The sequence below is a fragment of the Amia ocellicauda genome, chromosome 9 (genome assembly GCF_036373705.1).
Source record: "Amia ocellicauda isolate fAmiCal2 chromosome 9, fAmiCal2.hap1, whole genome shotgun sequence".
Classification (NCBI taxonomy): domain Eukaryota; kingdom Metazoa; phylum Chordata; class Actinopteri; order Amiiformes; family Amiidae; genus Amia; species Amia ocellicauda.
In genome coordinates, this window is record NC_089858.1 from 10,742,405 (window position 1) to 10,886,583 (window position 144,179).

The window sequence follows — 144,179 nt, forward strand, 5'->3', positions numbered from 1 at the left end:
TTGCAGATCGATCAAAGCCAGCAAGGAAATTGCCACCTAGTTGAAGTGCAGTGTTACAGACGCTGAAGATAGGTTCATGGGAATCATCTATTAAGTAGGCAGAATTTATATGTTTTCAAGTATCAGACCTTTGAACTCACTGACCCCATTTTTCAAAAACTGAGAAATAACAACCTGCCACTACATAGTACTCTGTTACATTGCCAAAGTATTTATTGGAGCAAACACAAACACACAATACGATCACATTAAAATTATCCTGATTGCCCCACCCACCCCTTTCTGTAACCATGCTCATAATATTTTGCTAATAATATATGCTACATAAAATACACTGTAGTAATATAACCCTGACAAAGCAGCACGTCAAACTAAATATAGATCTTGAAATTAACTCAGTACATTACACAGAGCATTTTTGCTTAAATCAGGGACTATGTAAATGAATACTTCTGCAGTTTATTACAAATGAAATAACAGAGGTGGTGTTACGTATACAAATTGGTGCTTGGAGCAATACATTCTTTTATTTGATGCACCTAAACAAATCAGCACTGTCATCAAATATGCAAGAGCCTTCCCCCCTCTCTCTCTAATTAGAGATATAAATTGACCAGGGGAGAATATTTCCAAGTGCTGTTTATTTGAGTGATGGTAGATGAAAGTGCAAAACCTAATGGGAAATAATTGTTTTTGCAAAAGTAGTTTATTTCTACTTGTACTCAAAGATATATAATATATGTATATATTAATACAGAAATGCAATGCAAAAGCTTTTTACAGGCACACTGGAAGACATTTTTGAGATACCGGTCCAGAAAGACAAGGGTGTGAAGGGTGTATAAAATAAAACAATACCTAATATTTAATAGTTCAGTTACCTGATCATTTCATTGAGTGAAGCTTTTAAAACCTGCCTTTGTCTAAAAATATCCTGAGATCATGAGGCTATGTGGTAACCTTCCACATGACCCACACAGTCAAGGTGTTTGTCTGGGTGAAATTATGTTGAATGTTTCTGTAAAACACTACAACCATCTGCTTGTCACTTTCAAGCACCTTTGTAGAAAGCAAGTGGCGGCATCATCTCCTGAATTCCTGACAGGATTCTTAGCGCAGATTTAGATAAAAAAGCCCAAGCTCGAGCTGGCTCAGCAAGCTAAAATACAGCAACTAACACCATTAAAAGAAATTGGCTTGGCATGTTCAGTAAACCTTAAAAAATAAGAGAGACGCGATCACAGATGGAACAGAGCCTCAAGCAGATTGGAGCACAACAGAAGGCTTTTATTTTTTTTCCTTAAACAGACAGGGTGTCAAATAAAAATGGTTTATATGAAATAAAAGATGATTCGCAACATACCTGTGGGCTTCTAATTGGATTTTTACAAATGTATATAATTAAGAATATATTTTTTTAATGCATTGCAATATGTTAACATCGTTGCATACATCCCAAAAGGCTGATACTTGGGACTGATAATTGCTGGGAAAATCCAATCCCTGAGTTGAATTTCATATTTCCAGTCAAACTAACTTGAATGACTTATTGAATTACTAATGTATTCATTATTTTATTTAGGAGCATACTTTTGCTTTAAAAAGCACCATGAAATAGCAAATAAGGAAAGAATGGGGGGTGGAGGATTGAGAAAGGAAAGAGTCCAAACGTTCTCAAACATTGTGTTGCCTGCTTCCACAAAAAATAGCATCAAGCATGACCACGTAATACCACAAATGTTTAAAGGGTTCACATGAGTCTATCGATATTACATGAAATGTCTTTGCTTACTTGTCAGGGTTTCCAAATTATATCTTATGACTGATCGATTTCAAAAACTTTGCATGCTGAAGGCCAATTGTAAATGATTTATGAAGGTGGGACATGACCTTGTGATCCCCAGTGCACATGCAGACATTTTAATTATACAGCCCTTTAGGAAAATATACATTCTCCATTAAGATTAATTGTATTTGAAGGAAATTTGAACAAAGATATTTGTAAGATAATATTTTTTAGAATTAATTTTTCTATGGGAAACTCTATGCTGTCTGGTTTGATACAGGAAACAGACATCTCTCTCTTTTTACCTAGTTCCTTAGATCCTGAGGGGCCCTGCTAGTAGTTAAACTAGAGATAAGAGTACAAGGCCAGGATACCTGTCTTTTGATTGGCTCCTAGTCAAATACCCCAAAGAGGCCAAGGAGTTAGGTTTCTTATTGCCATATCGAAATATTTGTATTGCGCACCCAAATCATGGTTGGCAAAATGTGATTGGTTCAAGAGAAACCTTGAAAGGAATGGACAAAGAGAAAGAGGAAGAAGAAGAAAGAGAAGATGGAGACAAGAAAAAGAAGAAGAGCAGAGGAGAATAGTGGTAATATCCTATCCTTTCTGTAATCCAACAGAAGCTTAATATTACCTTTGTTCAGTAATATAATTGAATGATATTAGTTTTCTATTTTTGTCCCAAATAAATGATTATTGCACATCTGTGACTTGACCACATCTTCCCTCTAAAAAGAATCTTAAAAGAGAAACCAATTGACCAATGAGTTTTCAGTTCAACTATTTATTTAGATATTCTAACCAAAATAATTATACTAGAGGTCACAAGGTCACATTCTGTCACACTGGATATTTTCAGTCCAAAACAACAGGCCTGTATTTACATTTATTAATCATTTGAAAGTGCCCTCTAGAATTGACATTCATGGAAAACAATGAAACAAATAATTTACAGAGATTGTACTGTTCAGTTTTACTTCAACTTTTGTGGGCACAATGAGTGTATGACCCCAGCAGATATTTCTGGCCATTTTTTTCTTTCTTTCCTGTAAACAAAGCACATTAACTTCAATCGAATCACATTATCAGTGTTGCTCTAACTGAATTTCACATAACTTTTATCTATTGCTCTAAGACGCAATATTCCAAATTGCCTTTCTCGAGGTAATTGAATCAGTCTATCTGTCCAGGTTCCTTCACTGCAAACTTCCCTGCCTGCTTACCCCCGAGAGAGAGCACATAAGGGCAACTGAGTCGATTTGTGAAAGAGAGGCCCAGCACAGTCCTACACATCTGCTGCAAGTTAGTAAATAAATAAAACTGGAGGATTGGAAGAATAATCCCCACCCTGCTGCCATGGCCTGCTTTACCAGACGCCGTCCAAAGCTTTTGGAGCTGCTGCAGAGATTAATTGATAATATACTCGAGTACAATCAGAACACAATGTTTATTCATAACATCTCGACAGACACGTTATCTCAGTTTCTGTGACTGTTATCACATTCTGCTGGCAGCGGCAGGAATACGAAATAAAAAAATAATAATAATATATTTTTTAGCCTACAACCTAATAATAGAAATTAACTAACACAATTTTGACAATTCAATAAAAGGCGTATGTGTACTGCACACAATCTACTCATGCTGAAAACCACACATCTGCAGTGTCACTGTTGTTCTGCCCCAGAGATGGTTACACAGATTGCAATATGGTGTTCACAGTCCTTCAACCTTATCTAGTCAGAATTCGTGACAATGTTTTTTCTGTTCAACCCTGAAACCATTTAATCTTCAAGTTACAGCAATTTTTTGACGTGTGTGTAATGCATCAATCTCTGATATCAGTTAAAATTGTTTTTAGTTTTTTTATCCAGTCATCTTCCTACTACCAATATAGAAACAAACTCATTCCTCAGTATTTCTTTTTGTTTCACAGATATCCGGAAGATCAGGTGAAAATATCTCATCATCAAAAGTGTCAGTGACTGAAAAGCGGTGACTAAACATTTACTCACTAACACATCTGTAGCCAAGAAACCGAACTCAAACTATGCATACAAAGCCACTGTCAGATTGTGAACTTGTGTACGAACACATTGCTGTGTTGGTGCTTCTCTCTGAATTAATGTTTCTCTACTGGGATTTGCAACCACCAAAACCAGCTGGATGGGAAAAGAGTGAATATGGCTTGGGCACAGTTTGATCGAACTTTGTTTTGTACAACATTGTAAATCATACCACCTTATTTTGGCAAATATATACACAAATTCATATACCTTCCTAACTGAGAAATGTAAGATTGTGGTAAAGGACTTAAGGAGACAGCTTTGAAGTTCTGTGTTTTAAGAACAGGCCTGTGCTCACCAAAGTACGATAGATGACACGTCCATGCTGGAGAAACCCAACTGACACATGGGCTGCCATGCCCGTCTCCACAAAGACTAGAACCACATCCCAATTGAAGATTTATTTTGTGAAACCCAGACATTCAAGTTACTTTATATATTCCATAGACCAGGGCAACAAACCCAAATACAAACTACATGCTGCTAACAGAAGTGTTACTCAGCTTCTTCCTCAGTTTGTAACAAACAATTAAAGCTGACTTAAAACTAACTTAATGACACTTAAGTAATTGTACCTCAGAACCAAAACATGAATAAGCCATGTTTAGTCTTAAAAGAAAGAGCATTAGTTAAAACAACCATTGGATCATTTATATTTCACATACAATGCAACATTAACATTTGCTAAGATAATTATTCACAATTCACCTAATTTATCCCTCACTGACATGAGCATCAGACCAGCACCCCCCCCCCCCCCCTCCCTCGCCCGCAATTCCAAGAAATCTCTGAGTTAACATTACCATAAAAGAACAGCTGGTTTGTTTAGTATCAACTGTAAGGTCATGCTTTGAGGGACTTGAAATGTAATTGATAGAACTAAAATGACAATATAGGGAGTTAGAAACTCTAGGTGACATTTGAACCATTTCCAGATTCCTCAAAAGCCATCACACCCCAATACACATTCTGTAGGAATCAAAGGAGAGGAACGGCAAAGACTGCTTCGATTCGAATTTCAATTGTATTACCCCAAACCTGACCAATCAGAAGTTTGGAAGGGAAGAGATTTGAATATCTTTGTCTAAAATGTATAAAAACAGAAAGTTAAAACTAGCAATTTGGAGTGGAACAACCTGGGAGAAGAAACCAAGGAGATGAAATCCAGGAAGACTGAATGGAACCAGAACCAGAACTGCTCCACCAAAAACCTGAAAGCTTTGCAACCTTCTTCAAGTTGACGCAGTCTGCCAGCCCTCCCCGCTATCGAACATCTGCATAACTGAATCTCAGTAAACCACACAGGTACTATATTTTGTGTACTAGTCAATTATGTAATTAGGTAAATTAGGTAAATCACAATTACATAAAACATAGTTGTGTATGGGATCTAAAATGTAGGAAGGGGTAACGTAATCATAATACTTGTTTGTTATTTTACATGTTTTGTGCCTCGAGTCAAAACTCAAGAATTGGATAGATCTCCTCTCACTCTTACTTTTACAGTTTTTCTCAATCAATTTGGCACATTTTCTGAAACAAACTTAACATTCTCAAAACTCTAAGTACAATCCTCACATCACGTGGTACATTCAGCACAACACTCTCTTTCACCTGCAAAAGACAATACCTCAATCAAAACAATTAACTCAAGTTTCAAATGTAAATAAATCTTTCAATGATTAATATCTTTGTCACCAAAACAAAAGGTTCCTTAATCATTGCCTAAACCAAGACATATCGTGTGACAGTGTACTCTGAAAGTGTGCTAGTTATATAAATATATACAAAATACTGTCAAATTACTAACATTGTCTATGTAGCCAATTGAATAGTATTGCTGTCAAAAAATCATGGCATGTTTCTAATTACTGTATATAGCTACCTTTACAATAAACAGAACATAAACAAAGTTTGTAGAGCACAGAACAGAAATATACACAGCAGTAGTGGCTCGTTGACCGATGATATTACGGCCACGTATCCTGACTTTGGTCAAGTTGAATCCTGCCTCATCCACATACACAAACGTGTGGGGATTCATTAGCCTCCAGCTCTATCACTCTCTATACGAGATACAAAAGCAATTTTCGAAATACAGTTTCTCTCGATTGCTTGAGCACATTTGTCTAAACAGAATTCACTTTTTCAAAACAATTAACACACAGCCCCAAACTGAATCATGTTGGCCAAAATGACACATTTTTTTTGCAAAATGCACTAAGACTCTCAAAACATTAAATACATGACACAAAATCAGCTGATTCCATCAAAACATACAACTTGTGATCTAATGAAAAGATATTTCAATCATTCATTACATAATAGCTCAATAAATACTCAGTACAACTTTCAATATCCCCTACATGGTTAACCCACTTTGACATGTCTGTGCCATTTGTTTATACTACAATTAAAGTATGAACCATAAAAGTAAACATGTTATCAGAGCATGTGCTGTATTATTTTTTTCCTAAAATGATTTTACCAGATGATCAATGCTCAATCACTCAAGAGGAGGAATATCCAGAACCAACAGGCTATATTTGACCTTTTTTTAATTTTGTCCAAATGCAATGATGCTGTAAATACAGAGAATACAAATAAAATACTCCAAGTTGACAAATCAATCAAAACAAAACACTGTCAAAACAGGCAACACAAATACACTATACACCACAGTCAGTCCATTTGTTGTTATTACAGTTTTTTATGATTGCTTACACACTAAAATTAAAAATAACACACGGTTAGTGAAACCTGATACTCAAGAGCAAAACCTCAGCCCAGATCTGCACAACTATAAGCACATTCTCAGACTCACACTTTTTGCAAAACACTAAACACATTTGTCTACATTAGACACAGCAATCTAACATGATGTCACTTCTTTGCCATTTCAAGGCACTCCTTTTCAAAATACCACACCTATGAACCAATTGATCAAACACGGCCGTCAGGTGTACAGACACTTAGGTGCTTAATTGTAAACTCACCAATCAGGCGTAAGCACTATAAAAAGTCAACAGGTGAGTTTACCTGTCTTCAACAAAAATGGAAGGCAATGTTGCAGTAAGAGGAAGAGGAAGAGGAAGAGGGAGAGTGAGGATGAGAGGGGGAGCCCACGGAGGAAGAGGGGTAGGGAGAGGAAGAGGTAGGCCTGGAGGAGGATGTGGACAAAGAAGACGAGGACCACATTTATCAGATGAGATTCGAGCAACAATGGTTGACCATGTTGTAAACCAGGGGTTGACATTGAGAGAGGCTGGACAGAGAGTTCAGCCCAACCTCAGCAGATATACTGTTGGAACAGTAAGTCAGACATTTCGACAAGAGCACAGGTGAATAAAAAAGTTCTCTACTGTCTACAGTAAAATCAGTACAATGTAGCCTACTATATGCACTACATCAGTACTTTTTGGTACCCATTCACTACATTCCATGTTTGAAATAATGCCTTGTACGCTGTCCTGTGCTATTTTACATGTATTTTGACTGGTCTACATACGATTGAGGGTCGAGAACGTCAAGGAGGAAGGGCCCCCATAATCCCAGAGGAACAAGAGAGAGCTATTGTAAACATGGGTTTGGCCAATAATGTGATACGCCTCAGAGAAATTCAATCAAACATCCTCAATGACCACACAGTTTTCAATAATGTCCATTAGGTCTCTCTATCAACACTGGGGCGAATCCTTAAAAAACATCACATACAGATGAAACAACTCTACCGAGTGCCATTTGAAAGAAATTCTGAGAGAGTAAAAGACCTGCGGCATGAATATGTGGAGGTAAGTAATGTACACTTCAGTACTGTGCACTGCACACAGAACCTTTTTACATGTACATTTATAGTAGGCCTATACTGAACTACACAATGTTGTATTTTTTTAGAGAGTTTTGCTAATGGATGCTGATGCTGATGCACTCCCGTATGAATTTATCTTCATAGATGAGGCTGGGTTTAACCTGAAAAACTAAGAAGGAGGGGGAGAAACGTCATTGGCCACAGAGCTATTTTGAATGTCCCGGGCCAACGTGGTGGTAACATCACAATGTGCGCTGCAATCACGCAGGATGGGGTCCTCCACCGCCATGCCAACTGAGGTCCTTACAACACGGCCCACATACTCACATTTTTAGACAGACTATACAACATCGTCACAGCAGAAGACCAAATGGATGCAGAGCAGATGAGATATATTGTCATCTGGGACAATATATCTTACCACCGATCTGCTCTGGTCCAAAACTGGTTTCATCAGCATCCACAATTTTCACTCCAATACCTCCCACCATACTCTCCCTTCCTTAACCATTGAGAAGTTTTTTTCAGCATGGCGGTGGAAGGTTTACAATCTCCAGCCTTATGTCAGGATACCCCTCATTCAAGCCATGGAGGAGGCCTGCAACCAAATTGCAAGGATATATCTCATCTGCTCTGCATCCATTTGGTCTTCTGCTGTGACGATGTTGTATAGTCTGTCTAAAAATGTGAGTATGTGGGCCGTGTTGTAAGGACCTCAGTTGGCATGGCGGTGGAGGACCCCATCCTGCGTGATTGCAGCGCACATTGTGATGTTACCACCACGTTGGCCCGGGACATTCAAAATAGCTCTGTGGCCAATGATGTTTCTCCCCCTCCTTCTTAGTTTTTCAGGTTAAACCCAGCCTCATCTATGAAGATAAATTCATACGGGAGTGCATCAGCATCAGCATCCATTAGCAAAACTCTCTAAAAAAATACAACATTGTGTAGTTCAGTATAGGCCTACTATAAATGTACATGTAAAAAGGTTCTGTGTGCAGTGCACAGTACTGAAGTGTACATTACTTACCTCCACATATTCATGCCGCAGGTCTTTTACTCTCTCAGAATTTCTTTCAAATGGCACTCGGTAGAGTTGTTTCATCTGTATGTGATGTTTTTTAAGGATTCGCCCCAGTGTTGATAGAGAGACCTAATGGACATTATTGAAAACTGTGTGGTCATTGAGGATGTTTGATTGAATTTCTCTGAGGCGTATCACATTATTGGCCAAACCCATGTTTACAATAGCTCTCTCTTGTTCCTCTGGGAATATGGGGGGCCTTCCTCCTTGACGTTCTCGACCCTCAATCGTATGTAGACCAGTCAAAATACATGTAAAATAGCACAGGACAGCGTACAAGGCATTATTTCAAACATGGAATGTAGTGAATGGGTACCAAAAAGTACTGATGTAGTGCATATAGTAGGCTACATTGTACTGATTTTACTGTAGACAGTAGAGAACTTCTTTATTCACCTGTGCTCTTGTCGAAATGTCTGACTTACTGTTCCAACAGTATATCTGCTGAGGTTGGGCTGAACTCTCTGTCCAGCCTCTCTCAATGTCAACCCCTGGTTTACAACATGGTCAACCATTGTTGCTCGAATCTCATCTGATAAATGTGGTCCTTGTCTTCTTTGTCCACATCCTCCTCCATGCCTACCTCTTCCTCTCCCTACCCCTCTTCCTCCGTGGGCTCCCCCTCTCATCCTCACTCTCCCTCTTCCTCTTCCTCTTCCTCTTCCTCTTACTGCAACATTGCCTTCCATTTTTGTTGAAGACAGGTAAACTCACCTGTTGACTTTTTATAGTGCTTACGCCTGATTGGTGAGTTTACAATTAAGCACCTAAGTGTCTGTACACCTGACGGCCGTGTTTGATCAATTGGTTCATAGGTGTGGTATTTTGAAAAGGAGTGCCTTGAAATGGCAAAGAAGTGACATCATGTTAGATTGCTGTGTCTAATGTAGACAAATGTGTTTAGTGTTTTGCAAAAAGTGTGAGTCTGAGAATGTGCTTATAGTTGTGCAGATCTGGGCTGAGGTTTTGCTCTTGAGTATCAGGTTTCACTAACCGTGTGTTATTTTTAATTTTAGTGTGTAAGCAATCATAAAAAACTGTAAGCAATCGTAAAAAAAACTGTATTATAATTATAATTATAATTATTATTATTATTATTATTATTATTATTATTATTATTATTATTATTATTATTATTATTATTATTTTTATTTCTTGGCAGACGCCCTTATCCAGGGCGATTTACAACATAAGTGCAATACAAAGTTGTTGTCGATCAGGCTACACGTTTTCATCAAAATCAAATCTCCTTGCATGGCACATCCAGGCTTGGCCGTCCTCTGCAGTGATTTCCAGAGAACTGGCATTCATTGCATCTAGGAGAGACATCTGATCATGTGGACAGAAATCATGAACTTTCCACCTCCAAGCAGAGAAGAATTCCTTGACTGGATTGAGAAAAGGAGAGTATGGTGGGAGACATTGCATCACCATTCCTGGGTGGGCTGCAAACCATTCAGTACCCAGATGGGAGTGGTGGAAAGCAACATTGTCCAATATGATGAAGAAGCAGGACATGTCAGGTCTCACCAGCCCTCTCTCATCTGGAGGAACCACTCTCTGGTGCATCAAGAATTGTGAGGAGACATTCTGTATTATTATGGGCCAGTTTTAGAGATGTGGTACAGAACCCCACTGCTCGGGAGAGCGGCACACATGGTGATGTGTGCACCCCTTTGCACATTCACAGTGGCCCTCGTACTAGTGGGGTTCCTCCCTCGACTCCTTACATTTCAAAGGCTGAAGGCAGCTTCACTCACATAAATTGCAATGATGTATATGGAGTTGTGTTGCTAGTCTCTCTCATGGAAAGGCCATGATTGACAAAATGGTCAATAATTGTGACACAAATGTAATCTGAAACATTAGCACTTTGCATTTGAATTATGTGTGAAAGCTATGAGAAATGACTTAGTGTTTTGCAAAAATGAATACTGTTTTGCTCATTAGGTTAAGATGGAGATCAAGTTTACCCCAGTTTCATTAAAAGTATCTTAGCAATCTAGAAAAACTGTAATTGACAGTAGACATTGTAAATCACAACAATTACAGCAACACATATCCCACATTGTGTAACATATTGTGCATATACAGGTTGTACTTGTCAATACTGAAAGAAGAGATCACAGCACTGTGTAGCGTACAGTGATGAATTCTTACTTGTACATACTGGTACCTCAGCTCTTTCACTCTCTCACCATTCCTCTCCAAAGGTACCTTGCAGAGTTGCTTCATTCTCATGTGATTTCTCTTCAGCACCCTATCAGTTGTGGAGATGCTGATGGTGTTCACATTTTGAAAGATGTAGTCATCTTGTATGACTGCACTTTGAATTTCTGTTAGTCTGATAGCATTGTTTGCTATGACTATATTACAGATTTCAATTTCTTGTTGTGCAGCATAAACTACTCTTCTGCCACCACCACGGGGTAGACGCTCAATCCTAGACTGTGAACACAGTACAGTAAAGTCAATGTATTCTGAAAAGTGCATTGGATAAGTTTACTGGAATACCAATGTGAAGAAATATTGCACTACAATATATGATTACACACCTGTTGTCTCTCCTGAATGTCTGGATTATTGATGGACCGGCACACATTGGGCTGCACTCTCCGACCCACCTCTGTCATACTTACACCATGGTTGATTACATGGTCTATAATTGTTGTCCGTATATCATGTGAGATTGCTCTGTGCCTTTGCCTTCCTCTTCCTCTCCCCCACACCACACCACCACACACTCTAATGCCCCTTCCTCCTGCACGAGCAGGCTCTTTACCACCGTCTGTCTCCTGCCTGTTCTATATTTCACAATTGTACAATTCAGTCTTGCCCTCGCAGTATAAATGTGTTTGAGAACTGTAAGCTAAATTTGACAGCATATACAACTGGTTGCGCTAAAATGTGAGAAAATGTAATTGTTCCCCATCCATTTGACAACTATTACAACAATTCCACATAACTGTTATTTATCTAATTTGACAGGTTATTGTGACTGTCGATTGTGCTACTTAGCATGTAAGTATTTACACAATGCACATGTGTATAATTGCATGTGACAGTAATGTCATTCAACAGAAAATGAATGTAAACTATTTTGATCAGCAAGGCTTACTCACTGCATTTTGTGTGAAAGCAATGAGAAATGACTACAGTCATTTGAGGAAATGGCCAAATGGTGTGGAGTATTTACTGTTTGACAAAGTTTGATAGTCATTCGACGATTGTTCCAAAGCGATTGAGAAAAACTGTAATATTATCCATCCTGCTTGTCTATGTCCTATCTTTGCAAATACATGTTGTCTATTTACATTTTTAATAATCCTATATCTTGTATAAAATGAAACATCCTCAAGGTTAATTCATGCAGATCAACCTCAACGCTAATCTGAATTCGTAATAGTAAAGTATTGTGGTAACTTGCGTATCAACCCAGTCTTGTTTTCAGATAACTTGACCGCTGTGGGTTATAAGTGTGGGGGTCACTAGATAATAGGACTTAATTCCGCAATTATTATTTCTTCTGATATTTGATACCAGATGAAAACGAAAACTCTGGTTTAAAGTCCTAGGCCAGTCAAAGGTACTTACTAATAAAACAATAACTGTAATGATAAATTAAAACAATTTGTCCAAATGTTGCAACATTTTGGCTGTATCTTATCAGATCAGCATTCTTTCATTTCATTAAACTATTTCCAACATGATCATTACCTTGGTCCGTTCTGTAATGAGACGCTTTTAGAAGTCAGCCATGAGTCTTTGTCTCCTGATGTGTACATTCACTGAAAGGTGGAAGTCATTATAGACTAAATCTGTATTCTCCATTTGCTTAAACAGGCACCCTAGGGTGCTAGTGGCTTTCTTACACTGGCTGATCTTAAACAATAGCTCCCCCCTCCCCGAGCTTATTGATCTCTCACCCACATCTACAGCGACTCTGAAGTCTACAGTGGCTCGACTAATGCCACGCTTCACTGTCACTTTGAAGTCTCTGAATCCGTGAGTGCATTACTGCGAAGGCTTGCACAATCCAGCAGAAGGCTTCCTATTAAAAGGCACTCTTACTTAAGGAGAGACCGCCAAAGGATTTTCATTATGCATTCGTCATTAAAACTTCCCTTAGTGTGAAGCCTCAAGTGACAATAGTGAACTATAACACAAAATAAATAAAATAAAGATCGATTACATAAAGTAACGGCACTGCAGTCAGTTTTCTTCAACCATTCTGTATGAATTATAAAATGTGCCTGCATCTCAAAAACAGAGAAGAATTGCGAAAGTCTGTAATCAGAACAACAGTCACAATCCAAAAAAATATATAAACAGAACTTATCCTCCTTGTCCAATAAAACAATTTTTCTAACCCAACTGCAGACCCCACAGAGGGAGGACAGAATGATGTAAACAGGAAGACAGATCTTTCTGGCCTCTTCTCTCTGTATCTCCAAACACCATTTTTCATGATTCTTTGGTCTCTTTGCATGGTTTTAGTTCTAAATAAATACATTCATACAGATGGTTTACATGTTAAGAATTTACAGAATCCAATGCGTTTCCTCCAGCTAGCACCCTCGTTTTTCCTATTTTTACTTTTGGGATACAAAAAACAAAATTGAAAAATGTATGTGTAACTCAAACAATGAACCAATACAGCCAATCTATATCGCCCTTGATTGAATTTCAGTGGGACATCCTGGTTACAGTTAGTCAGGACAGTCCAGATTCAAGATAGTGCTGAAATACAAATGTTGTGTCAATATTTGTGTCTCATTCTGAAATGTTTTGCAAATTGCAGAGTGGTCATTTATCTGAAACACTAAAGAACGTGTAAACTTATCACAGAAATTAGTACTTCCCAAAATGGGTACTGACAAAAAATGTAGAGTTTACAAAACCCAAAGCTATATAAACCCAAGCAAAAAGAAACAGAAACCTCAACCAAATTCATTGTATTGTATTGCATTGTATTATCATAAATTATTTTCATATAAAATAGACACAATGTGTGCCTTAGCTCTAGAATGACATTGCTTTTAAATAAATACAAGAGTGTGTTCAATACTGGTCCTTTTCAGACAGTATTTCAATTAACCTTGAATATGTTAGAGATGTTACATAATAAAGAATTAAAAAATAAGAAATAACGTCAGAGAACTTTGAATATGTTGTATTATGCAGATTTTTATTTTTCTTAATGTTATATTGTTAATAATAATCACTGATTTATCTGCTTTCTTAAAATCACACACTTTTGAGATACTAAGAAGAAAATGTTCTACGGAATTACTGCACATAAACAGTATATCCTCTTATATGTAGTGTGCATACTATTTTGGCATCAACATGTTACCTACAAGCTTCTTTAAAATGTAGACAGCTGATCCTCTGCAATCCGGCTTCCGCACAGCTCACTCCACTGAGATGGCTCTCCTGGCAATCACTTACTCCCTCAGCCGCGCTCGGGCAGCCTCCCTTTCTTCAGTCCTCATCCTCCTTGACCTCTCTGCAGCATTTGACACCATTGATCACTCCATCCTCCTCTCCTGCCTCGCTGACCTTGGGATCTCTGGGACTGCTCTCACCTGGTTCTCCTCCTACCTCAGCGACCGGTCCTACAAAGTGACATGGCGAGGCTCCTCATCCACCCCCCAACCTCTCCTCACAGGTGTTCCCCAAGGCTCCGTCCTGGGCCCGCTCCTGTTCTCTCTCTACACTCACTCCCTGGGCCCCCTCATCGCATCTCATGGTTTCTCCTACCACTTCTACGCTGATGATGCCCAGATCTTCCTGTCTTTTCCCTCTTCTGACCCTCTCATCCCCTCTCGCATCTCTTCCTGCTTGTCTGCCATTTCCCCCTGGATACACTCACACCACCTCAAGTTCAACCTCTCCAAATCAGATCTCCTCTTTTTCCCCCACTCTTCCTCACCTTCTGCTGACCTCCCCATCTTGATCCCCTTGGAATCCACCACACTCTCTCCTTCTTCTTCCGCTAAAAATCTAGGAGTCACCCTTGATCCTGTGCTCTCCTACTCCCAGCACATCACCACGCTGACACGCACCTGCAGATTCTTCCTGAGCAACATACGCTGGATCTGTCCCTTTCTCACCAACTACTCAACTCAGCTACTCGTCCAGTCACTGGTCCTCTCCTGCCTGGACTACTGCAACTCCCTCCTGGCCGGCCTGCCTGCATCCACTAGCCACTCCCGCTCCAGCTCATCCAGAACTCTGTGGCTCGTCTGATATTCTCTCTGCCATGATTCACACACGCTACTCCACTGCTCCGCTCCCTCCACTGGCTCCCGATAGCGGCACGCATTCAGTTCAAGACTTTGACCCTCACCTACCGCTGTCTCGACCACACTGCACCAAGCTACCTTCAGTCACTCGTCTCTCCATACATCCCCTCCAGACCACTGTGCTCCTCCAGTGCCAGAAGACTAACTCTGCCTCCTCTCCACTCTCCTCCCTCCAGAGCCGCTCCTTCTCATCCCTGGCCCCTAAGTGGTGGAACGACCTGCCCACCGAAGTCAAAACAGCAGAGTCCTTGACCTCATTCCGGCGCTTACTCAAGACGCGTCTTTTCCAACAGTACTTGTAATATTAGTCCTTTATCCCTGCTAGATAGCACTTCACAGTTTTTATTATGCTCCTTGCGTTCTTGATTGTTTTCCTCCTTGCTCCCTTTCCCGTAGCCCTCGTCTGTAACCCGACATCTTGATAGCACTTAGCTTTCACCGTCCAGGATGTAGGAAGTCTCTTACTGTACTTGTGTAAATTGTAATTGGAATTTGTAAAATGTATTATTTTGAATTGCTATGTTTTAGCTAAGTTGAATTTGTAATGATTGATGCCTTGTACTTCTCTGTATTTTTGCACTTATTTTGTAAGTCGCCCTGGATAAGGGCATCTGCCAAGAAATAAAAATAACAATAATAATAATAATAATAATAATAATAATAATAATAATAATTGTATAAAGAATTGTGAAGTTTCTTGAAGAATACAACTAGTGAATTATTTAATGTACTACAAAATGAAGAATTGCTATCCATACTGGAATGAAATGAGAACCTGTAATTTTTTGTCTTCATCCAGCAGAATATCAGAAATATCAGCTTTCTTTTTCTATGATAACCAAGCTCCTGAAACCCAGCAAAATCCTTCTCCAGCAAAGGAAAAAGACACCAGCAGTCTTAAGGTTAAGATTTCTACCTCCTACAATGGGCCTTGCATGAAAGCATATCTATTTGTCACGCAAAGAAACCTCCTGATCCATGAGAGAAGTCTAATAAATTATTGATACTTTTTTTCCTCCATCACGGAAAAAAAAATACTGAATAGAAAAACTTCTCAGAAATGTACGGCAAATTATGACATGACATTTACTACACTGCACACAGATACATAACATTATGTATACATTAAATAGCAAACCATATTTTCTGTGTTAAAAGGACAGTTACAGGCAATTCACTAAAGCAGTAAAAATGAGTGTTTATTCTACTAATTAAGGTTTATGGAATGAGTAATAAGAGATAATTAAATGGATAATCAGCATGGGATAGAAAAGTTTTGGGATTTTCAGTTTTCATTGGGGAGCATGCATTAATGCTTGGCTAGTCTCTTGATGATATTAACATTACATGTACATCAATCAACATCCTAAACATCTCTGAACAAGCAGCCATTAAAGTGGATATGAACTGCGCATACGAAACATTCTGCCTACTGTAGATTTCCAAAAATATGATATTCAAGGTAGTGCATACAATACATGATAACAAACTAGGGATTGTAGGGACAGGGGTGACAAAACGTAACACATTGTCTACAACAATTAGTCAGCCAGAACTAAATTTCCAATTTTCAATTATAAGGACTTTGAAAGCAGTAGAGAAATTTGAGTCCATATCTTCCCTTAGGACAAACTGTGGGCAAATTGCCCATCTAATTAATTTCAGATGGAGTGGAGAGTTTTCCTGCAGGGTTAACAAAAAGCTTGCTTATGTCACCTGCCAATACAGCCACTTAAAAGTCATATTTTCTTTTGAATGGACAGACATGTGTTTCAAGTGTTACTTTTTTTTGTAGTGTCATTATGATGTCCACCTGGATCAAGATTGCATGTCCCCTGGCTGTCTGGTGCCCTAAAGATGTATTTTCTGGTAAAGGAGTGTATAAGATGCTTAGTTTTATTAATTGTGCTAATAAATGTGTCTTCAAATATATGCACTTCTAACTTGCTTGAAATACAATTGATTACATAACTTACCCAGTGATCTGGTATTGGTATTTCTGATATAAACTACCTCTAATTTATGACATTAATCTACAAGATTATGTGCTTGGTCTGTCAGATACATACAACTTTTTTTTTTGCAGAAGACGGTAGGGTTATCAAAAACATATAATAAAGCTCTGGCTTAGCTAGATTGGGCAGGTTTTATAGTTAACTGAATATATGCTTCATTTGCACTTGATTAGATAGTTTTATTCTGTGTTTGGCAGTAAATAAATTAGTTTTAAAATAATACAAAAATACAAAAATCACCAACCAACCTTCAAGCTTTAGTATTAACAGGCTACAACAGGTTACAATTTAAAGTGAGTGATGTCCCTGTTATGCATCTGTCTGTCAATTTACTGCATACATTAATTCTGAATTTGTTTGTTAACTTAGTTTTAGATTCCTGCCCCTAATTGAACAGTACAATGCCCCTTGTTTCGCAAACACTGAGAATGTCTCTTTTGAGAAAAAAGGTCATGTAGCTGCTTCACCATAAGGCCAATTAAGTAGGACCCCGAGTCCTATGGCATTTTAGATTAAATGTTATGTCTCCAGCTGATAGGTCAGGTGACCATGAGTGACAGCCATTTTTAAAGAGGTAGTTACTGTATTACTAGAATCCACATGGAGCTGATTGCAACACTTCCAATTTGAATAGAATGTCCCCCCCTCCCACTATACAATCCTGGAAACCTACTCGAAAATGTATTGTGTAAGGTTGTAATAATCAAGGCAAATCTGTTTCACCTCCCAATCTCTGTTTCAGTTTCATTTCAAGGCTGTCTTTTTCACAGTAGTAAAAGTGTCCTCCCTCAACCAGCCTCTCAGCCAGCATATCAGAAGCAACCCTATCTGCTTCTTTAGTCTTCTCTGTCTTTTTTAGATTCCTCAAATATAGAAAAAAAATGGTGGATACTGGTGGAAGATGTCTGTGACAGCGATGTTGGAAAGTCCAGTTTGCATTCTGCCTTCTCAGCACGGTACATGATCCGCGAACACCCACCCGCCCATGAGCCCATCCAGTTTAACAAGACCATCCTCAACGAGGGAGAAGACTACAATATTAAAGAAATATTAAAGAACATATCGAATGTTTATTTGAATTAAGTTGTGCAACATGAATTAAAAAAGTTTTACATGTCTAATAAAATACATTAAAAAAATGTGTTTGAAGTATATATCCTGTCTTTTCCCTCTTCTGACCCTCTCATCCCCTCTCACATCTCTTCCTGTTTGTCTGCTCTCTCCGCCTGGATGCACTCGCACCACCTTAAGCTCAACCTCTCCAAATCGGATCTCCTCTTTATTCCCAACTCTTCCTCACCTTCTGCTGATCTCCCCATCTCAATTTCCTTTGGAATCTACAACACTCTCTCCTTCTTCTTCCGCTAAAAATATAGGAGTCACCCTCGATCACCACGCTGACACGCACCTGCAGATTCTTCCTGAGCAACATACGGCAGATCCGTCCCTTCCTCACCGACTACTCGACTCAGCTGCTCGTCCAGTCCCTGGTCCTCTCCCGCCTGGACCACTGCAACTCCCTCCTGGCCGGCCTGCCTGCATCCACTACCCGCCCACTCCAGCTCATCCACAACTCTGCGGCTCGTCTGATATTCTCTCTGCCATGATTCACACACGCTACTCCACTGCTCCGCTCCCTCCACTGGTTCCCGATACCGGCACGCATTCAGTTCAAGACATTGACCCTCACCTACCACTGTCTCAACCACACTGCACCAAGCTACCTTCAGTCACTCGTCTCTCCATACATCCCCTCCAGACCACTGCGCTCCTCCAGTGCCAGAAGACTAACTCTCCCTCCTCTCCACTCTCCGTCCTCCAGAGCCGCTTCTTCTCATCCCTGGCCCCTAAGTGGTGGAACGACCTTCCCACCGAAGTCAAAACAGCAGAGTCTCTGACCTCCTTCCGGCACTTACTCAAGACATATCTTTTCCAACAGTACTTGTAATATTAGTCCTTTTACTCTCCTGTAAGATAGCACTTCACAGCATTTTACCATGCTTCTTGCATTACTAATACTTGTATTTTTGATTTCCTCCTTGCTCCCTTTCCTGTAGCCCTTGACTGTTACCTAACATCTTGACAGCATTTAGCTTTAACTTTCCAGGATGTAGGACCTCACTTATTGTATTTAATGTATTTACTGTGTAAATTGGAAGTGGTTAAATGTATTATGCTTTGTATAATGTAAATTTGAATTTGTAATGTTTGATGCCTTGTACTTAACTGTATTCTTGAACTTTGTATTGCACTTATATTTTGTAAGTTGCCCTGGATAAGGGCGTCTGCCAAGAAATAAAAATAATAATAATAATAATAATAATAATAATAATAATAATAATAATAATAATAATAATAATATTTAAATGTATGCCGGTGTTAATATAAGTACATATTCTCTTACATGGTCCTCCTCAAACGTACTACACTCTTACTAAGGAAGTGTTAATAAACATATAAGTCAGGTCTCCCCATGCAAATATTTCCTTCAAACACATTCAAAACCAACATTGCTGTGTGACCTGACACTTTGAATCTGAATTATCTGCAATGTGGACAATGGTATAAAAAACAGAATGGTGGATCTCATTTGTGGTTCCTGCTGACACCCAAGATTTTTCGAAATGAAGCAGAACTCACAGAGTCTCCTATAACGCTCATGCAAACATTACTGGAAAATCTTGGAATGTTAAAAAAGATAATATATGATGTTTAAAGCCACATTCATTTTGTGTGCAATATTATTATTTTTCCCTTCTGTTGATAGATGTCTGTCAATAAGTCTACTGTTTTTTGCTCTGCAGACCAAAAAAAGGGAAAAACATAACTGCAAAATTGAAAACATAAGTAAAAAAAACACATGTAGACAAGCAGAAGTGAAAATAAAATGAATATGCTAATCTAACTCATTCTGTGGCGTATTTGTACTTTTAGAAAAATAGTTGGATATAGAATTGGTAGAATGTAAAACCCTTGATGAATATATACTAGCCTATTGGTTATGAATGTGGCTTGTTTTGGGGATAGTTGTGTGCTGTAGTGGGGAAATCAATAAACTGTCGAACGATCTTGGTCATTAATGCCATTATGGTCTGATAGAAAAGTCTGCTTATTGAAGACTGTGATGATGGCCCCAAATCAACACCGCAACATTGTCACCACCTGTATCTCTGCTGACAATGCTGCATTTCTGACAGTGGTGGAAGAAACTGCATTTCTGACTAGATCAGTAACAATCAATTTTCAATTTCTGTCCAATCTATATCTTCTTCGCAATAACTCTTCATCATCATACCGCTGCAACATGTCTTTCCTTTCACACGAGGTTCTCATTGCTGCCATCTCCCAGATCCTAACTAGTTTAGGGGAAACTCTTAATTCTAAACAATCTTTATGAATAGCTTTTACTGCTAAGAGTAAAAGTAGAACCAAATTGACGTCACTCTCAGATATTTCAGGCACTTAGGACCGATTTCTCACTCTCAGGCGCTTTATGCATACGGGCACAGAACTCAAATTGAAAATAGATTGGGATTGAGAAGTTGGGGGCGTGTGGGGAGCGATCACTTGGAAATGTCTCCTGAAACTGGTTGTTTGTATCAGCTGCCAGGAAAAGTTTCCTTCAGTTTTTCTGAGGAGATAAAGGCCTGTTCCTTGTTCTATGACTTGGCACATTCTTGGCAGAGCACCAAGGCACACAATTAAACAACATTAGTCTCTTTATATATATATATATATATATATATATATAAAGACTGAGGGAAATAAGAGCTAGAAGAAGAAAAAACATTTTTTTTAGCAGTAACTACAACTAAACAAACAATAAAAATGCAGAACAATGACAAGCTGGCGGTTACTGAAGACGATATCCATAAAAACATAAGCCAAAAGATAAATTGCAAATTGTTAAGCCCTACAGCTCTCGACACATCATTACATTCGCTGTAGTGAGCAGTCGACTGGAGGGTGACATAATCCATTCCCCACAACATGCTTGCACATTAAAAACACTTTGTTCCAGCTGACAGTGTATGAAGATCCACTCGTCCTCTGCTTGTGATAATGTTTTCTACACTTACCAGTGCCAAAGGAGTTTTGCATTTACTGGAAGTAATAAAAAATAAAAAAATAAAAAAAATAAACAGATTCTGTCTCTGATTAAGCACTTCCAGCATTCTGTTCCGCGTGCAGGAATCTGCTGTTTGTTTTGTGAGGAGTCTCACCGTGGAGCTGACAGTGCCTGTTACAGTACTGCTGGACTGTCAAACTGCATTGTGCAGGCCCCGATGGCAACAGCGCTTTGCTGTGACATTAGCATCTGAAAGGGCTAGTCAAAGATGACTGTGCCTGCAGTGATTTACCACTTATCTGATTTAAGGTGCCATTCGTATTTCTTGTGTTTTATGTGAAGAGCTGGGTGGCACAGTGTGATAGGCCACTGGGCTTAGAAGTTTTTCACTTCTGGATGCCTGGAGTGAAAGCATTCAAATTCATGACACAAATTACATTTCTATTCACCTCAATCTTGCAGCATCAATTTGATTTTGACTATATAACAATATATACTACTACTATCAATTAATTTAACATTGTCATTGGCATTTACAACTACTACTGCTATTGCAGCTACCACTACTACTATTGTTAATAATAATAATAAATGTTCCTAAAATATTAGTAGTAGTAATAGTAGTAGTAGTAGTATTGCCTGAGAAATTATGGTTTGAGGTTTGTGTGTAGTAATACCACAGTAGTAATAATGTAGTAAAAATGTTGTGTGACAAAAACTCGTTAAATATACTCTGGTTTACAATGTTAAAATTACAGTAGAGTGTTGTGTGATGTACCGTGGTAAGAACCAATTTAACCTAATTTACCGTGGTTGCATCTTCAGCTCCTTTCCGGTGCTCTGGGGATAGGGTATATAACTGCGGGAAGACAGCAGCAGCAGAGTTCATAGATTGTATTGCAAACCTGAAACTATAGATACCTAAAATTAACCCCAAAGGAGGAAGAATGTGTGTAAACGGGCCTTTATTCTCATGCGCAGCTACACAGCAAAATCTGTAGTGTTGAAATCCCAGTGTTAATAATACAGTGTTAAAATCAGTGTTGTTTCAACACTAAAAAGATTCAGTTGACACTTTGAGAGTTAAACCATCTTGAGAGTCAGTGTTAATACAGGGTGTCAAATTAAAGAGTGTTGATTTTACACTGTATTGGTGTAAAACCAAAGAATGTACCATACCCACAATGAATTGTGGTAGTTTCCTGAATAATTGTTGTTTTATGGTTTTATTTTTTTCTTAATAATTGTATAAATGTTAATTATTGTACATTAATTAGTATTTCAGGGTAAAATGTATCTTTACCCACCAATGTATTTATATTTGTGTTGTCAGATTTTTCTACCCTAACTTTGAGTCAACCCCAAACCAGAATGTCTGGCTATTTATTGGTTTGTGGTGGTGCTTGTAAGCATTCGCTGTATTTGCCTGACCTGTTTGCGTGTTTGATTGGGTCTGGGTATTTATTTACTGAAAAGTAAATTGTAAACCAATATATATTTTTTTTCTCTCTCTAACAAAGGACTGCTAGATTTTAATACACAGTATCAATTATACACAGGCACACATTTCTGATCATCCAGAGTGTATAGAAGCAAATATTGTGGTAATGCTAGTTATTGTTTGATTGATAAAAGCAGAGTAAACAGGGGTTTAACAATTTAATGGAGTAACAGAGTTAACACTGGTGAGAGAAGTGCAGTGTTAAATAAAATAAAACTAACACTTATATGAGTTGCTTATTTAACTCCCTGAGAGCAGAACTTTGAACTCTGAGGCAGTGTAAAAATGCCAACTCTGTTGAAAGTGTTAATTATACTCTGGTGAGTGTGGATTATATAAACTTTTTAGAGTTAATTTTAACACTGTTGGAGTTAATTCAACACTGTTGAATTTACTGTGTAAAATTAGCAGCTCTGGAAAAATAACAGCTGGATCTTCTGATGAACTGTGCTCATTCCTCATACATACATACATGCACAGAGAAGAGGCTGACAGACACAGACAAACACATGCACAAACACACGCACACAAACACATTAGTAAGTAGCTGCTGACAAATGCATTGGGCACGACATGTAATAAATACATTGATTAAAAATATATAATTCTCAGCTCATAGTACTGGACGTATTCTGTTTTAGACCTTAAATCCATCCATCGGCAATCTATCCATTGCAAGTTATTGGCACACCAAACGAGTTGATGTATTTGTTTTTAATTAAAGGACTTTGCACCTAGCGGTTTCTATTGATAGAAAGAAGAGCCCAGTCCAAGGGCCCTGGACCATTTCCATCAGCAATGATCAGCAAGGCTATCTCAGCATGACCAGTGGCTCATGTTGCAAATGACTGTAAAGAAACACGAGTCTACTCAGCAACGCTGACATCACTCCCTTCAACGAGTTCCCACACAAGGCTGCCATCGGCTGCCTGCAGACAGAGGGCCTGTGACTGGAGCCCTGCCTCTGCTGTGAGTCTATAATCTGAGTCCCTGATGACTTCAGCACAGTATGGGTGTAATTAATAGCATCCACAGCTGCAGTGAATTCTGGATAGTACACAGCTCTCTTCCCAACAACACCTTACTGTTTTCCAGCTCACCCTTTTCTTTCTTCTTTTTTGGTTTGCCTATACTGTGGGGGTCACAACAGAGATGTGATCAGATTTCCACACACAAGATACGATGAAATTTGCGAGTGCAAACTTCCAAAACGGAAGAACCGCTCTACAATGTGCCTGAAGGGGGACTGATGGATTTGGGAATGTAAACACTGCCACCTTATGGATGCTGATCATACTACATACAGTATAAGACACAGGCCTATCCTCCCCAGGCCCCGCTGCTATGGGACTGATATCTAAGTGTATGCTAATGCCTCAGAATTATACAAATGCTCATCCAGATGAACTGTACATGAAAGCAAATGTGTCAAAACTCTGATGTGCATAGGCATAACTGTAGGGTGAAGTGAAGGGAAGGGTGAAAAAAACTCTTTTTCATCACAGAAATGTCCCAAATGGCCAGGGAGAAAAAATATGAAATTATGATGTAGAAACCACAAGGAACAGAATTATGGAAATTAAACTGTGAAAGAGAAGGTGTGATAGAATATATATATATATATACAAATACTATTGTATTGATTACCTATAAACATATCATATCAGCCACAAACTGTATTTTATGTTTAGTAACCTACTGTGAAAAAAAAAAAAAAATCCCTGCACCTTCTGACTGTGTTTTCTATTTCTTCAGAAAGCCAATCTCAAAAACTATTTTTACAATGAAAATTCATCAGCAAGTCAAACCAGTACATCCACACTGTTATAGTAAAAATGACGTCAATGTGAAAATCCTTCAGCAGTAAACACCAGAGGTGTAAGTAAGATTTATATAAAACAGTTAGTTACTAGCACCGACAGAGACACTCACAAATGCGTACATTACTGAACTTAAAAGGACTACAAAAAATCTGAATATCTTCTATCAGGAAGGTTCCAGTAAGGAAATCTGCTGACAGAAATTCTATGACTGCTGCAAAGCCATTTTTAACATGAGGGTCGAACCAATTAATAACGCTGCAGAGAATTGAGCGAGTGTGAATGGATTAAGTGTGAGGTAATGGAATCACAAGGCCGGGTAAGGAAGAGGCTGACCTCATCCCTTAAACAACATGATCAGATGAACATTTTCATTTCTAAAGGGTGTGTACAAAAAAAGAAGGGGGGGGGGTTCTAAGTTATTAGAAAAAATCGTAGCCTTGCAGTATTCACTAATGCCTCTGTGAGTGATGGGTTCAATCGGGGATGCTCTGAAGCTGCAGATGGATGCTCTAATCAAAAAAGGCAGCCTCCCAGCAATCAGGGCACATAATTGTACGCAGGTTTCAATGACAACGGACCAAGGGAAAACGTTGTCTCAAACTATAGCGCTGAGGGTTACATACCATGACATTTTAATAGGATTCTCCATCTCTTCTCACGGAGTCACTGCCATATTATTCTTATGCCCGATTCTCCAGAAAGCTGCCACTCAGAAACGGGTCTGAGGGGGATGAATACAGCCAAAGCAAAATGAAAAAAAGGAACCAGGCATTTAATAAATTAGGCTCATTAAATGATATAATCATTTGGAGAGGCTGTGTGTTATTCAGAAAAGTGATTAGGTATCCAGGAGACTTTCTCTCTAAATATATTGTAACCAAATCATCCTGCTGGGGCAGTTTGTTAAGGGCTGATAGAGTTGTTTTGGAGATACCAAGAGCATGTTCTGATGTCAGGTCATGGTGTTTACTGTCATATAGCCCACAGACTTGTTGTGTACCCCTTATACTGACTGACAGGTATATTTCTAGTTCAGTCAAGTGCTGCTCTATGCAGATGAGGTGAAAGTGATCTGATCAACTCACTCAACCAATGCAATCACTGAAATCTCTGCTGTTCAGTTCAGACCAAGGGCAAAAGATATAAATCTTGTACAGTCTGCTTGCCGAAGAAATATAACCCATAATCCTCCCCATAAGGTAACGCCGTGCTCAAAGATCCTATCAATGCAAATTATCAGGCTTACTGAGAAGGGCAATCAACTTTTTTCTTTTCGACAAAATTGGCCATGAGGTCAATTTTCCATTACTAATTCAGTCAATCCATGTATTTCCAATTTTCTTGATCTGCGCTGGGTTAATTTATCACAGCACAGGTTCCCATAAAGTGGAGCAGTGCCCAAGCCAGGGAAGGAGCAGAATTATTCCTGGCATCATCTCTAGATGGTATCTAAGCCACATTTTTACCTATGAGACAGTTCTATTTATAGACAGGTACGAGATTACCACTGCTCAGTTTGTTCATTGCACAGGCAGTGTTTTGCGTCTGAATTCACTGTCATTCAACAAGCATGGATATCTGGGATCCCTGTTAATCCAGTAGAAAATGTAAATGCATCTCTGCTTTACTGGTACTGGATTTCTTTCCCTTCTTCTAAGAAATATATCATCATAGTCAATGATTTTTACCTTATATGTTCAAGACCAGGATCAGAGATTCTTTCTGAGAATTTCTTTCTGCTTTAGAGATTAAAGACTTGGCAGGGGTAAAAAAAACAAGCTTTTATCTCTTATGTATAGGGGAATGGTCCTCTCTTTTTACAAACCAATAGAGAAGCAGGATAAAAGAAATAACCACAGCCTTCCAATTCAGTTTTTCCGTGTTATGTGAAGTGTCTGTTAAATCTCTAATGCTGTGTTTGAAGTGGACTCTTACCTTTGTTCCACTGGCAACTGACACGGAGATGAACACTTTTGCTTTCACCTTGAAAAGTGGCTCTGCTGTTGTTTCAAGCACGCAGACTTCAAATTTTCCAGTAGCACATCATTCACCCTTGTCCTGTCTGAGTCAAAATATAAAGGGCATTCATGAGGTTCTATGACTCAAAGAAAAACCCAAGGGTGATTTATGATGAATATGGAAACCAGTGACTGGTGAAATTTGTTTTATAGACATATCTTCAGACACCATCGTACAGCTTTTGTTGTTGAATCATTAGAAAAATATTGCAACTGAAGTGTCCCCTAGGAAAATCTGTTGGGCCTGATAGACTAGTCATTTGCTGTTATTGGAGTAAAATACATAAAAGCATATCCACCAGTACCATGACACATTCAAAACAAAAACAAATCCTACTTGTATGGTCCTTGTTATTATTAAAATTATTTTAAACAGGTTATTATTGAAACACTCAGACATACTGAAGCTAGCAATTGAAAAAATACCATAAATATATACCAACTGCCTAGATTATTGTCACAATAGTGGTATTTAACCAAAAGGTGTAGTGGCATGTAATGAAACAGCTTATTTCAGTTTTTATTTTGCCTGTGCATAACAAAAAATGTGACTATCTGGCTCCATCTTGTGGAAGATGGCTAACATACTTAGATAACCCATATGTGACACAAATATCAAAATAAATTACATTAATTTGATTGCTTTATATACCATAATTAAGACTTACTAGTATAACTTGAGTCACTTTTATCCAAACTGTTCAATCTTGAGATACCACTACTGAATATAAAGTGTTGGGCAGCACACCAGCTACTACACGCCACCGCAAGTTCCATATTGCATCAAATCTCTTTATTCAACACTGCAATTCATTATCACATGTCAATAAAGACTCTAATTAGTATGTAGGTGTTGGGTTTGTTAAGAAATGTACTAACCACTCACAATGACCATCATAACCGCTTAATGAAGGTTTATGTTTTAGTTAGAACCAGTGCAGAAAAACATTGTCTCTCTTTCCAAAACTTGATGACAACATATCAGGCATCACCCACAAAGCCTATGTAAATGTTGGGAGGCCAGAATAAAATATTTGACCAATCAGCAATACCTATATGACAATTATTGGTTATCATGATTTTTTCCCCATGACATAACCTATTCCAACTTTCACCGACTCCATTGGCTTGGAAATAAATCAAGCTTTTAACAGAGGCATTCATTATGATTGTGACTGAGTAGCTATTATATATTGTCTTTTCTCTGGTTAGTACTGTGTTGAAAGCCAGAAATTTACAATCTATACACAGTACCCTTACAAATTCTGAATATACATTTATATATACTATTTTCTCATTTCATTTCAGTGCTCTCTCATTTTGCGCCCAATACATATGGTATCAACCATTGAATTATCAGGCATTATCAGTCACATAAATGGGGTAGTAGGTATCTGCTGTGCCTACTAGTGTGCGTAGCAGGTCATTGAATGGTTGATCATTATGCATGCGTAGTGCAATACTAATACCAAAGAGCTTCTCTTTCAACTTTGCTACGTATTATACTACATATTTAACTGGGCTATATGGAGGGGCAGAATTGACCAGCTACATTAAAAAGTTAGCGCATATCTATATCCAGATGAACTGTAGAGAGAGAGATACAAATAAAATAAATAGTATGTATGTATGTATGTATGTATGTATGTATGTATGTAGGCTATTTTAATCTCTCTACCTCAATTGTTTAAGCCTATTTCATGTTTGCTGCATTGGAGAAACATTAAATACTTTTTTCCTGTAGTCCTCACATAGATACCTAATCCTATTTAAAAAATAGCCTACTTTATGTGTTTTAATGTTGTAAAATGTGCACTGGAAGAGTTAAAGCACAATGGAAATGCAATTCGCACCATTGTTGCATCGAAACGGCTAGTAGAAGAACATTTAATGCAATCGGGGCGAGGGGGGCTGTGCCTGTTACTCCCGGAAGCAAAGGCATATGTATTTTAATCTTCACGATACAGCCCCCTATTGTAGTATATGAAAAACTACATCAGTGGACTTATAATCAAAAGAGTATGCATTGGTTTACAAGATACACATTACTCCCTGAGTACATGACTGGAAAAAAGGAACCGAAGGGAGCAGGGCCATAGAGTTTAGCTACAAACTCTGTACTCCAGGTGTAATGCTAATGGGATCTAACCATGGACACCACAGCTGATGAGACTCTTTAAAGGACTGGGAGTATACAGTACCCATGCTTTATATCTTTTGAATGTGTGCTTATGTCTGCTTTTGAAAAGGATGGTTTGTCAGAGTTCCCCTGAATCTTTGGAGAAAAGACCAGTGGATAAGGGACACAGCGGGTCCTTTGGAGAAAGACTGTCAGACATCTGCACAGCTGGAACTCTGCCAAGAACTATATAAGCACCATGATAATGTGTTGTTGCTTTCTCACACTTCCCCAGGTGTTATTTCACATTACGAAAAGGCAAAAACAACAATAGCAGACTGAGCCGCTTTAGTGTGTTATTGTTACGAGCTGTCCTTCTGTTATTGTTGACTTAAATCTGCAAAAAGTATTCATCCTATAACTGCTGCAGTTCAAAGAAAATCCAAATCGTATGTGTGTAATTTATTTTTAAAAACCTGTACTATGATCATGTTTTGGCTGTACATTGATGTTTAAATAAATATAATAATATATGTATCTAGCAATGTACACAGCCTACATCTCTCGATCATGAATACATTTTACCCCACTGAAATGTACTATACATGAGTCAACCTGATAAACCATGAACAAAAAAGATAACAAAACAGACATTTTGCGGTGAGTAAGATTGAGCAATGGAAATCCCATGTGCGTGTTACTGGTGTGTTTAATTATACCTTCTGTTGGACTCTCCTTCCTCTGCTGCACACTCGGGGGCGTTTGGGATGCCCCTGGAGCCTCCTGCCCACAGAGTGCAGAGAGATGATCGATGCAAGAGAGAAGACAGAGAATGGCCCAGAGGACATCCTAAGTGCAGCTCCACTTGTGAAAGTGTGAATTTAAACATAACCAGAATGTCACTCCAGCCAGTGTAGAGGCAGCATTTCCTTTGGGAAGAATGTGCACTGCAGGTCTTTTGATGCGTGTTTGTTTAAGATGTGCAGTTCATCCATTATCTGAAATGCTTAGTAGCAGAGGAAGAAGTTAACCGTTAACCACACTGAAGTTTACAATCTGCAGATTTAAAAAAAAACGTGTTATCAATTTCTAAAGACATCCTCACATTGTAAAGCTTCTATATTTAATGGAATTTTAATTGTAATAACCAAATACACATTCCACTTCCAACACCCTGTTGCAGCTGATGAAGGGTGCTTTTCTCAATATTTTTCCAGCTATTATAATCTCTTTTACAGGATAATTGTCTAGGTCTGGAAGTGCCATATTTTGCTTAATCCTGGGAAACATTACGCATTTTCTTTTGTGACACTGAGCTTTAAATTACTTAGCCTAATTGAGCCATTTGCCTAATTAGGCTTCAGCTGAAACAACCAGAGGAGATGAGGGATATCAAGGACCAGGGTTGATACATGTTCTTATTAACTAAAGGATTTGTCTAAGAAGAGTTGTGTGGTCTGAGGGGAGTCAGTATCTAAGCGCATCGACTGCAGACCAACTGTTCCTGCCTTAAAGTCATACATTGTGCTTCTTCTAACAGAGTTGTCTCAGGCGTTTTGCATCAGTAGAAGTCCACACCATCCCTGTGTAATGATGGCTGCTATGGTATGAGAGTTGTGTGTTTAAGCCCCCTGTGTCAGGGCAGTGGTCCTCTGCTGGTGAAGCTATGGAGATCAGGTGCTTAGAGGTATGCCCAAGACAGTGCTTTGAATCCAGGTGGACCAATGATTTGTCTTGAATGCCCCTTCAAGGTCAACATTGGCTTAACAAAAAGTTTCCACAGCAATGTGGGTGGCAGTTTCACAGAAAGCCTTGTGGTTTAGGTCAGAATCTGGGTTTGTCTTCCAAACAGTCCTTGTGGCTCAGGTCAGGTTGCACCTTTTATAAAATAATGAAATAACATGAAAAAGGATGAATGCCATTGGAGGGTTGCCTAATTTAAAAGGTACACAGTGGGCACGTTTTCCACAATTGTGGGAGCAAAGATCTGATAGTATGCACGTAGTAGTATCAGAACTGTAGGCCTGTGTGGAGAGAGGCTTGTCTCAGTATTCATATTGACTCAAAGCTGTGTGCAATTAGCGCACAGCTAAGTAGTATAAACAAAATGTTGTTTTCCTTCCTGAATTTGCCCACTTTATCTTACATGTGACTTATCTCAGTGTAAATATATTTCATGGAACGTGGTGATTTAAATACCTGACCTCTGTATTTGCATTTCTTATCATAGTGAGATAAACTCTAATCCCGGGACATTCTGCAGTTCCATGAACAATGTGATATATGCACACCACAGTGAAGAAACTGTATTTTGTATCTTAATATTACATTTCTCTCAATCAGCAAGATAATTGCAAAAGGGTATCTACAATTGCATAGTATCAACACACACAAAACAGAAGCCAGATAGTATAAATATTTGCTGTTGTCAGTAGTGCAGAGGCGGGTTACAATTGAGATTTTTTTTTCCGTTTCTTTTTGTTACATAACATGGATGTAGAATGATGATATCTCTCCCATTTAATTCTGTTTACACTCTACATAATCACCATAGTCAGGTATAAGTCATGTTTTTGTCTCTCTTCTTCTTCCAGAGCCTGCATTCCAATTTATAATCCTTGTAGTTCCTTTTACGATAGTGTGATGAACCGAATAGTACAAAACTACAAATGTACGGTTTTGTCAGATGGAATAAGATTATTTCTTTGGCTTAAATTGAACTTGATTGCTTTGGCCATATGGCATTATGGTAGAATAGCGACAGAACTGTGCCATTTCACTAGAAGCAGGTCTATTTTCAAGTTATTTGTAGATCTCTGAGAAGAAGCAGTACTTTTCAGCATTACATTCACAATGCTTGGATGTAAAATATACACTCTGACAATCATCGGGGCTGTATCTAGCCAAGCAGGGTGAGCGGTTGGCTGAACTCTTCCAGTTAATGTTGTTTCAGGTACACAACACATTTAGCTTCTTACTAAAAACATTTGTGATTGTCAATCAATGGTTGAACCAGTCTCAATCCAGGCCTGATCACATATAGGCTATTTGTATATGCAAATTTAGTTCAGTGTCTCCAGAGTAGGGGAAAGGTAACCTATTGTCCTGTTAACCTGTTAATTTATATCAGGTGTGTGTGTGTGTGGGGGGGGGGGGGGTGGATGACTGCTTAAAAGGAGTTATCTAGTTTTCTGGCGTTCTTTGAGCATGGCATATTTCAGATTCAGTTGCTGGTTCATATTTTGCAGCAGAATGTGATGGTGAAATAATAAACTCAGACTATAAACTGATAAGCGATGAGATTAACAAGGTCCAACTGCTTTAAACCACATAGATGGGGGTATTTATCCGGAAACCCTGAGGGTGTAAATAGTATGTGCACTGCATGGCTCAGTTCCGGTTTGTGATTTCCTACAGAGTGAATGTTTATTCTTAGGTTTACCTTTGAATGCACGAAGAACAGGAAGTATGTGGCTTGATATAACATAAATTACAGTGGTACTGACAAAACAGTGATGTGCTATTTACTGTACAAGAAGAGCCTGTTTATTATTTATATATTGAGTTGTTTACACACAACCCAGAAAGTTAAATGTACTTCAGCCCAAGGACAATTCCAGTGGTGGAGTATGGTGAATTCAGTGCTACATGGTCTAAATGAAATGCAGCAACACTGAAGCAACCCTTAACTGGTCTTTAACTTGAATTAAGTGTATACAAACTCATCATAACTCACTGTCTTGGAATTTCTCAGTGCCTTTTGTTGTTTTTCTTGTTATTGTTGGCAGAGTGCCTCTTAGGCCTTCCTGTCTCAAAAGGTGACCCTAAACACAAACTTCACTCCACATGTTGGTGGAGGGAACTGATGACAGCAGCTGCTTTTGTGATACACTTTATCTCAGCATGGACAAGAAAAGGGGTGTCTGTGTGACTGATTACAGCAGTCTTTATTACAGTCTTTAAGTACTGTAAGCCGATATTGATCTCCTGCACCAAACGCAAATTGCTAGGCCTCGGAATGGATTTGTCAGAAACTTTAGAGACAAGGTGTGCATTATCATACACAAATATTTGTTTTGGTGTTTTTGTTGTTGCATAAATCACAAATACATATTCTAGTTAATCAAACTTTAATGTAAATAATTGAGTGGTAACTTTTAAAGTTTTGTTTTGTTTTACCCCCATTCATTTCCACCAACAAATTCAAGACTTTTGCTACTGAAATCTCCCACAGGTTTCTCAGAGGGGTCTGCTGAAGGTCACATAGGGGTGAAAGGTCATGACAGCAGCTGCTGGAGATATGGGCAGCCACGTGTATTAGTCAAGTTATAGAGAATTAGCTTACAGTGAGCATGGTGGACACAGTTAACACAAACCACATCAGATGAGACCAGGTTACTTTTTTTTGTTAGATACTGAGTGTTGATCCACAGAAACTGATACATTACTTTTTTGTTGTCCACCTCGTATAAATCCCAGGACAGGGACTAATTACAGAATACTTGTATTATTCAGTGTCTTCAACTGAAAAAGCTTTTGAGTTTTGTAGTGATCTTTTGTGTCTCCTCCTTCCCTCTTGCCTTCTTTGTAACCTGCCAGCATATTTCTCTCCATCTTAATGCCCCACTTTTATCCCCCTCCTCGTCATCCTTCTTAATCGCCTTCCCTGCAGTCTTTTTTCTTTCCCCCCCTCCTGCTTCTCTCTCCCCACTCAGTGTGCCCTTCTGTTGTTGTAGCTGCTGTTCATGAATCACCCTGCTGTAACGGGGGAGATGGCACAACCCGATGCCCGGCCTGCTCAGAAGGCTTGCCTGGTACTGAGTAGTACCCTTCGACTGTGCCAAGTAGAACTGTGCCAGGCAGAAATGTGCCAATCCTGAAGCCAGGAGCATTCTATCACTCTTCATGACTATGTAAATGGGAGCTAAACAGCTAGCAGTAAGATCAGGCCAAGGAAGCTAACAATTATTATGTTATTTTCCTACATAACAATCTGTGAAAACAATGCAAGAAGGTCATTATTTTACTATTTGGCATTTCTTAATGGGTCTCATGGGTAATTAGATTTGTGTTAATTATTACCATGTAGGAAATATTTATTTTGTTGACAGATATTAATGAATAGTTATTTACTTGGTTCAGATTTTGAACCCATCCATTAACAGTTAAGGACAGGGGTTATACATATGACCACAGACAGATTTATTTTGCTGTTTGTTTCAGGTAATACAAATGTTAACAGTTAGTGGATACCATTAATATTTTGATAGTTAATATTTTATCAGTTCCTATAAGTGTCAGTAAATACAATTTGACAAATAAGAAATTATATAATATAAATAACTTGTATTAGTATTTTTAATGTAACTTTTATTGAGGTTTTTTTATTCCTGTTGATCTTATTATGCCTGTTTTGCCCAAATAGTGTATTCTGTAGGTTTCTATAGATTTTATTTTCTGCATTACAGTTTGAGCCCAGCAGTTCCCATGCAAAATATGTCTGATTTGTTGACACTGAGAAGACTGGGAAACTGAATGGTTTTGTGTGTGACTAGAATATTGGATGGTGAGATTGGAGAGAAACAGAGTGCAACCACTACAGTGTGGTTAAGAGGTCTGGCAGACACAGGGTTTGCAATTGGCTGAAACTGGAGTCTTCACGTAAGGAAGGAGCCAGATTGTCAGAGCCATAGTGTGCCTGTACACGTTAGCTACCTGTGTATTATAGAAATGTAATTGGAAGGCTTGAATGAATAATTGATTGTACAAGTCACTCCTGTGCTGGTGAAGTCGAACTACATTACACACTACCTGTAGTTACTGTGCCACAAAGTCGGCAGGATATTTCTGTAGGCTGGGAAACCACTGGGGACTTCCACTATGCCAGGAGGGGTCTCAACTATGATGCCACTTTTCACAGGGGCACCTTGGATGCCCAAGTTTAAAGGCACAGGTTTGGAGGTGTAATTGGGGGATTGGAAAACACAAATCAAGTTGGTGACAAGTGGGCTGGTTTTTGACTGAAGATCAACAGGTAGCATTTACACTGGGATACAGAGATTGTAGCCCGTCAGGCTATTGAGTGCTCCCCCCCAGCTGGTCCCCTAGCCCACAATGACTGCAAACTAAATTTCAAGACAGAAGTATTGAGAGAAGTTCAGGAGCAGATGGCAGAGTTTACCAAGGCTCTGCTAAGCCTTAGTGACTTATGAAATAATTCCCCACCACCCTCAATCTTCTCCCGCAGGATGTAATGGACCAGGTAGCAGGTTTTGGGGATTCGTGGGCTGTTTTAGGTGGTTTATTGAGGGTTTTCAAAAATTGATCAGGCATTGAATAGCACGCTGGCAGCTGTTAGTGTGCCCTTGGTGGAACTCACCTATAGAGATCTCACGAACCTGTAAGAGCCTGGTGTTATACAAGTGTGATTGGAAGGCTTGAACAAATAGTTGATTATATGGGTGACTCCCGTGCTGGCGTAGTCAGACTGCAAATCACAAATCAATTTTATAAACCTTCTGGTAATGAATGCAAACATTGCAGTTAAAATATAGTTTTACATTTTGATAACCAATATAGCATTCTGGGTTTGACCAAGGGGATTTCAACATATAAAGCTTCCTTCCACATAGTGTAGGGCATTGCAAAACAAGAGTAATACACTGAGAAACAAAAAAAGCATCACTGCAAAGAAAACTATCAGATCCACCCACATTTCACAATCTTTTCAGTCTTTACTGAATTAGATTTCTTGAAAATTGTTGGTTTAGCCAAGTGCAATAGTTTTTTTTTAGCTTTGTGGTAAGCTTGTTTGGTATAGTGTTTATGAGTAATGAGTATAAGACAAGGATAAATTTCTATTAGAGAAAGTTAGACACTTTAATATATTAAATATAGCACAGGGGCTAAAGCTTCTGCTCATTATTTCAACTAGAGATAGTATTATATTTGATAGTTTCAGGAAGAGAAAATCCTATTAATCCAGCATGAATAATGTCATTGTCAAACAAATATGTCTTCACCTCTGATTTCTAGTGCATTAAATAGTTTTTCTTTTTGATAAAACCATTTATTCTATACTGAGAAACTTAATTTGGTCATCTCGCATTAAAATCTCTGTATGTCGTATAGAGTCTAATGGACAAATTAACATATAACATATAACCCCTGACATCTGATTGGCCACCCCGAGAAGCATTTATTTTGATGTTCAGCGGCGAAGTTTTCAAATTGAGGACCAGGAAAAGAGAATATTAACGTTGGTTGCAACATACAGAAGAATAAGAATAAGAAGAACATAAAGAAGAAGAAGAGAGAATATTTCCACAGCTCAAGGATCATAGGATTCATTCATGCTCCTTAGATGCCAGGTTAGGGTTACACACTAATTTTCTGTCATGGTCTATGGACCCCCTGAAGTAGCCTTGGCCACCCCCTGGCCACCCCATGTATTAAACTTTAGTTCCACCACTGCACCACCTTACAAGAATAGGCTGATTACTGAAGTATCCCTTTTGCAGTTTTAGCCAGAAATTAAAGTGGTACGAGATCTTGTTTTATTGTTGGTCACCCATCAAAGACTCATACCTTGGGCACAGAGTGGCGTACTTGTAATTTCTGTAGTCACTGTGTATTTCCTGTACATCCCCCATCATACATCAGTGATGTAAACCCCTCACCCCCACCAAAGAGCCATAGGCTTCATCCTCCTCCACACTGACAAAAACAAGAGCTGACAAAGAGAATGTGAGGCTGGTTAAGAGAGGTTACTTGAGGCTACAGAAAGCATTAGACTGTCTTACACAGTGGATGGGATTAATGAACAAATACTCTGAACCACTGTACAGGCGACCTAAAGAATGGGATGGAAAAGCCAGGAAACCCAAGATGTGTTATACAAAAGCAAGCATACTTTTGGATTTGAATTGAAGGGCACATTTCATTCTTAGGGTAACTGTAATGATTATTTGCAGAGTTGCTGCGCACCTTTGTGATGTGTTCAAGTGAATAAAATGTCAGGGTCCAACGGGGTCCCACTATTATTACCCTCATTTGAGGGTGCAAAAGCAAGATATTGTCCAAGCCAATTCCATTTTTGGAATATTTGAAAATCAACTTATTTTTTATTCAGAAAACATGCAATGTACTATAGCAAACCATTAGTAACAGTGTCATTACAATCACCATGTTCAGTGTGTGTCAATCCAGATGAAGGTCTCCCCAACATTCTTTCACAAAAGTGAAATCATAAATCATAAAAAAAAAACTTGAAATTGGTTCTACATTTTGAGACGAAACATTCCAATCTATAGATATCTTTTTGTGAGGTTTTTATATGAATAGTAAGATCTGCTCGGTCTGATACGGACCACTTGCTATACGTGGAATTATAATGCACGTCGCACAACCTTTGTTTCACCACAGAGAGTTAATGAACTACTGTTGGTAAAGTTTTTTTTTCTCCCTTCACTAGAATATGATCAACAGCAACCCAGAGAGGGGTGTGTGGAATGAGAAGCCAGAGCCTTTAACCTAATAACCTTCAGGTAATTTGCTGCCAATATAGCTGCATTTCACCTCTTCTGTTTTTCACAACACTACAAATCGTGCTGCATTTGAAGGGACAAATCCTTATCAGGTACAAGGATCACACTGAAACCAGTAAATATTTTTTTTCTAACAGCTAGAGCGACAAAGCCCTTAACCAGCATGCATGCTTTTCAAACTATTACAGGAAGGAGGTTTTCTTGTGAAGGTTTGCATAAGTATGTATGTAGCGGAAATGGGGAAATAGCTGGTGCATGCATCCGTGTGAAGACATCGGTCTCCTTGCCTCAGTTTACACCGTCAAGGCGAAACACAGAGAAACATCATGAGTCTTCGAAAGCTAAGTAAGTCACTTTATTTATTTATTCGGCCAATAATCTACTTGGTTTCACAAAAGCCTCTCATTGAGCAGTATCTCAAAGCACTTTGCAGTGGGTAATGTCACCACACGGCAGCAATCGGAAAGTTTGACACACATCAAAGGCACTTCATGTTCAAGCATTATTGCTATAAAATGTGTCTTCCTACATTGTTTTAATGGGTGCACGATAAACAATAATTAATAATTACTTTGAAATAGCTTGACAAATAGAATGCTTTTCTAAGTTTTGGATCATATCTAGAAAACACAGAATGTACTTATTTAGATGTTTTGTTAAGTTGCTTAGGCATAGATTGTATGGTGAAAATGTACTTAGGATATTTTATGGAGTTAGCTCTGTTAAATTAAACACTGGTTACAGTTAACAATTACCTTACAGTATGGAAGTAAAGCTTAGTGACATACATTTGATCATGCTAAAAGCACAGTAGACCCTTAAACAATGTGTGGTAAGAGCAGATTAACCAAGGCAAAAAAGTAAAGAAAAATATAGTCTGTATAGTTGAGTTTCCAAACCATATGCTTTTAGAACAATGTTACTCCAAGATGCCACTCCACACTGCATTCACATTGCTGTGTGTGATTTAGCATTTCATCCGCTTCACCATTGGAAGTATCTGACGTGAGAGGCGAGCTGTTCAATCCTAAGTATTCTAAACCAGGATTCTCAGGGTCGACCACCTGACTCGTTTGAATTTAATCTGCATTTATGTATCTTTTCAGGAAGAAATAATATCCTGAACCTATTCCTAGCAGATGAAGGTCCTGTTGTGTTGTTAATTAGGTTGAGCAGAGTTCAGCATTTCTAAAGTGGCAAGTGTAAAAATTGAAAAAATAGGTAAAGGTTAAGGTAAAAATAGACACTAAACATAACATAACACTTACATAACACTAAAATTAAAGGACACAAAGTAAATACCAACAAATCAGATTTGTAGTTAAGGATAAAACTAAATAGGTCTATGATATGTTACTGTAGAACACACCACTAACACTACACGGGTAGCAGTGTGGAGTAGTGGTTAGGGCTCTGGCCTCTGGAGTGGATAGTCATGGCTTTAGTCGCAGTTGGGGGACACAGCTATTGTACACTTGAGCAAGGAACTGTACCAAGATTGCTCCAGTAAAAACCCAGCTCAATAAATGGGTAATTGTGACATATTATAAGTCTCCCTGATTAAGTGTGTATGCTATTAAATATAATAGTAATTAAAAAATAAATAAATAAATGTATAAGCAACTTTTTAACATTTCCAATAGGCTCATTGGATTATCAAACCATTTTCTGGTCATATTTTTTCCTCATAATTCTTTTATGAAGCAGCTAAAGAAAGTACTATTGTAGTGTTACTAAAGTATGTATGCTTACATGGATAGCAGTTAGTATTTAGTAATAGAGAATGATTAACACCATATAAGATCATAAGGCAACCTCATTTTAAGGTGTATTTTACCATATGATAATATGTATTATATACTGTATTTTTTTTTCAGTATTACTGATCACATTGTGTAACATATTTGGTTCACTTTAACAGCACACATAAATTATATATATATATATATATATATATATATATATATATATATATATGTGTGTGTGTATATGTATATGTATGTATATGCATGTATATATGTATGTATATATATGTATATGTATATGTATATATATGTATGTACGGAGAGCTCCACCAAAAATGGTGAAGGCAAATGTACAGCAACTCCCAATTTAATGAATATCCGTAATCACATAACCATATATTATTTTTAATCTTTCAAAATTTCCACGGCAAAGGAGGCTGCTTGCTTACGCGTTTCGACACAGTTTTCTTCAGAGCATAGTCAAAATGAGACATCAAGGTGTGTCATATGTATATATATATGTATATGTATACATGTGTATATATATATATATATGTGTGTATATATATATATATGTGTGTATATATATATATATATATATATATATATATATATATATATATATATACACACATATATACAGTGGCTCTCAAATGTAGTCACTCAAAGATGTTTCCACAATTTATTGTGTTACAAAATGAAATCAGAATGGATTTAATCAGTAGTTTTTCCTACTGATCAACACAGAAAATGTCCATAATGTCAAAGTGAAAAATATAATCTGCAAATTATAATAACATTAATTACAAATACAAAACAGAAAATAATTGAATGCATAAGTAATCACCCCCTTTGCTATGACACACCTGATTGAGCTGCGGTGAAACCAATTGTCTTTAGAAGTCACATAATTAGTTTTATGCAGTCCACCTTAATTAAGGTGTGTCATATGATTTCAGGTTAAATACACCTGTCTCTGGGAGGTCCCACAGTTGGTTAGTACAATTCCTAACAAAAACTACATCATGAAGACGAAAGAACATTCAATCCGGAATAAGGTTCTTCAAAAGCACCAATCAGCGGTAGAATAAAAAAACATTTCCATGGAGAGAATATGAAACTGTGAACTGTGAGTATCCGGGCGAGAAGGGCACTAGTCAGGGAGGCCACCAAGAGGCCTATGGCAAATCTAAAGGAGTTACAGTCTTTCAGGGCTGAGCTAGGAGACACTGTGCATACTGCAACTGCTTCACAATAGTGGTCTTTATGGGAGAGTGACAAAACTAAATCAAATTTCGGCTAGAGTTTGCCAGGAAGCAAGAGGAAGATTCTATGGTCTGATGACACCAAAATAGAGCTTTTTGGCCTCAATGCTAAGCGCTATGTTTGGCGCAGGCCTAACACCACACATCATCCTGAAAACACCATTTCTACCATGAAGCATGGTGAAGGCAACATCATGCTATGGGGATGCTTCTCTACATCAGGGACTGGAAAACTTATAAAGGTAGAAGGTAAAATGTATGCAGCAAAGTACAGAGAAATACTGGAAGAAAACCTGCTGAAGTCTGCAAGAGACCTGGGACTTGGGAGAAGATTAATCTTCCAGCAGGACAATGACCCCAAACATACAGCCAAAGCCACACTGTTTTCTAGTGCATTAAATACTATTTTATTTTGATGAAACCATTTATTCTGTACTGAGAAACTTAATTTGGTCGTCTCACATTAAAATCTCTGTATGTTGTATAGAGTCTAATGGACAAATTAACATATAATTTCTCCCGACTGCTGCTCAGCGTAATTTAAATAGCCACAAACAGATAGCTAATAATCCATGGATAAGACACACAAACAAACATTAAAGAAAAATAAGTCTAATGGAAATTTAGAAAACTACTGCATATTGGTAGGGGCCTAAAAATAGAGCAGTTTTCAGCGTCTCCTTTTACAGTGCAGGAGTAAAACAAAAAAATAAAATCCAAAAATTAAAAAAAAAAACAGAGCTGAAGTTGCTGAAGCCACTAGATGAAATTCAGAAAACCTTATGTGTGTTCAACTTAAGAGGAAGGTCCAATTGTGAACAACAAACAGCATGAAAAGGTTAATAAAACCCTCTGTGTTTTTTGTCATAATTAGGGGACAGGGCCTTAAGTTTCACCACAGAAAGATTAAATATAGCTAAATGTAGAGCCAGTGATTGTGAAACCAATCCCACTCTCACCTTACAAGAATAGGCTGATTATTGAAGTAGCCCTTTTCCAGTTTTAGCTAGAAGTGAAAGTGTCACGAGATCTTGTTTTGTTGTTGGTCATCCATCACAGACTCGTACCTTGGGCACAGAGTGGCGTACTTGTAATTTCTGTAGTCACTGTGTATTTCCTGTTTCATTCCCCCCTTGAGAATCAGTGATGTACACCACTCGTCCACCCTAAAGAGCCATAGGCTTCATCCTCCTCCACACTGACAAAAACAAGAGCTGACAAAGAGAATGTGAGGCTGGTTAAGAGAGGTTACTTGAGGCTACAGAAAGCATTAGACTGTCTTACACAGTGGATGGGATTAATGAACAAATACTCTGAACCACTGTACAGGCGACCTAAAGAATGGGATGGAAAAGCCAGGAAACCCAAGATGCGTTATACGAAAACAAGCATACTTTAGGATTTGAATTGAAGGGCAAACTCCATTCTCACTTCTACTCGGTACTCACTTCTAAATGTTTTGTAGTCATTCTTGTATTACTTTAGTATAAACGCATGTTAATTTGGATTCATATGGGTTTTTTTTTCTGACTTTATGTGAACGAAAAGACACAAATTCGCCTGTTTTCTCATTGGAAATAGGTTTCAAAATATCACTGTCCTGGCCACAAACGCAAAGTTTGTGGGGAATAGTAGCCATTTTCTATACTTTTGTGGCATAAGCAATTAGGAAATAACACTTACTACCCAGGAACAACAACAAAAAAATGTTACACGGTGTTATTCATTCAATTAAGGTGGACTGCATTCAACTAATTACGTGTTTTCACCACAGCTCAATCAGATGTGTCATAGCAAAGGGGGTGATTACTTATGCATTCGATTATTTTATGTTTTGTATTAGTAATTAATGTTATTATAATTTTCATTTTGACATTATGGACATTTTCTGTGTTGATCAGTAGGAAAAACTACTGATTAAATCCATTCTGATTTAATGTTGTAACACAATGAAATGTGGAAAAGTCCAAGGGGGTGAATACTTTTGAGAGCCACTGTGTATACATATATAATTAAATAGTGTGTTATGAAATCAGTACTTACAGAAGAGTCATGGAACCATTTATGCAGAACTAAAATGGATAACACATTATATTATAGTAACATTAATACATGATTGGTAAATAGGTTATAAAACAGTTAGGAACCATTAATAATTCAATTTATAAATGATTAATACACCTTTATAATATACAATATATAATTTATGTCCCCCCCCAAAAAATTACAAATTGTTTTAAATCTTCATTATGAATGATAAATCATATCTATGTTTTATTCAAAATTCAGTCTTTAAAAGGCAATGTATTTGCACAGCCCTGTGTCTCTTTTGTAATCAAATACTAGCAAGAAATAACTGTGAATCTTATTACTGTTCTCCACTGGGGTTATTTATGTGGAGGAGGGGGCCGGATTTGTACATTTTCCTTTGGTGGCGACACATTGTGCAGTGTCTGAAAACAGAAGACCCCATGAAGAAAAGTAGGCCATATATCCAGCCCCATGGGGGCCCGGGTGTGGAGGTTGTGAGTTGGAATAAGGGCCGAATAAAACTGGCCTTGGCCATACCAACACTGTGCTTCTCCGACGAGCATAAGCAAACGTCATGTAGCAGAAAGTGTTATGCACTGTAATCGTGGTGGAGCCACACTGTTGCCAGCGTCATAGTGGACTGGAGCACCAGAAGGACTCTGTGACGCTCGGTTATTTAGAATTTTGAAAAATTTGCCTGAAAACAACTTAGTGAGAGGGTGACGTTTAGCTTGAAAATACGGAAATGGCATTGCTCTTGTCGCTGACACGGGCCAAGATCTCTCTCACAGCAGCTGTCAGCTCTGTAGTGTGTTTTATTTGCATTTAACCACAGTGTCAGCTCAGAGTGTGTCACCACCGCAGCACAGCCAAACCCCAGATCATCGCCTGTGTTCTCATGTGGCCTAGCTGTACTGCCAAAGTTGTTTATCACCAGGTTCCATGGTTGATTTCTGTGGAACTGCAATGCACATCAGAATATGCTGTTAATGCGTGTCAACGCCCTATGTAGTTCACACCAACCAAGTACCAAAATTGCTGATTCTGCTTGTAGAAGAGTCATTGGTAAAATCAGCACCAACTTTATTTTGAAATGCTAACATCACATCTTGTACAATCAAGATTTCTATCACACCCTGCCAAACTTATTATCAGCAAGGCCCTTCAGTGGTATACCAAGAAATGACTGAGGCTTTGGAGTTTTAATCTAAATATTTTAAATAAATATTATAGCATTGTAAATGGTAAATATATCACTTAAAACATGAAACAACAACAACAACAAAATAATAACTTTTAAATGGAATGGAATATAACATATACAGACCTATTATTAACACTACTCCTGTGGCTTTTGCAGGAGGGGAAATGCCAGAGGGAGAGAAACATAATTCCCCCAGAAAAAAAAAAGTTAAAATAAATGGTAACTTTGATCAAAAACAGCTGGCATTTCCATTGTTACTTCATTCATTATTTTTTGACACCCGTAAAATAATTATCCAGGTGAAGGTAGCTGTAAAGACCAACAGTCACTGGACTGAAAGGCCTCAAAACTGCTTGAATCAAAATGGGGTTCTGAGGGTGGAAGACAGGTCACTTTGAAGTGGTTTTATACTCCACGCCTTGCTGGCAGAGCCATATGTAGTGATATTGCGGCTCGCTCATGTTATTTATACAGGAAGTGCCAGTTTAGAACGACACATTGCAGTGTCTTTTTCACCCAGCTGGTCTGAAACTTTAAAACTGCATCTGCGAAGCAAAACTCACAGCTGCTGAGTGTCTAATCCTCATGGCAGGAAGTCACTTTTTTTTTAAATATAAACATACAGATTCAATTCCCTCTTAACATTATGCCACTGCTTATTTAAGAGTCTGTATCTATAAAAGGATTGTTAACGCTTAAGGAATTGTAGGTCAAATTGTTCAGAATACTTTCCCTGCAGCAATGTCTTGCACAATACAGCAACTCCTAAATCATCTATTATTAACTTTTCTGTCATCCAACCACAAGTGATTTATTATTTTAAGACTCTTGTGATTATCTATAAAAATTGTTAACCTGTCTGTACTATACACTTCTGATGCCACTTTTGACAGTATCCAGCGTTTAAAAACACATACAGTGAGGGAAAAAAGTATTTGATCCCCTGCTGATTTTGTACGTTTGCCCACTGGCAAAGAAATGATCAGTCTATAATTTTAATGGTAGGTGTATTTTAACAATGAGAGACAGAATAACAACAAACAAATCCAGAAAAACGCATTTCAAAAAAGTTATAAATTGATTTGCATGTTAATAGTGAAATAAGTATTTGACCCCTTCGACTTAGTACTTGGTGGCAAAACCCTTGTTGGCAATCACAGAGGTCAGACGTTTCTTGTAGTTGGCCACCAGGTTTGCACACATCTCAGGAGGGATTTTGTCCCACTTCTCTTTGCAGATCCTCTCCAAGTCATTAAGGTTTCGAGGCTGACGTTTGGCAACTCGAACCTTCAGCTCCCTCCACAGATTTTCTATGGGATTAAGGTCTGGAGACTGGCTAGGCCACTCCAGGACCTTAATGTGCTTCTTCTTGAGCCACTCCTTTGTTGCCTTGGCTGTGTGTTTTGGGTCATTGTCATGCTGGAATACCCATCCACGACCCATTTTCAATGCCCTGGCTGAGGGAAGGAGGTTCTCACCCAAGATTTGACGGTACATGGCCCTGTCCATCGTCCCTTTGATGCGGTGCAGTTGTCCTGTCCCCTTAGCAGAAAAACACCCCCAAAGCATAATGTTTCCACCTCCATGTTTGACGGTGGGGGTGGTGTTCTTGGGGTAATTTCTCCTCCTCCAAACATGGCGAGTTGAGTTGGTGCCAAAGAGCTCGATTTTGGTCTCATCTGACCACAACACTTTCACCCAGTTCTCCTCTGAATCATTCAGATGTTGGCAAACTTCAGACGGGCCTGTACATGTGCTTTCTTGAGCAGGAGGACCTTGCCGGCGCTGCAGGATTTCAGTCCTTCACGGCGTAGTGTGTTACCAATTGTTTTCTTGGTGACTATGGTCCCAGCTGCCTTGAGATCATTAACAAGATCCTCCCGTGTAGTTCTGGGCTGATTCCTCATTGTTCTCATGATCACTGAAACTCCACGAGGTGAGATCTTGCATGGAGCCCCAGACCGAGGGAGACTGACAGTTATTTTGTGTTTCTTCCATTTGCGAATAATCGCACCAACTGTTGTCACCTTCTCACCAAGCTGCTTGGCGATGGTCTTGTAGCCCATTCCAGCCTTGTGTAGGTCTACAATCTTGTCCCTGACATCCTTGGACAGCTCTTTGGTCTTGGCCATGGTGGAGAGTTTGGAATCTGATTGATTGATTGCTTCTGTGGACAGGTGTCTTTTATACAGGTAACGAGCTGAGATTAGGAGCACTCCCTTTAAGAGAATGCTCCTAATCTCAGCTCGTTACCTGTATAAAAGACACTTTGGAGCCAGAAATCTTGCTGATTGATAGGGGATCAAATACTTATTTCCCTCATTAACATGCAAATCAATTTATAACTTTTTTGAAATGCGTTTTTCTGGATTTTTTTGTTGTTATTCTGTCTCTCACTGTTAAAATACACCTATCATTAAAATTATAGACTGATAATTTCTTTGTCAGTGGGCAAACGTACAAAATCAGCAGGGGATCAAATACTTTTTTCCCTCACTGTATTATTTCTTGAGGTTTCCAGGTGTCAGCATTAATTTGAATCAGGTATCCCAAATGCCTATTCCCCTCAGACAACAACACACTGATAAAATAAACTGCGATGCAGGAGGGTTGGTAGAATGGCTAAAATGAACAGGGAATAAAAGTTGTGGCTGTGTAAAAAAACAGAAGCTTTAGAAGTTTCATTATCAAATGAAAAAAACTGCTATGAGGAAAGACCATAGATTAATCACACCAATAGTAAAAGATTTCTGGAGGCCAAGTCAATTTTCATTATAGAGGCAAGATTCAGGGCACGTGTGTCTAAAATGCTCATTAAGCACCTTGATCTTATGGACTTTCTAAATGACATTTTACTGGTGACAGAAAATATATTTGAGGTGAAAACCATTCCATTTCTATATCTGTTCAAACTACTTTCCCAATTCAAGATAATGCAGTAAACCAGCCCTTGAACCAGTATGGTGCTGGTCTTGAAAAACTGCTCATTTTAAAGAAGAGATACACAGAAATGTATTCGCTTTACATCAACTCATGCAGTTGAATCAGACTATGAGCTTTTATAGGATACAGCTGGTTGAAATTCCGGGCCTGTTTGATTACCAAACAAACCAAACAAGACTAAAACTTTAAGTTCCTCAAAAGTAAAGACAAAGTAAACCCAGATGTCAACTTCTAGATGAACAATGAAACCAGGATCTGAGGACACAAGAGCATGAAGAGCAGGGCCATTTAGAACAGAAAATAGGAGATGTTTCCTTACACAGGGAGTAGCAGGGTTTTGGGTCAAACTACATAGCCAGTTTGTTGAAGCTTTCTGAAAAGCAGCTGGGTATAATTCTAGGATCAATTTGCTACTAGTCACAGAAAAATCATGAAGGGTTGAATGGCCTCCTCTGGTTTCCTTAAGATCTTCTGAATACTTGTTTCATCTTGACCGAGACTACTGTAAATACAGACATTATTTTGCAAACAGTTGCAAATCTGCCTGGAACACAAGTTGTAAGAATCCCTGTAAGGAGAAGGACAAAATTAAAACTAAAATTGTCTAATAACACCATAGTATACAACATTCCTTTATTAGCCCAGCTTCCTGCTTACTGCATCCTTGCACTATAAAACAATAGCTTGACCACACAGCAGCAGAGCACACAAACCACTGCTTAAAAAATGCGCTTTCTGCAATGTCCATTATAAAACTTAATGGTGGCATGCCAGTTTAAAATCACACTACAAGCTATTAACGAAAAGCATAGTGATGCATGAAACCATGATGATACAGACCATGGGAAATTATGGAAGTACAAAATTACTGTGCACATGTACTACTAGTAGTACTGCTATAACTATTTTTTATTATAATTATTATAATCTATTCTAGTGTAATAATTATCCTTATTTTAACACATTCAAAACACTCTTGCAGTCTGTAACCTATCTGATTTGGTGTCTTCGGGCTAGGCCAAATCAAAACTTTGACCCATCCACAAATTTCAAATTACAAAGTTGTACCCTATGGCATTTGATTTATAAATGGTAGAAAGGGGCTTCTAACAATACATTAAATAGCGATAGAGATCTGTAGCGTGCAATTTGCAGGTAGGTCAAAGTTTTGATTTGGTCTAGCCCTTGATCTCGCTCAGATCAGACTACATTATAGCCTAAACACCAAGCTTCCCAAGCACATGGCTTTAGGTTAAACTTGGCCAAACATCTGAACTGTTAACCTCTATATTCCCTGAGAAAGTATAGGCTTTCACTAAATAATTCCAGCTTCTTCCCATAATTCCATGCCATTTGTTTAAAGAAAGAACAAACAGCAGAGAATTATGAAACTATAGTGTTTCAAGTTCCCCCTCTAGGAAATCCTACATCTCCCCAAACCAGCCCGTGTTATTTTTAGCCTTGACTGGCCCAGATGAAAACATGAATCTTCAAACATGACCTCCTCTACTTTATAATATTCCATGTTGCCACAAAAGCAAACACCGGAAAGGAAATCTGAGGAGAAAGTTCAGACTCTAGTATTTCCAAAACTGGACTCAATTGGATGTCATTTTGAATCATTGCGGATTTTAAAATTATCCAGTAAAACTGATCAAGCTTACCGATTTACTTCCAGAAGGTGACCTTATGGCATTCATGGTTTTTTTTCCAGCACATTCCTACATTTCAGGTCTGGTTTGATTTGCGTTTGTTGCCATCCCAAAGGTTTAACCTCATGAATTGAGGATGATTATTTTCTTAAATGTGCTTTTCTTGGTTTTAGAGTCTTGATTGCAAGGCAGAGCATCATTTCATCAAGCCACTGGCAACGGGTAGAGGGAGTTCAATGTGTAATAGATTGGAAACTCCAGGGCCTGAGCTGGAGGGTTTGGCATTGTTAGTGTGAATCTGATTCATGCTTTTAGTCTGCCACCGCTTTGGGAAGCAGGTCTGCAAATGCTCCCAGGTATTGAGTATTAAGGAAAAGAAATGCCCTCCGTGACCATCAACATTGCTTCAGCATCACGTCATGGTCCCCAGGGGCCACAGGGGCCCTTTATATATAGTGAGAGGAGCAGAGGCAATTCATAAAACCTCCATGCCAGAGCAGCATAATCAACAACACATGTTCCTGCTCCATCCATTATGTCTACATTCCAGAGCGCTCGACAGCAATCCTTGTCCCTATCGCTCAGGAAAGGATCCTGACTTTTTCTCACGTATTGCTCCGATACTGATCAGAAATTTAACAGCACCACTTTTAACTCTGCTTACTTGTGGCTCTATGGTTTAACCCTGGAGAGTTTATTGCAACACACGGATTCTTACTCAAAGAGATTTAATCATTTTCTTAACCATCTGTGGAACTGTTTTCTATTTAGATGAGTAAGCTTATTATTTTTGGGGTAAGGTTTGCCATAAGAATGTGATTTAAAATGTACCTTGCCTGTACAGTGTACATCATCTTTAAAATATAAATCAGGTACCCAGAAATATATGTGATGGGGTCAAGGATGCCAGCAAAGAAAATTTGATAGAAATGAACCGAAGACATTAAGGATGAATTTTTGAATGCTCTGTACCCACAAAAGTATTCTCCTGCTCTGCTCTACCACAGCACAGGGCGCTTTTAATGCAAATGCTTCTTTCACCGCAAATTCTTCTTTCATCACAAAGTCTTCGGCTTCTGAATCACTCGTGTGGGAAACCTCAGACCAAAGCCTATCATCACTCAATATATGTACACACACACACACACACACACACATTCCTCAGGCACTGGCACACTTCTACACAATCCTACATGTATTTCAAATTGCTCCAAACCATGAAAAGAAAATAAGGAATACAGCATTATATATTTATTTATTTATTCCATCTTCATATTTTCCAAACACAAGATCATACCAGCGGTACTAAAGAATGCAATACTTTGTTGTACAGCTCTCCCCAGCAAGCACACTGACCCTAATAAATATTCCATGAGGTGAGATCTTTGCTTTCCTTCACCATGTCTCACTGGGATTGGGACACATTCCAATTCACATTGTTTGTTTGTGTCCCATGTTTATGGATTCATTCCCTCTCCTCATCCTGCTCCTATCTCCACCCACCTCTCCCTCGCTGTCTGTCGCTCACACATAGGAGACAAAATAAAATGAGTCATCTTTCACAACTTGTTTTGTAGTCTCCACAATACTAGCATACTGAAATCGCTTGATAAACTGAAGCCAAGCTGGTTTCAGAGCAGTTTTGCCACATGTTGCAGATGTCCCACATGCTCAAAATATGCACTACGTTGCATGCAATTTCAAAACACTTTGGATAAGCACTAAATGTTTTTCCTAAGCACACTACTTGGATCAGCCAAAAATAGATTTTGCTGCAGTGCAAAGCATTTCAAATGGCTAACTTGATGTACTTCCTCTGCTACCAGACATAAAATATACAAATTATATGTTTTGAAAATGGGAGAGCAAAGAATTTATAAGACTTTTATAAAATCACGTAACTCTAGTACAACTATTTTTTGCAATGCCAAACTTAAGAATATGTGCAATTTATAGAATCAAAGCAAATCCAATTAGTCCCAAAGCAAAAATTGTAACAAATGCATTGGTGTTTAAATTGTGCTGTATACAATGTTTAAGTATGATGCATAGCACACACAACTATCTACTACTATTACATTTCTTTCACCACATGTATTTTTTTATTTTCTTATTTATATAACAGTGCTAAAGTGTGCTAAAACTGTATTCTAGTCAAATCTAAATAAAAGCAAACTAGAAGGAAAAAACATCAAGAAATAATAAAACTCCAGCACATTACCAATAGACAGCTGCTCATTGTGCATGTAACAGGGTGTAGACCCACCTCTGGCCTAAATGACTATTCCATTCCTGTGGATCCAGAGAAACAGTGCGCAGCTGTGCCAAAGTAACATTTTGAGTACATCATATTTTAATTTGACATGAGCACAACAAGATCTTCTTTTTCTTCATTTCAGGCTTCAAGTGGTTTGGCAGTCTCTCCAACCTCTCCTTTCGCCGGTCTTCCAACACCACAGACTCAAAGCCTTTCCACAAACATCACGGGAGTTTCTGTGAGGAGTCCAGCTATGAAAAATCTATCGACGACATGGATGCCTGTCCCCGGAGCTCCACCTATGCCAGGTCCAGCGACATGTACAGCCACATGGGCACCATGCCACGCAAATCCATCAAAGGTGATAAGCAATCCAGGTCCTCCAAGAAGGGGAAAGGAAAAGGAGAACTGAGCAGGAGACAGAGCCAACGTCAACCTGCAGATTTCGTTCCCGAATCGCCGCTGATGAACGCCTTGTCCAGCGGCGGGGTTACCAACCTGGACAAACTGTCAGATAAGACTCTGAGTGAGAGGCCTCAGCCCCCACAGGTTGTGGATGCCCCAGCCACAGCAGAGGCTCAGGTGCCTGCCAATGAGGTCAAGGCATCACAGTCATTAAATGGTCAAGGGGCACCTGTACTGCCAGAAAGAAATAAATCCATGAAGAAACAAGACGAGACAAGCCCCCCCATCCTTACTGCTCAACCCCAGACACTGTCCCCTACCTCCCAGCTTCCCGTGTCGTCAGCCAACCCTGCAGGGCACTCCACCCAGTTCAATAGCGAGGAAACGGACATCGAAACTGACTCCAGCTTGTCTGATCTGAGCCAGGTTGAGGCTGAGGATGTAAGAAGAGTGACAAGAGCTGCAGAGGGGCATAGCATGTATGAGGAAATGAAGAATATATTAGAAGACAGGTAAGATGTTAGACTTTAACATGAAACAGGAATACCAAAACTTTTGTATTTAAGAAAAGTTGAAACTGCATATCAATATTTTAAACTTGTCTGCCTTTCCTTGCGGGTAGCCAAACTTCACACGATCACAGTAGACCACTGTAGTCACATTTCCAAAACACGTCATAGTTTGTGAAATCCCCATGTATGACAGCAAAGGCCAAGCATGAAAAAACATTATAAAAGAAAAGGTCCTTGAGAAAAAGCATGCTCCTAGTCGGGGGGGTTTCTGTGCATATTAGCAAAATAATAGCAGAAAATTCTGATTCAACACGGAATATTAATCACAAAATATAAATGTGGTTTTTTTTTGTATGTGATTAATGAGTCTGTACATCTAGGAGTTAAGGCATGGGAAGAGAAGCAGTCTGAACAATTGACAACTGGTCTATTATGTGTCTGGGGATATAACAGGACAAATGAGAGAAAATTAGGAACATTTGTGTGAACTGGAAAATCATACTCTGAGCTCTCAATCACAAGCAGTATTTCAAGACCAAGGCTTAAAGAAAAAAGAAAAAAGTATCTCATAGACCAGCAGCTTCCTATTACATAACCAGAGCTTCTGGGACTATTTTGTAATCCTAATTCTTTTCTTGCTAACCCAGAATGCTAATCCACTAGTTGTGACAGAGTTAACACAACTAAGACCATGGCTAAGTCATTAATCCACCATGAGCCGATTTGTGGATTATAAATTGATTGGAAATAAGAGCGTGCCTACTGTTGCATACAATCAAGAAACAAAAACAAAACAAGGGAGAAAAACACTCTGTGGAAAAGCAGCGATTGAATTGCATCTTGTTGTGTATAGGTCAAAATAAGGGAAAGGTAAATCCTTGTTGCAGATTTCCGGACATATCCTGAAAATTAAAACAAAACTCCAAACTCAATATTCAAAACAGAATGAGCTAAAAGTACAACAGCACCACCAACAACAACGACAAAGTAGATGTAAAAGCAAGCGAGCCTCCAGCTATTCTCAACAAATATTGTGTATAGACTGGTAGGTTGTCTTGTTGTGCAATTCAATTATTGGTTGTACACCACTTCTCGGGGTACACAGGAGAAAACTGGAAAATTCAGAAGTCACAGGTGCAACATAAATAGTACAGAAAGCACCTCATAAGGAAGATGGACTACTGCCCTACACTAAACAAAATAGTATTTTAACCTGTGCTTACTTGGTAATATTTTTCGTACCCGTTGTATAACTATGTCATGTCTTCTCCGTTTTTTGTTTGCTCCATTTGCCAAGCTGACCAGCACTTCCATCTTCTAAAATAAATTAATAATACACAGCAGTTCTGAAAGCGAACTGCAAGGAAGCATATTAGTGCTTGACAGAACTTGGAAACCCACTCACCACACAAATCAATAATGTCTATCGCCCGATGTACTGGCCTAACTGATCTTCCTGCAAATCATTCTTTTAGGATTCTTGTTCCCCATTGAGTTGTTAGCCAACTTGGAAAGTAGCAACCACTGAGGAAGCACACAAATGAGACATGACTCAAGCCAGAAATTAAATAACAGGAAAAGGCAGATGATATAAATCGCTTTAACACCCCTCCTCGCACATTTGCCTACTGCGCCATAACAGCTGCAAGGGCATCGCAGTTCAACAGACAAGAAAGTGTGACTTCACAAACCTGTGCTTAATACCCAGGATGTATCTCTGACCCACTGTGCATTTGCCTTAAAGTAATAATTGCATAAAGAGCCTGTACAAGCACAATCTCTTGATCTCCCGGCCTTATTTTTACAGGTACTCCTGAATGGCATGCCCAAAGCAGAACCTTAATTACGCCACTTTCCAGGTGAAAATAGGATTATGCCACCTAATAAACATCACTGCACTGTGCCCCTGAAAGGGGAAAAGCACTTTATTCAGAAAGGCTAATCCAATTTGTTTCACCTACACCCCCTTTTCATACAATTAACTGTTCTCGTCCGGCTCTGTAGATTGTATGCTCTTATGAAAAGCAAATCACACACTAATTGAGTGCCACTGAATATTTATTCCACTAGCAATAGGCAATACTATTTACAAATGGGGAAAGATATAGAGAGCAATAGTTTTAGTCTTGGATACAGTCTGTAAAGTTGTGCACAGATATGACACAGCTGAAGTGTGACATGTAGAGGGCGGGAACCGTCCGAAAGCTGGGCTGGTAGTGTGGAGTGACTGAAACTTGCAAAGCGTAGTTACTAAGCGTGCTGAGCTGACATATAGAAAACAGTACATCAAAAGCAACATAGATCAATTCTAGCAGTACAATGATGTCAAAAATATCACTGTACTGCTGGTCAAAATAAACAATTATATATATTCATAAATAAATACATACATCCATAAAGTGAGCCTACACAGCATGTCAAATAGATGTTATCAATGTTGGTAATATAGTGAATTTTTTTACATATTTGTACTGGACTGTAGTGAGGAGGGTATGGTACCTCTAATTATCACCATGGTTAGTATATTGGGCTGCAGTGTGTGACTGTGGGTTCAGTTTGGTGGTTACAATGCTTGGGTGAGCGTCAGTCAGTTAAAGCCACACAGTTCGCACAGTCAGGCAAGTCAGGCAGCTCAGTAAGCAAGAGTGGAGGAGGCTTCAGGTAGTCTGCACTGCAGACTGGAGTGCAACAAATCTGAAGTTTCTATATTTCAGTGGACATTGGACTAGAATATAGTTCTTGGATTTAAAATTACATATCCTCCTTTTTTCTTTGGTCAACGAATAGGAAAGCAAAATAGCAGATAGCCCCGATCCTGTATTCACTTGAGCTGAGGGATCCCACAACATAAATCTTTCACTGAAAAATAACAATAAAAAAGAGAAACAAGTAGAAGGAAAGGGCCAAAAGGAGACTAGCATGTGCTTCCTTTTTGAGAAGGTGATGCTTCCTATGGACGCAGTGCGGTATTAATAGAAAGTGGAATCATCACGTAGGAAATCCTGAAAGGCTGATGAGCGGTTAAGGCTGATCAGGGAGGGGACCACAGTTTCAGACTGACAAAACGGATGGAATACTTTGTTGTTGTCACAAAAATGAAGACCTCTTTACCAGAAATCACACAGGAAATCGACAGTCATTCACTCAACAGCACAAAGCAACATAAAAAGGACAGCTGAGCGCTCTACAGATTTACATTAATAATCTATTACATTTTGTTTTCTATTTTTTTTTTAATCTTTACTATCATCAGGACTCTTGAAACCAAACAAGAATCTATTGATTACAGTATTAATCCAACTCAAGGCTTAATAAGACTGAAGGTCACCCAACTGTGGGGAGCTGAATTTGCATAAGGCCTCCTAATGCACCGCATCTGTGTGTTGCAATTGTAAAACTTTGCCGAGAATGATCAAGGGCTAACATTTTACCCAACTCATAAGTTGTACCACTTATTATTATGTATGAAAAGCCCTTAGGTTTGCAAAATAGCATGTAATCAGTTGCTTCAAACAAGATGGATTTAATCAAATCTGAAAGTTTGAAATGGCTTAAGGAGCTTAAGCTGTAAAGCAGGTTGTAATGCGAAAGGTTAGAGTTCCAACAGAAACTTGGCTACGGGTCATCATTGGCTATACAGCCATCACAACGATATACAAAGGAAAGCACAATTCAAAACCAACTCCTGACTTGAACTTGAACAAAACACTATATAGACTGATTTCAATGTGGAAAATACAGATCATATAACATACCCCTAATTTAAAGGCTTTTTTCTCTTACATTTAAACATTGCTGGGTGATTCCAGTTGAGTTTTTCAGCCAAGATAAAACTTCATAGCAGAGTCTGCATTATTCAGATCCACATCTGGATTGCAAAACTGGTAGGGTTTTGGTGTAGAGGTTTGAATCGATGGACAGAATGGGGCAACAAACAAAAAACTGCGGGAAGTATTGCGTTAGGCCATTAGACTAACTTTAAGGCTTTACTAATCATACAGTGGAAATATAGACTAAGACAACTGTAATTAAACAGTTAAACAACAACAAAAATACTACAAGTAAATACTACTAGCCAGATAACTAAGACAAGCTGGGAGTGTCAAAATATAATTTGACTTCTAACATAATAGTCCTATACATTCATTATGAACAGAGCTTTGAACAAACATTCAGTTTGATGTGTTACAATTGTCGAATTTAGTATTGTTTTTAAGTTATTTGTAATAACTCATTACATGTGTAAGGTGACATGTGCAAGTATTAGGCTATTATAAACGAAATTAAAAATGATGTTATAATTAATACTGTGCACAAATGAATAGCTTATTACATTAAAAGTTTTTGTCCAATTCATTAATAAATGTTACCCAGCTAACTAGAATATAAAAAAGCCACCATATTTTTTGACATGCTACGTTTATGCTTTAAAGGTTAATTACGGGCACACTGTTTGCTGGTGTCGTTTTCTCCTGGCATTATACTGCACATACAGCAAGTGCACAATGGTGTCGTTCGTGTAGCGCAGATTTCCGCAGTTCTGCGCGTATCTGCGCGGCTCCACCAATGGGATCGATGGAATTCTGCTGCTCTGCGCAGAACTGCGGAAATGATGTTCCCATGAAATCCCTCCCTTCCCCAATTTGCCCCACCTTCGCTGTTGCGCTGGGAGGGAGCCGGCTGTCAGAGCTGCCCGGCCGGGTCTGGCTGCATCATTCCTTGTATTTGCTGAACGAGTGTGGGAACATCTCAGCTGCGCATCTGGATTAGGGAAGGACAACAAAAAGATCCACAAGAGCTGGACCGAACTGAGAAGCCAAGACAAGGGTCCTGGACCATGGGTGTGAGGTGAGCGTGTTACGAAATAGTAACTTAGTATTTTTCTTCCTAGGGCAAAGTTTTGGATAACAGTCAACAAGTGTTGCGGTGAACTCCAGGATTGCAATCTCGGTGCCTTGTACGGATAAACGCAATCCGAAATTGGCCAGTGCACACTTAGTTTTACATTGTTACACATTTTGTTAATTGTGAGAAAGAAAAACCATGTGCTGTGCGGATGAATTTGAATGAGACGAGATGAGCTATGTCTTCCTAACTTTCCACTTCCCTGCAACAGATACTTTTTCGCATTCTTGAATTGTTGGCTTTGTCGCCGTTGGTAACTATTCATAAAAAGTCACCAATATACATTTGTTACAAACTAAGTGTTGCATGTGGAAAAGAGCCCCCCAGGTCAGGATAGCAACAGATGATACAGATACTGCCACCATGCTTTATTGTATTATTCATAATAATTATATATATATATATATATATATATATATATATATATATATATATATATATATATATATATATTTAATAACCTTTAGTGACAGTACTCTTAATGTGTTGAGTTAATTTCCTTTTTAATTACCATAATCTACTTAAACAGATCAATAGTAATACATCTTTATTGGGGGGAAGCTGGACATGGATACATATTTTTTTTAATTCTCGTTTGATCTTACTTACGACATTATGTTGCTTCAGATAAAGTAAAAAGATATTATCAACATTACCCCAATTTTCAGTCATACTTCAGTTGTATAAATCAGTGCGTTGAGTTAACCTTCCAAGTCTTTTAAATGCATATGCCATGCAATTTAACATGCCTTTGACAGCATAACGTTACAATAAGTCTCTTCACAGTCAGTTGCATGGGGGGAAATAATGAGGAACACCAACCGTGTAACTTGCAAATGCTGCAAAGAGACAAAGGGTTTTTTATAAAAGCTCTGTTCTTGTGTTCTTACAATCGCTGGGAGATTTTGTCTTTTTTTTTTAACTTTCTCCAAAGCATGAAATTCCTGCTGTAGTGCCAGAGTGCAATATTGCAAAGTTTAGAGCAAGATCTCATGTTACACACAGATGGCCTCAGAGACCTGGAGATGCCTGATTTGTAGGCTTAGATGTTATGTGAGGCATCACAGAGAATTACTGGCTTCAAAGTGTGCATGTCTACAGCCAAGACATGATCGGATGATTGATTTCAGCTCAAATAATTAATGACCAAGTTCAAACAGCTTAAGTAAACGACACGCAAACCCTGTGCATCAACAGGATCTCAATCGGTCTGAAACCATCTCAAAGCTTATAGAAGCTCATGGGTTTTAAAATTCAGTTTTATATCAAGGATGTTTAATACTAACGAAACTAAAAGCAATCATAACAAATGGTGTGTCTCCATTTAAAATGTAATGTATGTTCATACTTTATTTGAGTCATTCTTAGTAGATAATCTCGACAGTTACCAGACAGTTACAGCAGTGTTCACATTGTGCAGATTTTATTATTTATCACCAATATGCAGATAGAAAGGGGCAACTGGCCGAGGGTGCAGCCTGTTTCCTCTGTGTTTTCATACTGACACATGCCAACATGTATGTTGCATATTAGGGGGGTCATGATTGACAAGTGAGTCTCCCAAGGGTGTTTTATTCTGGTTGTAATAGGGTGTTGGTTCCTTTTATTATTACTATAATGAAGGGACCTGGGTGGTTAGCCAGTTCAGAGATTAGCTAGGCAGCAAGTTATCAGTTATCAGTTATCAGTTATCAATTAACAGTGCTGCTGTACTGTGTAAAAAGTTATTTGGAATTAAAATAGTTTGTAACTTGGGTTTGTGGTCCAGAGAGTCACTAGGGAAACCAGTTATGGGGGATTCTACAGAACATTTATAGTTCATCCACACTGAGAGGTTAAATGTTTTGGTATTATTAAACAAGAAAGGACAACAATAAAAGGCCTGGCTCAATTGTCATCGGGCTTGTTTTTAGTGAATTGTACTGTTTCATGTATAAATGCAGAGATGTTTCTGTCTCAGTAATTGAAAGCACGTGTTGGGCTGGGGAGCTGTGTGAACTGATAGACGCAGTGGTTGAGTCTGCCTGCGGGAGTGTGTTCCTGTGACTGCAGAATACAGGGAGAACAGCCAGAGAATATCCAGTGGTTGACCAGACAAACAGGGCCTGAAACCAAGGATGGAGTCACAGCTAGAAGCAGCTCACCACTTTTAAGCCTGCAAAAGAAATCTATCAGACAGTTAAGTCAGAAATTGTCTATAGGGATGCACATTCATATATTAATATGTTATGTCTCATAACATAGGAATTTTCTTTCATTTCATACACATTCATTTTTGTGCATTTATCTAAGAGAAAGCCCTACCTGATATTGTATCATGGTGCAACTTTGAGTGACTTTGTACGTAGGTATGTCTTGGTATGTCAGTTCAGTCCATGCAGTATGGAAGGAATCTGGTTACTGAATATTTCTTACAACCTGCAAAATGTTAGTATGCGTAGTCTGTTGTGGTATTGACCATAGTCAATATGTACTGTTCCATAAGAAGAATTCTAGCAAAGATCAAGGACAAAGAAAAGAAAAAAAGGGTTTGTCATTCCTTACTACAGCCCTGTTTGATTTACTTGATTGACTAAACAGTCTCTGAATGCTATCAAGGAAGGCAGATTGATGAGAACAAATTCCTCAAGAATTTTGTAAGCATACTTGGCAAGTTTCGTGCAAAAGAAAAAGGTTCTGCCTGCATACATAACCCACTCAGAACATCTGCTCAGGAAGTCTCAAGTGGTAGCCCAGATGGGGGATTATTGCTTTTATTACCTTTTCATATATGACCCCCTCTAGGGCAGTAGGACACTAGTTGTCTTGCGGGAGAAGTCTATGACCCCTGTGATACCCACTCTTTTGCAAGTTATAGTGTTTCTGGAAAAAAAGTGTGACCTTGTAACTTGGCTCAGACCTGTTTGTGGCTGTAATATCACTCTTGAGCATCAGGCCGACACAGAAAATCACTAAACAATTCAACTGAACTGCACCAAACTCGCGATAAACACAGAGGAAGCTGCTAAGAACCAATGAGTGGGGTTCTGTATTTGCAGAGGTGTGAGAAGAAGCTATGACAGCAAACAAAAACGTCTGATTGAAAAAAATGATCTGCCATACACAATTACATAGGACATTAGCTCCTATTCAGTCACAGCCTGAGGCAGAACAGCATTGAACCAACCATGTGCTGTGTAAGCTGCTTTGCATGTTTTGCAGCGAAGGAGGTTTTCCAGTCCCCTGTGAAACAACTGACAAACAGCTGGAAATCTTTCTCCCAGGAATGCATCTCCCGCCTGGGAGGAATCTGCACTGGAATGAACCGAATGCAGCTTGCAGAGTGTGTGAGCTCACTGCCTCACTGTGCCCTGCTGTACTCGCCTAGGGTTCAGCATCGTCTTGGGTCGCTTGGGTTGTCCTCTCTCCACCCAGCATTCCAACTTGAGGAGGTTTTCAATTTTTATCCTTGAGTGTCACTCTCCCTATGTCTTTAGGAAATTGTAACAGCATGAGTATTGCGGCTTAATGTGGAAATTAATATTGATGATGGTGGTCAGGCGGTAAAAAAAGAGGTGAATAAATCTCAAGGTCAGGGTAAGGGCAAGGGCCAATGGTAAACCTTGAAAGATTTGGAAAACACAAAACATTTCCTGGTATAAAAACACAGCATGTTGATAGGGTTGCTGTGGTAACGTCTGTCTAACTAAGGCGAATGAGGACTAAAAAACAAGCTCTCAGTCTTTTTTAGTTTCCTGAATGTTCGGTATTGTCAAGGCCTAAAACAGGGACCCTCAACTTTTCTGTACTGTGAGGACAACCCTTTTTTTACTGTAATCCGTAGGGCCCACTGCCAATACACAGAATTACACTTTTGAATATCAGTACCTGAAAGCCATCATTGTCCGAGGGAGCATCTACAAATACATCCAGAAAATACAATCACGAATCATATTTCTTTGACTAAAGGAAGTTCGGGCCAAAGCTGTCAAGTACCTCCATGTAATCTCCTTCGCTAAAATTACAGCAGAGACAAATGCAGTAAGGAAGGTGGCCTTGTTGGAAGTTTCTCAAGGGTAATGAGCTTTTCACAGGCCACAGTTTGTTTGAAAGAAATGCAAATTCAGTCATTAATAAAAATGCTTGTTCAGTGCTGTCAAAAGACAAATTGTTTGTGTTTGTCAAGCCATGATTGCAAGGCATCATCTGGGAAACAGTTCCCGTTTCGAGCTCTGTCTAAAGATGTGACATTTTTATGGAACAGCTTGCATGCGGTACGAGTGCTGGCAGATGCGCAGATGTCTCGTAAATCACACTGAACAACAAAAGCCTACATTTCCTACATCATGAAAATATTGTATTAGTACAGTCTGTAACCATTTGGCTGATGGTATCATGTCCGCACTATGAAAATAAATACAGTGTGACTGTGTTCTTTCTTGAAATGAAAAGCCACTGTATGTAAATTCCCGTACCAGACATGTAGAAGTCACAACATAGCAATTTGCTTTTTTCCATTTGACTTTATTTATGCGCAATTATGTTTGAGATGTCCATCCTAATCTTTCTACAAGGACTCTGTACCAGATGAATCAGCTGCCCTGACCCTCTTTAGTTAATCAGCTGTGTGGGAAACCAGCCAGTTGTCTGCTTGGAGTAGACAACTCTCCATCCAATTAAATAACTTAGGGCAAGTTCGCAGAAGACCCCGCCACAGCACACTGAGTTCCCACATATATTTGGCTGGAGGGTCTGAAGTTTTCAGGGTTATCTCTAATAATATCTGAGGATTGTCCAGAATGGAATGTGTGTCTGTCTGTTTGGGATTGAAGAACTGCGGCACTGTGAATTACTCTATTAGGAGAAACTATGGAAACCAGCTTATCCTATTGATTTCCATAATGATAATGCATTTTTTTAAATATGTACATATTCAGTTATTTACTGAAAGTTTCCACACGGGACATCTGCAGATCTTCTCAGCTGCAATTAATAGGGGCTTGGATGTGTACATTATAATTTCCCATAATCTAATATTAATGCCACATCACAATCCTTCCAAGTCTTTAGTTTTTTTTAAGTGCAGTTGGAATACAACCTTAGTGGGCAGTCGGAAAAGACCGCAGTCCCGGTCTGTATTTTTCAGTGGGATCATCTGCAGAACATTCTGTGCAGTTATTGAGATAAACACATTCTGGATTCAGAGTTTTCCAAATGCATACAGTGGATTCCATAAATCATTTTGTCAGACTGACATGGTGTATAGCTTGCAGCTTTCCACCCAGATCAAATGCTTCCCAGTGGAGAAACTCAGGTGAAAGTTTGATAGCTGTTGCCCGCCCATAAACATTTTATTATGAAATAAATTAGAGCCGAGAAAATGACAGCCAACTTGCTGTCTCCTGTTACACGTTTACATGCTCTTAAAGGGGGCGGTCAAGCAGTTCAAGGAAGCGATGACTTCCTAACGGTGAGCGGGCTGAAGGGAGGCTAGGTCTGCTCGTTTGAAGCTTTGTGGAGCGCATTATGCACCACTTCCCTCTATTGAATTGCCAAGGATGTGTGGGGTCATGGGAACGAGCTCCTCGCAACACGTTCTGCCTGTACAATGACTTCCTCTGCGTCCAGCACTGAGCAGACACAAGGGCCTCCTCCCCTTACAGCAACAGTGTGTGTCCACAAATCCGCAGGCATGAGGGACACCGGCTTGTAACTGGGGAACACTACAGAACATCAGCGTGACCGCGTGTGTAAACGGCACAGTTTGTTCTTCAAAGCCTCAGGGTGGCCCAGAGGTCAACATGGTACACATGTGCTTAATCTTAGGTTGGGAGCAGGGGACCCTGGGGTTGGGATGCTAGAGATGTGTATACTTTTGTGCTGCAGTGTCATTTTTCTTTTCTTTCTTATGAGTTCATTATCCTGTATAAATCCACATCTAGTCCCTGAGGATGAAGTGGTTGGAACAGTGACAGAGGGCCGGGGTCGATTATGTTGCAAACAGGCAATATGACATCATTGTCTAATGTACTGACAAAAGACAGAATCAGACTCTTTGAATCCCCTGTGACTCAGTGATATTAACATACAGTGTTCAGATTCAAGGCACTGCATTTCTCTGTGTGATTACAGGAACTTACAGGTGCACGTGACTAAAGATCTTTTTGCTTTGTTTTATTTCTCTTTTCCAGCCACTTGGACGCTATGGAATCCAGAGGCGAATATGTGAAGGTAAGAAAGTCTTCCTCAACTCCCTTCTGGTCATGTGAAACAGGTCAGGGTTTCAACAGTGTCAGTGGAGATGAATCAGGTGGTAGGTTAAACATCTTGTAGCCTTTATTAATGAGAGATTCATTGTGAAATAAGTGGAAGTCTGTTTTTTCTTGTTCTGGTTTCTGTTGTTATAATTAACAGGGGGTTTGACTGATTGAAATGAAGATTCCATTGTCCGTCCCAATTCCTTATTTTTTTCAAGAACCTTTAACAATGTGTGTGTTTTTTTTCAGTTCCTAAAAGTCAAGCCTTGTTTTAATGCACTGTAAAAATACATTCTCTGTCATTTAAAAAGTAAAATCCTGAACTGTCCTTGCAGTCATTTTTCCAAATCGCATTCTAGACTGCATTTTAGCTTAGTTTGGGGTAAGAGCGCAGCCTATTTGTGATTTGTACTGCATAGTGGTTGCTTCATTGAAGGAAGTAAAAAGTGCTCTTTGGTCTTCATGGTATAGGAGTTATGAGTCTTCAGAAGGGAATTTGACGAAAAGGGTGTTTTTTCTTTCCGTTATTTCTGTTCTTGTTCATGGAAGTCTCCTCCTCTCTGAGGGTTAATGAAAAGCCATGAGAACGATGGCAAAGATCCTTAGCACACTGTGACTGTGCTGTAATTCAATTAGGCTCACTGGCATAAAAGTGTTCTGATACTTGACAGCTCCCCAGGAATAGCTGTGGATGAACAGGGTTACTCCAGGCAACAAGCACCATTCGAAGGCTTGATGTGCTAAAAAGAGAGGGAGCGGCACATTCAGACACACAAGTCTGCAGGACAGAGACATTTTCTAGGACAGGGAATGCCAAGTAGGGCTACAGTCACTGAGGTTTCTCCTCATGAAAGACATACTCTAAAAGATCAATATATGCTTCCAAACAATCAGCCATTAAAAGCACTATGCAGCTATTTGTAGCATTCAGTACAGCCTGAGAATTTGTTCAATAGAAGAAGGTTTTATATTTTCGAAGGAAGCCAGCAAGCACTGTATTATTCTGTTTCATTCATTAATACACTATACCATTCCTGTAGGATATTGTGCAGGTCCTTTAGGACTGAGGAAGATGTTCCTTATTTCAGAACTATTCAGTCAGCAAGCCTACTTGTAAAATATCCTAAAGTTACTGAAGCTACAGTGATTGTGTCCAGTTTGGCTTTGGACAACAGTTGAAGACACCCCTGACTGGAGTGTGTACCGCTAGACCTTTGTGCAGTACTCGTATGTTGTTAGGAGAGTGGACTCACAATCCTAGCATGTAGCCTCAGCTCCCATTCAGTCTCTCCACTCTCTCGGCCTAGTGGCATAACTGCCTATATAGGAAGGACTCCTGATATGAGGAAGGAAACTCTTTGTCACCCAGATCCCAGTTTTATTACCAAGGCCTTGGGCTCGGTGTCCCTGCCAATGAGCTAAGAAAGGAACAAGGAGCCTTTGTTCCTTTGCATCCTCTATTTCTTCAGCTCTGCTTTGGGCCTGGAAAAGCTGACAGGAGCGTGAATAAGACTACAGGGGAGGGGATAGAAAGAGTCTTTTTTGGGGGGCGGAGGAGGGGGGAAATGAAGGGATTGTGAATTTTAAAAAAAGCAACACTTACCCGATTGTTCGTGAACTGGTACTTTGTGTCCCTTTTTTGGCCACAGTGTGCAGAGAACAGTGATCTCATGCTTACATAAGGGGTGGTGCGCAACACAGCCGGGCATTGGGGCTCCTCTGGCACTGTCTGAGCACAGAACAGGCTAAGGAGCACCCTGTCATTTTACACGCACTCGCCGCTGGAACCCTGGCAGTTCTCTACATTTGTTATGTGTTACATGTTACACCCAGACATACACTAACAGTGCTTAGCTGAGGAGAATTTTTTTTTTTTTTACTTTCTAAAAGCATTTTCAAGTGCTCTCCATTAAACCAGGACTTCCTTCTCCCTGGCAGTCCAGCAATCTGTGGAATGCTGGAAGTTTTTCCAAAATCTTTGGCACAAACTCATTTGGCTGCAGTTTTATTTTTATTTTTTTTCCATGTTAGTGATGAGCCATGCTAATGATACAAAGTAGATTCTAAGAGTCTGTAACTGTACAGTTTTTCTGCTTTAAATTTATAATTATGGTTTACTTTTACTTCCTCTGCTGTGTAAATGTTTTTTTTTTTTTATAAGAGCTATTTTTTGAGTTTTTATTAGCAATATCTATTGGGTGAAAGCAATGGATATAATCAGGTTTAATTGAAATGGGGGATTTAATGTAATGTGTTATGATTCTGTATATGGGAAATTGGCAATGAAAATAATTTGGGTGAGGGAGTACTCAACAGAAATCTATGACATACAAGTTTAACATCCTCAAAATACTGCATGTTGCCACAAGGCGGAGCCACTGACCTTAGATTTGACTAATGCTGAGGAGGGAAAGTCCGCTCTAATCCTCATCTGTATAGGAAACATGTAAATTACTAGAACTCTCACTCAGACCTTGGAGCAACAGTTTCACTCAGCTTAATTGAAATGGAAAACTTCTAAATGTGCTGCTTAAGTGCGACACATTGACCCTGTCAGCAATTGGCAGAAACGGGGCTGTCTGTCAGGCATGTCTTGTCACCTTTTCTGTCTTCAGAGATCACAGGTCATGCCCCGGTGCTTGTTTGTGTGTCTCTGTGTTTAGACAGTGCTTTGGGATACAAGTGAGAGGAGCAATCTCACCGACCTGTTAGCCTCTGTCAGTCGGTGTGAATGGAGCTGTTCACAGCTTTCAAGGTGATAAACAAGGTATTAAAGGCCTCTGCACCTGTCAGGAAAGTGTCTTTTCTCCCCCTTGACATTCTGGGCTCCCACACTAGCATGCTTTCAGGTTAAGACTCTGAAGGAAATTAACCAGATCTTCAGTCTCACAACACACAGCTAAAAGGACAGTAACTCAGTCCAGATATGATTTGTATTGAGTGTGATTTACACCATGGGCTGAGTCTTCATGAAGAAGTCACAAAGAAGATCAATTTCAGATGGAAAGACAGAATTAATTAGATCCATGTGTCTTTTAGGTAAACAAAGCAGGCCAAAAATGACAAAGTACATAAAAAATAAGTCAGTAAGGAAGACATTAATACATTCATAGACACATACATGCATACATACATATATACATACAAGGAAAATTGGAGTATAAGGTGAGACACAACATGAAGAAAATATGGTAAATATGTTGCTGATCTAGAAAGTGTAAGAGTGCTTTGAAACACAAAAATGTAACCAATAGTTTAACTGTAAATTGCATCTTTGAGAAATATACTTTATATTCTGCCCCCTCGGGCTCAAATCTAGCTGTGTCCCTCAATAAAGGATGCCTCTGTCTGTGCCTTATTAAGGGAGCGGGAAAACTCTTTGATTCTAAGGGCTGTGTTTTCACCACCCCGCAGAGATACCGGAGCACTGTGCTGCTGAGAAGCTAGGGAGAGTGTACAAAATTAGCAGCAAAACAGCTTTGAATTATTTAGGGATGTACAGGGTTTTTGGAGAAGGAAAAAAAGAGAGAGAGAAAAAAGCTGTAATTAAGATCCTGCAACTCCTCTCAAATATCATGAGGGATTCTAGGATCACAGGGGAAAGCATGTGCACGCAAATGGCTTAGTGCTGGTACCTTCGACTCTATTTTTTCCATCTGTTTACTACAGGTGATGTCTGTCTTCTACCTGCATCTTCCAGTAAAAGCTCCTACCTGGAATGCGTTATTCTCCTGCCTGCCTTCAGAAACAAAACAGACAAACAGGCATCCAAATCAAGAGCTGGAATGGTTTCACTCTGTCTTTAATGGACCAGCAGTTAGGATGAACACATAAGCTAGGCCAAAGTATTTATTTTCCATGGTCCCAGAATGGTGAGTGGTTTGCCACCCTGAGCCAAACATTTCAGGGGAGATAAACACAAACTAAATTGAGATAATACCAGGCTTTTGAGAATCAGTTGTATAATTTCGTAGGTTTTGAGGAGATTTTTCCTAGTCCAAAATCCATAGGTTCAGCGCAACCAACCCCTACTCTGGAGAGAACGACAGCTGTGGATGATAACTTCAGACTGCCGGTCACCAGCCTCTCGTTTGCAGGAGAGATGGTTTACCAAGAGGCTGTTCCTCAATCAAAGTTGGGTCCCCTCACCACCCTCTTTTTTAATGCACTGGCAACCGACTTCAAATCTCAGTAAATCCAATTTTGAGCTGATTAGTGGCATGGCTTTTTAATTCAGTGGCTGTCTCTGTGTCCTCTTTGGCAGAATGCCTCTGTGATATTGGCTTCAAATAAGAGTGGCATTTTTTCCTTTTTGTACAAATTTAGGAGCAGTGGTGTCCAACAAGCGAGAGACATTTTTTGGCATTCAAAGCGCTACGGTTATTTCCAGTAAGCATGGACAGAATTAAAGCAGGCTGAGTAGAAAGAAGTTTGAGGTTTTAGCTAGGTGGGAGTATCTGGATTTAGTGTACATATCTTTGTCCTAGTATTTTAGGAATGTATGTTTATTTTCAGGGTAAATCACAGATCTGGCTTTTGGGTTAAGACATGAAGATGCTCATCGGACTTCAGACACCTTCGAAGATGCTGCTTGAATCTGACAGAACTGAACTGGGGCTTGAGAAACCTGGGGCTTTAGAAAAGTAAATTACAAAAAGTGGCGTTGCTGTTACCCCTGTAACAGCTGCTGCGGTACTGTTTTTCAGGGAGCAGATTTACAGTCGGAGAGCGTAGCACACTGTCACTGTCTTCGTTTTGACCAGTTTAACCTTGGTTTTCCCATCCGTCACCTAATACTGCCCGGTGAAGGTTTCTATTGCCTAGCTATTTAAAGAGGCTGACGGATAATGGGCTACAGTTTCAGAGCGTGAGAAGAGCTTTTCTCTGAAGCTGCACTGCATTTCTGTCAAAGCCCTGGTCTGCGGCACATGTTGATTTATTATCGTGTATCACTCTGACAGCCCACACCACGGTGACACAGAGATTGCAGCGTCCTGGAATTTGATTGGCCAGGATTTATAGGAAAGATCCCGTCAAGCCCTGTTGTGCATCCTAGATGTATATCGGTGAACTGTTGCGTTAGAGGTGTCCAAAACTGAAAAGCAACACCCACACTCGCCCCCCACCCCTCTGCCACACACACACACCCATATCCACTGAGCCTGTGTATAAGCAGTTATCTGCAAAGTATGAGTCAGCGGATACCAGTGCTGAAAGTCCGTCTTTATTCCCCAGCATGAGAGATGTTAACTATGTGCACTGGTATGTCTTGACAGAGGCTCCGCTTTAAATATTTAAAAAGGCAGACTGACCTTACCTGTCAGGGAATAACTCGTTTGATCCAAAGCTCATACAGATATGCAGTGAAAATCTATTTATTTTTTCCCCTTGTGGGTCTTTTGTTTCCAGAATGCAAAGTTCTCCACCCGAAGCCTTTTTAGTGACACAGCAATCCGTTCTGTCTTTGCTGGAGGGCAAATTAAATGAAAGGAAAGAGAGAAAACAAGAGACATTTATTTTGGAAACTTTGAAACTGACACTCATTTTCAGTTCTTCTGTCCATTCATCCCTGCTGACAGTCAGAGTACAGATTGCCAAGACTTCCCAGTTATTCATTATACAACCTTTTGTCACCCTCACCTTTACCTCTGCAAGTCCCCTCTGTTGCAGTTAGTGGTACACCGTTTAAATATATTCAGTAATCTTCATTTCTGTCATCCGTTCCTCGTTCAGCTTGGGTTCTGGCTGTGTTTTATTTTATTGTTACTACTTGCCTCCCATATCCCCTTTGGTCTTGTACTTTGCCAGTAATCTGATGAGAATACTAGCCCTGACTATCATCCACACTGACGCATCCCAAGATGCAACAGTTTAGCTTGAGCGACCTGAATAAAAACTTTGTTCCTTTACACGTCTGCAAAAATCACTACGGGTAATCGCCAGTGACAGAGCTGGCTCAACATCGGTAGTGGCACAAAACACTTACATAATCCGGCTGCACTGCAGTATTTGAAAGCACCTCAGAAAACCCTGGCTCCTCTTTACACTCTCTCAACAGAGGATCTAGGTACAGTCAGCGCTACGCCTTGAATGTTGCCCAGTGTGAGAGAGCTTAATAGATGGTCCAGAAGTGCAAAGCGAATGCAAGGCGCTTGTTAGTGTGGCCCCAGTGGTCATTGATATTCATGACTCTGATTGTCAGCCCTCGGGCTAGGCAAGGCCTTTAAATAGGGACCACAAGCAGGGATCCATATCCCCTTAATTGCAGCTGTCAGCGCCGGTACAGTCCGAGAATCAGAACTGACTGTGCATTACGCAGCCGCAGAGCTCATTAGGAATATGCATATGCATCTCTTGCTGGTGGGGGGGGGGGGGGGGACAAAAACATGTTGCTATGAAATCTGTCAACGTGTACCATAACCCCAGAAAAACTGTATGATGACTTTGCTTCACATCATGGAGGTGTCATTTGTGTGATACTGCAGAATGAGGACTTTAAATGCAATGCCTCTTTATAAAGTTCTGTTAGATTGTCACACCCTTTTAAGTTGTATTTGAATGATAGAAGATGAGGACGGAGTTATTGTTGATTTTTACTTCACAAAATCCTAAACAATAATTAAGAAGTTATCAAAAAACTAACTACATTGAAGTCGTGATCTCTCGCGGTGTATTGAACTGCTGTAAAGTTTTGTTGTTTTTTTCCTCAGAAACGTGGAAGATGTTAAATAACCCCTCTGCAGAACCTGGCTCAGACCCTTTGAGGTTGTGATAATTAGTCTGTCGTATCAGCTTCAAAGGCTTGGAAATCTCCAGTCATGTTCACTGCGAGGAGCTGAGCACACAGATGAATACTAAAAGCAACTCGGGGTCTGATTCACTGAGCATGTCTGATTTAAGCACACTCTGACGCAAATTTTAGGTAAATGATAAGCAACAGTCTACACGCAAGTCTGGAGTCAGTGATTCAATGATTTTCAGTCTCCATAAACAAAACGCCTTGCATTAAAATATCCCTGCGACAACGTAAGTTTGAACTGCTGCTCTCTATTTTCCTCAGTGGAGTGTAAAATACAGGACACAGTTTAGGCTCTGAGTCTTTGATGGAAGTGGATAGAGAGAGTGTGGAAAGACTTCCTCGCAGTGTGTGCAGGAGAAGGGCAATGTTTTGAATGAAGACATTATGTATAGGGGAGTTCAAGAGGTCACAGGGTGTAGCTTTGATTGACAGCCAGGAATAGTCTACAGAGCTGTTTGCACTGCCTGTGTCAGAGTGACCTGACCCCTGACTTGGTTTATCTTGGTTTATTGTGGAGGAGAATAGCTTCTAGATGGACAACTGCCAGACTGGGTCTTGATCTTTCTCATTTTTCACAAACTGAATTGAACTTACTCTTTGGCCTAGATCTGTAGTGTTCCCCAGGATCGCAAGACAGGACAGTAAGACCTCAAAAGGAGAGCAAAGATGCCTAAAACTTATACACAAATCATAAAATCTGCTTCTAAAATTGGATCTGTTTCATTGACAAAGCGAATCACCTGCTCAGCCCTTGCTGAGAGAAGAGCCGCGTAAATGTCGTTTCCAGGAAAAAACAAATTGATAAAAAATGGATTCTTGTCTCCCCCAAAAAAGCACTGCACTAAGACGCTTCAATGTTTTTGGAGGTATTTAGACTGCAGCCATTTTTTTTATTTTGTAATAAGTGAGTAGAAGAAGTTGCAGTGCCCACAATGCATCAGTAAATTGTCATAAAAACAGGCTCACTTTTTATAGTTTTAAGGGCTACAGAATCTTCTCATTAATCAAGTTTTTTTGTTTTGATGTTTGAAGAAAAAGATCCCCTAGCTACGCTGTTTTTCTGCAGTGTGGGTGTGTGTCTAGCACAGAAAATGCTTGCTTGGAGACTTACAGATGCTCTTATCAATAGGGAATAGCTCCACAGAAGATGTGCAGAAAGTGGGCCAGTAGTAGGGCAGGTGGAGGGAGCTGTCAAGTGAAGATTGATGGGCCTGATGTTGCTGCTGCTGGAGAGCCCTGATCGCAGAGATGCAGCCAGTGCATTGGAAGATGGGTCCAGCTGCATTCCGCCACACTTTGGCGGATTTCAGACGGGGGTGTTTTTGTGGGAGAAGGGGGGGGGGTGCCTTGTTAGTCCTGTGTTTTTCTTCAGTGGAGAAGCGGGTTAAGCAGTAGCCGACCTATATTTGCATGGTGGACGGGGAGGGGGGAGGGTGGTGGGAGTTCCAGGGCCTGGTTTATTTGGTGATAATTAACGGGAGGCTTGCGAGCGACTGACTGCCTGCTCAGCAAACATTAATTACGGCACAGTGGGCTGGGGGCCCAGGGGATTACAATACTGAGGACCCAGCTGCTTGTGTGAGTGCAAAGTGTGTGTGAGTGTTTTTTGTGGGTGGGTATATGTATGTGGGGGGGGGGGGGGCGGGGCGGTCTCGAACACAGGGTGGATGATGGGGGAAGGAGGAGAAGTGGGAGAGGATTGAGATACTGAACTAGAATTTCCCCTATTCAGACTGACACAACTAACTGCGATTGCACAAAATAATAACCACATTAAAAAAACATGATGCCCAGCTGAATGTCCTGTTCTTGCTTGCCCGCTTTCACAATTTTCAACAAAGACTGTTCGATTTGCCCGCTACAGCCCCCGTATAGAATTTGCGTTTGGTAGCGGATCTTATTTGGCATATTCTACGTACAGACATATTTAAATTTAGAGAGCGGCTGAGACAGAGATTATTAAAAGTAGCTCAATCTGGTAACTAACATGCTTGTGATCAATTTTAGGGCATACATCAAGCAGTTTGCCAACGATTGGCACCACTCCTCATCCAATACTTGCTTCGACTCCATTGACTCTGTACAGTTTAATACTCTTCTAAATAAATGCATTGAAATGGGTGTGAAAGGGCCCAAACTGGGGGGGAGTAGACTAGTAAAAGCAACAGACAAGGATTAAGAGATCATAACAGGGCTGCAGGACAATGTTAACCCTGATGAATTTAGATAGATAGATAGATAGATAGACAGATAGACAGATAGATAAATATATATAGATAGGAACAAATGCTGTTCAACTTGCCCCAAAACAGTAATTATATACCTTGCTGCTTCGGTGCTTTGTTGTGTCGTGTTGTAATTTTGAATTTTTTTCCTGCATTTGTTTTGTTTTGTTTTGCTTTGCTTAAGCTGGCTTTGGGACAGTGACGACATAATTAATTTTTAATTGCAGCCAGACAGAAAGCAGAAGAAGGGAAAGAGAAGTGTGTGTGCTTGGCTGAGTTGGTGGGGGGGGGGCAGGGGGAGTAGGTAGGGATAGGATGGGAAAGGTATAATGGAAATGGGAAATGACAGAATTAAAGAAGAGAAAAATATGAACGGGAGGAAGGATGGATCAGAGGAGGAAATGGAAGGCTATTAGTGTGATACTTGGAGCGAGAGCCAGAGAGTTAGAGAGAGAGGACTAACTGCTGCTGCTGCTCACCACTTAACTGAATGCTTTCTCCCCTTCTGCCTGCTATTGATTAGCTTGCTGTAGCTCTGGTTCTCGGCAATGGAGCTAATCTATAGAACATCCTTAAAAAGCTCTCTGTAGTTCCTCTGCTTCTGGACGGCTGCTCGGCTGATACGGCTGCAAATATCAAACGGCAGCTGCAATTTCCCAACGGGCCTCGGCCTCAGGTCTGGTCGCATTTCTGCTCCCTGTCTTGCAAGGCTCTGTTATCATTCGCGATGGTGTGTGTCTGAGGCACAGCCCAGTGGTCATTTAATTCAGGGGCAGCCATATTCTCTCTGTGATTACTTAAGATGTCTTGATTTATTTATTTATTTTCACAGTGTGTCGTTTAGGGAGATGTGCTCTGTATAAGACACCACGAGAGGATGACGTAATCCCCGCCTCAGAGCAATCAGCAAGCAAATGCCTTCTGTACACTTGGGTTGGTGTACCCACAGGGATTGGAGGACTGTAGTTCCAGTTCACACTGCGATGCACAGATACATTCGTTACGATATTTAAAACCTTTGATGATACTCTTTATGCATTTTCACTGAGTCAAAAACCAGATGTAAAATAAGATATCTATGTCGCCCTTTCCTGGCATTTTCATTGTTCTACCTCACCTGTTTCTTAACGTGCTCCTCTGCAGTCATCAATCTCCTTTGGATGTTTAAATTCATTATTTTTCCTTTTAGGCACACAGCAAGTCAAGGCCATAGAAAAATATAACATAGACAAACATTGCATACAGTTGAAGCTTGTTCCTGTACAGGACTCCGTGTCAACAGTGCCTCTATGTGTGAATGCAGGCATGTTTCAGGTTAACCTGAGGTGTGAGTAAAAGAACGCACAGTAAATCTTGAAATTCCTCTGACTCTTATGTCACTTGAGCATTTGTTGAGTTCAGCTGGGGCATAAAGGCATTTTTAATGTTATAGGCTGCATAAAATCTACGGTCTAACCTTTTAAACGACCAATTGTCAGTTTTATGTCCTTTATAAATTAAAGTTAGCCTTTCTAGGGGAACCTCTTCACCTACTTGTGTAAAGTAACCACTGATTGTAGGAAGTGTGACTTTGTATAACAACGCTAACCTCTAAAGTAAATGGGTGAGCAGTTCAGCAATGGATTGCATTGGTGATAATTGCTGAGGAAAAAAAATGCACAGGAGGTTTCCTTAAACTAGGATTCAATATTTGTCTACAAATCCACTCCCCCTGGGTTTTTGCTTCAGTGCCTGACAGACAATTTGGATCATCTGCAATCCTGAGTACAGTGGTCTACAAAAGGGGGGAGGTGAATGCAGAGAAATAGTGAGATAGAGAGGGAGAGAGAAAGAGAAGGGTTGTTTGTTAGCTTAGTTGATATTCTGAAGCCCAGGCAGGAGTCCTCCGTTTCAAAAGGACATGTGCATCCTTCAGCTCTCTGTGTCCAAGCACCTGATTGGCTGGTTCCAGAGTAGCCCATATGCACAGTCAGAGAGCCAGCCATGCATGGCAAAATTAAGCGGCGGGGTGTGCCCATTTTAAACCTCAATCGCTTGATCACTTTCAATACCTCCTGGGGCCGGGGAAATAGAGTTCAGCACAGGTTAGCCATGCTGGGTTGAACGCATCTCAGTCTGGAAATTTGGTGCTTAATATTTTGCAGCTCAGATGCACGTTTCCCATCTCTCCAATTCATGAAGCGAACCAGGCCAGCGCATCCCGGCGTCCTGTTTGTCTTGGCTCGTTTTATAATTCCTTCTGAATAATTTATCCTGTGCTCCCGAGTATTGTCCAAAAAAGAGCCAAAAAACGTAATTTTCAGGAATCGAAAGCCCGGTATTGAGAAACGGTGCTGCTGGGCTGCAAGGTGCAGGTCTCTGTCCTGAATTTGTCTGGCCTTTCCTTGGTCAAATCCCAACAAACGTGGTTAGACGGAAAGAGAGAGGAAGGATGCAGGGTATTTAGTTGTGCATCAAACCATATTTAGCCATTTCTTCTCTTTCCTCTGGTTGTTTAAATTGTATCTTGGCCAGCATAATCTGCCTAGATAATTATACATATTTAATTTTACCCTTCATTCATGAAACCCCAACCTGCATGCTTCATTACAAACACACACAAGCACTGAATTATTATGACTAGCTAGTCATGATTTTAACAGATCTAGGGGAAGTTTTGGAACAAATGTTCTTAATACAAATTAGTTATGTAATTCTGTTTTGATATTTAGGCTTTAATGTAATGTGTTATTTATTTATTTATTTATTGGCAGACACACTTATCCAGGTTTACACATTTAGGCATTTTTGGCTTTCTTATCTGAATGAGAAGCTGGATCATATTTCCTAGGATGCTACAAATGGAAACAGGAAGGAAAACAAGCCCCAAACAAGATGATATCCTAAAACATCCTTAAATCATTTTAAAACACACATATTAAAAATGTATAGGACTGTTCAGCTTAATTGTAACAATATATTTGAAATCAAGTTAGTGGTTGCTCTGGTTTTGTTTAGCTATAACAATTCATTTTCTGTGTATTTTACAAGGAAAAAACAGTGCCAATATGGATGCAGCTATCTTCAGCTGGCAAGAGTGAGATAGCGCCCTTTTTCAAAAAGGTTTCTTGACTTGGCCAGCATTTCACCGCTGTCACAAGAGGAGTGAATTGGAATTACCATTGTATACAATGCAATTTTGGATGGCATTACCACAGCCGCATTTCTCTGAGATTTATAATTAGCTAACGTTTTGTGGACATCTGTTTGTGGATGCCACTCCATCTGTGTGTTACACACACACACACACACACACACACACGCACACACACACACATCCACAATTATAGTGCTTCCTCTCCTTCAGTTACATTCATGGCATAAAAATAAAGAAAATTCCTCAGAGAAGGTGCTGAAACTAGGAGACACACCTCTCTCTCTCTCTCTCTCTCTCTCTTTCTCTTTCCACCGCCACCCAGCCCCCCCCCCCCCCCCCCGCCATGCCCTCCCAAATCAGTGCAAAAGCCTCTCAGCATTGTGTTTCCCCATAAGCACCAGCAATGAGAGGAGGAGGGGTGGAGTGGTGGGAGGGGACTTGTTTTTATTATACAGTGGACCACCATTGCCCGCTAGCATCTCTCCCCCCTCCCTCCCTCCCTCCGTCCCTCCCTCCCTCTGATCCCCCTCCCTTTCATCAGAAAAAGATGAGGTAATCCTCATTCCCTGCCCCTGTGAAGCAAAGCAAGCGAGTAAGAGAGAGAGAGAGAGAGAGAGAGAGAGAGAGAGAGAGAGAGAGAGTAGGGAATCAAAGATCTCAGCTGAGATGACAGCAGAATCTCTGGCAGCAGAAGCAGCAGCAGCAGTCACACGAGCCGGAGCCGCGTTTCGCCTTTGCCTGCTGTCTTGAAGGATGTGTCAAGGATTCTGAAAAGGGACAAGGGACAGGAGCAGGATTATTTGGGAGGACGGCAGACCTGACCCCCGTGTAGCCGGCAGCCCCCGAGCCGCCCCCCTTCACCCCCCCCCCCACCCCCCTCAACCCCAGGAACCATGACAGAGCGCTGCAGCCTGTGGAGTGCCATCTCTGCGGCGGCTTGCTGCTTTTACCGGGGATCTTTCATGCAGGTGCAGGTAAGAGGTGTGCCTCTGTGCCCACGGGCTGCCCGGTTACTGTACTGCTGTCAGGTTTGCGTGTGTGCATGTGTGGTGGCCGGCTGGTGCCAAGAAAATGTGCGTTGCAAATTCCTGCTGGAAGTTTTTGGAGAGTATGCATGGCAGGGGGTCTGGATTTAAACAATTCGTACTGAAACAAAAAAACAGTGCAGCCACAAGAGAAGTTAGGACCCCCCCCCCACCTCCATTCTATGTATATCTGCATGCCTTCTCCCAGGAAGCTTTCTTTGCACTTTACAGAAGCAAGCAATGTCACTATTTGTGGGTGTGCTGTGTGGGAGTGATCTTTGTTTGTCAGTTGTGTGTCGCCTAAGGCTGCTCTCCCACTTGTGCCTTGATGGCTGCTGGCTTTCTCAGAGGAGGGTGAGCGCGTTGTGGATATCACAGCAAGCCTGATCAGAAAGAGGAAACCTTGCATGTAGGGATGATCGCTTTTGTTATGTGTCCAATGCTCCACTGCTGGATAAAATCATGTCAGACCCGCTCCACTGACACTGGTCAAGCCATGAGCCGGAGGGAGCTCTGCTGATTTTTTCCAATGTATTAAATCACGCTTCATGTGTGGCTTATACCATACTGTAGTAATAGCCTTGACTCTTTAATTTGACTATGTATCCCTTCAGGAAGTAGTCTTTGTTGTTAGTGGGTACACTGTACTTGATAGCCGGGCAGTTGGGTTTTGCATTTTAACATGGGACCTTTGCCCCCGTCAGGCAATGCTTGTCCCCTGATAAAACTTTTGGCATTCATAACCAGCTTTAAAAATATAACAAGACTTTCCCCACAAAGATATTCCTTACAATGCTGTGCAATTTGTATCTGGACAGGACTGATACTGTCATAAAATAAGTGCCTGTGTGCAACCGTATATGTCATTTGGCTTGGGATGCCCGCCGTGTGCACCAGTCTTGAGCATTGCAGTTGTGTTTTTTTCATTGTGAGAGAGCTTCGTGAAGCAGAGCAGAGACGTTTTCTGACAACAGCGGATGACAGGAAGCAGGGGCCTCACCTGGTGAGGTGAAATGCACTCAGGGGGGACTGGATGATTTCCATGTTCGTAACAACAGCTGGAAGGTGAGACACGTGATGGAGAGGGACAGGGCATACCTGTGTAGTCTCAGCTGGGATCCAGGAGGTCGCGTCTCACTATTCTCCACCAGCTGCACTGTCCCAGCTGCTCCTGTTACTGGTACCCTCACTCCCAGTGAACTACCTCGGTATATGCAGATGTTCGTCAATGCCTCATTAGAACTGAGCCACAGAGACCTTGGCTATCAGTAATGACTGTCTCCACAATTACTGAAAAAAGAGCTGTTTTCTGGGAAGCACAAAAGTGTGTTAACTGGCATTCATGATGGTCCTTCAGGCTGGGAGATATGAGATGAATGATTAAAATAATTACTCTTGTTCCTGTAAGTCTCTATTAAGTATTTATATATGTGTGTGTGGTGGGTTATTTTATTAATGCTGGACCATGTCAAAAGAGTGGACTTGCATTTCACATTATAGGTCAAAGGGGAAAAACACAAGCACCTAGCGCATCATTGGAGAATTCTGAAAGGCAAAAGTTTTTCTCTCTTTTTTTTTGTTCTTTTTTTAATTTCAGGCTCTGCGGTTTGTGTCTCATTGTGGCACATCACAGCACAGTACTCTGGAAGAGAGTGCCTTCAATATCTCAGTTAAAACTGCAGGAATGAAAATGTAGCATCTGGACTTCTCTTCGGTTTTGACACGCCATATGGTCTTGCACAAACTCAAACTTCTTCTTAAAAAAAAACTAAATGTTACCTCTTTCATGAAAAAATAGGTAGACCGCTGTGGGGATGTAGTAAAGATGGTTTGTTAGATTTCAGAATAAGAGTAGCAGCTCGGAGGATATTGTGGGCTTTTGTTCTTGTGTTTTGGGATCCAAACATTGTTAATTGACAGCATTTGATTAACTTCAATAGGAAAATAGTCAGTTTGCTGAATACAATTTTTTGAATGTCTTGCATAAAAACAAAGACCATGTGAAACTGAATATAGACCATTATAGAAATGCATAATGTCTAGAAGGTGCTGTTGGGCTTGCATGTTCGATGTATAGAACAAGCTGCCTTTCTGCCATCTTCCTCCTCCCTCTCTCTCTCTCTCTCTCTCTCTCTCCGTCTCTCTCTCCCCAATTCATTGACAGAATGGCCTGGGAATAAGTGCACTGACAGCTATGGATAACTTATCGCTACACCTCGAATGACTTTGGTGTGCCTGGACAAAATTGTCCATATATTTGACTGCTTGCTGTCAATATATGCTTGTCAGTTTATCAGTTGTATCTGTTTATCATCCTGTCAACACAGTGAGATTCACTAACAGGTATTGAGCGTATTTGCTTTGAAAATGATTCACATTTTATCTTAATTTATCAGTAAAGTTGTACCTTTACTTTTAAATTAAAACATTGATTTTTGCTTAAGATTTATAGTATCAGGGATTTGTGTTTTATAAGTCTTAGTTTTGATTGAAAAGTATAAGCATTTGATAAATGCCCTCAGAATCTGCATTTCTTATGGGCATACAAATGTGAAATTTACAGTCAACTAATCTCTCACATGAGGGTACAGTTCTTTCACTTTATACATCAGCCTTGTCTGTATCTGTGCTCTTTGTCAATTAATATCTGGTGTCTTAATCTGTCTGTCTTTATATCCTTCTATTGTTTGATTCTGTTGCTCAAGGCTGTTTAACCTACCGATTCTCTCACAGTCCATCTGCCCGTCTTGAGTTTCGTTTTTATTGTTTGTCCATCCTAATCCATCTCCATCAGGCTGCTTGGATTTAAGGCCACATCTGTCTGTCTGTCAGCTTCTATCTCCTTCTCTAAGCCCCTGCGTATCTACTGTCAACAGTCATGACAGTGGAACTGAAATCGGGCCTTGGGTCTTTGGCAAATATTTCCTATTCAGTCTGTCACTCTGCAAGCTGATGTACCTGTGAGGAGAGACTGACAGACAGTGTACACTGAACTTAGAAGGAAACCAGAAACAACTGTCATCATACAGTGTTTTAGTCCCACTTTATAATGAGCATCCAAAAGGTGGATGTAATGCTGCATGAAGTGACACAGGATTTCCTATTGAATGCATATAAAGATGGGAAGAATGCATTTGAAGTTGACTTGATATATCTTCAGACATTAGCCATATTATTTCCCTTATAACATCTGAACTAATCATGTATGTATAAATGCCGAAGAATTTTTGCATATTTCTTTATATGTTTAGCCTTACAGTTTATATAAAGTGTGTATGTCTATATATGTATTAGTATAGTATAGTTTCAGTCAGTTGACATACAGTTAAGCAACTTTTAGAGTGGATAGTGGGATGAAAATCTATTACATTGAGCCTCTAATTGGGGCTCTACAAGCCTCTTATTCACTCAATACATTTCTGAATCACTATAAGTACATTCCCCAGAAACCATTGATGTAACATGACACCTTTGTTAGTTGCGCTGATTTTAAAGAGGCTTAACTGTGCCTACTGTGGGACTCTAGCCTTATCACAGGTGATTACACAGCTAGTGCTTTCTTCAGTTCTCTGTGTTACAATGTGGTTATACACACACAACACATTGGCACTGGTTGGTATGGAAAAGTCTGTTAGCTGTTTTACTGTTTGGGAAAATGCTTTTCCCCCCCAAACTCTACAAAACTGCCATCCCTTTGAAAGGAGCTGATTGCATTATATGAATCCATGACCAAGCAAATGTTCCGCCTTGGTTGCAGGAGCTGTTTTTATTGCATTATCTCTGCTGCATTGAGGATGCTCTCCGACTGTCACAGCCTGGGCCGCTCGCACTCTCACTACCAGCCAACGTGCCACATTTTTCATTTTATTTGGGGCTAAATCAGGACCAATGAATCACAAATCAATAAATGCCCTGCACATAAGTGACCTTGCAGACACTATCAGAGTTGTCAGCTTTTATGCATTTGCAATGCAGTCAAATAGTGTGCTAAATCCTGTTTCACTTTTGACTTAATTCGATTAATAACCTAATATTTAATGATTTAACGATTTAATCAATGTAAATAATAGATTCATCTTCATCTCATTCAGAACGGTCTGGAAATAGCTCCCATTACAAGATTGTAGTTCGGTGCATTCTCTTTGTTTCAACTACCTGTTTCCCTGCCCCCTTCAGTACGTAAATCACTCGATGTTGTGAAAACAAAACTACAGAAGAGGCACATCAATGAGAGCGTGAGAGGGCAGAGCCATTCTCTGGGAGTTCAAAAGCGGCAGGAAAGCCAATCATAACCCTCTCCTAATGCATCCATTGTCTGCCAGGGCAAACCCATTCATTCATTAGAGACAGGCCAGCTAGCTCAGTGCTTACTGACCTCCCCGTAGCTGCGGCCAAATGCCATCAGCTGTTGCCGGCCTGAACAGGGAGGTGCAGGTTTTTCTCTTTCTGTCACGGTTGTTTTTCACAATGCAGAAGGCTGGCGTAACCTCCCTCCGTGCAAGTGACTCTGTAGGTGGTGAAAACTGACCTCCTTTGCAGAGTGGGACATGTTACCCTGAGGGGCTGACATCACTCCCACATGCACACCCCCCTGCTCTGTGCTGTAAACAGTGCCGCCGTCTTCTCCATGCGCAGGATGGCTGCCTCTACTGAACTCTGTCGCTGTTAATACGATCGGTCTCCTCTTCACCACTCGTAACTGGAGAAACACAGACAGCAGAGAAGAGCAGAGCAGGCCACACATGGCTGAGGTTTGATGCACGGCTCTTTCCGCTGACTACCAACACACGAGACACCGCTAGGGAAACCTGAGACCGTTTCAGAGCAGCGCTGAAAGGCAGAAGAGGCAAGCCTGAGCTTTTATCTCCTTTACAGCTTTTAAGTTCTGCCCCAAAGCTCCCCTTGCCCTTCATCTCTCTCTGTATTGTCTGTAGTTTTGTCTTTGATGCCAATCAGGAAGTAGTCGGTGCGTTTTACCTTAAGTCTTTAGGGTTGCACTCAGAAACAGCCTGTTTCTTTTTGTTCTACCTTCAGACCACTTTATGGCACTATTGAAAGGTATTTTTTCGAGAAAGTTGTCTATCACTTCCTATTCCAAGCAGCAGGAGATGAAGGCTCCTGTCAATGGGTATAGGGTCCAACTCCCACTGGGTTATGGGTCTGTCAGTCTGGGTTCCCCATCTTGTCACGCAGGGGAGACAGTCAGAGGAGTTGATGGGCAGTGAGGTCACCCCCCATTGTTTATACTGCCAGTAGTGACTGAATGAAGAAGAGACACCAGAGCTGTGTGTAGATTAACAAACCTGATAGGTATAATGGGAATTTGCAGAACCCTTTATCTCTCCCAAAATATAATTCATATCTAAGCTTGTAATTTGAATTAGCATGGCAGGAATGCAGTGTTAAAGTGTGGCCTACTCTGCTTTATTGCATATATCAACCCCCTGGATGTTTGCTATCCAGGATAAGCTTTATATTTTTTGTTCAATATCATTCTTTCCCTGGCCTCAAAATACTCTGTCAAGCCCCAGTTGTGCGAGGTGAAAAGATTCTGCACGCTTATACTGGTGTTCTTGATATGAAATGCTTTGAAGACCACTTTGATATGCCCAGCTTCTCTGTAATTAAAACAAGCATTCTCTGTATCAATTTGTTTTGGGTATGACAGGCAAATTTCCTACAATAAAAACAACAAAGCTTAACTTTGAATCACCGTGAAAGACATAGGCTAGTGTATATTCTGGAGCGCTGCCGCTGCCAAAAGAACACTGCCTTTTGCTTTTGCTTTAGGCGCTGGCTCAGACCAACTGCCTGTTTCTACTGATCTTCCCATACACACTTCCCAAACATAGCAGTAGTGTCAAGAAGCTCTTCTTCTTCTGGCCCTCTTTATGATGTGTAGGGCCTCTGTCTCCATTACAGGATGCAAGCTGAATTGGACAGGCTCTTAAGTTGTCCATAATGGAAGATGCAGACCATTACTGACAATCTTCGTAATCCCCTCACCTTACCCATATTGCCTCCTCAGCAGACGGTCATACTGTGTCCTAATCCACTTTGACAGGCTTCCCTCCCATTGTGTTCCCTCTCCACTCCTGACCAGGGGTTGAGAGGTCCCAGCAGGTCTGCTTTGACGCCCTGTCCTTATCAGTCCTGTATGTGCAGCCATTACATGACCCGAGGGTCATCTGGTGTAGAAGATCTATAATCCTGCGCCACTTCAGGCTGACATTCAGAAAAGGGGACTGACTCAGAGACTGTATGGAAGAGTTTGCCGAATTTAAGGCGGGGATTTAATCTGCCAAAAAAGTGCTGCCAGATACGTTATGAAATGTTTCTGTATTTCACAATACTGATTTTGGTTTAAGCTGTAAAACACAAATGCAAACTGAAATTGGGTCTAACATGAAATACTAGTTGTAACTGATATCTTCTTTCATGGGTAACATTCACATCATCTCTCAATGCGAGGGATAACCCCTCTCAGTGAGGTTCTTTCTCCTGCCCAATAAAAGGAGTTCACCAGATACTTGGAAGAGACTATAGTCTCGAAATGTAAAACTGGGAGCATTTTTATTTATTTTTTCTTCCTGTGAGCCTTTTCCTGGAGTAACACAGTGCTCAGTTCAGGACTATGGGACAGCTTCCTCAAGGGAGCAGCTGAAATACCCTCAATATTTCATTTCTGACAGCCAAACAATGTTGTAAGCAGCGCCAGCAATTAGCGTAAAGGATTTGAATAGTGCTCGAGATGACAATAAAACATTTTTTTTTCCTTTCATGAAACAGAACCTATTTAGACTGTAGTTTGAATCCTTTTTATTTAGAACTGTACTTCCTCAGCACTACCAATAGCTGTGAGATTTTCTTTTTTCCTTCGCTGCTGAAACACACACAGAATAGCCAGGCAACATCCTCAGGGGCATTCTATAGACAAGTGTGAATTACTGCCATGACACTGAATCTGAACATGCAGAAAAGCTGTGTTGGCACAATAGCAGAGCGACTACCTGATGTAAAAATGTAACAGGGGCATGACATTGACACCACCGCCATGCAAGTGCTCAAATTCATGCCCTATGTATTTTAGATGTACAGTGGCTCTGATACATATTTGTACAGCAGGTTTGTATATATCTTCTAAAGCGATTTCTGCCAACTCTTCAAGATTCCGTTGCACAAAATAATTTCCCTTCATCCAAGGTGTCTTTAATACTTTTACTTCAGTGAGTCCTAACACATTTCTGCTTAAGTTAAAGGACTCTAAAATTCTGAATACGAAAACTAAGATGTCGTGATGCAACTCACTTTTTGAGAGCACCTGTATCTGTAGCATTCCAGGGCCATTCCAGGGCCTCATCAGTACAGACCGTTGAAGGGAATCTGTAACTTGGGTTCTGTGCATTAAGAAAGACTGTCCAAGGTGCAATGAACTGTTTCAAATGCTTGCACTGCATCAGGGAATGAGATTGTCATCTCTGTAAAGCGCTCTGTGGCTACCCTGCGAAGGGCGCTATACAAATAAAAATTGATTGATTGATTGATCTCCAAAAGCCTTTCCAGTGGTGGACAGGGGGCAGATTTGGTGCTCTGTAGTGTATGACCAGACAGGAAGCAGAACAGAGGAGTGCTAGTGACTGCACTGGGGAGAGATGATTCCTGGTGCAGTGGCTTATCATTAATATATTTTTGAAATTCCTGTTTTTTTATTTTAAGATGATCCTTAAGGGATCAGGGGTATAAAATAAATGGATTAAAGACACCATTCGTATACAATGGATTAGTAATGCATGTAAAACCAACATTTTAAACAGGAACATGAGCAAGAAACATGAATGTATTCATATGGATGTTATAATATTGCAAATGAAATTGAAACTAGTTAATACAGTTTAGAGTGCCTATAAATGTTTGGGTTTGTTTAATTCCACAGGAGGATGGGCTGCAGTTAGGGAGTTGCATAGCTTAAGGGCTGCATTTTATTATGGAATATGAATGGCAAAATTAGAATTTTGTTTTCTACTTCGGCTGTGGTTACCTGTGAGTTAAACAGGTGGGAAGATGAAGCACGTTTGACAGAATATTCTACCATACAGGACAATACAGTAGGGCCATTAAATACAGTATGAGGTTCGAGAGTGAACACAAGGGAGCCAGGGGGCCAGTCAAATAGGAAAAGAGATACCAAAGTGTGTCCGGCTGACCTCTCCTGGGGATTCACTGAGGCAGATGCTGAGAGCAAGAGAGAGTAATGGCTTGCAAAAGGGTTAATGTCTGTGTTAGCACTGCCCAGCTTGGCCCCTGTCAGACTCCATTGCTTTTTTATTAGCATCCAAGCTGGCACAAAGCAAGGCCCTGCATGAATGAAAGTGACATTTCAGGGCCCACGATAGCATCGACCCAAGCAGCCAATGAGGGCCGAGCTACGGGCCGGAAACAATGACATCATTTTTAGCCAATGGATGTGCATTATGGAGCCTGCAGAGGCCTTGACAATGAGATAGAGAGGAGCGAGGGAGTCGGGTGGGGGGGGGGGAGGCTCATGTGGAAGAACTGAGTGTTTTTTTTCTCTAAAGTGCAAAGGATAGATAGGGGCAGATCTAAGATGATGCTATCAAAGGCATTTCACAACAAAGAATTCCATATTTTCTAACCGGACTAACACAATTAAGCCTCCCTATCTCCTTTCCTCAGCAAAGGAGCACTCTTAAAGGTCCAGGGACCCTTATAATGCTGGCTGGGTCTCTAAGTGCATGTGATTGGAGTTGATGCATATTTAAATATTATTGTATTACTTGCAGAATAGTCCCGTTTTTTTGCTTCCCCTATTTATTTATTTCGGATTTTTTAGGTGTAAATATTGTCCCTTCAAGGCTAGAGCCAGGTGAATATTGAACTTTATAGACTATATGTGATACCATGGTAGTTACAGCTAATGTAATGTAATCCCATATAGCATTGATACAGACACTGAAATGTCAATTCAATTTTTTCTCAGAGTTAAAAAAAAATCCAATTTCACTTTAAATGATTTGTCCACTTAGAATCCAACGTCTTTCAATTACTCACATCTTGGTGAGCATCAGTCATGTTGTTTGTTGACAGCGCTCGCTTTGCGGCATTCTGTCAGAAAGCCATGATAATGTTTAAATCCTTCGTCTTTGCTGATAGCATATATCTCGGTGCTAAGTATCTTGTTTCAGTGTTTATTACAGCCGTGATTTCAGATTGCGCTTAACCGATAGCAAGACTAAAGTAGCCTAAGGATAAGTATCAGTTGCTGCGATCCATCTGTCTTCAAAATATATTGATCTTTCTGTCTGTTTCATCGATCCACGGTGGATGTGTGTATGTCTGCTTCTGTTCTGTGTGTTTTGCTAAAGCGTGTAATTTAAGGAGACAAGCAGAGTGTGTCAGTCTGTAAACATCCACAAAGATGAGGTTAGATGAATTCCAGAATAAAAATATGGTGTCAAGAAGTGAGATCTTGTGTTTCGACTGTCGCAGCTGCTGAGAAAAATGAATTGATGAATGCTACATGCCCTGGTTACCATGGGAACACAACGAATCCTTCAACAAACTGTATTGAGAAATATTTACTGTTGTTCTTGCGTCACTGAAAGGAGGGGTGACATTGGTTTGGTATCATTGCCAGACTTTTATTCTACCAGCAGAGGGGATCAAGGCCAATTAAACAGTTATGGGCCTGAGAGAAGCAGGAATGTCATGACTATAGTCTCTTCCAAGTATCTGGTGATGTCCTTTTATTGGGCAGGACAATGACAAAAACCACAGATACCAATAACATTTTCATATCAGTATGTTAATGTTCTTATCATAGCTTTTGGGTGAAATACAGAATGCGGCTTATAGTGTCTGATTTGCGCTGTGCAGTCTTTATACCAAAGGGCAGCCGCTTTGTCTCAAGGGCTTCAGCAGTCTCTGGTATGCAAGCCATCCAAGTCTTACGTACTGAGTTGAATTAATTATTGACTTTATTGAGTCCAAAATAACATTAATTCAAGCCTTTAAGCATTCACATTTTTAGTTACCTCGAAATTCTGCTGGACCGTGGATCTCAACAAATTAAGTCTCCTACGGCTGCCATTTGAGGTACATTGGATGTCAGAAACAGCTAACATTAATTATGTGTGACAAGTTTTGCAGGGCTTACAGCAAACAAGGAGAAGGAGATGTTAATTTTCAAGAAGGAAGATCTGTCAGTGCTTGGTTTATTGCTGTTAATTAAAGCACTAAAGTTAAAATCCATTGGACAGGGGTTGTGGGTAATGCTATACCAGTTAATCACTACCTGGGATTTCAGAGCCTTTGATTGCTAAAGTATTCTAATTTAGTATATTGGTGAGTTAAGAAAGCGTGATTTACATTCAATTTGTTTTATTTCCATTGATTTTCTTTTTTTTACCATCAGCATATTGCAAACTAGCTTTGCTTGATGGTAAAAAACTTGCTCCTTCTGAAGCTGAACTTATCTCATCCTGTCACAAATGTACATCACAAGCCCCAACACAATAAACTGTAAGCAGAGCCAGGCCTATGCTTTGAACAAGACCTGAGTTCATCAAGGGTATGCAGAAATGGCAATACAGTATTCCCTGACTGATTAAATGTAATGGGCAGTCCAATGTTATATTAAATGAGATGCATTGAAATCCCTAAGAAAATCTTAGCGTATTTGCAGAAGCAGAAATGAAATCAGCAGAAATTAAAGCATTGGAGCGGGGAAGCGTCAAGCCAACATCTGGACATTCCTACAGCCTCATGTTGGGGGCTTCAAACCCCATAGAAAGCGTGAAGTGCAGTGCTGCGCTTTGCCTGATATGAAGATCAAGTCAATCGCCCCAGTGAGGAGGTGTGATAAGAAGACTGTCTCTTACTATTAAACTGTGATTCCGACTTGCAGTTTTGCATTAGGACAGTGATGATTCATTTATAGGTCTCATACGTGAAATGATCTGTACATCGGTCTTCCCCACTTTCTCATTATGCCGTTAAAACCTGAACACACACGCTGTTCGAAGGAATCTCATGTTGGCATACCTTCATTTCCCTGCCTTAATCAGTTTAAGGTTAACTGTTGAAGTTCTAGTTTTCCATTAGTTTTTTTTAATGTTCTAATAAATCAATTCACACTGACTGTCATTCCCAATAGGAGTGCATTCGACATCAAACTTGTTTTCTGGTTTGAAACTAAGAAGGCTGACATACCTTTTTTTTTAAATCTAACATTTCTGTAAGTGTTTAATTACTTTCAAATACATTAAAAGAATTGGTTTGTTTTTTAATGTTGAATTCTTCTTCACTGGACTGCCCCTTTATAAATGGGACCAGTATATCTTACAAAGTATGCAATTAATCTGTCACAGGCATGTATTGATTAATCAATTAAAAGTAACTGTCTGGAGCAGAACCCCTATATATATATAATGTTTTTTTTCTTGAGCATCCATCTATTACCTTGGAAACGTTGTCGTCTCATCCCTCCAATTATTGGAAACTGTATTAGATTTTGCTATTGGGTTTATGGTTCCAGGGTTAGTACTGCTAAGCATTTTAAAGCCTAGACAAATAGTCACACTCCTGCAGCTGGGACTCGAATATAAAGGTGTCAGCATGACCACACAGAGCTGGTGCTTTCTGTGCAGAGCAGTCAAACCCCCCCCCCCCAACACACACACACACACTCATTCCTCGCTTGGCCACTCAAATACACAAAGCAAAGCAAGTTAGTATTGATGTGCACTTTAGGCGCACAATCCATCAGAGCCCTGACCTTTCCCCTTTGCCACCTTCCAACCTTTCAAATCGGCTATTAATGGGACCTCCAGACATAAAAACAGAGGTTTCATTTCACAGCTGGCATTCCGCATTCAGGGTTCCATTACCCCATCCTTCAAACCGCTCAGTCGGTTTCAGAAGATGTCCAGTATGCGATGAACGATCCACTTTCGCTGTCTGTTAATAGTAACTGTTTGTGCAGAGTCTGGGCATGGTACACGCTACAGGATGCAGATTTTTAGGAGTAAACCTCCCATTTATATTGAAACGACACACTCGTACTTAAGTTTACATCCATTTTGCTTTTCTTATCCAAAGAACTCTAAATTGGTCTTTGTAATAAATGTGTAGCATAATTAAATAGGGTAATTATATTTAGTAAGAAAGGGCAGTGGTTACATTTATGGAATTTCATCAACGCCTTAACAACCATTTCTGACCTCTGCAAACCAACCCCTCATGTGATTTTAATTTGGTAGCACTGAACTAATTTTACTATTATTCTTTTGAGGCCTAAAAAAAAGAATATTGGTTAACTGTTAAGAAATCAGCCTCATCTAGGCCATATTTTCCCCTTCAGTGAACTTCAAAGCTGTTTCAATGCCTGTGTGGTGCTGTAAATAAAATATTCAGGCTGTTACCATCTTCCAGTCTGCTATAAAGCTCTTTCCACCAGAAAGTGACTGGGGGAAGTTGCCATGGAAACCGCATCCCCAGGTGAGGCCTAGTAAACTCCTCTGGGAGGAAGAGGAGCCTGGGCCTTTCCTGGCTCCTGCTGACTGGCTCCAAGCTTTATCGCTGCCTGTCTTCATCAATATTCATTGCTTTCTGTGACCCTTGGGGGTGGGTCAGTACGAAATAAAGTGACCCCAGGGTGGTGTATTCAATTCAGGGTAGGTTGCTTCTGACATAAATTGTCCTTTGATGAGTTTATCGAAATTTAAACAGGGTTCCTCCATTTTTAATGGAACATGAAGGTTCCTAATGCGTGAAAGCGAATAAAGATGACCTACTTATAATATATGCTTGGTAAGCTGCTTCTAACAATAGCAAAGATATCTGTCTGCCTTGGAATAGGTATGTCCATACTGGCCCTCTGGTTGGATATGGCAAGGACTCTGGGTTGAAAACTGTGTATGTGCATGGGTTAATTATGCAAATATGAATCACAGTTCTGCTGACACAGATGTCTCTTTTGCCATATATCCTGTGTTCTTGTTATACATTCCACTTTATTTCTTATGTATATCAGGACATCCAAAGCTGGTGCTTTATATTAGTCGTAGAATGTTAATTTTCTTCTTTTATGTTTCTTTTTTTGTAATGGCCTAGATTTATATCCTCTTCAGAAGTCAGGATGTAGATGCCGGACAAATGGATGGAAAGGGTGGAAAAGTGGAAATTTTAGTATAGCCCAATGTTCAATTCACTGCAGAATCTTATTGATCTGTTCAATCATCCCTTTTTGTGATTAGCATTTTATTTTCTTGCAATAAAAGAGAAAATTGCTTTAGAGCCTCTTGCACTCTGTCCCGCTTGGAGGACCTTGCAGTTAACCTAGCGAGAAGAGCTTTTTAGACCTCCCCCCATAAATCTCTGGAAAGAGTTTGAATCTGATTTGTTGTTCTCTGTGGAGCTTAAGAAACGAGATGAGTGACAAAACATGGCTTTTCGTAATGTCTCGTGGGTTTGAAAAGAGCCATTTCAAAGCGGCCGAGAATGTAATTTTCAAGGCTGCACACACTGTGAAGTTCCATGGCAACAGTCATGTTCAAAGATCTTCCCCGTCTTGCTAAGCCTTGTCAAGGTCTCACGCTAAAGTGTAATGTTTGCATCGTTCACTGTGCACTTACAGAAAATAGAAAATGCTCCAGCCTTGAAGCACATTCACATGAGGGGTTTGGTGATTTCTCTTTGCCGCTGTAATAATTTCCCCAGGCATATCAAAGAGATCATTAGTATTTTCACAAAATAAGAATTACAAGCTGTCATCATTAAAATACTGCGTTTGATGTATATCTTGCAATTTGTTTAGTTGTTGCATAATTGTGACTGAACAACTCACAAGCCTGTTCATTTAAAAATAAGCTTCCCCCTTTCAAATCCTTTCCTTATGTGAGCCCCTGAACGCAGAGTACAGTATTTCTCTCAGCACCATTGATTGCACAGAACTGTTTATCGAGGAGTTAAGCTAAAAGAACTGGTCCCTAGGCTGTGAGCTCAACTCCAAGCTATTGGTCCTGCTGAGTCAGCCAGGGGTGTGACACAATTAACCTGCTGTAATGGATCAGTTCTGTGCCCAATTAATCAGCAAGGTGCGACGCTGACAGACTCAGAGCTGGATTGTCTAACACCATGACCTCACTTTATTGCTTTCTTTTTTTTCCCATTTTAAATATTCAGTGTATTTTTAGCTTTCGTGAAAGCACCTGGAACGACAGCCCTGCAAAACCAAGTCCTCTGTTTTATTTATATTGCAGCCCACAGATTAGCAAAATATTTCGTGTAGGCTACACAGCTTTCTTGATCTAGCTGGGATTACCCTTGCAGCAGATGAGAGCACAGTTTTCTAACCTTGTCCAATGTATTGGTTGTCTCCCACACAAACACAAACATATACATCTCTGCATGATTCCTGCAAAAAATGCTGCAGGATGCATTCCCAAATCCTTACAGACTTTTACAGGATATTTTCAGTTATTCTGCAGGATTTTGTGTGTGGGCTAGTTCACTGGTGAAAAAATTGATTACCATTTTTTTTTAAGACTAACATGGGAAGATATTATTTTACTTTGTCTTAACTCAACACTTTCTGTTCTTCTCAGAATTGTTGTCCCCATTTCCCTTTGGGGAACATTTAGCTATGCTCTGCAACCCACTATAGTTTTACTTAAAAGGCAAAAATATATGAGGTTTCGTACAAAGATTGTAAAAAGCCTCGAAACACACTCCAGCTCATAAGCACAGACCTAAACATGTCTTTCTTTCACTCTCTCTCCCCCTCTCTGTTAGTATAATCAAGCATCTGGACCATCGCGAAAAGCTAAGCGTCTGTTTGCTTAGGGGTCTTTTGAATAATATCTTCCAGGCTCATTAATAACAGCCCTGATTGTCTTGGTCCTGACAATGATTAATCGTGTCACTGTGCTTTTGCTTTGCTTATTTCACTCTGTTTGCTGATAACATCTTCTGAGCCATTGGTTTTGGCCACAGTGCTATGAGATGGTGTTGGAGCTTGTAAGCGTGAACTGCAGCCTGATTGATTGCACTCGTGCGCACTCCGCAGCTGTGCCACACACCTAGACACTGAACTCCAGGGGGAATGTCCCCCAGCCCCCCGCCTCCGCCCCAAATTAGAACCCGTTAATTAACCGTTTGATTAATAAAATGAATATGTACGTGCGTTGGCGGGAGCAGTGCCTTTGAAGGACCCGGCAAGGTCTCTACAGTTCTCACCAGCCCTCAATGTGAATATAGCAATCCTTTGTAAAAGAAAGCACTGCTTAAAATATGTTTATAGATTGTTTTCTAGGACTAAGGAAAAATAGAATGGGAAAAGGTCTGAGATCATAAGTTGTGGAAGAGTTACAAATATATCCTATTTAATGCCTAATCAGGGTAATTATCTTTGTCAGAATTATCAAGCTGAAGGAGGATGTCTTCTTTGGCATCTATGTAAGAACTCTGGGCCCTTAAGGGTTAATATCTCTGCCCACAGTGCCAGTGTCTGTCACTGTGGCGCTGACAGCCAGCTGAAGTTATTCTGCAATGTGTTTCTTTTGCCCAGTGGGATGTGTGCATTCTCCAGACAGGCAAGCTGCCCCTGATCCACAGGGGAGCTTTTCCACTGTCAGTTCTGAGCAGTGCCAAGATAGTCTGGGCTTTCACTTCTGCTGTACTCACCACAAAGATACAATAATAACACAACAATAAGCACATCAATATATGTCCAGTTCCACAGATCTGCTGTATATTAAATCCCACATCTGAAAATAAATTATTTGGATCACTATGGCAGATCAGTCCTATATTAAATTATTTTTTAATGGATGTCATACTGGTTATAATCATATAGACCACCCTGTGATTATTTAAACCATGACAGAGGGTGTGGCAGGACTTGTGCAGTTTATGGGATTTTGTTTACAATTGAAACGGCATTGTATTATGTTCAGATGTAATGTGAAATATTCTAGTATTTGTATTGTATTTTCCTATGTAAGCATAATTGCTTTTCGGTGATTAATTAAATAAACTCACACTGGCCCACTTTTCAACTAGTTCCTTTGCAGGCTGTTTTGTGTGCAAATCTGAGTATTCATTACAAAACCCCCTTCAGGGGAAAGAAGCAGTAATTATTAAAGTGTAATGGCTTAATAGACTTATAACTCAGCTGGATTTCATTTCTCAGTTTTGCTTGGCAGAATTCATTCATTTTTATAGCCAGAGTAGGTGGGTTTTCCAAGAGGGAACACCCAGGCCCCAACAGGATGACTTCTGCCATGTGTGTGAGGTGCTAGCTCCGGGGCAGACTGTGTCTTGTATATACCCCCTTCCGTTTAGCTCGCCTGCTGTGCTTAAGAAATTATCAGAACACACTTGACATTATGCCGTATGAATCACCTGCCTGATATTTGCGAGCTTACAACTTCACAAATGTCAAGTTGGGCAGGCGAAATGAGACAGCAGGAGCGCCTGGGAAGTAATTAACCCCTTTTCCCTTCCCTTTTCTTCCAAGCCCTAGCCTCTAAACGGAAGAGAGAGAGAAACACAATTCCACGTGGCTGTGCTCAGCAGAGGGTCCATGCCTTCATATTTCTGTCCGGGGGGGGCGGGGTTCCTCAACCCTTTTCTGGTGAGCTTCCCACAGTCTAACGGCCCCTTTCCCCCAGACGGTGGAGCAGAGCCTGGGCTGTGATAGACCAGCCCTGTGGGGGTAGAGAACAGGGAAGGCAGAGTCCTGTCTTTCTCTCGTCTCTTCCTCGGCAGGCTGGCTAAACAGATTACTGCGTCCGACAAGCTCTGGCACCGGTCTCCCCGTAGAGGCATATGGCGCTGATTTGGGAAAGCTGTGGCGGGGCGATAGGCTTAGGCTAACAGCTCTGATAAGATAGGGGGGATCTGTGGGGGCTTACATCCTAATCCGGGCCGCAGAACACCGTGAGCGGAGGAGATTTGTGTGGAAGAGGCTGGCAGGTGCAGAGAACTCCCGGGAGAGAGAGAGAGAGAGCTCAGGGGGGGAAGCTCCTGAGGTTTGAGGTAGGGGGGTAGGATAGCTGCACCACACCCCCTCCTTCTTTTCACACCCTCTAGGCAGCCAATCCGAGAGGCCAATTAAGGCCAAAGTGGTGCAAGGATTCAGCACTCATCTGGGCCCTTCAAAGGGACACTGAACAGCTCTTTAATTAATTAATTAATTAATTTCTCTGGGTTATCATGCAATGATCCCCCATTAAAACAAAAAAAATCTTTTATGTTTTCTGCTTTTGTCTCTTTGTCTGAAATGATTACAAATAATATATTGATGGTTTTGCAATGCGATCACACTTACTTCCTTGACTAAAAACCTTTTTTTCCAATCTGCATATTCAAACAGAATTAATGTGGGATTTTAGTGCAACATATATCAGATCTGCAGCAAGGAATATACTGGACAGTGCAGCTGAAATTGCAAATGCGGGGGTCTATTCTTTTTGTATGTAAAAAATGGTTTGTTTTGATTCTTACAGTAGTATTGATGATTGTCTAATTGAGGAGTCCAGGTTAGAGTGATTTTGTATAACGGCAGCCTCAAACAAGTGTACTCACAGGGTCTTTAATATTCATATGTTTGTTTAAGTGCGAGTGGTCTGTTTCCTGCACTTCAGTTAGAACGCTGCCATCATTTCAATTAAGAATCCTTCACCATCACATTTAGTCTGCCATTACGTTTGTAAAAGCTGGAAACCCACAGTTAGGCTGCTCCCCACCTAACAGTTCTGATTACTGATATTATTGAATTACTTTAATTGTAACGGCAGGTAACGAATAGAGAACTAATGAGTTATGTGACACAGTTCATGTTTTTGTTGCTGTTTTTTCTCAAATTGATTTGCATTGCTGCAAGTACAGAAACGGATTTTAAAAGTTTTGAGAATGGGACTCCATACAGCAGTGTCTTCAATTTCAGAAATCATCTAAAGTCATAGGAGAGTTCAAGGGGTAGTGTGTCATTGTGGAGAGAGAGATCTTTACTGGACTCAGGTGCAGGAAGTTCGTTAATTATCCAACTAATAACCTTCATTAATATTCATAGCAGGGTGCATGAGATTATGTGAGTGGTGTTGCCTTGCTCACTGACTGTTAACTCTTTACTGATGGGGCAGGTGAAACTCTTTGGTGTGCTATAAGAACCCCCCAAAACATGAGAAAAAAATATAATTACAGTAATTCCCTGTCAAACATATAAAGCTAAGGTACAGATGAATGACACTGAGTGAAATACAACATAAAAATGAGGGGGCTTTTGAAAACAGCTAATTAAGGATGCGATTGATGAGCCATAAGTAATTGAAACACAAGTGTCTATGTATCAAGTATAATTCAGTGTCAGGTTTTCAGTGTCTATATAGTAAGAATTTCACATTTTGTTCCTGTACATAAGTCAAGAGTTTCTCAACAGATGATGCTTGTGTTTCTTTTTTTGTTTTTTGGGGGGATGGGAGTTGTGTGTTTTTCCCCCCACTTTTTCAATTCACAACTGCATTAGCCTAGAATAATCTTGGCAACCAAGCTCTTAAAATGCAGCTGAACAACTTTGAAATAAGATTCGGACACACAGCCTCCCCTAACCGAGCCCATTTCCTAACTCAGTGGCGTGTACCTGCCCGGTAAACGTATTAGTTGTCAGTCTTGGCCGTGCTGCGCCGTGGAGAGCTGGTATAATTTTAAGCAGTGCACTACACGTCGCAGGACGCTTCACCAACTCTCGCACAAAGAGCCGTTTCCATGACAACCACAGAAGTCTGCATTCTTCTGGGTCTTTAATGAAAATATATGAATGGCAGGCTCACTTGTTTTTCCAGCCAGTTCCACTAATTTGCTTTCTGTTTGCACAAGAAGATCGCCACCATGTTTTTATGCAACTCTGGACAAAGCTTTTACACCAGATGAGTGACTTACAGTAATAATAATGATTACTGTATTTATAATACAAACACATTTCTTCAGCATTTCTCTGTTTAATGAACTTGCGCCAAGCTGAACTCGGGGTGGTGTTCCTGAGGGACGGAGGCGAAACGCAAACCTCAGCATGTGTTAGAAGGCATTACTCAATCAGGCAGGCTGCGTTTTGGAAAGATAAACGGGATACAGGTGCCTTGAATTGAATTATCGCAACCGTAACATACAATTATGACCTTCGTTTTCAAGCGACAGGGCGAGGCGGCAGTGTGTGTGTGTGTGTGTGTGTGTGTGTGTGTGTGTGTGTGTGTGTGTGTGTGTGGATTGGGTATGAAAGGGGGTCTGTCTCCCACACCAGCCTTGTTGAACCTGTTTTATTAGCCCTCCTCACCTCTTTCCTGGTCTGAAGTACCTGCATTCCAGAGTCCTTTACTGAGGGGCAGTTTGTGAATGGCTCTTTGTTTCTTCTTTGGAGGTTTTGTTCTCTTCAATACGATTTTCATTGAACTAACATGTGCCTGACATAAGTGTTTATAGTGAATGCCAATCTTCATGTCCGTCTTTATAGCAATAGGAAAACTTTTATTTTAAAGCTAGGACCCCTATTGTAACCCGTATGTTTGTCTCAGTAAGTCTGTGTTCTGAGCACAATCAGCTGAACAAAATCCGAATGCAGTTTTTGGGTTCTTGTGGTACCCTGGTTGACACTTTTTAATCCTGAATGGCATATTATCACTCCTGTATGACATTTTATAGTTGGGTTTGACACCTTTTAATTGTGTATGCAGTTTTCTTTACTTTTTATCGTCCCATATGACACTTTTTGATTGTCCTGTAAAACCATCTGTCTTTTCCTTAATGCGATCTTGTAAATGTAAGTAGATTGTAAGATTGTGTTGTAAACTCAATGTGCTCAAATTGCCGTTTTATGACCTGTTCCACTGTCACTCTGCTAATTTTAAATTAACAGAACGTGCTAAATGTCACAGTGCATTTATTGCACTGGGTTGATATAGTTGGACTATTTGAAGAAATAATGATGGTAACTGTATGCCTGGCCTTGTTTTGTGTTTCATAAACCCCCCGGTGGTCACAGTAGTCGGCGTGGGTTATTGCTGACAGCACTCGGTTTTGAAACCAGCCTTTGAGATTGTAGCAGGGAGAGATCACAGTGAAAAGTTACCCAGGGACTGAGCACAGACCGCGACTGCACACAGTGTTGACCTCTGAGTTTATTAGCCGGACACAGGGAGCCGGTGTATGCGCTGTTTTAATATTAATGGAAATGCAGTGAAGATAGTCCTCTGCTTTCGACTAATGTGCTCAACACAGAGATATACTGCCCTTTCTCTGACAGGTATAGGAGCCGCACAATACTGCAAAGAACCATGCAAGGAACACCTTCCTCCTTTGCCTTTAAATGTACTCCAGGTAGATCAGGGCCAAGATGTTCAAAACTATTTATAAAAATAGTTTGTGTTCAGAGTAAAATTTTGATTTTAGCCAATGTCAGTGCTTTGAAGCATTACGCTTTATACCAAATAGCTACCTCAGCAGACGCAACGGTAGTGAGGTCAGTATGAAGCAATGCAGAACACACAATGGTTTATGAAACCAGGAAGATATTTTGAAATGAAAAACTTAAAGCTGATGATATAAACTAAACTGATGAAATGCCTGCTGTGGACTCATAAACTGGTGCAGTTGTGAAATGTCTGTTTCAGATTTAATTATGCAGCCTCTCGGAGCGGCGTGCTGCCCTACGGCGTGATTTAATTGGCGTGTTTGCCAGCACTGCAGCCTGGGGGAGGCAGCCAGTGAGCTATACCACCCTGGCATCATTTTCTCCCACACTTAGGAGCTGAAGGAGGGAAAAAGCAGGCAGCCACTTCAGATCACTTTTCCATAACAGGGATGGGCAATCCCAGTATGTGGAAGAGACTCTCACATGGGCCCTCAGAACTTGCATTTGACAGGGGACCGCACCACTCCAGCCCTTCACAGATGGTGGATTTTAATGATTTCCATTCAATCTGAGATAGTAACCGTGTGTCTTTGATGAGCCTAATTGTACTTAACCAGAGTACTTTCACATTTTTCATGTCTTAAGCTGTTGCTTTTGTAGGGCACAGAGGCCTAAAGAAATGTTTGGTTTGGAGTCCATGCATTTGTGAGAGAGTGTCTTTGAAAGTTAATAATTAAATCTCCTTTGTAAATGTATCTGGTAAAGAAAGGGTCAGTTCACCTGTCTGTTAGCATATTACCCATTTTCAGGCTCAGTCCAGTCAGTCTTTTATTTAGTCTGCTTGCTGTCCACACCATGCCTATTTATCATTCCTAAAGCCACTGTGGTTACTTGTGGGAGGCAGTTGAAAACACAACATCCATGACGTCTTTTAAAACAATGGGCAACATTTTGATGTGGAAGAGTCACAACTTCCAATGTTTCCTGGTTATGTACATTGGTAGTAAGGGCAAGTCAGTGCAGTTTCGACTAGAGAAGCCTTGTCATGAAAGAAGGAAGAAAACTGTTTTGTTTGCAAAAGTCATTTTACTGTGCCATACAGACAGAGAAAGTTATGTCAGACATGGTTGTCATGTCTTTATTAACGTATGCATATAAGCAAAATTCTGCTCATCAGCTTAAACGTGTGTTCAAAATGGCTGGTGGTTTTCCACATAACCCATGTTGGAGACTGTCTTAAATCCTGGCATGTAACTAAGACTAAGGAACGTGACCAATAAGAGCGGCGATATTCAGTCTGGAGAGTAAATGTTGGAACCTCCTGTTCTGGGAACCGCCGGGTCATGGTTGAGGAAACCATTATCTTGCCACTTGACCTTGCTGCAGTTTATTTATTTGTTTCTTTCTTCTTCTCGCCTGGTGTGTTGGATGTGGAGCGTCAAATTAAATCGGAGAGGAAACGGCAGCAATTTCATAACCCTGTCTCCCTAGGGACAGAGACTGAGGCAGCAGCTTAATCAATTTCTCTTTGGAAGGGAGAGAGAAAAAAAAAATCAAAATGACCCAGAGCTGGGGAAAATTGATCGCATTCTGCCTTCTGCTTTTTCTCAGCCCACTCTCTATACTGCTCACAACCAATACAGTTAAGAAAATTAAAGAGCAGGCACAAATGGAAGCTGAAAGAAAGCCATCCCTATTAAACATTCAGCAACATAATATTGCAACTTTAATATTTCGAAAATGGAAGCAAACTTATGTTATTATTTTTGTGCTGTTCCTCAATTCCCATTGTGGGTTGCCTTGCTGAAAACACAGAGCACTGGAGGAGATAGAACTAGGATCATTTGTTACTGTCTAGAGTCATATTCATAACCATCCTGCTAGATATACGCTTGCCTTTCCGCTAAGTGGGAAACAAAACAGGGAAGTGTCACATAAGTGTTTGAAGGAACTAATTTAAGAGTCCCTGTAGGCAGTTTAAATGTTTCTTTTCGATACCGCATTTCGATTAGTTTTTTAGCTGCAAAGCTCTGTCCTCGCTGACCCTCCCTCTCCCTGTATCTCCTCCCCTTCTCCCTAGTTCTCCAAGGAGAAGTATCTCTTGGATTCGCCCCCAGAGAAGCTGAGGCGAGAGCTGGAAGAGGAGCTGAAACTGAGCAGCAGCGACCTGCGCAGCCACGGCTGGTACCACGGACACATCCCCCGAGAGGTCAGTCTTCCTCCGTAAAATCACCGGAGGTCAAATATGAGAGGAGGAGGCCATTCAGCTCAGTCTGCTCATTTGGTTCCTGGTAGCGAATCAGTAGCAGGATTCTCACCAGCATTTTCATCACCAGACTCTACATGGCTGTGAAGTTTGTCCCAGACCCCACATATACCATTTAAATAGCCAGCCAGTGTCCTTTTCCTTGTTTCCCTACAGCAGCATTACAAATCTGATAACTCTGTGGACATTAACACTTACTGGCTGAAGTCACACTGAACTTCGTCATCCTTTTAACGTTACTGTGAAGAGGTACCAAGGCTGTTGTCTTTTGACCTCTGTCAGGCATATCTGAAGTGTGGCGGCTGAAGGAATTAATCGCACTCACTCCCAGAAGCTGCCTGGGCCTACTTTTCGATCCCCAGGTTTTAAATCAGTGTCTGTGAAGCAGCTTTTAATGACCCACCTCATATTATCATAATGTATTCAGACACAGATACTCAAAACAGGAGTAAACAAGGAGAATTCTCCATCCTGTCTAGAAACTATTAGGTTACCATGGCGATGCTCTCTTTATGAATTGGATCAGAGTAACAGCTCCCTCTGCTGACAATAGAGGTCACTTTCTGACATTATTGCTTATTGTTGATTATCTTTTTTCCTTAGGTAGTTTTATACGTCTAGGAATGTCTTGAGTTCCTCGATTTCCCAAAATTTACCAATAAAAGGAGATGCAGAGTATGTGATAACATTTGAAACTTGTGCTAACAGACAACATTCACAATGATCTACACCTTTTTCAGTGCTTCTCTTTTTTTCATGTGTATTTAAACTAAGAGATACTGTAAGGGTTTATAACTGAGTATGTTGATCTAACGAACAAAAATTGAAACTGATTGTACACAATTTGCTGAATATTGATTTTGGACCCAGTATTTCCCCACTTCTGTTGTCCTTCTGCTTGGATGATTGTTGCGTTTCTGACCAGCGTTTTGTTTGTAGGTCTCAGAGTCAGTGGTCGTACGGAATGGCGATTTCCTGATCCGAGACTCTCTGACCAGCGTGGGCGACTATGTGTTGACCAGCCGCTGGAACCATGAGGTCCTGCACTTCAAGATCAGCAAGGTGCTGGTCAAGTCCAGCGACTCTTTCTCCCGTGTGCAGTACCTGCTGGAGCGGGAGAGTTTCGACTCGGTGCCCGCCCTTGTGCGCTTCTATGTGGGCAACCGTTGCCCTATCTCCCAACAGAGCGGGGCACACATCTACTGTCCTGTCAACCGCACACTGCCTCTGCGCTACCTGGAGGCCAGCTTCGCCCCGGCCAATGGCAAGCACAGCATCGTCCACTCCCCGTCCAATCAGAGAGGGGCGTACATCAAGAGACGGAGTGTCACCATGACGGATGGGCTGACCACAGAGAAAATTATCCCGCACAGGTGAGCCTCATGGGAGACTAACTCGAAACAAGTCTGGGGCATTAAATGTTGTCCTCCTAAAGGCACATTAATCCTAACACAACTCTTTCAGCTCTCTCCACTTTTAAATTCATCAGCTTGTAGTCAGGCCTTGGTCCTGATTCACATGGGACAGTATGACAGCAGGCAAAACCCAGACCGGTCCTCTCCACCCACAATAGTCTTCACTACACTAACGTCAGACTGAAACCCGAGAACAAGAAATCGGTCATTGTGCCTCTAAAGGCATTACTATCAGTTGCCTTTGTAAGCCTCTAGAGTTGGACGTAGTCCCAGAAATTAACTTCCTCCATTTTCCTTCCAGGTGTAAAGATTATTCAGAGTGGTTTTGTATTCACATAGGGAACCCAGCCCAGGTGGCGAAGTGGAAGTGTCCTTGCACCGGACAGCAGTGTTAGCATCTGTGTTGAGACTGGAAATTGAGCAAGGGACGAGGTGACTGGGGCCCCAGATTATCCCCCTCCGGTTTTGTGGTGGAGCACATTAGCGCAGATAATGCACACAGAACAACCCTCACCCTCTCACCCCTTATGCAATGAAGATGCCTAGACCGCAGCTGACTTCTTAGTTGTCGTTTGCGAACACCACTGTCACATTTGCTTGTTTCTGTCACTGCATCCTGTCCTGACACCTGTGGAGGTCCTGGATTTCCACACATGGGATTGTGCTGAACAGTTGTTTTTTTGGTGCCTGACTGGAAATACATTTGTCAGATAATGAAAAAAAAAAAAAAAAAGGCATCATGGATTCTGAATATGAAGAAAGAATTCAGGCACAGTATTTAATCTCGCCTTGCATGAAAAATGAACATACAGAGCTTTTCTTCTTGAACTTGGGGAAACAGTGTCCCCATTACCAGCAACAGATTCAGCACAATCCATATATTTATTGAGTTGTTAATGCTTTTAATTTTAAGGGAGATAGGTCTGATCATGTTTAATTATCATGGTTGGGCTTTTTTAAGGGTAACCAATATTATTAAAATGATCACAATAAAACCTTGCACGTATGTCAATAGTAAACGGTTCACAGCATCACCATTCCTTTCACGGTTCACATTGACCCCTTTCTTTGTACCTGTTGAGTGGGTTAGTGAATGCACGAACCAAAACTGGTTGCTCCCCAGGCTTCAACAGCTGAGCTCTCCTGTATGTCCACTTTTCACATCATCTCCTTTGTTTCCTCAGCACTTCCACTGTCCACCACAAGGATGTGATCAGGAACTGCGCCCTCAGTATGGACCAGATCCAGGAGTTTCGCTGCCCCATGTCTCCCGTCAATGAAGGTCCTCTCTCTCCGGCTTACAGCAGCAGTGAGTGCAGGCACACAGACGTGCTGTTTTTTTTAAGCTACTGCCTACCTGTGTCTTCCTGTTAGTCAGCCTTGGCCATTTAGTGGTTGCATTTTCCTTGAAAGCTGATGTGTGCGATATCGAATCCCATGGGAAATATTAGAACCGTCACACGTCTGTTCTGTAACCCAGAGTGATGTGGTTCTTGTGAAGTAGTACTGCATTATATATGTATGTTTTCTTATTTGGAATGCATTAGAGCTCCTCTCACGCTTTCAAGCAGAATTTGGCATTAGCATCACACCTGCTGTCTAGTGGTCACATTGGGTCAGTGCAACCAAATGGCAATCAGAGTAGCAAATTGCTTTGTACAGGAACAAGATTTCAGCAACACATGATTACATGCACGAGAGAGACGTTTCTGAGAGCAGTACGCAAATGCAATTAGTTTGACCTTGCTTCACAGCACACAAGGAAAAAAGGCCATGCTACCAGACACAGAGGTCTTTATGTGCGCTACTTGGTATGTTATTTGAGCTGTATTATATGAGGCATCACAATACATTATAAACAGCACAGCGCTGTATTTCTTGGCACTGTGTGTGGTGAACTTCACGTGGATGACAGTGGAGCTCTATGCAAAGGTTTGTGTCTGTAGGTCTTCCAGCTCCTCTCTTAATTTCAATCTCTCTATTGCTCTTCAGTTACCCGACACAAGAGCCCGGCGGTGGGCAGAGTAGCAGACATGGTGCCCACGTCCCCTGTGATGCGACGCTCCAGTGAGCCCCAGCTCTGCCCTTCCTCAAATAACAATGTGCCCTGTCCAGACCCCTCGCCCAGTGCCCACTCCACACCAGCCCATGGCTACTGCCAACCGGCAGCAGGCGATCCGGAAGGGGCAGGGGGCAACTACTGCGAGCTGCGGCCCAACCCCACACCGGTGCCCTTACCTGCCAAAAGCTACGTGGAGAGGTTACGTGTGGAGGAGACGGGCCGGGTCTTGGATTCGGGGCTATACCCGCCTGGCAGGGAGGAGTTGGGGGAGGAGTCGTTCACCACACCCCTGGTGGAGACGACCTCCACCTTCAAACCCAATGGGTATCAGTCTCTGCTGGTGCCAGCTGAAAACAAGCCCCTGGAGATGTCTGTCCTCAAGAGGGTAAAGGAGCTGCTGGCTGAGGTGGATGCCAAAACGGCTGCCAAGCACATCACCAGGGCGGACTGCACGGTAGGTGGTGTCTCTCTGAGGAGCCTAACTTATTAGCCAGAAAGCACTGTGGTATTAGTATTTATTTTGATAGTAACAGGGTAAGGGGATGTCTTGGGGGCAGTCTAAGCTGTGGTGTCTAGATAGCCCCTGTAGGTTCCCCCACTATGCTAAACGTCATGTTGTTTTTGTGTGAAGTGAAACAGGACAAGAAAACCCCTTACTGAAGTAATACCCTTTTAATAGAAACCACAAATTGTTCAAATCAAGGAGCTCATATCCAAGCCAGGTGGTCATCCAAGCATTTAATTACAAACAAAAGACATATCTACGTCACTCTACAAAAATAATATATTATTTTGTGTGTACTAAACTATCCCTCTTTCATATCCACAATGGAGTAAAATAATACATTTTATTTTGATAAACAGCAAGATGGGGAGCTTTGTTCTGTTGTTTAGTTTAGTTTTTTGAGGTGGAATATAAAAGAGCATTGGGTAGGCTAAGACTAGGAATAATTTATTTCTCTGGTAACCTCAGCAGGGTATGAACTGTCAGAGGTCAGAAGCTAAAAGACTGGTAAATTAATCCACTGTACCTCCTAGTCCACCTCACACGTCGGAGACCTCTTAATTATTATGTAAATTGTCACACGACCTGCCTCCCACTGCAAGACAAACAAAGTCCATTCCCACAGTCGTTACCATTATATTCATATTAAAAAAAAAAACAGTTACATGTCACTGTCCATTACCGGGTCCCATGCTAAAGCTATCATCCCTCCTTGTCGTGTACATTTCTGTATTTCTTAATGAAGAACTGTTGAGCCACCTCTGCCCTTAACAGGGTCATAAAAATTAAGCTCCCCAGCTGGCGGCCTATGTGATTCATTCCCTCCGCACGACTAACAGCAGATAAAAAGAGACCAATTCAATTAACACCGGAGCAAGCGGTGTGAGGAACTGGAGGTTAATACAATAAATGGTTGGGAATGTGCAGCAGTATTTATTGTCATAATTATTTGATAAAGACCGAGCCAATTAATTTGTTCCGGGGACCATGAATAAACCTGATTAACTGTCCCTCTCTGGTCGTCCCACAGGTTGCTAGGATACTGGGTGTTACCAAGGAGATGCAGAGGATGATGGGAGTGAGCTCGGGATTGGAGCTCCTGACACTCCCTCATGGACACCAGCTCAGACTGGACCTGCTTGAGAGGTAAGGTGGCTGCCCATTAAAAGGTTTCCATATCTCTGAGATCTTAAACAGAAGCGCTGTACTGAAGAGCCTCTGAAACTGGAGAAGTCCCGCTGTGCTGGTTTACACCTTACTCCGCCTCTTTGCTCCCAGGTTTAACACCATGTCCATCATGATGGCTGTGGACTTGCTGGGCTGTACGGGCAGCACAGAGGAGCGCGCCTCCCTGCTCCACAAGACCATCCAGTTGGCAGCCGAGCTTAAGAGCAATTTGGGCAACATGTTTGGCTTCGCTGCAGTCATGAGGGCACTGGAGCTGCCTCAGGTACTGGGCACCGGTGTATCTCATGATTAACAAGGGGGCTTGCATGAATTTAGAGGAATTTAGCATCACAATTTCCACTTTGAAGATTGTTCAATAAGGACAAAGATGCACCCCTTTTGAGTCAAATCTAACTTTGTCCCTGACCGGCTCCTCAGATCTCCCGGCTGGAGCAGACATGGATGACCTTACGCCAGCGGCACACAGAGGGCGCCATTCTCTATGAGAAGAAGCTCAAGCCCTTTATGAAGAGCATGAATGATGGCAAAGGTATCAACATCATTTTGCTTTGGCCTTTGGCACTTGCCTTTGGAGTCTTTGTGCTTGTAGGAAATCTTGTTTGGTAGGAAATCTATTTAAAGGGTGAAAGAAAGCAAAATGACAAATTATGTCCTAAAGGGATTATCTATATTCTGTAGAGAAAATTGGGTAAAGCCCAACAGAAGATATATGAGTATACTTGGTTGCCAACAGCTTATTGATCCTAGTATCGCTAAACAATATTCTTGAAGGATCTTCTGAAATGGGTATTTTTTTTCCATATACCTGATCTCTCTTTCTCTTTCTCTCTATGTCCCTCAGAAAGCTGCCCCCTTTCAAACACCTCCTTCCCCCATGTTGTCCCCCTGCTCTCGTTGCTGGAGAAGGGTGTGGCCATCGGAGACGGGGCAGAGCCCTGGGAGAGCATGGATGCAGGAGTGGACGTGGTGATGAGCCATCTGGAAGCAGCTCGCACCATTGCTCATCATGGGGGGATCTACCGCACCAACGCAGAGACCAAGCTGCAGGGTGGGTAGCTTGCACTTTTGGCATGTTTCCTGCAGGTGCCATCCCTGTTCTCTCATTGAAGTCTGCTACAGATGGAACAGGCCTTATTGTGTACAGTGACAACAGTGCCCTGATTGGAACGGTCACTCATTTGTGTTGTGTGAGTTGGAGGCTCAGAGTTGTGCCTGTGACAGCACTTGGAATCTCGGATGTCTCTGCATACAACTCATTGGTTTGTGTTCATGTTCTGTGAATTGTGTCCCCTCTGACTTCTCTTCTATCTCATACAGGATTCCAGGAGCGTCCAGAAGTGCTGGAGATTTTCCGGACTGAATTTCAGATGCGCCTGCTCTGGGGGAGCCGTGGAGCTGAGGGCAGCCAGACGGAGCGCTACGAGAAGTTTGACAAGGTCCTGACTGCATTGTCTAACAAGCTGGAGCCCCCAATCCGGCACAGCGAGTTATAGCATCCCCCCCACCTCCCCATGCCGCGTAGTGGAACCACCCCTCTCCCAGCTGTCCTGCGCAGGCCTGGAACGGCTCACAGCAAGAAAACGGGGGGCAGGGAAGCACATATAGGACTGAAGTGAGCGTTCTGAGAAGGAGGTGCTCGAAACTCGATGTATCTCTCGAAATAAGGCACAAAGGGCATGCTTCATCAAGGTCTCCAAACCAAAGTGCAACCGGCTTCCTATTTTTAAACAGGCAGAGAATGTCCTGCATAAGAAAAGCTTAAAAACAAAGCCAGAGCTGTTTTGAAAGGGCTGCTTACACACCTTAATAATGACCACTGTGCTGTGAAGCAGTTTTAGCTTCACAGACCATTCTCAGATTACAAGGGGTTAAGGAAAATTGCTAAAATCAGATCGCTAAAACTGCTGGTACAAGAAACTTGCATGAGCCTGAAAAATTATTTTAAAACAAAAGCATGGAAATGTATCTGTTTCTGTGTTGAAAGGCAATAGATCTGATTGCCATTTGCAATGCAAAATACAAATAGGACGTGGGTTACACTTTTGGTGCCGAGTTCTCGGTCCAGTCTTGCCTTCGATACTCTGCTTTAATCTCCCTCATCTTGTAATTATCGTTGTCATATAGTTTCATCATTCTTTATTTTTACATAACTGTTTGTGTCAAGGACAACACAAATCAGAACAGGACTCGGGACATGCCATCCTCAGTGACTGTCAAAACCCTTTTGAGCTTATGCACAGAGCAGGACCATACGCTGCACTGGGCAGTGGTTTTGGTGGAAGACACTGGATACACTCAAGCTAAATTGGATTGGCTAAATACTTTGACTTAGGTTTCATAAGACAAGTGTTTTTCTTCACCTAAAAACAGAACTTAACCCTTTGGATGCATAACTGATAGAAATTATACTGGAATGTACTGTGCCAAAACAGTTTCTACGCTATTGAACTCATTTAACTTAATTTTATTTCTTGCTTTTATTGTTTTTTTTAAAGGTTTACATTAAGGCTCATATCAATGTGCAATTTATTGTCAGGTACCATAAAGCCTTACTCATATAATACAGTCAAAACCTTGCCTTAGTGAAAAATATATATATTGTTTGAAGTCGAAGAAGAAAAATTTCTAGGTCCAGATTAGGGTGACACGCAAAATGTGATGGCGAATTACTTTTTGTCATTTTCTTGCCCAGCTGTTATTGTGCCCCAAAATAAGGACTATCGTCCTGACACTCAACTCACAAAGATGTCAAATAATATTCGTTTTTGGGTGCTTAGTTAAGGTCATACGGAAAATATTTAGCGACTAACTTTCATCTTATGATGGTGTTTGTAGGCACAAGAAAACAAGAATAAACAGCAGACATCTTTGGCGAAGGGAAATTATTATAATTTAGTCCATGTGGAACCGTCACTGCATCTGTGAGTGGAATAATCAAAGCTAAGCTACTTTTTTCTTTTAATTTTTTTTCAGAAAATGTAAGTTATTTCTCACACTTTCAACCCCTGTTCATGTTAAAGACTCGTGAGAACATGAAGATGCCGATTTATGCCAAAAAGTGCTGAATGGCAGTTTTAACATTTTTATTAACAGTCAGTTAAACAATATCTCAGACACATGGTGTTGGGAAAACTGAGGCTGTTAAGTTCCCTTGGCAAAACAAGAGCATAAGGCATAAGGCTTTGTTTATTGCTGAAGTGCCCATATCCTAGTTAAGGGATTTGATCCACAGAGGAATGTCTTGTGTTTTCTTCTCTCTGTAGCCAAAGCGTAAGAAGGAAAAAAATAAATTGCACAAGCTTAACATGCCATTATTAATGAGTCCCAGACCTGAATTTCATTACTTGTAAAACTGTACAGACAAAACAGGTTCAGAGCATCTGGATCTCATTCCAATAACACCACCTCTTCTGTGTTTGTAAATAATTGTACAATAATTTTATTTTAATGTATTTTCATGTTTCTTATTTTGAAAACATCATGGCAAAGACAAATAATAATTTGAATATTGTAGCCCAAGTCTTTCATTGTTATTGTAATTGTTGTAATTATATAATACTGTTTTCAGGGTTACAATGAGGCACTTTGACTCCTTGAAAGAATAGCAATGAACTGTTCCTTTTTTATTGTTTGTTTGTCCTTGTTTGTCAACTCTTGTATGTCTGAGCCACATGTCTCTCCGTTCTGGAAGTTGGTGACTGACAATAAGCTGATACAAATTGAATTCAGCTAGAACTCCCAACTGGCACTCATGCTTGACCACTGGAATGCCTTTTTACATTTTCAAAAGTTCATCATTCCATTGTGACAGCTCTTTTTTGTTAGTTATCCTGGGGGCAGTTTTCAGATGGCTTTGGTTTTGTGATTACTCTGAAATTACAAGAACTTTTCCAATTTGTTTCATTAGAACAAGACAAACGGTCCACAAAAGCTCTACCAATTCCATACTATATACCTACATTTGGTAGATAGAGAAAGGGATACATCCCATTCTCCAAACCAACAGCACATATTTGAAGATACTGCATGACTTGTCTTTCAAGTCGCCAAGGTAGCCCAGAGATAAAGTTCCACTGTGGTCTTAGATTGTGAAGCTGCTGGGCTGAGTAATGTTTTCTTTTTGTTCAGATGCTATACCAGACCCTGAAGCACTCAGGTGTGACAGATGTACATGATCGTGTCATTGAAATACCGAGTCAATATAAGCGCGTCTATCCCAGTTGAAGTGCTATGTTCTGCAGCTCTGGATTTTAATGCAGTGGTACCTTCATTTTAGTGGCATCCTGAAGCACGTTAGATACAGAACACTTTAATGGACCTCACCATAAACTAGAGGAATCACACAAATGCCCATTTTGCACAGCTCATCATGGGAAGATATTAAATATTGGATTTATTGCTAAAAAACAATCAAAAGTGTTCCTTGTCTCTATTTTCAGCCTTGCTTATGATATTGTATAAATCTTTGCATTCGTAAGAATAAGATAGAGAAGAAAGAAACTAAATGAATTTAGGCCCATGGTTTCTGCCTTTTTTAACAAATATTCTGTCAATGCAATTACTGAATTAAATCTTGAGACAGATTTTAGTAATTTCATATTCAGTTGTTTAAAAAAAATAACCCTGTAGATTAATTGAGCCCTTTAATTGAAGAGGTGCAGAAAAAAATACTTCAAGGGATCTCCACATCCTCTTTATATTTCATCAACCAAAGAGAGAAACTGGTCATTAAGCCACATCACAAAACTGCTCCCTTCTCTAATCTTAGACATCACTGTGCTAGAGAATAGAGATGGCTTAAAACAAAGGCTGATTACAGCTTTACAAAAATGTGGACTGTCAAGAAATTAACATCAGGAAGGAAATGCCCATGTACTAGTAATAACCCTGGGTATGGGATATCGCTGGCTCGAGTCCCGGTCATGCTGAGATGCCAGGCTCTGCTGGGAGACAGTGAAGCTTGGTGCTGGTGTTGACACTCCCAGTAAATAGGGAAAACACTTTGCTTCACTTCACTTTGCCACCCATAGAGTAGAGACCCATAAATTAGGCCAGGATTTAAAAAAAAAAAGAAAAAAGAAAAAAAAAAGCTGGACTTGGTTCAATTGCAGGACAGCTGCTGTTTGGCTTTGTTGTGTGAAAAGAGTATGTGGTTTTAATGTGAGGCTGGAGAACATCCACTTTCTGTGCGGTGTGATAGAAAATACACAGCTTTGAAAAGCTTTGGATGAGTGTGAGGAACAAAAGAAATATCCCATAATGCTCTTTGCCTCCCTTTCTGTTGTACAGAATTCTGTGTCTCGTTTCTTGCTGTACATAGTCATTCTTACACCATTTCCTACTTGTAAACAAAAAGGCAACAAACAAAATCGAAACATGATAACATACTTTTCTGATGTACATATGCCATATTTTTTCCAACTGTTTTCCAAGAGAAATAAAATAGTGAGCTTGTGTCCATGCATTGTTTTTTTCTGTTTGTTTTTGTTTGGAGTAAAACAAAATCTTAAAATAAAAATTGAAATGATGCTCATAAACACAGTCATGGTTCTAAACTACATTTATTAATTGATCTGAGGAAAGGTATTTATTTTGTGGATTTAATATATTTACAGAGTAGACAGAGTGCAAATAATCTTATCTAACATTCAGTTTCTGTAAAGAAATGACCTTATTGAGTAAAAAAGCAATGCTCACCTCTAGTAACCTAGCAATGATGTTTCTTCTGCTTGCTGGTTATCATATGTCATATTTTGGTGAATACTGCCAGTGACCTTCGTCCTTATGGGTAGTTAGTCTTCCAACCATTGGTGTGATGATGAGTTCGGATTAAAGGTCTGGAAACGTGTTGGCAGAAGACTCCTATAGCAAAGGTTTCACTTCCACTGTTCATTCCACGTGAATGTCTGCCTGCAGTGCCAACAGCAGCCAATTGATAGCCTGTTCAAACACAGCTCAGGTGTTGCTTAATGGCCCCTCCCTGTCAATAAATTACTGGAAACTCAGCTCATTGACAGTGCTCTACACAAACAACATTAAATGTGCAAAAAGGGCAGCAACGTCATTATATACAAAATATAAAATATTATTGTAATTATTATAAAATATTTCATATGATACATTATAATATAGTACAGTAGGCCTACAGTGTAGGGCACTACATTACAGAATATAGTAGTGTATGACAGTCCAGAGTGGCACAGTTAATATATTGCATACTGATATTAACCAACATACTATAGATCTACAACCAATGCACTAAAATTACCTGGCTAATCCAACCAAGACACACAGCGTATTTTGGGTAGAGACCTTAACCAAGACACTGATTTTAAACTCCTTAGTGGCCACAGCCTATAAACACTGTAGGAAGACTGCGTACTTAACTATTTCACAAAGACATGTTAAATTACATGGAAACCATAGATCTATATATAGGGTTGAAAAATCATGTGGCAATCTTGAGTGATAATAAGATCACTACTGCAAATAGAAAAATTGTATTAATTAAAATACAGGTTTCCAATAAGCACCCATATGTGTAATTGTTTTAATTATATGAAGTAATAATTAATTTTATAATTAACGTTACAGTATTATATTATAATAGTATAATACAATTCTGCATTGAACAAAAATATCGAAGAATGTCTTGATTGTTGCTAGGCATGAGGGGTTAAAGAGTAATGTAACAGTAAAAACAAAATACAATTTTTACTTAAAACAAATACATTAAATCAAATGTGTTCTACAAACAAACCTATAATAACTTATTCATACAGTCTTACTATTAACTGGTAACGCATGCGCAGATGAAAATCTGTTACAAACACCTGCTTCTGACAATGACAGCTTTGGCATAACACCCGGAAGCAGGTTCATTATCACCCAAGATGGCCACCCGATGGTAACTATTCTTTTGCTCACAACTCCAGTTCCGATGTTGCATGGGATTTGCTGTTCTTTATCAGAAAAGGAGCGTTGTTTTGTTTTGATTTGGTCCCATAAAGACTACAAATCCCAGCGCCCCCTGCGGTTATTTTTTTCCCTGTGTAATAACCGGAAGCCGCTTGCATTTCATACAGTATTCGACATGGAGCTGCAGTTGAGAGTGACAGTCCTGCTGCCCGTTTTATTCGTTTGCTTTTCCAACACCATCGCATCGGCCTTTCAGCTCAAGACCATTTATTGCAAAATATCAGAGAATTGCGACTGTGATTTCCAACCAGACATACGAGGTAAGTAATTAAGCGATTTGTTTCTTTGTCTATTTTCAATTTCAATGCAGACAGTCGGCATTTTTCGAATATCTGTGGTCTTATTGGGTTTAGAAATAGATAGAAATATCGTAAAAGACAGTACATTTAGGCGTTATCAAACTGGAAATATCAACATTCAAAACTATGCAGTATTATATTTACAATACAATGATACAGTATGGTTTCTTGATACAATTGTAAAGCCCACAAGAGACCAGGGAGCAAAGACATTGGCCTTTCTGTTAAGGTGTATTAATCCCTTCGTTGTCATCAAATAACTTAAGTTGTATCAGATATCACAGTTGGTTTTTAACGCAACCTTTTATTATCATTATAATTATCGATAATAATCATCATCATCATCACCATCATTATCATGAAAAGTCATTAATTAATTCAGTTGATTCCTTTATCCCCGTAGATCTACCAGGTTTAAGAGACTCCTCAATCCTATTCGGTTGTGTAGTTGTATCAGCAATGACAAATATGTTGTTTTAGTTTCTTTTAAAGAAGTTATTTACCTGTAAAATGCTCTGGGATTTATACTGCTTTTAATATAACGGCAAGGGAGGGGTGGGCATTATGAATAGCTTGTTCATAAGAGTGACAGCTTTACAGTGGTATAAAATAATTCAGAAGGGAAGAGGCACTATGCAAGGTTTTAAAGGGGGGTTTAGAGGCATAGCTGTATTATTATTATTATTATTATTATTATTATTGTTATTATTGTTATAATTCACAGTGTCTGGTCTATCTCATGGCTCTTAAGTATTGTGTTGCCTAGATAAATTAGTTCTTGTCTTCCGGATGCACTTCTTAATAATACATCTTGACAAGTATTCCCAGGAGCTGTTGTCAGTGGAGTTCAGGGCCTCTATTAAACCACTACAAAATAACCCTGCAAATTCACTTGATTGAAACTGGTCATTCTGTCTCCCCTATCCATCTCCATGCACAGGACTGGAATGGGACCTGTACCGTAACTTGTACGGGCAGCACTTGGCGCAGGACGTGGTGTCCGAGGCCGTGGGGCGATTTCTCCGCAATGAGAGCCCAGATCGACCTCTGGTTCTGTCCTTCCACGGGTCCTCGGGCACTGGCAAGACGATGGTCAGCTCCATGTTGGGCAAATACCTGTATGGCACTTCATTGGGCAGCCCCTACGTACACCAGTTCATCCCCACTCTGCACTTCCCTTCCCCCAGCAGAGTGAAAAGCTACAGGGTAACACCACCTGCCTTGCACTCTTTCCTGGCTATGCTTCATGTGCTGTATATGTTGCAACTCTGGGACTATGAACCACAGAATATGATTTGGAAGGGCTCCATGTGTTGTATATGCTGCTGCTGCTGTTCTTTGTCCTTTTTATTTAAGCAATAGGAATCAGCTGTTTTTTTTATTCGCTAATATTAATCAGCTAGCTTCCCAGCAGCCTGTGTATCAGCACACCAGAGAGAAAGGCAGCATACATACACTCTGGAAAGCATGCACTTTTGATCAGACTGTTGAATGAAGACGCCAGGCAGAGGATAGATGGAGTTTCCATTGATAAGACTGCAGGCACCCAGACAGAAACAGGGGTCATTGCATTACAGCCCCTAGAAAAACTAGCAAACCCTGGACCAATTCAAACCCACCCAAGGCCCAGTGTATGCCAACCCTTGGGGATTCCTGGTCCCAATAAGCTAATTACATATTTCCCAGATTGAATCCAGCAAACTCTGGATCAGGGGTGGGCAATTCTAGTCTTTGAGGACCAAAGGAGTGTCTTGTTTTCTTTTCACCTCAAGTCTTAATTACTTAATTGGGTAAAAAGTAAAATCAGCTCTTCATACCAGGTCTTAATCAGTTGCTGACTGAAAGGTACTTCTAAAACCTGTAGGAACTTCCACTTTGAGAAATGGAATTGCCTACCCCTGGCTCTCTGAGAAGATCCCTTTATTTGACAAGCCGCCAAGGAGCTGCTACTATAATTGTAGACCATTGGCAGAAACAAAAGTCCCTGGATGTAGTCATCTGTGTTGTTGATGGTGCTGAATGTCCTGTTGCTTTCTTTCTTCTGCTCCAGTTGGAACTGAAGAGCTGGATCGAGGGTAACCTCACTGCCTGTGCCCGCTCCATCTTCATCTTCGACGAGATGGAAAAGATGCCCCCGGGCCTTGTGGACATCCTGGCGCCCTTCCTCGGGCCATCTCACGTCGTCTTCCAGACCAACTACCGCAAGGCCATCTACATCTTCATCAGGTACCTGCCAGCCCCTGCCCGTGACACACTTATTCCAGTGCTTAGCAGTCTGACCCATTTTATATCCCTAAATGCCAGATTCAAAACAAACAAGTTAATCTTTCAGTTAGACACTCCAACTGCTTTCAGTATATGTATATGTATACACTCACCTAAAGGATTATTAGGAACACCATACTAATACTGTGTTTGACCCCCTTTTGCCTTCAGAACTGCCTTAATTCTATGTGGCATTGATTCAACAAGGTGCTGAAAGCATTCTTTAGAATTGTTGGCCCATATTGATAGGATAGCATCTTGCAGTTGATGGAGATTTGTGGGATGCACATCCAGGGCACGAAGCTCCCGTTCCACCACATCCCAAAGATGCTCTATTGGGTTGAGATCTGGTGACTGTGGGGACCAGTTTAGTACAGTGAACTCATTGTCATGTTCAAGAAACCAATTTGAAATGATTCGACCTTTGTGACATGGTGCATTATCCTGCTGGAAGTAGCCATCAGAGGATGGGTACATGGTGGTCATAAAGGGATGGACATGGTCAGAAACAATGCTCAGGTAGTCCAATTTTGGTAGTCCAATGCTCAATGTCCAATTTTGGTGAGCTTGTGCAAATTGTAGCCTCTTTTTCCTATTTGTAGTGGAGATGAGTGGTACCCGGTGGGGTCTTCTGCTGTTGTAGCCCATCCGCCTCAAGGTTGTACGTGTTGTGGCTTCACAAATGCTTTGCTGCATACCTCGGTTGTAACGAGTGGTTATTTCAGTCAAAGTTGCTCTTCTATCAGCTTGAATCAGTCGGCCCATTCTCCTCTGACCTCTAGCATCAACAAGGCATTTTCGCCCACAGGACTGCCGCATACTGGATGTTTTTCCCTTTTCACACCATTCTTTGTAAACCCTAGAAATGGTTGAGCGTGAAAATCCCAGTAACTGAGCAGATTGTGAAATACTCAGACCGGCCCGTCTGGCACCAACAACCATGCCACGCTCAAAATTGCTTAAATCCCATTTCTTTCCCATTCAGACATTCAGTTTGGAGTTCAGGAGATTGTCTTGACCAGGACCACACCCCTAAATGCATTGAAGCAACTGCCATGTGATTGGTTGGTTAGATAATTGCATTAATGAGAAATTGAACAGGTGTTCCTAATAATCCTTTAGGTGAGTGTATATATATATATATATATATATATGTTGGCCCCTGTACTAAATTGTGGCTATGTTGCAATGTTCCTTTTTGTGTTGCAGTTCCCCTCGGTATTTGTGTCCAAATACTGTCCGTCTGTCAAGAGACATGAGCTGAAATGTGTTTTACTTGATTGCGTAGCTCCTAGTGTGTTATCTTAAGCATCTGAATTGCCTAACTTGGTGGTAAATGGTTTATCCTTTAGGCCTGCAAAATTTGTGTGATCCTATTTTCATTAGGCCTCTGTGTTCTTCCATCTCTCTCAGCTCTGTTGGCGAGGAGGTCATTAACAAACTGGCCCTGGAGAACCGACTTGCTGGCCGGGAGCGGGATGAAATCCGTCTGGAGGACCTGGAGGACAAACTTTCAAAGGCTGCCTTTGACGACAAGAACAGTAAGACCACCTCTGTTGCACTGCCATAGAGCACTACTGATGTAGTACAGTGAGTTATAGTGAAAAATCTCATCTTTTTGCATTGCAAAGCAGCTTCACATTTCAGCATGAAGAGTCCCCAGTAAACCTAGGCCTTCATTAGGGTGAGGTTACCTTTTCTATGGAGTTCACTCAATTGGGGGTAGTTTTGTATGCATTTAGCTTGAACTTTTGGTGGTGTCTAATACTGGGGTTCAGGCTGTTGTGTGGCAAATGGATAGTGGATGATAATGAAGTTAACAGATCAAATGAGATAGCTAGGTTACATTTTGATACAGTCTAGGGGTAGGCTTAGAGTGCCTGGTAAACTTTAAATGAAGAAGTTATCTTTAACCAGGACTGGGATGTTTATTTGATTCGTATACAATTCTTAAAAAAAAAAAAAAAAAAAAGTATCTATAATTATTTGATGCAAATTGTTAATGAACTTTACAGTACATAGGCTATTCTTGCGATTATTTTTCTAATACAGTATGTAGTACAATACAAACGTCTAACTTGTTTGTCTGTATCTGAGAATATCTCATTCTGTTTCCAAACAAGAAATGCTTGCTGAGTTTGCACATTTATTGAGCAGACAGCAATACTCTGAACTGTCCACTGGATGGTGATCTTGCCACACTGTTGGCCACTGAAGCTGTAACACTCAATATTGTTGCTTAAGCTTCGAGTAGAAACTCCAGAGACCTCATTGATTGCCGGTGTGGACACTGCATGGTTTGCAGCAGTCAGTAGGAAAAAGAAACACTGTTTTCATAACGCAGCATTCACTCCCGTTACAAACTGCTGATGAAAGCCATGCAATGGACAAACTCATTGCCTGAAGCAATTAAACATAAAGATTTTATTTTTATATAAACAATACATTGCAGGATGTTAGTACAGCAGAATGGGATTAATAGCCCTGCTTTTAGGTGACATGTTTGGTGTTTGCCGGTCCCCCCACACTCTTAATATCTTCTTTTCCAGGTGGTTTCTACCATTCCAGCATCATCTCTGAGAGTCTCATCGCCCACTTTGTGCCCTTTCTGCCCCTGACCCGGCGCCACGTTGAGCGCTGTGCCCGGCGGGACCTGTGCCAGCGGGGGCATTGCCACCGGACTGATGTGGTGGAGGCGGTGGGGGGGGCCATGAGCTACACTCAGTCAACACAGCAGCTGTTCTCGCAAACCGGCTGCAAGACCGTCATGGGGAAAATCAACTTCTATCTCTGAAGAGCACCGGCCAACCGTTTGACATCCTTCTCGGGGGGGGGGGGCATCCAGCTACAGGGACATTATTTATTAAGAGAGAGGCTGTGGTCAATTTGAGCAGCGCTCTGACCTTCTCCTTTTCTTCTGGCTGTAGGCTAGATGAAGTTAAAATATTAAATTAAGGGACTGTCAGAGTAAAGTGTCTGTTATGCGTCTCGGGAAGTCAGGTGTCAGAAAGACGGAGAGCAAAATTCAGCACCTTAGTAAGATACCATGAGGGAATTACAGAAAGGACAGCTGCAAGTAGAGTTCAGCCCCCCCCTCCAAAAATAGCTTCTGATGAGTTATGTCTGAGAAGCGCTGGGAGACGTCGTTTGCTGTCAGTCTCCGCACATTCACTGCAGTGGAGTCTAGATTCGTGTTCCCAGATCAAGAAGTTGCTGAGACCCTGCCCTGACTGAAGGTGCTTACATCATATATGCAGGACTGACTTCCCTTTACAACTATTCAACCGACTAATGTTTTGACTGTTTTTATTTACCAACTCTGGGACAGTGCATTGTGAGACAATTATTTATTATGATTGTATAATGGTGTTTATACATGGATAGCTGTCAGGGATTTAGAAAGTATCTGTCGTCTTCCAGCTTTGTCAAGATTTAAGACCTAGCAAAGCGCATGGCTGCTGAAATTCAGTCCAGATTTAAATGCAACTACTTATTTATCTTGAACAATGCATTTACAATGATTGTAAAACGCCTCGGTGTCCTAATTCATATTTCAATCTAGACTTTTATTAGATGGCTGGCGGGGGGAAAGGACTGTTAGGGTCCCTGATGACCAAAAGGTAAAACCCCTGAACTGGATTCTTCTAAAATAAGAATTTAAGGAAGAATTGTGAAGTTAAATTAAGTGAAATACAAATTAAGAGGCTACCATGTAAGTCATTTAATTAGATTGTTTAATCGGGCAGCTTTGTCAACTTTGTGAAAGGGAAAGGCCAGAGAAAAGTTAAACCCTTAAGGGTACATTCAACTCCTGTGTTATACAAAAGCACTGATTCTGTTTTTGCAGAAGTAGTATCCCATAACACTGCTGCACACAACTGTGAGTACAAAAATGAAGAAAATAACAGCAGAGAGATTATGCAATTTACTTGCACAGGTATGTAATGGAGGAAAGGGATTCAATCCAGACCCTTTCAGGAGACTGGAGGTTATTTTTATACTGTATCTATTGGAGGGTAGTTTAATTGGTCTTCAGGCTGTCATAAGTGGAAATCGTATTAGAGTTGAATTATTGGACATTTCTGCTGCTTCCACTTGGTCATTACCAACTATCCTTTGGAGCTGAACGTTCAATGTAGCTTGTGGCCAGTTGGGGGCACCACTGCCCTATAAAAGCAGTGAAGGATGACTGAATGGGAAGGCCATATAGACTGCAGCTGCATCATTGGGAGATACATTTTTCAGGAGCACAGTTTAGTCGTTTATGTCTTTTCTTCTTTATTTCTTTTGTTATTATTGTTCGATGTGAGAGCTGAAATGAATGTTCTGGGTTCTACACAGTGAATCGGGTGTTTTGCAGAGCAGCATGGGCTCAGAATGTTAGTGTCAACATGTTGGCACACTTGGTAATCAAAAAGAGTTAAAACTGCCCACATTAATTGTAATTGCATATTTCTCCCTTTTAAAATGTCAAGTTCTTTCTGCTCCAGCTGCTGCTCTCAGGGGAGGATTGCATCCACAAAGTGGGGGCTTGTTCATTCATGTTTATGGCTGCATTGAGCTAAACAGTCTCATTTTAGAGTTAGTGTATTTATTTTCAATAGGAGTCACTTTCTGAGTATTGGTACATTATGTAAGATCGGAGTGTGCAAGTTTGTTGCATTATTCATTTCAGGTAACAAGGCTCAGTTTTGTGTATGGTTATTCATTTTGATTTTAGTTTGATTTTATTTAGTTTTATTGCTTTTCTCAAACATTAGATCTAGAGACGAGCGAGCCTCTACGGCCATATAATTGTTATACAATTGGCAATCATTTCTTCTGTGCATGTATATGACAGAATGATATATACATGTGCATAACTGTACTGTATGTGTATAAATGTGTGTGTGTGTGTGTGTATGTATGGGACCTTTTGTGATTTATAAAAGCGTGCAATGTAATCTTTCCAGACAATGAGTTCTGGAATATAAAGAAGGCTAAGTTGTCTTTATCAGTGCTTGGCTATCCCTCTCTCCCTTCTTTTATCTCTCTCTCGCTCTCTCACACACACATATCTGAGCATGCTCTGTGCCAGTGGGCGTGTGCAACAGGAGAAGCTGTGCCGAGTGGCACAGGGACAGGGAGAGAAGGGGGGGTTGTGCCCAGCCAGATGTGTGTGCCAGCTGTGTGTCAGCCTGTGAGAGTCTCTCTCAGCAGAGCTGGCACACTGGTTACCTTCAAGTGTTTAACCCTTTCTGCTCCTGGATTTATATTTAAAAAAGCACAATGGTTAGCATCCACACAGCATGCAGGATTAATGGAGTTCTTTGTCCTCTTATGCTTCACAATTTATGCCTTGCTTTCATCTCCTCTTGTGTGTGTTGGAGTCTCTTGTGTTTTTTTTCAGCTCATGTTATTTCTTTATCTGGAAACAGTATTGCATCACAAATCTATGACTCTGCAAAATGGCAGTTTGTTATCCTTGTTGTGCAGGCTTCAGTCACAACACTTGTGTAACACTATTTTGATTCCCTCTACCTTTCTTTGAAATCCAACATTTGAACCCAAGATATCCCTGGACAAATACACTAAACACACACTTCAACTGGTTGATGAAAATCTGAAGTTAAGAATAAAGACAACCTGTTCTTCTCACTTTTCAGAAACCAAAGTCATTGCCATTTTCCTTGTTAACCATCTGTGCCTTGATTTAATTAAGGGAACCATTATGTATACCCTTTTTAGTGTACAAGTGGCTTACTGTGCTTTGTATCAGTGGTACAATTATTTAAATTAAATGGCATATCTTATAAATCTGTGTGACTTGTGCAGTTTTTTGTTATCAATAATATTCAGTACACTGAGCTGAGACTTGTTCAAAGCTATTGGGGTGGATCCTTAAAGCTGTACCAACGCAGAACGGGGAAAAGCAACAATACAGGTTTTCTACGATTTAAGTTGTTTAAGCAAATTCCCAAAGTAAAACCATTTGGTCCCTCAGGGTTTTCATTGTAACTATCAATAGCTGTGAGTAATCAAGACTCCCTTATTAAACCAAATCAGTTAGTGTAGTGTATTTAGTTCAGCTATACTTATAAAAAAAAATGTCTCCCAGAGCTATCATTAAGGCAAGGAAAGGCATATTTTTAATTTTGAGATTTGATTTGATTTGATGTGTATATTCTGAGATTTAATTTGGAAACTACATAAAGGATTTCATGTCATTTTTAATTTTATCTGAAAAAATGTATGCATTATATTAATTTCTTATTATAATGCCTGAAAGGCGACTGATCTTTCTATATACGTCTGCAGATCCGTCACTACCACCTTATGACTAAGATTAATGTATGGATTTAATTTGCAAAAGACAAGTGTTGTCTTCAGCCTTAGCCAGAACTTCCAAAACTGAACACCGAACAACCCAAGGCATTTCAGGGATATAGTTTTGTAGGCCAAGCGCCACACCTGGCAGTTAAGAATCATGAACATTATTTTTTGGGTTCTGGTCAGCAACTTTTTTTCTTCTGCAGCACCTTTAATTACAACAGGGCCACATGCAGGAAAGCATTCGCCCCATAGGGTAATCGGACAGGGTTTCATTTATTGGTGAGCTTAGCAAATGTGAATTGACTGGGTGACATGTCTTGGTGGTTTAACACTGTGTTGTCTAAATCCTTCAGGCTTGTTGAACAGGGGTGCCCCTCACCCCCAGCCGGCCTTTTTCACATTTCAATCTGTTCTGCTGTTCCTATTCCCCGGTGTCAGTGTCAGACGTTCATAGCAGACGGACACACCCACACGTCCACAGATTTAACATGTATTTTTTTCCAGTGATTGTGGAGAGTTTCTTTTAAAGTGTGTTCACCAATAAACTGGTCCAGCTCCCCTTGCTCTCTTTGACATCGCAAAACTCTAAAAGGTGATCTTATGAGAGGATAAATTACCAAAATCATGTAGTGCTTGATATTTCATAGTAGCTCTTGGCCTTCCACTGTATATTGTGCATCAGGTTCATGCAAAACATACCAGGTTACCTTAATATAAATAATTATGTTGGCAGTTTGGTTTCTTCAGATCTCAGTCATAGAGGAACACTTAGTTGCCATTTTTTAATATTTTTAATATGTTTGTATAATGAAACAACAAAACTTGAACTGGTCAAAATGTTTGTGTTTTTTTTTTTTTTTTTTGGTAGTCCATGTGACCAGTAAACGTTTTACGTAAAATTAATTATTCCCTGTATTATTATTATTATTATTATTATTATTATTATTATAGATCTTAAAAGTAAGATGTTTATATACCATATATAAATATGTGTTTGTTTTTATTTCAATACCCCCTGATGTGCCATAAATGTTCACAGTACACTTGATGGTCAGTTTAAGCACCAGAACTTCCGGATTTCTTTTCTTTTTTTTAAGCATGTCTATACAGGAACTGCAGCTGCCTAAAATAATTTGAAGACCATAACCGACAAGTTAATTTTCTGTATCCCCCACTTAATCTACCGCCACCCCCATCCCCATCTTCATCTGTGCACTGTCCATGTGTGTCCATTTATTCTTCAATATAATACCTTTGTTGTTTTAGTTGTTACTGAGCTATGTTGCTTTATTGTGTTTTTATGTGGATGAGGAAGCGTCCAGTGCTGACTAGAATATTCATGGCAGCAAACTGTCAGAAAGTCCCAAACCTGAAACACATGAAACATATCATCAACATTCCCATGATGTTTCACATACATAATGACATTCGAATAAATAATCTGCGTAGATTTTTGTAACACTTAACAGTTATTATCATAGCACAATTCCCAGCTGAAGTGCAGTTTTTGGGTGTGGGTGAGTGTGGGGGGTGAGGTGGAATGAGGATGATATGTGGGGGTGGGGAGGGGGGTTCGAGCCATTCTGTCCACCGTGGCTTTGGGGGCCCTAGCTAATCCTTTATTTTCATTGAGTTGAACCCGGCCAGCACTCTGGGGTCGGCCGCTCACTGATCTCCCCTTGACACCCTATTACCACATGAATGGACGCCTGCAAAGGGCCGTGCTGCGGGCCCGCTCCTCCGACAGAAGGCAGGAGATTTGCAATTCAAACTGCACTGCACTCGGGACAACTGACATCGTCCTGAGTTGGGGGGGAGGCGGACGGACAGAGTACAGAGAGAAGGGGGGGACATAGAAGGAAAGAGAGACTGCTACATGGACGCATTGTCCCGAGCTTGGAAATCAAATACATGGTGTTGAAAACAATGCAATTTGTTTGAGAGTTGGGCTATAACCCCTTTTTTTGTTAAAATAAACACACACACCCACATACACACACAATTTGTTTTTATTCACACGAGTGTGTCCAGAAAACACATTGTTCCAGAAATAAAACAACACAGACATTGTTACATTTTCACAGACAACGTTTAGGTTTAACACATTTTCTTGTGGTTGTTCCCAAGACTTGCTGTTGTGAAGAACTCTCTCACTGATGTAGTAATTACATTTTAACTGAAAAGATTGTTGTCAATGTGTTTATTGACTATTAACTATTTTGCACGCATTTGTATAAGGTTGCTAAAGGTTATATAGGCTATGCCATACATGTAATCCTATATACAATTATTCCAGAAAAATCCTCCTTATTTTAACTTTATAATTTGAGTCACTAAACTAGATGTATTTTTAAAATTAGAATGGATTAAAATTAAATATATATACACCAAAGATGAAATGTTTCAAAGGTGTCCCAAAAACAAAACGTGTTCTGTGCTCTCAGCAGCATCTCTTGCATCTCCAGCCTGAATCTTCCGACGAGCATCACAAACCATGGCAACCGCGGTGCCCCAGCTGTGGAGGCAGAGGGGCGGGACGAAGACGTCACTTCCCGTATCTGCAAGAGAACTTCCTGGATACAGAGCTAATATGGCGGCGCCCATAGACTTGCATCTGGAATTCGGGTTGGTATAAAAAGCATTTTCGAATTCATTGTATTTTCAGTGTAGGATATTGACCCTAATCTTCGTATAACGCAATAGTCATCCTGTCGGAAATGTGTTTGCTTCAGGTTGACCGTATCATCATTTAGCCATGCCGCCGTATCCCTCTTTTCTTCGGTCTGAACCGCACATGTCGTGTTTTAACGTTACTTGCAATGAATGATTGTGGACACTTGTGTGCTTGTGTTACTTTGTTGATGTGATGCGTTTTTGGTTTTCCGCACAGGGTGAAATATAACAAAAGCTATTCAGAAACTGCTTTGTATAACTGGATGTCAAGGTCCTCCCATTTCTGATTGCATGTGTTTCTTAAAACAGACAACAATATGAAAATGTCTAAAATTCTTAATATTAATATTTCGTAGCGTTACAGTCGTTGTTTCTCTCTGATGGTGTGACTGGATCTATTTTACACACTTTTTGTGGTTTCTTTACCTGTCCTCAAAGGGAACTAATCGCAGGATATGGTGGGACTACTGAACCGAAGTGGATCTCTCAGGGTGTCTGTGAAGCTTGCAGTCTATGGGGACTTGACTTGAGACTTTCCTTCCTCTTAGTTAATTCTAGACCAATGGAACCCCCTCCCCCTTTTTTAAGGGTGTCTCTACGATCCTATCCACATTTGAACCATATATCCAGCATTTATATGTTCTCATAGTCTGTAGTGGTGGGATATAACAGAAACCAGATATTTTCCCTGGTGCTAAACCACCATCTCTATATTCGACAACTGCTTTATTTCAATTATTTAGTTTTTCTGTCTCATTGTACCAGAATAAATAAGGATCGTGGAATGTACAACAAGTTAAAGAATGTAGGAAACATACAGATATTCTTCATTAAAATATTCTGGAGGGATGTGCCTGTAAGTGGTCAATTTTGAAACCGTTGCAATGGCTGGACACTGTTGAAAAGGCAATACAATGTGGTTAACAACATGAAGTTCTATTCCATTTTCAGACAAATAGGTGGTATTGTCTGCATTTCCCATTCACGTATAATTCATGAAAGCATTTTGTGTATTTTGATATTTTGTAATAAATTAAAAAATATAGTTACATATAAAAATAATTAGATCGTTTGCTAGAACTTTAATGAGTCTAACAGTTGAAAGAAGCATTTTGTAAACCTGTATTGAAAAGTACAGCATTGCAGCTTAACAGTGTCATGTGTGGCTATAGATTTACACATTTATGTCAGGGCTTTTAATAGGGATAAGCTTTTTTTATTTGAATTAAAAACTAAAGCTCATGTATAGAACTTAAATGCTAATCAATATAGACATTCTGTTTGTTTAACTTGCTCAACTTGTGCAACAGAAATACCTTGAACTACTGGAAATGTTAGGACAAATTGTTGGGCTTAACACCCTTACATAGAAGGGTTTGATCCTAACATCTGGTGGGGATCAATCAGTTAACTTTTGCTAATTAAGGTAGATCATATCTCACTATTGAAACCAATTATATAAATCTCAGTAATTTATGTCTTCTGTGTTTTTTTTCCAAATAGAGCCTTGTGAAGCATAAAAAGAGCAGACAAATATTTTCTATATGATAGAGACAAAGCAAATGGTTATTTGCTGAGTTAAACTGGGTGAGTGACTTCATGACTATAGGAATATAGGTCAATTTACAATATATTCAAAATGGCAAATGGAACAAATGCAGCAGTATGTCTTTTTGTGTTTTAAGATGAGATGCTTAAACAGAGATGCCGTCGTTGGCTCTGTGAATCAACAGATTCTAATTTAAAGCAGTGGGGTTATTTAGGCTAATTAACCCACTCCTTCATTCCCATTTAAAAGAAAACAAAAACATAAAGGAAGAGGACTGACTCAACAGCCCTCACCCTTTGACTCTCTACCACTCCATCAGTAACTCAGAGCAGAATTCCTTTCCCTTTCTACATGAAGCTCCCAAAGACAAGCTGTTGTCCTGCAATACAAATAGGATGCTTTCACAAGTGTATCTGTTTTTGGTCTTTCACTTTCCTTGCTATTGTGTCAGCCTTAATTGAACTGTGGCACAAAAGACGAGGGTTAATCGTTAATGGCGGTGTTTTAATGACTAGTGACTGCTACAGAGAGCTAATGCTGTTTTTGTAGCCTCTCAAAAGGCCCTTTAAAAGGACCAAAAACAGAATGCTAAAAAATAAATAACATTCAGAAAATGCACTTAGCTTCAGAAAAATAAGCATTAATGAAACATTCACTGACAGGATGTAGTCTCCAATTAATGATTTTAGCATTCTGTGATATTGTGTTACAAAAGAAAGAATTTGTAGACCGTGGATGACACAGTTTGGTTTTTGTTGGTTTATCATTTGTTTATTATGTTTTCTTTTTAAATTAAAATAGTGCTCGTATCATCCTGCAAAATAAGTTATATTTTGGACATGTTGATAAGTACCATGATTATTGTGGATACCAAAGTGCATTTCTATTGACATTGCACCTCCCACCAGTACTTTCTGCTTTGCCTGCATTGCAACCAGTGAGTTTGTGGTAAACCTTGATCTCACTGACCTTACAGATGATACCGATACCTGAGCAGAACGATTAAGTCAGATTTTGGGGGGTGGGGGGCTGACAGACATTAGAACAGGGCTCTTTTCAGTGCTGCTGTTTACAGACAGTGGAAACACTGAATCCTGATCTGTGTCACTAGGGAGCTCAGACAACAGTTCTTCTTTGCAGATATGGTGTGGCAGCTGTGCCAATTCTTAAATATCTGGGACACACAACTGCACATTTTTCGAGAGATGTGAGCGGTCTTTATTGCACTCGCACCTGCTAGATGTGGACTCACACTTGTGCCCTTTCTTTTTGCATGGACAAAGATCAGCACTTTATTTAACTCCTGATGTCTGTGTGAATAAGGCATGCCTGTTTTCTGTGTGAGGAGTGAACATCTGTGTGGCGTCCTATGGAGGCGGCCATCTCTTAACCCGTTCGTTAGCTGGGGAAGTGGGCTCCATTTCTTCAAAACCCATGAAATCAACTCATTGCTGTTTTCCTTTGCTTACACTGATTACAAAAATGACTGAAATTACCATCCAGGCAAAAACTTGATTTTTTCATTCTTAGGATTATGCTTTGAAAACAAGAATTTATTTTATACTTAGACTCAGTGGAAGAAAATTTCTCTTGACATCGGGTTGCCCTTTTTCTTCTCACTATTTTGAATTGTGATTGAATAATTGAATTGTATTTTTTTTTTTTTGTCAGCTTTACTTATGCTAAAGAGTGCATAAGAGTGTAAAATACAGCCATTTTAATTGATCTTGTACTGTGATATGTTGTTTGTCTTTGTTGGAATACCAACATTTTGCTTTTTGCTAATGAAAAGAAAAGATGAAAAAATATTGTTTTCTTGCACAACTGGACAATTCTGTAATTTTGTGCCCCACTATTATTATTTTTTATTTCTTGGCAGATGCCCTTATTTAGGGCTATATACAACACTATATATCTAAGGTAACATTGAAGATGTGAAATAGGTCAAAACCAGTTAATTGCATTATAACTCTAATTACAATAAGCACAATAAAAAAATATTTGATTTCGTTTTGGCATGACAAAATGACCCATTACTTCTATCGTTCCTTTCACTTCTGGTCCGCTGCCATAGCTGCCCCCTTGTCTAGAGTGGCCCATGCCAGAGTAATGCTATGGCAAACAGAGGTGGTCTACTAAAGTAGCCATTCATAATGTTTATTCATGGAAATCCAGAGGTTTGGGATTTCATTATGGCCTTTCGGTTACAAGGCTATCTCTATTTGCTCTTCTTTTTTCCATCTTTCTTTATTCTTCTTTTTCACTCCTTTCTTTCTTTTTCTTTCTTTCTTTCTTAATCCCAGCATCCTGCTCTTTCCCGCGTTAGTTCTACAATAGAGATTATTGCTTGGCTGCAGAAAGGGGATTGATCTTCCCATCTGACCCCAGGCCAACCCTTAAATGCAAGTGATTACTCCACACGTCTGAGAGGGGAGAAGAGATGCACAGCCTGGGAGATTGCAGCCACAAATCACTGAATCCTGCGGGATCTCTTCACAGTGGCGGGGTCCGTGAATGGTCTAACGGTCATGTTCATCGGTGGGTAGAGAGGATCAGTATAAAAGGATGCCTTATAGAGGCTTCTTTCCACAGTGTCATGGCAGGGAGCCCACGGACACACACCTTGATCGGATCCTAGATTGTTTGATCTTTGGATCTCCACAGGATTTGTCCCTGAGGTTCGGACCACCATCACAGAAAGGCTTTAGCCACCAGCCGTGCTTCCCAGGGCTCTGGGACTACGATGTTTGTCTCTGTACAATAGGGTTTGTAACTCTATTGGAGGTTGGCGGAATTCACTAAGTGGCCCACAGATCAAATGAATGTGCTACAGTATACTGTAATACTCTCATGCAAGATACAGAGCATGGCCATATTGAATAAGCAGTGTTTCACAGTGGTTCGTATGAAGCATCCAAACAAAACCAAATGCATAAACACATTCTGTCTCTCTCCCTGTTGCAAATCTGTGGGGATACATTCCCCTACTCATTTCAGTGTAAAAATTAAAAGGAAAATGGTATCTCTTCAACATAGTCATAATTAATATTCACATTCAGCCCCCATTGTACTGCATATGCACATGTACTGATTTCTGTGTGTTGTGTGGAGGATGTGGTCCAATGAACGAGACAAACAAGCCCCAAAGTGTGTGTGTTTATTGTTGTCATCCATGTGCCATGTCTTTAGCAGGTTATTTAGTAAGAATTCTCCTTTTCCTTGTGAAGCACATTTGGAAATTGGATTTGCAAGCCGTCCATAAATCTGTTTTATGTTTCCTCCTCAGTGGTGGAGCGGAGCTGCTGTTCGGCGGGGTAAAGGATCACCAGGTGCAGTTGCCAAACCAGGCCGAGCCCTGTGAGTATTATTTCCATAACATTCGGCGCATACAGACAGCATCTCCAAAAGCAAAGACCCCTTTTCGATGCATACCTACTAGTTTCATGTTGGGAAATGTTCGTATTAGACTAGCTTTGTAAAGAATCAGTATGTTAATTGTAACAGGTGATTGATCATATATCATATGTCATATGTAAACTATATCATCAAAGGTATTAGGTATTTTGTAAGGTGTCATCACACTCGTGGTTTAAATTGCCGGTGGATGCTACTCCTTTGAAAGAAGGCTCTAGTCCAAAATATCACAATACGTGCTAAAAGTCAGAGTGCCCTTCATAAGTGTAATCTTAACACCTGGTCAGAATTTAATTTGATGTTACCCTACGAAATACAAATTATTCTTTTTATGTCCACTCTCTGTAAATTAAAGTAAAAAGCTTGGATATCTTCAGATTGCATCAACCTACCAGCACCCACCAGGAAATTAAGAGCTGGTTGTCAGGAAATGAATCTGTGTTCTGAGTGTTGTACATAGCTCAGACATGCAAGTATGTATAGATAAGCAGTCTCTCTTTGACGAACTTAATGTGACAAAAAATGATGTATTTTATTATTTAATTGTTGCATGAACTGTACAGACAATACACACATAAGGTCGGAGGAGAAAGTTCAGAGCGAGATTTTAAATTCTGCTTGCTGTGTTAGATATGTGCTATGTCTGAGGGACTTCTGCATTGCGTGTCTTGTCCATGCACTTTGTCCTAACTGTTTTGTGTTGGCACCTAAAACACCCATTTAAACATCTAGCTGTTGATTTCTTCTCAAGCAAGCAAACACATTTTAAGTTGCCAGTGTGTGTTTGTGGGGGAATTGCAGCAGTAATGCCCACTACCAGTATGATGCTTTCTTTAATGGGCTTTAACTTTCACCCTGTGTAGGTTGTTTATTTCTACCTGTGTAATATAAATCATTTAAGCTGGGAAACCTTTTTTTTTTTTTTTTTTTTTTTTTTGCTTAGAATTTGTCCTCCCTCATTACATTAGCTCTCTTCACCTTCCCCTGTGAATACTATAAACGACTCCTTGAGTTTTCACTGCATTCTGGGTTGTAAAGCAGTTACCGTCCATTCCAATAAATCTGTGGCTTTACAATGAACTCCATCAGTCTGAGCCTGTCAATATATTGGCACTGATCACTGAAAAGAGTTGTATCTTTAAGGCGTTGAGCAAATGTGTCCTGCAAATATTAGAGAGAACTTCATTTTCTAGTTGCAGCAAATTGAAATATTTAAGGACACTCTCCTGTCCTCTTCACCGGCCCCTTTGGCATGTTTTAGATGGAATCATATTTAATACTAAACAGAGTAACAGAATTGCAAGATGGTTTGCTCTCGGTGCTATAGAAATTCCTTTAATGGGAGAAGTGATACCCCGATGGTAGAGGGAGACCCCAAAGTAAGAACAGTGCATTTGGCCACCTCTCAGGCCCAGCCTGTGCCCACGCACTGCTCCCGTAGCCCTTGGGTGTTATATCGGCCAACCCAGGCCTACGCCCTTTTTTATTTTTATGGTTTGTACAACTTTGGGAGAGACTTTACACAGCAAAACTGCTCATCAGATATTTGTTCTGATGACTTCATTAAATATTGTCACTTTTCTTGAGATAGCTGTGCCAGAAGAGCAGAGGAATAAAACATGGGGGGAGGGAGGGATGCCCTCTTCACCTCTGCAGATAAAAAGGGAAGGGTGGGCTGTATTGCAATGCAAGGCAAAAGAAATAATAATAATCTAAATAAAAATTAGAACCCCCCCTTCCTCCCTTCTTTTCCTTTCCCAGCTTTTTTTTTTTTTTTTTTCTTCTTGACCTCATTGAGATGCTTTTCACACGCTCCCCAGCGCCAGCTGTTCCTTTCCGTGGCAGTCCAACACAGGCACTGTTTGCCCATCTCAGAACTCCGTCGCAAATCGTATTTAAAAAGGAGCTGCTGCCCCCCTCCTCCATTTCCACCCAATTTAACAATAGGCTGCAGCTCCCCTCGCAACATCTGTGAACCCCCTTCTGCTGCCCCATTCTCTCCCTAACTGCTCCATTATTGCCAGGCATTCACTTGTAAATGGAGTCAGTGATACTGCTGATGGGTCTTTTATACACATCTTGAGGGTCAGAGGAAAGGTAGGGGTTGGAGGGGGAGGTGTGTGTATGTATATATGTGTGTGTGTGGTTGGGGGGGGGGGAAGGTTAGTTGTGCTGCAAGGACAATTGTGTCAAAGAATTAAATCCTTTTTGTGTGCAATCATTTTGGACCGTTGGAAGGACAAGCAATTTTTTTTTATTATTTTTTTTGCAGAGCTGGCCTCTCCCCTCAGTCCAGCTTCCCACATTCCATCAGCAGTGGCTTATACTTAGTTTGGCGCTAAATGCATCCTGAGGTTTAACGCACTGAAAAACCACGACCTGAAATGTACATGTGAGCTAGGGAGGTTTTTGTAACGGGCAGGTTAATGTTGCAGGTCAGTTACCCACAGTGCATTGCTCACTCTTTGTTTTTCCTTCATAGTAAAGCAGAACCTGCCAGTTGTTTTAGTTGAAAAGCCATGAAATTAAAGCAGATTTCACAGCTTTACACCTTTTTAAAAGTGACTTTAATTCCTCATGCATGAGTTTGTTGTAAGTTGTTGAGTGTCCATCTTGATAACTTTTTGAGACTCAGTCTTTCCACAAGGAGATAAGTGCCTCGGTAATCTGGTGATTGAAAAATCTTGGTTCATTTCCTCATTGTATCGGCAACTCCAGTGCTGGGTTATCATAAGATCATCAGAAAATGCAATCAAAATGAGAGGGTTTCCTATTCTAATGATATAACCTAGTTTGTCTCAAACCGAACTGATGAAATCTGACATATTTAATGCAACAGTTATACAAACAAGTTTTAACTTTTGGCTTGTGTGATTTAGATATGTATAATACAGCTAGAAAATGTTTATTATAAGCATGTATGATGCATAGAGTTTGATCCACAACATTTGACACCCACAGATGGGGACTGTGAACGGGTGTAACCGTAAAGTGAAAGGCCATTGTATCAAACTCATGGCCTTATAACCTGGTGGGAAAGGGTGGCTGAAAAAGAGATTATCTGACATTTTACCTTCTGTCCTAACACCAACAAAAAACCACAGCGCACAACAAAAGGGTCGACTCCGCGGCAGTGGGGTCTCCACGGCAACCCGTCCACAATGGGTGACCGCCAGCGGGAATGTGGGAAGGGGGACTGGGGAGACTGACCTTGGCCGATCACTGGACAGAGCGGTCAGTGATAAATGACCGGCTGTTGGTGTGGGGGGCAATTACCTTCCTTGGGAAATGGGGTGACATGGGGAGTGGAAGGCGGGAGGGTGGATGGCCTGAATAATCAGTGATGGAACCTTGGTCTTTCTTTCCAACCCCTGGGTGATTAATGACCACCCTATCAACCTGCCCCCCACAACACATTTTCCAAACTGCCACATACCTTCCATAGAAAGAAGTCCTTTCCCCCAAACCTGAGAAAGATGAATGACTTCATCACACCCACCCACCACCCATAATAATAATCAAAATAATGCAAAAAGAAATGCAAAAATCCCCGTTGTGTCTCGTCCCTGTGCACCCGGGCTCTCCCTCCTACATGAGCTATCCCAGCCTGCCTTTCAGCGACATGATGCATTCTGTGGGGCGGTCCTGCCTGCTACAGTGCGAGGTGCATATCGGGAGCGCAGGGCATTGCAGAATAACAGAGAGGCGTTATGAAAATAAATAAATAAAAATAAAAGATTCCACCCTGTGAGCTTGCTTTGTCTATATAGAATTGAAAACCCAGCATTTCTCCTCATTTGGGAATTGCCATAAAATGTGTAGATCCTGAGTAAGGAAGCTTCGGATCTGAACTCGTGATGTGAGGCGGAGGATAACGTCAAAATTAATTGCTAGCTCCTCAGGAGATGTGAGTGTTACTCTTCTTTAATGGGAGGAACCTGATTGAGAAACCTGGCCAGGACAATTGCAATCATTACATCCCTACAGCCGCATGCCTGTTTTCCAAAAACATATACGGTAGTAAATAGAAAAGCTTTAAGTAGAATCATATTTGTAAAGAACCCAGTATATTAAATAACTGGAATGCAAAATACCTGACTTTTTTGTATGATAAATGTTGGTGGTAGGTATCTTTTTCCCAGATTGCACAGGCTTTTTTGTGTTAGTGTTATTGTGCTTTCTTGAAGGCTGTATCTACGTATAAAAATGTAATCACTGCAATCATTGCAGTGTGCTGCATAAGCAATAGACTTTCCATCACTTCCTGTGGGTTTCTCGGACAAGGAAGACTAAAAATACTGACATGAATTATTATTCTCATAGGAACAGCAAATCTGAAAAGTCTCTATGTACATCAGCTACAAATAAATGACAATGCATCTTTTAAAAATGTAATTTTCACTGCTGGAACAGCTTGCATGACCTGTGTCTACTACTGAAACTGGCAAATCTGTGACACAAAATTGTAACAGTCCTACATATCCTCATATTGTAATCTTGAGAGGTGAGAGGTAACAAGCAAAGTGAAACTTTAGGAAATCTCAAACCTGAGGTAATACTGAGAATATAACATCACAAAATATAGTACAACATAAAGACATAATTACAGAAACCATTTGTCCTCCGCCCCTCCATGTTTTCATTCATAATAGCAGTATATTGTAAAGAGCTGCCTCTTTGCAAAAAGCAAGATGTTAGAGAAATATAATTATCCTCTCCTCTGTAAAGACGCAGGTAGCTGCTTTTAACTGCTTTTACCCTAATGGTGTTGGCTGTGAATCTGGGGCTCAAGATCTGGTCCATACTATTGTGTAGAGCTACCAACGTTCCCCCGCTTACCCTCTGCCACCCCCCCCCAATCCCCTCTCGCTCTGGAGAGAGACGTATGGATGTATATGCAAAAGCACTGTAGGGTTCTGGCTCCTGGGACTCACCCATGTCCGGATTACCAGGAAGGATTATCAGGGCTGTATGCCTGGTATGTATCATCAATTCTATACGTATCACTAACCCTGACACGTCCAGGCTATCCCCAATGTTTTGTTTGTTTGTTTAAATTTTTTTGTAGGGGGGGTCGGGTAGGGCTGGGCTTCAATCACACCGTAAAAGCTTGCATTTGCCGGCAGTGGCAATGAAATTGGGTTCGCTTGCACCGTGTTTTCAAAGTGTGGTAGAATATTTGCTTCTAAGAAATGATTGAACAGCAGGTTTTCCGTGTTTGTTTTTATATTTGTATGTGTTCTCCACTAAACAAAGCTGGACTGTGAAGGGTTCATTGACATATTTAATGTTTTTGTGGTGTATTCGGCGGTGAAACCATGATTTAAAATAAGTACTAGTAGATAACCGTTCTGAAAAGCAAAATGTGAAAATACACCCAATGAATGCAGAGGATGGTGTCTTGGCTTTAGTGTTGACCTTCATTGATTTTAATGTGTAAATCCTTTTAGCTCTTTTTTCTTCTGCCCAGCTGTTCATGCCCATGTTAAGAAGTCTAGGAGAATAAAAGGAAGGATTCTCATCTCAATTTGAACATTCCCACTTTTGTAGTGGCCATCCATATATATGCCATGAAGTCAATTGCAGATTAATAGGTGTAAATAGGCCAAACGATGGTATGTCTTTAGGATTAATGTGCTGTATGGTGTTTTTAAAATAGAGAATACAAACGTAAACCTTTTCAGATTATTATTATTTTTTTTAGGTAAGTTTAGAGACAGTGGACAGGTTAATGTTTTTAATGAGAAAAAGACACTTCATTTTCCAACTATACATCAGAAAATTGCCATTATTTTATACAAACCCAACAGAATAACTTTATAAATAACATTACTTTTTATTTTTTTATTTTTTTTTATTTAATGATGCGTGGCATTAATATTGTGTTTAAATTGAACACTGAGTGTCAAGAATGGCCTATAAGACAAGTGTCCCCTCCCAGTCCCACAAATATAACTGTGTCAAGAATGATGTTTTTTTTTATTCTGTGCCTTTAACTAATACACTATCCAAAAATGAATAATACAAGAAGGTCAGTGAATGCTGGCAGTAACATAGTGCAAACCTTTCTCAATAAGCGCCTCACAGAAAACTGAGCCGCCTGCTTTCGGTCTCCATTCTGTGACTGCGATTCTTCAGAGATGTTTTTGTTTGTTCTCGAAACGTAACCAAATTGCCAGATGTTCGTTTTCGCAGTGGCCAGTCTGGGACGGCACCAGCCAGCTCTGACACGGCTCGTCCCGAGAGAGGAGAGGAGAGGGTTAGTGCTAGCCAGCGACCTGCACTGCGCTCCAGCCGCCCCCCCCCACCTCCCTCCCCTCCCGGATCCCGAGAACAGGAATCAATTGTGCGAGGGACAGCACAGGGGGGTTGGCCTCTCTTCATTCGTTCTTCACACCATCCTCTCTCTCTCTCTCGCTCTCTCTCTCTCGGTCTCTCTCTGTCCGCACCAACGAGGAACAAACTGGTTGGAACCGGCAGGAAAGGCTTGTGATGGTGGTCGGGGTGGGGGGGGCTCTCAAATGTGGGCAGCCGCAGTTTCAGCCTCACTCTTGTCTGGCATTGCCTAGCTATACACCGTACACATGCTGACACACACACACAAACACCCAGCCAGACAGTGCTTGTCTTATATAGAGTGCAACACACTCTATCGGCACACACACAAATTTCCTCTCTGTGCAAAGCTGGCTTTCAGACAAAATCTCTATGAAGCTACGAATGCATGCATGCGCACTCACAGTCCACAGTGGTTGTTACTTTGTCTGTACGCCCACATTGGTGAGGATGGAGTAGGCTAAGTCTGACATGTTCAGATGGTGTGTAATTTTAGTTCTGGAATATATCTCGCTGTTGTTTAGACCTCAGCCCAAAACAAATTGAGGTTTTTCTATTAGATTTGAGTGCTAATTCTGATTGTGTTATGCTCTATTTTATCAAGTTGTAAAGCGCTCAATTTTTAACTCTGGCTGTGCTGTACTTAAGTGTCTTTGTGTGTATATATATATATATATATATATATATATATAATCAATTAGAGCTGTGTTGGGAATTGCTTATCTTTCTCCTTCCAGAACAGCAGTGATACAAAAAATAATAATCATCAACATTACAAACAGCAAAGTAGTAAATTAAGATTTGGAGCTGTACCAACATACCATTTCCATTGATTTGATAAGTCACTGAAGGGAATTGAAGGAGACAACAGTCGTTACCACAATGTCATCGTGTTCTTTCTTCAGTACACTTTGTAAAATAATAAGAATAATAATACAAAAAATTACTTCTGTTCCCTATTCCAATTTATGCCAGTTTTCAGGCCAAATTCCATTCTAAACTTACGTACAGCATGTTCTGCGGCTATCCTTTTTTCAGTGTCGCGGTGGCTGAATGAAGAGGTAACAATAGCCTTGAAATGCCAGAAGCCAGTGATGGCACTGATCGTTGATTGCCTCCTCAGCCCTTCTGCTAAGTGTGTAATGGGAGTAGTTGGAACTCCTGCAAATACAACTATCAGTTTGTCTGTCAGCAGTGTTTGGGGGAAAACCTAGCCTTGAATTTTACATCACATAGGCAATCAAAGTATATTTAGTAGATAGATTTGAAATATTTGAGCACATCTGTGTTGCTGACACAGATAAACATTGCTGTTTTAGCATGAAACCAGCTTAATAGAGATTTTTGGAACCCCTAACTTTGCTATGGCACAAGCTCCACAAAGTCATATTATAAATAAATTACCAACCAGGGAAGAAGAAGAATGGAAAAAACAGATGGGTTGTTTTAACCTTCACTGTATTAGACATGATTTAACTTTCATAATAATAAAACAAACTGATTGTGAATCTGATTGTTCGTAGTTCTTTGTGTTTGAAGTTTCTGATTTACTTCTAGAAAATTTTCATACATTGGAAGTTGTATATTCTTCTGGTCCAGTTTGCTCTCAGATTTATTTTTCTATGTACTAGATGTGCAGACTATCACTGTTACGAGTTTTGTTTTCTGTACAATTTATTTCACTATAACAAGATCACAGAAATCTTGCATCACAAGGAGCCTGAAAAGACCACCAGATGACAAGGATTTACTGTCGTCCTTTATACACTGACACACGTATTTATTTTCCAGGGGATATAAGGCAGTTACTGGTATGGATTAAGAGAAACCTGTTGAAAGAAAGGCCAGAGCTCTTTATACAAGGGGATACAGTGTAAGTAAACACCAGGCAATCTATATTGTATGTTATTTTTATTTATTTTGCTTTGATTATTATTTCTCTAACTTTTAAAAGCTGCATTTTTTTTAAATGCTAGTAATTTTCATTATTATTATAATGTCTGCATTACTGCTTACTGTGAATAAAATAGTGCGAATTATGAACGCTTTTCCTCTCAGCTTGTCAAATATATCAGTCCCCTTCATAATGATATGTGCTAGTGCTGTCGCAATGGCATCACTGCGGTGAGATGGTGACTCTAATTCGCCTGTGTCATGTTGCCCTGGCCGTGTCAGCCTGTGGGTGACTTCTTCCCAGTGCCTGATTAAGCAGTGTTTTCCTGGCGAGGCCTGGATTGTGTCTGATCCTGAGAGGGATTCCCTTCTCGCTCGCAAGTGCAGGCAGCAGCCCAGAGCCGCACGCCACCTGAATTCATCTCACCTGACTGACTCTATCTCTCTCTCTGTCTCTCTTTTTTCTGCTATCTTTCGCTTGCGCTCCTCGACTTCTGCCCTCCCCCTCCCCCTCCCCCAACCTCCATCCTTTAGCACATGAAGTAAAAAAGAAAAATGAAAATTAACACCCCCCCCAGCAAATTCAACAAATAACACAGTAACAGAGAGAAGTGCTTTCGATGATAACAGCACGGCAGCGGCTTTTAAGATTCCCTGTGATTCCCGTAAGCGCACGCACACGGATGCTCACACACGCCGAAGCCACACAGTATGTGCTGCGTGGTTTAAGATGGAGACGGTTAGCGTGTGTAGCAGATCAAATGGGACTTCCTTTAGCTCTGATCCTCAGCTGCTATCACCAACCCCCTCTTTCTTCTTGCTGTCTTCCCCTGCTTTTTTCCTCTCTTGCTATTTTTTCCATACACTCTCTTTCTTCCTTGCCTCTGTAGCAAGCCAAGCTCCAAATTACCAGCACTGATTTCCACTGCTATAAAAGCAGCCCTCCTCCCCCTCCTCTGTGTAATTAAGTAATAGATCTCTGATTAAAGGGCATTGCCTGGTGGTAAAGGCTTTAGGAAGGGGAGGGGGCTGAGCCAGGAAGAGAATCGACTATCAGGGCCTCTGGCTTAAGGGTTTTATATGCCCAGGTGATTTACTGTTACAGCAATGATCGTTCTTGTTTTCAAGAGAGAAGGGTGGTATGAAAATACCAATTTTAATAATCCCATTACCATTTTAATTTCTGTCAAGGAAATTTTGCTTGGCATAGTTTCCTAAAGTGACACACTGTTTAAAAGCAAGCCCACGTATTTGTTAATCAGGGAATCCCCTCTGTGGATCGACTCACTGCCAGTCTGAAGGAGCCTCTGTTACATTTCTATTTATTTCTCTCTTATTTAACCCATTTGAAACTGTGGGAATTATCTCTCTTTAATAGACTATGCTTTCCCAGGGTCTTGTACAGACAGATAGTGCCAAAACAGTGTAAGCAATATTTAAGCTGTAAGCTAAATCCTGCTTATGCTCTCCAGTTAATGTTATGTTTTTATTAAGAAATGATTTTGATCAACCCTGAAACAACAGCTTTATCGGTCCTTCATTTTGTGTATATATAATATATATACATACACCATATATATGTATGTATTTGTGTAATACATCTATGTATTTGTATTTGTATTCATATATACACATTTTTTTAATGATCAAAATGAAATGGCTGTACTGCCACTGGTGTTGATTGTGATCCATAATAAATTAAAATTGTTTGGGAATTTCATATGAAGGAGGAAGTAATTGTCAGTAGAGAGGTTTTTTTTTTTCTCACCTTGTACCTCTGATACCATTGAGTAAAACAGACCACGCAGCAGAAATGCCGTTGAATAATAAAAGCAGTGTCTGTTTACAATGCATGTCGGCTTGAATAAATTATGCCTGGCTAAGAAGTGTTATCATTTAATGATTCGTTTTGTTTTCCTAAAGACCCCTTACACAAAACCTCTATTAAGCCACTTCTTTTTCAAGGTTTTCCGAAATCCGTGTAATATGCCCAATACCTTGATATTGGATTAAGAGATTATGGTGCCTTCAGTCTGCTGCTGACGTACAAGGCGTTTTGTGTTTCTTTTTTCTCTCTCCTCCAGAAGACCTGGCATCCTGGTGCTGATTAACGATGCGGATTGGGAGTTGATGGTTAGTATTCCTCCTCTGATTGATTCAAATGGCAGGTTCTGTGGTGGCGCTTCAAGCTTTAGTACAGCACAGATCCAAGTATCAAATCAGGAATAAAAAAAAAATGTTTTAAAAAGAAACTTGTCAGGTACAATATTTTATTGAATAAGCATCCTTTAACTAACATATTATCGTTGTAATTACTTTAATAGGCACTGAGCACCTTTGATCTCAGTCCAGAACACTATGTATACATTTATTTTATTTGTCCTTTTATGAATATATACACCAAAGGAAGCTGGACCATTAGAATTAATATGTTCTATACAGTGTGCTTTGTTTTAGTGGAGAAGAGTATTAATATTTGATTTTAAAAAATATGGTAGCTAGCAAATTATTGAGGTGTATTCACCCACTTCCATGCCGTTCTTTTGTTGGGGGCAATTACCATAACAACATATGTAAATGTTCGACTGGCGTCACCAATGCCAGCAGTGAAAGGGGATGTTAAAGTCCTTTTAGAAGGAGATGTTGTCTTGGGTGAACTGAATTCAGGATCAAAGATGTTAAGCAAGAACAAATCTGTCAGATCCTCTTCATTTGTCGACCCACAAGACTGGGCTTCCTCCCTGTATTCATCCTTATCTCCAGTCACTCCAACTTTCAATATGCAAAGCACTACATCCCAGGCAAATTATGCTAAATCTGTCACTTTTAACATTCTACATACATATATACAATATGTGTGTGTGTATCGCTTTTAAAGCTCTTTCTATGAATGCTATGGAATAGCTTTATATAAAATAATTCAATTTTACAATCACAAGCGACCTAAAGAATCCAGCAGTTTGTATAAATAAACTGCAGCTAAAGTGGGATTTATATTTTTAAAGAATATTAATCTACAGCTATATGAGAAACTGTATAACTGTACTTATGATCTTTTAGCTCAGTGTTAGAATACACTTCTCGCATATTATTCAGATGTCCCTTTTCAGTTTCGCTGAAATCTGGAAATGCTTACTTTTTAAACTGATATGGATTCATTAACATAGATCTGCTTGATGCTTTCTCCATTAATTACCCTTTACAAGACACGGGACAGGTGTCACTCTGGGGATCTGAAAAGCTGCAAAAACCATGAAGAGGACCAAGTTCTTCCAAATAAATCCTCTTTAACACTGCGCCGCTGCCATCTTTCACTGTGAGGGCTACTTTCACGACTTAATTTGCCCAACATCCCAGCTGAGATGCATGGCCTTTTTTTCCTCCACTATGCTACCCTCTATGTGCACTTAGATTCCAAGAGAGATAACACGGGGAAACTCAAGTCACACGGGGCTGCACGAGATCCCATAGTGAGTGTTGTCCTTGTAACATAACTTCCAGGCTTTGAAGACAACTTCAAAGCCTCTGAAGTCCAGGGCTTAAAACCTCTTACATTAAAGGAAATATTTATAATCTTCAGGAACCAGCTTAAAGTGGTAATACTTTAAGAAATATAATAAATTTCTTATCAAAGCAGGTTAATAATGTGTTGCAGAATATGACATGTATTGTGATGTGCAGTTTATGAAAGGATATTGCAGTATCAGAATAATATTTGAGATTAATTATTTAACCTCTACTCTCCATCATTGTGTAGTTCCAGCAGTAAAATTCCTTGTTAAGAATTATTTCATGTCTATTTGCTTTTCTGTGTCTGTGACTCCCTGTAAGTGCTCTTTAAAGCAGACAGCCAGATGGGAATGATAACTTGTAATAACTTTACACGTGTTTATCCAATTGGGATATTACACTATTAAGTACACTTGTTTCTCATTGTTTCTGGTGCTAAGGGCTCACACTTCACACTTTGAACACCTTTTAATTTAAGATAATCGATTAACTATAATATCACACTGCAATAATAAATACCCCTGACTTCACCTTGCCACCGTCACAGAAAAATGTACACACACATGGTTCCGTTATATATATTTGAAAATAGAATTTTGTTTAAGTTAAATTTTAATATATATATATATATATATTTATTTTTTATTTTTTATTTTTTTTTAAATGACATTCTGTCTTGGAATCACATCTTCAGAAATCAACCAGGACAATAGTTGTGTTCACCTTAAACTTGCAGCTGGCTAGCACATATGTTTGTGTGTATGGGTGTGGGGGGATCCATAATTGTCATTATAAATCCTGGATTACATGATCATGAAATACCAACATACAGATGTGTTCATTAAACCACCAGTCTAGTGCATATAGCTTTAACAAATGGAGAATAAAAATACCTAGGTGCGTCAGGACGTCATTTTGTGCAATTTCAGGTGAATACCGAGGAGTGATTGATAATCCCACCTGCAAATCAGAAATATTTCCTGTGACCATGCAATATATATGTTCTATCTCCATGCATGTATCTATGTCATCTTTACCTGTCCCATGTCTATCTATAGGTAAGCGTAATTGTAAAGTAAATCTTTGAACTGGTATCAGAACAAAACTAATCTAACTCAACTTCTGTTGTGTTTCTTCTGAAGGGTGAGCTGGATTATCAACTTCAAGACAAGGACAACCTGGTGTTCATATCCACGCTGCATGGAGGGTAGGAGACACAAAGAGACAAGGCGCACAAAGGACTTCTAACACATTCACCAGTGACTTCAAGGCATCCCTGCCCTTTTGTGTCAAATGAAACTGGCTCTTTTCAAAGCAACACCCCTCGGTCTTTAGAGTGATCCATCCCCTCTCTTGTTCATACACAAATGATTTAACCCACTAAACGGGGGGATTATGGGGACAGTTTGGGAAATTAGTTTGGAGAGTACTGTAGGATTAAAGGAAAGTAACCCATATTGTGATCTTTAAATCTAATAATCCCCCCCAGCTGTAGGGTTAAATAAGGCAAGTGATTTCCTGCACCAGATCACGTTATAGTGCAGGAATGTAGACAGATTGATTATATATTGAGACTGCATCTCTTTTTCGTCTAGATTCGTTAAAACTAATTATTTTACATGCTTTTGTTATGGTAAAATTGGTTTATATGTATTTTCGGTTGAAATGACTAACATTGTTAGGTCTGTTGATAAAAATATTAATTTCTATAAATAATACAATTTATCTGACACCTTATTCGAGTCCAGTTCTCGCTCATTACCGATTACCCCTCTATTGTTTTGATTTTAATGTCAAACAAGGTCTAATGTCCCTTTCTGAATCGGAAATAACCATGACATAATTAAACTATAAAACAATCATGCAGTTAATTCGTGTGCTATTGGTTCATGTTTATGATTTTGTATTATTATTATTATTATTATTATTACAATGGTCTTTTAAATAAAGAATGACAATTGTCCTGGTATCTGTACACCTGTGTATTGTTTTACTGATGCAGCAGATTAAAACTTAATTCAAATGTTTAATTTTATTTCGTTTCAAATTTACTATTAAATATAATATTCCTGGATTGACATTGTAGTATATATCAAATAATGTGTTTGTACGATATAAAACATATTTTGGTCTGGGCGATATTGTATTGTTGCACAGTTGTGTAAGAGACGTTTCCTCATTTAATCCCTGTTAGCACACTTCACTGTGTGTGAAATAGTCCACATTCTCTATTTTCGTGTTATTTTTTTATTATTCAAAAGCTTCTAATTATACACTGCCATTAAAATCGAAGTAATTAATCCGATTAGTGCGTATACTCTTGAAATTGAAAACTATAGTATTTTCTATAAAAACAACAAAATGTGCCCTGTATCTTGTCCAAAAATTGATTCACATACAATGTTATAGGCACAAAATAATAGGAGAGTCCTCATGCTTTTATCGTATTGTATTATTTTTTTAAACTTATGATAATTGTTATATTAATAATGCTTCTGTGATATATATATATATATATATATATATATATATATATATATATATATATATATATATATATACCTAAAGTATACAAATCCACAAGGGGAGCTAAAGGAATGACTCGTTACAAATGTCGAATTGGCTTGTGCCATTTTGTAGCGCATTTCTTGTATTCTGCTGGTTATCGTACCCATTGAACCCATTTCTAGACAGCTATATTGATAAATAATGCGTTTGTGCGGGGGATGTATCTAGCAGGGGGACATGGCACGCAGTTATTTGGGTGTAAACACTTAATATGCAATCATGCGCTATGTGTTGCGCATGTGTGAGGTTGGAGTCATCAATCTCTTTATTACACCTGCTATAGGCTTACATCCTTGACCAATCCCTATAAGTTGAAGTCCTACGTGCTTTGGACTTAGTGGTTTAGTGGTGTTTGTGGAAAAGGCTTTTTTTTCACCTCCGGTGCTGTGGTTCTTACTCTGATAAAGGGTTAATGATAAAGAGAAACAAAAAACTGTCTGGAATAGAGTAATAACGAACATTCAACTCTGGGTTCAACTTGAGATTAAGGTACAAAATATTAAACACTGGAAAAAATGTAATAGGCTGTAGAAACAGGATCTAATAATTTCGTTGGGTTGAATTGTATATATTGACTATCTGCTAGGTGCCTGAAAGGTGTTTTACCTATATATATATATATATATATATATATATATATATATATATATATATATCACCGCACACTGTTGTGTATCCGAGTATTTGCTGTCGTTTTTCCTTATGGTTTGTAAGGATCACTGGGACATTTTCTTGTATGACGGTCCACCTTAGAATATTCATTAGCAGGACCTACAGGACCCCGGCGGGAGGTCGCCTCGGCTGCGGTGACAGCCAGCCTCCGGCACTGCCTCCAGTAAAGCGGCCGGCGAGCACAGGGGCCTTTCACTGGAGTGGACTGGAGATGAAACTGGCAAATCATAGTAATTATACTACAAATGCAAATACAAACTCAGAGGAAGAAGTGTGATGCGAGCATTTACATGGTAAATGGGACAAGAGACTTACAAGATATAAGACATATAAGCCTATACATTTCAGAGGATTGATTGATTACCATGATTGGAGGACACAAATAGATGCATCCTATAAACATATATATATATATATATATATATATATATATATATATATATATGTGCAAACAGAATAATAATACGACAAGTTAAGCTATTGTTTAGAGTTTTATAGTAAAAAATAAATAAAACACAGAATATAATAAGGTATTTATATCCTAGTCATTGTATTAGAATAACACTGTGCTCTTGCTTGGTGACCAACACACAAACAACAAAAAGAAGCTTGTGGTTGTGAAATAGAATGGATAGAAATGGACAATAAAACGTTTATATTTTCGTTGGATGAAAATACAAATACAGCGGCACGGAATAATGCCGGTTCAGCTATATTATATTCCATGTATGTGCTAAAATGGATAATTGCACAAAGTTTTGTAGTGTCTGCACCTCATGATAGTCTACTGAATTGAGATGTATGCTTATAGACTAGTTAAAAATAATAAAAGCAGCAACTGAAGCGCAACCACTGACAACAGCAGCAGTCATTCTGCATCTCTGTGGTGTGTGTGACGTCTTGCTATGGCATTGACCGAGGCCTCTCTGAATCACGTCCAAAATCGCCTTTTTTCTCTGCAGAAATATCTGCAGATTGATTGTTTAATCTGTATTCATCCATGTTTTGTTTTTTTCATTTCCCCCGCTTTTTATAACCAGTTCTCCAGTTTTTAGAAATGTGTGTATAATAAGAAATACATACGCATAATATTTTAGGACAACATCACATTATAATATAGGTTATTATACTGTATTACCCATTATGTCACCTATAGCCTATATAACTACATGAACGGGAAATTATAATCTTTATTGTTGTGGTTTGTATTTATTATATTGTATTATAAATAGGCTATACTTTCCTATTTGCCTATGTCTTTAATGTATATACGACAACTTACATTTTCATGTGAGCTTTTAATCGATATTATACAGGAAATGTTATGCTATACTTTGCATTAACAAATCTGTTAATGTTTAATCCACACACTCTTAAACAAAATGTGTTTAACATGTTACTAGGAGTGATTAAGAACCACAGATTTTGTGTATTTTTAATAGTGTTAAAATCAGCATACATGTTGTGTCCTTGATTACACTCATTAATGTGTTAACACCAACACATTCTAACAGTGTGTAGTATATTAAAAGCTAGTCACATATTTTAAATTGTAACCGAATCATTTAATAACAGCCTACATATTCTATTTGGCTTGTCTTTAAAGTGACGTGTATGTTGTGTTACTTATAATGAAGTAGGTAGGCTACAGTTAGGGAGTTAGAGAAAAATAAGACCAAGGCCTACAATATTATAGCCTATACTAACATGGCCTATAATGGTTTGGGATACTAGTTATGAAGGGGAAACCAAGTATGTGCATATGCAGACACCCCAGCACACGTTGGCGGCGATGGTGCCCTGTTATTAAAGAGCATCCCTGATTTGTGCACAAAAAAAATCTGCACAAAGGCCGCGTTTCCAGAGGCCAGAGGAAGGTTATTGCACCTTTCACTCAACATTTCCGCCCCAAGGGTGACGACAGGCCGGGTACCACTTAACATGATAGGACTTCCTCACAATTTACATTTGTGTTGTAATCCAATTTAATATGTTTATTAAAGAATCCATTCGCTCTCTCTTTTTGTGTTGAGGATTGTCCCATGATTGTATTATTATTATTATTATTATTATTATTATTATTATTATTATTATTATTATTATTATTATTATTGGGTTGTCTTTTTAAACTTTTTATTATTATTATTTGGTTAGCATTGTGCTGGATTCTCCCTAATTGTTCTAAATAATAGCAAGTTGTTGTTATTATTATTATTATTATTATTATTATTATTATTATTATTATTATTATTATTATTATTCAACCAGTATTCGTTCTACACATATAAACACAGGAACAACGCATGCATATTCAACGTCCACTGCAAAGTTAGTTATAACCCCTAATCGGTTTATTGGTTTCG

The 144,179-nt window shown here is 40.1% G+C and overlaps 3 protein-coding genes across 5 annotated transcripts; all 3 read left to right on the forward strand.

Annotated features, from left to right (window-relative positions):
• Window positions 1-37,402: 37,402 nt before the first annotated feature.
• On the forward strand, window positions 37,403-108,809 carry LOC136758587 (SH2 domain-containing protein 3C). Of its 2 annotated transcripts, XM_066713103.1 has the most exons (12): window positions 37,403-37,491; window positions 50,386-51,160; window positions 62,236-62,275; window positions 97,992-98,120; window positions 99,117-99,550; window positions 100,777-100,901; window positions 101,585-102,108; window positions 103,190-103,305; window positions 103,438-103,609; window positions 103,765-103,876; window positions 104,189-104,395; window positions 104,665-108,809. In XM_066713103.1, the coding sequence occupies exons 1-12, from the start codon at window positions 37,473-37,475 to the stop codon at window positions 104,838-104,840; spliced, it is 2,829 nt and encodes a 942-aa protein (XP_066569200.1). In that variant the 5' UTR covers window positions 37,403-37,472; the 3' UTR covers window positions 104,841-108,809. The 2 variants fall into 2 exon arrangements, with proteins under 2 accessions (XP_066569200.1, XP_066569202.1); XM_066713105.1 differs by lacking the exons at window positions 37,403-37,491; window positions 50,386-51,160 and adding an exon at window positions 55,827-56,008.
• A 1,596-nt stretch (window positions 108,810-110,405) lies between these two features.
• On the forward strand, window positions 110,406-118,687 carry tor2a (torsin family 2, member A). The gene is made up of 5 exons (XM_066713106.1): window positions 110,406-110,585; window positions 111,565-111,830; window positions 112,675-112,850; window positions 114,303-114,430; window positions 115,439-118,687. The coding sequence occupies exons 1-5, from the start codon at window positions 110,441-110,443 to the stop codon at window positions 115,681-115,683; spliced, it is 960 nt and encodes a 319-aa protein (XP_066569203.1). The 5' UTR covers window positions 110,406-110,440; the 3' UTR covers window positions 115,684-118,687.
• Window positions 118,688-121,745: 3,058 nt separating this feature from the next.
• urm1 (ubiquitin related modifier 1) lies at window positions 121,746-140,606 on the forward strand. Of its 2 annotated transcripts, none has more exons than XM_066713108.1 (5): window positions 121,746-121,826; window positions 126,710-126,780; window positions 134,965-135,046; window positions 137,151-137,199; window positions 139,719-140,606. In XM_066713108.1, the coding sequence occupies exons 1-5, from the start codon at window positions 121,792-121,794 to the stop codon at window positions 139,785-139,787; spliced, it is 306 nt and encodes a 101-aa protein (XP_066569205.1). In that variant the 5' UTR covers window positions 121,746-121,791; the 3' UTR covers window positions 139,788-140,606. The 2 variants fall into 2 exon arrangements, with proteins under 2 accessions (XP_066569205.1, XP_066569204.1); XM_066713107.1 differs by lacking the exon at window positions 121,746-121,826 and adding an exon at window positions 125,802-125,961.
• Window positions 140,607-144,179: the final 3,573 nt, after the last annotated feature.

Coding starts and splice junctions, on each gene's coding strand:
- urm1 (XM_066713107.1), top strand. CDS start 125,864: ATGCACAGCCTGGGAGATTGCAGCCACAAATCACTGAATCCTGCGGGA. Junction 126,781..134,964: donor GCCAAACCAGGCCGAGCCCT/GTGAGTATTATT, acceptor TTTATTTTCCAG/GGGATATAAGGCAGTTACTG. Junction 135,047..137,150: donor TTTATACAAGGGGATACAGT/GTAAGTAAACAC, acceptor TCTCTCCTCCAG/AAGACCTGGCATCCTGGTGC.
- tor2a (XM_066713106.1), top strand. CDS start 110,441: ATGGAGCTGCAGTTGAGAGTGACAGTCCTGCTGCCCGTTTTATTCGTT. Junction 110,586..111,564: donor TTTCCAACCAGACATACGAG/GTAAGTAATTAA, acceptor CTCCATGCACAG/GACTGGAATGGGACCTGTAC. Junction 111,831..112,674: donor GCAGAGTGAAAAGCTACAGG/GTAACACCACCT, acceptor CTTCTGCTCCAG/TTGGAACTGAAGAGCTGGAT.
- LOC136758587 (XM_066713103.1), top strand. Junction 103,610..103,764: donor GGGCACTGGAGCTGCCTCAG/GTACTGGGCACC, acceptor CCGGCTCCTCAG/ATCTCCCGGCTGGAGCAGAC. Junction 103,877..104,188: donor GAGCATGAATGATGGCAAAG/GTATCAACATCA, acceptor TATGTCCCTCAG/AAAGCTGCCCCCTTTCAAAC.